This window comes from Squalius cephalus (assembly GCF_949319135.1).
Source record: "Squalius cephalus genome assembly, chromosome: 5".
Taxonomy (NCBI): domain Eukaryota; kingdom Metazoa; phylum Chordata; class Actinopteri; order Cypriniformes; family Leuciscidae; genus Squalius; species Squalius cephalus.
Window position 1 is genome coordinate 21080094 of NC_137126.1, and position 144179 is coordinate 21224272.

Below are 144179 nucleotides of genomic sequence, written 5' to 3' on the forward strand. Positions count from 1 at the left end.
AATCTTGTGCAAGAGCTTACAAATTATGCTTAAAGCATTGTAATAATCACTGTGGATCCACATTCTCAGTCCAATCTTCTAAACTATGGAAAGTGTTTTTCATCTCTCAGCATAGTCGTACAGTCTAAAACAGCATTTTGAAACATTGTAAAATGGGTTAAGGACCCACGGTTTCTGGTAGTGTAAATGAAACCTGAATTCCTCATTTGACAAGCTTTGTGGGTCTTACCATTTCACTGGCCAGGGATATATTTGGAATTACGAGACAGTCAGATTCCCGATTCCCCCTCTGAGGTTCTGTTAAAGGGAATTACTGTAAAAAAAGACAGCTTTGAAAGAAAGCTTCCATTCAAGAGACGATGATAAAAGGAGAAAAAGGGGGGAAAAAACACCTATTCGGTTCTTTCCAACTGGAAGCATTCGATCCATGTGCCTGGATCAGTGTCCGAAATAAGCCAGATCGTGAAGAGTTGAAGAGGGTGGAGGCGTGTGTGCAATCCCCATGAGTGTGAGGGATCTGTTCCAGGGAAAGTGAATGGAACTAAATAGCCAACATCAAATGAGTGAGACGAGGCTTGAGAAAGGTTTGGGGAGAACTGCGATGGGGTACGAGCCAAAGCGCTGAGCCCCAGGTTTTGAGTCTTTTTCCCCCAGCTGATCCCACAAGAGCTGGGCTCTTCGGTGCTGACCGAAAGGCTCCGACTGCCAGTCCTGCTCAGCTGACACAGCTCAGTACGGAGTAACACAGAGTTAAAGTGCTGAGGAGGAGCTGTTGATGCACACTTCACACGTTAATGTTCAAACAAACACAGAGAGACACATGAGTGCAGAGAGCAAAGCAAAACATTCAGTGTAATGCATTTGAGCATTATGAAAGGTTAAAAACAACAGGAGCTAACTGCAGTCTGCATCTCGGTGGATTCATGTGAGTTTATGAAGGAAGTAGTAATGTGATTCATGAGCGAACCATTAATTTGGATCTATTCAAGAAATAATTTATTCCTGTTCACAAAACTGCTCTAAATGACTCGGTCACAAATAAGTTCACCAAAGTAGCAATTTGATTTACTGACCCTAGTCATGTGGGCAACTTCTTTGATATATCATTTAATTGTGTTTTTGCATCGTTTTCGATCACTCAAAAATTAAAATTCTATTATTTTTTCTTCACCCGCATGTCATTTCAAACCTGCATGACTTTCTTTCTTCTGTGGAACATTAAAGAAAACACTTTGTGACACTGCTTTTGTCCATTTTTGTTTGTTTTAAATAGTCATAAAAGCTTAATTTTGGGGTGCACTGTCCCTTTAAGTTTAATTTCGATATGATACAGTATGGTGATTTTTATGATGGTGACTTTCCATGCTTTTTCCATATGTTGGGTATAACCAGTACTAAACAAGTTCATCTCAGCACTCCAAAAGTCAAAGCATTTATCATACAGATGGCCACATCTGTGAAACACACTGGAATAGAAATGACCTAAATGAGTAATTCAATCACACAGAGAATGAGAGGTCCATTCTCAATTCAATTTGAGTGTCTGAGAGATCCAGCCTCCTCATTTCTTAATGTCACTTTAACATCTTACATGTTAATGAGCAGACGGGAGGTTAGGCCTAACACAGAGCCATTATCCACTTATTAGAGCCCTGACCCTGATGATCCCTACTCCATTAAACTGTGGATGTACAGTACAGGCATGTGTGGAGATGAGAGGCGACGTTCAGCTTGACTGAGCTTGAAGTCAAGTGCAAATGCAACACTGCCCTTGTCCGTTCTGTCAGTCCTGGGGTGGGACACCCTGAAGTCAATGTGCCCTTCTGCACACACATATAGCTGCACGGCAGAGAAAGAACCACTGACACGGGTCACTAGACTCTCTCATCCTCCCATTTATCTCCTGACAGAACATATCTTTCACATGAAGAGCACGACCAGGAGACAGCAGAAGACAATTTCACAAGTTTGACAGGTGTTGCTGTGTCAGGCGTTTATGAGTGTTTTGCAAAAAAGATTTCAGATTCTGAACTCAAAGTGCTCATGAAAACCTATAAGGTGAACATTCTGATGTGTCAATGCGTGTCTTCTTTGTTTGAATCAAAACATTTTTTTTGTTTGATTGCTTAAAATTAGTATTTAATTCAGACATAAATGCCCCCAATTTTGGGACTGTCCTGCATTTTGTTCACCTTTCTCTCTTATTTTAGAGATAGAGTTAGGGGTAGCGATAGAATTTGGAATACATTTTTGGACAGGAATGTTGTTCCATATCAAAATTTGTTAATCCAGGAACATGTCTTACTTGGCAAAATCACAGTGACCGCATGTAGATATAGTTCTCAAAATGGGCCTTTCTAAAGTCCAATATTGAGTTCATTCTTTAAATCCTCTATATGTTATATGTCCTTGCTCTCTGGGGCTTTTTGTTATGTTTGAAGTGTTTTTCTTGCAATTTCCACCTCCATTAGCGTCTTTGAGGGGGGAAAAAACTTCTCTGTCTATTGCCGATTCAAGAATTGCCGTTGACAACTCGTAATATTCCAGACCTGCGAAGTCACACAGCAGTGCCACTGTCCCACATTTGAACCCAAACTTTGCACTAAAACATCATTCTCCTTCTCCTCTGACCCCATTAATTCAATCCCCATCGACCGCCCCAAACAAAACCTTTCTGATTGCTATTGCACTCTATGCTCTCGCCCTTTCATAATGTTATCTTAAGAAACGTGGAAACGATTGGACTTCATTTTTAGTTTGAGTGTGAGAACTGAAAATGACTACCACATTGGACCAGTTGTGTGTGGACAGCCTCACAGTGAATGTTGACGGTGTTGCTGGGTGTTCTGAGGAGGTTATGGACTCCAGAGGAAGGATTGATTCAATCATTCAGTGATGTAATACATTTATACTATAACTAAAAAAGAAGCATGGACTTAAAACCGGAATATGCAGGGTTCAAATATAAATTAATCTCAATCAACAGCATTTAATAATGCGACTAATATAAAAATTATTTGAACTCGTCCCTCATTTTTTAGGCCCCAATATTTTAGGTATTTAAAAGCAGAAATGCAAAGGTTATAATTTTATAAAGCACTTATATTAATTGTTCATTCTTCCAGGAAAACGTGTATTATTTGAGCTGTTTACATCAGTTATTCACTTGTTTTAAGGTTTTCTATTTTCTGTTTCCATGTCTGTTTTTGCTTTTTGTGTCTATATTATTAAAACAGTGAGTATGTTAACATTAATTATGGATTGACCCCATTCACAAGGAATTTAAAGTGGAATTAAAAGTTTGTGTTAAATGAACATTCAAATTCCCATAAATGCTGTTGATGTACTGAACCCAGAATATAAATAAATTAAATAGATATTCATTCATTCAACCCTTGGATGGATGGATGGATGATTAAATCCAAAGTCAAATATAATCAAAATAAAATCATGAGTGATACTGATAGAAAATTATATTTTAGTTATTTATAAATGATGTGTAAAAAGGGCAGTCATAAAGTATAATGCGTATGGTTGAAGGTAATCACCTACAGCATTTTCATTTAGATGTAACCTCATACCCTGTATAGTTTAAAATGGCTTTTAAAGGTATGGCTGCTGTGAATATCATGCATAAAAGGGATAAAACGTAAGTATTAAATAAATAAGCATACGCATACAACTATATACACAACTGTCTGTCTATTGAGTCTGGAAAAACAATCATCCTAATACAAAATCTAGCACCATCCTCAAAGCAGAGAGAGAAAGAGCTGAAGTTGAAAGCACCTCTGGCAGATAAGGGTTTAAATGTAAGGTGATGGGGCAGCGATTGGCCGAGATTAGAGCAAAAGCCAATGTAAGAAGGACAGATAGAGACAGTCACGGGGTCTCACACTTTCGTCAGCCCTGAAGAATAACGGGAGCGGCAGGTTCTATTCCATGTCCTTAACAGGGATAACAGTGGCCACTTGTTCAACAGGGCCCACTTCTCATTACACCAGCCTCCACTGCGCCAGTGAAATCTGTCACCAAAGTCCAGCACGAATGGCAATCCAAATTGAAAAACTCTGCCATGAGTAGCGGGGAGTAGGGGGTGACGGAGGGGGAGGGTGAGGAGTGAAGAGGAAGGGGAAAAAATCTGGTCATCAATTGCTGGCAACAGATCGCAGACGAAGATTATTGGAAGGCAACATTGCAGCAGATGTCTGATGACTTTATATTAACCTGCTTCCTACACACACAGAACATCCGAGCCCAGATCTTCCTAATGTCAGACTGTGAGGCCTTGTCCTGCGCATTAGGAGGAACTCATAATCCATGAGGAAAAAAAATATGAAGCTACGGTTTGTGCGGCAGCACTGCTGATTTGTAGGACTAACTGCGCTGGCAGCGATGGAGTCGTTCCAAGCCACAACACACAAAAACCAGTGGGCTGCCAGCAAATGTCCCTCTGTTCAGTGTTGTAATTGGGCTCACACTGGACTAGGAGTGGTACAGTAGTGTCAGCCATCTTGAGAAGCTACAAAAGTCTATAGTTTATACTCTTCATCATCACAAAAAGTAAATTATGTAAATAATTTAAACTTGTTAATTGTGATATGATCCCAGAACAAGAGTTTGGGCTGGGGGCACACACGTTTACAGTAGTAGACAAATTGTTGATGATAGTGCTAGTTCAGGTATTGTCGCACTACATCATTAAACATGTACAAGTCATAGCATACATTTCTTTCGGAGGCATATGTGGTAGGGATCCACTAAAATAGGTGCCGGATCCAATTCCGGAGGTGTAGGATCTGAATCCCCCTTGTTTTCTGGCACAAATTAAGCCTTGAGCAAAACATTTGCCATATGGGAGCATCCATAGTCCAAACGTATCCCAGCGTTCCTTTGTAAAGATCCCTAAGGACAAATTCATCACTGAAATTAATAAAACAGATTGTAGACCCCCAAATCTCCCTTAAACAGTTCTGGCATGACCAATGAGGTTTTGGAGGGTTCTACAAAGATGAAATGCAGGTTAATGAAATATAGGGGTACTCTGCCTTGTTTTCACATTCTAGTCATCTCTTGACAGAATTTCAAACACCAACTATGACATATTTTGGGCAGTGTTTACTATGGATTAACAACACTTTTGCTTAGACTACCAAGGCATTAGGGTACAATTTACTGTATGATTCCTTCATCTTGTCTGCAAACATCCTCCACCATTCACCATCCACACCCACACACTCAGGCCCTGGACTGATGCCACCTGAAACACAAATCATCCCTTCCCAATCATCTGAGCATTACAGTATTTGACCCACTGAAGTTTTTTCGTCTTTGCTAGTGGGCAATAAACATGACCTGGAATGATACAGCTAGCAATGAGAGGGGAGGGGTTGTAGGCAGCAGATGAGATGGGAGGAGAAGAGATGGGAGCCCTTAGCCGCTCCACATCTGGTGCTGTATTAAAGGCATATGGGCCGCCCCAATCAGGCCTGATGGGGGTGATGTCATGGCCCCTGCCACAACCTCTGGTTTTCCAGCACTGTGTCATGACAGAAAAGCCAGAGAGCTGTCAACTGTCTGGTCCAGAGCGAGGGATGAAGATGGCAGACTATGAAACTATCAGGAACAGTCAGACTGTGTGAGTGATATGTTTGTGCACATCCAGGAGGTGCTACAGCCTTTGTCATAGAAAATGGACCCTTTTAATATTTCCAGGGTTCTCAGAAGCAGAAGCCATTACAGTTGGGTAAACTTCTATAGTGGTGAATGGAAACTACAACAAACATATTCAGGATATGACATTAAAAAAAAAAAAAAAAGGATAGCCTTTCCATGACTTTCCATAAGAGATTGATTATGCTGGTCAGAAGGGAGAAAGACATCAAATTTGCAATTACTCCCTCAGCTGCTGTGTTAGAAGCACCCACAAAGCATTGGTATCTAGTTTTCTGAAATTATAACACACAAAGTATAGTGTTGTGATGTTAGTAACTGTGGAAATGCATCATCACAGTCTGTGAAAAGGGTCCAAATCACTTTAAAGCTTTACATAATGTTATTTCACAATAAAGGCTTGTAGGGATGCACCGATGCTGATAAGGCAAACCTAATTTTAATCTTATGGCTGATAACCAATAATTGTTTTACTGTATGTATAATTCCATTCTTAACTGAAAATGAATATTTTATTTAATTTTATTCTAACATCTAACATATATTACAATAAATAGAATAAGTAAATAGAATATGTAAATAAATAAATAAAATAATAAATAAAATAAAATAAAATGCTAAAAACTAAAATTGATTTATAGTTTCATTTAGAAATCACAACATTATAATGTACAGCATGAGTCCGTTGTTGTATACAGTGAGTGTCAGGGTAAATGAGCGTTAATTATTAAATAGCCAATAATAATAAATAATAATAATGTCCGCTCATAATGGTATTACCCATAACTTACTTTAAGGAAATACATCCACGATTATATTAGTAAAAATGTTCAAAAACATTCTCAGATGACCCTCCAAAAACTCTTGGATGACTTGAAAATCTGTAACTTCATGAGTTCTGGCTAAAGCCCTTTTCAGTCGGGATTAACTTTACAAGGGTAGACAGAGTAATGTAATTTTACCACAGGACATCTGTAATATTAATGGCCAATCCGCACAGGATAAGATATATCAGTAAAACTAGCAGAAATGGGAGGGGTAACTCGATGCTAAAAGATGTTTCATGCCTCTAACAAGTGCTTTCGATCTTCTTTCTGATCTGTATGGTATGTGGAAAACAATTGAGTTTTGCCACAGACTTGTCCCAGCGTCTAGAACGCAACTGCGTTTCCATACTTGAAAAACCGCGGTAAACTACTTTTAAACTGGAATGACGAAACATTTACGGACATATTTACAGCGGGTCTATTCGCACGGGATTAGTATTACTTGAGGTAATTTTTCCAGACCTTTTTACTGAAGGTAAAAGTCGGCGTAATCTTAACTGACAATGTCCGTAATGATTACTGAGATGGCACATTCAGACGGGGCAAAAATCACAGAGAAGCTCTGGTAATTATTACTTTACCCCAGCTCTCCATGTTAAACCAGTCCCATCCGAATAGGGCTTAAGACTCGCCAAGCTCAGTTAAACCTTATTACATTCAAATAATGGCCACACAACACAGACCATTATATCAGACAGGTGCCAGCAATCAACCACCAATGGAAGTCAATCACTAAGAAGAACAGCGAGGTTCCATTCATAACCTTAAATGCCAATGCAGTTCATAGGGCCAGATCTGGGAACGGTCTGACCTTTATCATTCATAATCTAAAAGATCAAACAATGCCTATAGGCTGATTCCACAGAAGCAACGGCCTTTACTCTGGAGATGACCAAAATCCCCCTCATGCCCCAGTGGTTTTAATTGTCTGGCTTTAGAAGGAAAAGGAATTTTACTTTGGTGTTCAGGTAAAGACAGCAGGGTTGTGCTGAGCTACTTGGGAGGTCTGAAAAGCTGTGCTCTAGACCTTTTCATGTGAATGGGGCTTAGCCATTGAGGGGTGACCCCGTTGAGCATGTCATGAGGGTGTAATGAGGTCAGTTTACAGGTTGGGCGGCAGGTAATCCTTTGTTCATTACAGGCCCACTCTGTGGCTGTTGGGGAGGAAAAAAATCAAATGGCAGCGAGCTATAGAATAGAAGTAGATTGTATGTGTGTACAGGGCCAGAAACTCAATAACACTTGATTCAGTATGAAAAGAAACCCAGAGCCACCCGTGAAGAAGCAGCCCGGATGTGAGGGAGGGCCGTTAGTGGCAGGAGTTTGGTGTCAGAGAACAAGACAAGCTTTGTACCAGCTTTAAGAAGCAAATTAAGAGAGAGCGATGCAAGCTTACTGACTATGAAAGAATGAGTGAAGAAACACCTGGTGATCAATAGAGCTTAGAGAGCCCCATGAATGCGCCAGAGTAAGACAGCGGACACTCATGTCCTGCTTCTTGTGAGGTTGCATGATGACTACCACACTTGCTCACACAATCAAACAAGTGCATCAGAATCAATTGAGTCAGAATGGTCATAAGATAATGGTCACCGTTAAAATATATAATTAATATATTCATACTATTGGTGAATTCAAGTCATGTTATAAAGATCATATTTTATGAGCTGAACGCACATGGACGTTCTAATTACGAGTGGGAAACTCTGAACTTTCTTTAAGCCCTGAGTTTCCGAGGGAAATGCAATAGATGCAGTGTCTGTATTGAGGGTAAATTTGTTTACTTTTTTTTTATTTACAATAAAACTAGTTAATGTTGTTCACATTTGAATTGTGATTGGGAAAATCCCAAATAAAAAAAAAAAATAAAAAAAATAAAAAGGCTGAAGTCAAATTCAGCATTCGGACAGTTTAAAAGACACACACCTCACACCATGCGCTTGAAGTGCAGTGGCATTTGAAGGAAGAATAAAAAATACATCCTGCCCCATTATCAATGAGAGCAAACATTTGAATTTAGGTTTTAGAATCTCTAGGGGAAGGATGAGCTTCCCTTGATAAGTCTTATGCAATATGCAAGCTTTATAAAGCAAAAGTAAAGTATGTTGGGAACACTACAAACATGAGGAATCACATCAAACACTATCACCCAGAATTCCAGTGCATTCTGGTCAACCAAATGCATGCAACAAAAAAATTCTAAACTTCCATTTAACTCTTAACAGGTTTTGTTTTAGATATCCAGTGTCCTGCATGTCCTGAACGAGTTTTCTTTTAGATGTCCAGTGTCCTACATGTCTTTTATGATGAGTTAAGGGCTGTTCACTCCAAGGATGATAACTATAATGATGACAATATCTATAATATCTATCACAAATATTCTAATATCTATAATATCTATCACAGTAGCACTATTTCAGTGCAATTATGCAAAACATATTACTGTTTTCTAATTATTTTCCTCTGTACCAAAATGCATGCAACAAAAATTCTAAACTTCCATCTAAAGGTCCTTGCACACTGAATCCGAAATTTTCGCATGCGTTTTTTCGTATCCGTCATTCTGTGGCTCTAAACTGTCAAAACACCATTCAAATGCTTGTTAAGGCCCTTGCACACTGAGTCCGAAATTCGCATCCGAAATTTTCGCACGTTACAAAATAAATACGACCTCACGTTTTGTCAATCACGCTTGCACACTACCTCCGAAACTTTCGTCCGTCAAAAAAAAAATTTAATCAGGTTCGATTTTCTGCGTTTTTCGCATCCGTAGCAAGCATTTTGAATGGTGTTTTGACAATTTAGAGCCACCGAATCACGAATATTCACGAATACGAAAAAACGCATGCGAAAATTTCAGACTCAGTGTGCAAGGACCTTTACGGATGCGAAAAACGCAGAAAATCGAACCCGATCCGATTTTTTTTTTGACGGACGAAAGTTTCGGAGGCAGTGTGCAAGTGTGATTGACATAACGTGAGGTTGTATTTATTTTTTAACGTGCAAAAATTTCGGACGCGAATTTCGCATTCAGTGTGCAAGGGCCTTAACTCTGAACACACAGGCAAATAAAAATAAAAATAATAAATAATAAAAGCCTATTTTATTTTGAAAGATCTGAGCCCCTACAGTGGCTTTCAGCACATGATCCACACAGCCATCCTAAATGCTATTTGATTCATTGGAGTTTACCAAACTGAAAAAAAAAATATATATATTTTTTTCATTGGGATCTATTAAACCGTCTATCACGTCAAATGGGAAAGAAACACAAAACAGCAATTGATTCCCATTGATTAAGGCAACAAGGCCGATAGCAGCTATAGTTTTCTTTTAGATGTCCAGTGTCCTGCATGTCTTTTGTGATGAGTTAAGGGCCGTTCACTCCAAGGATGATAACTATAATGATGACAATATCTATACAATTTTAATAATCATTCTGAAAAGGAAAGTCAACACTACACTGTAAAACGAAAATTTACAGTGTAGTGTAACGTTTGTAAAACGACAAAGAGGAATGATATTGATGGAAGCGCTTTCAGAACATTTTTTTTTCCAGATGGTGAACAGTAAATACACTGATAGCCTATCAGAATCTCCCTGATTTTAAAGGGCAATTTAAAGCAGCAGACGGCAAAACTGCAGTGTGCGCATTTAATGTTATAGTGCTTTGGTGTAGACACCAATATAGTTCTCATTATAGTTATGGTTCTTAACGGAAATTTAAAAATCCAGTCCCAAGTGCCTTTGTCTGTGCTAAGTAAATTAAAACAAGTGATCAAATCTCTCTCGAAAAATAAGAACAAAACATTTATATTTAAAATGGTAGGGTGCAATCTATAAAAGAAAGCTGTTTGCATTAAAAAGACAATCAGTTCAATTTAAATTCTCTCACAGTAGCGCTATTTCAGTGCAATTATGCAAAATAGCTTACTGTTTTCTAATTATTTTCCTCTGCAATATAAGGATATATATGTGACCCTGGATCACAAAACCAGTCACATGTCGCACAGGTATATTTGTGGCAATGGCCAAAAATACATTGTATGGGTCAAAATTATCGATTTTTCTTTTATGCCAAAAATCATTAGGATATTAAGTAAAGATCATGTTCCATGGCAATATTTTGTACATTTCCTACCATATATATATATATATATATATATATATATATATAAAACATTTATTTTTTGTGAGTGAATGCAGCACAATCACAAACATAAATGGACAACTTTAAAGGCGATTTTCTCAATGTTTCAATTTTTTGCACCATCAGATTCCAGATTTTCAAATAGTTGTATGTCGGCCAAATATTGTCAAATCCTAACAAACCATACATCAATGGACGATGTATAAATCTCAATTAAAAAAATAAAATAAAAAAATACCCATGTGACTGGTTTTGTGGGCCAGGGTCACATATGTTTTGTATACTGCTTTTCAAGAACCAGAAAAATTCTGTTCCCCAGTTACCTGATAAAGGAATAAACCCAGGCTAATGAGGAGAATCCAGATCTCTCCCTAAGTCCCCAACCTTGCTTCTCCTCGTTATTAGAGGAGTTGAACTGAGAGGGGCGAGCACGATCGACACTCTGACCTTTGCAGCTGTTGAACGTGACCCTGAGGTTACGGTACGGTCGGGTTCAGCTGACCCGGTCAGACGCAATTGGTTGATAAGGTCGGCAGTAATAACAAGCATAGCAAGCTGACCCGGCCTGGGAGAGCAGTGTCTAAGGCAATTATAGTCAGGCTGTGTGAAACATGGAGCTTGTTTGGGATAGTGTATAACTGTCTCTTCCACCTGTCTTTAGTGAATGAATGAGTGAGAGCCAGAACAGGATAATCTAGAAATCCTGTTTTTGTTGAGATGTTCCCGGGGCAAATTCTGAGCTCATTTTCTGTGTGACCTATAAAAAACTTGATTCACCTCTGTGTGAACTGCCACATTTTGTGTTCAGGACAACAGAGAGATGTAAGATCCACGCAGAAGGAGAGCTTACCGAAATCCAGTTAGTGCACTGCATTGTTTTTCTTTAAAATCTTTCAATCTGGCCAGTTCATTTGCTTAGCGATTACTCCACACTAATATGATTGTCACCCTATGAAATGTTTCTAAATGTTTTAATTTGGTGGGTCATAGTGAAGACCTTTGAGCTTCTATATTTGATGATAGTTTTATCAAATTAAATGGTAAAATGTAGTGAACGCTCAGAGCCAAAACAATTTACCAAAACATTTAGCACTTTTCCGTTGATGCATTTTGACCGAGTTATCATCTATTTTGTGCACAAAACATGGATTAGCTACAACAAGTAAACACTTCATTGTGACCAATAACTATACTAGAGGAGCGATATGTAAAATTATTTTGGCTGAAATATGGAGAGGCAGCATGTTCCTAAAGAACTTTACTACGACTGGTTTATCAACATGACAATCGACAGCATACTAAATTCAATTAATACAATTTAATTACTAAAACTTATCGGTTATCGGCTAAATGAAAACATTAATTTCGGTTTTGGTTAAAAAATTATTAATCTGAGTGCATCGCTATTTGATTCCAAATTCAAACTGTATGTAAATTACTTTTCAATCCAAAAAAGAAACAAAATCCAAAAAGCAATCAAATGACATGCCATATATTCTGCCTTTGTCAGTGGTTTTCGTTTAATTCGGTTTGCGTTCTACTCATGCAGCAAGTGTACAATATCTCCCATCTATATGGCGATACTACATAATTCCTGCATTTATTTTTGTGTACATCAGCAGTCTAATCTTCCCTTTAATAGCCAGATTTGTGTCATACGTAACCTTTATGACTCTGCCTGGCGAGGTCGTTCCGTTAGGGAGCTCATAAGCTCTGCTCATATCAGTCATGTAATGTACTGACAGCTCTAACCTTCCCATGCGGCCTCATGTGCCATCCTCCCTCCAGCCTATTGACCAAAGCAATAAGCCATTCTATATGGTGTATTAAAGTCATTTTCTACATGCTTCCTCAGCACCTTCCATTGTTCATGCAAGCTCCTGCTGACCACGGGGGGTGGGGGTGGGGGGGGAGAGCACAAGAGAAAGAAAATAAATAAATAAAAACATGCTCTCAGCTAAATTGCGACACTTTACACCGTTACACCAGTTAAGAAACACAATTGTCACTTTCTCGTTATTTGGTTGCGCTGCTTTCAGCTGCGAAAAGCGTTGCGATTATTGCGGTCGCTCCGTGGCCAATTTTGCCATTGTCAAAGCGAGGCCGAAATGGGCTCCCAACACTTCGGAATATATGCTGACGGCATCGCCAATGCTTTCTTCTCTGTGTCTGATGATATGCTATTGTGTTTGAGGATGGGGATTCGACCGTTACCTGGCCAGCTCAGCCAAAGTAATGCCCATCTGCGAGGTCCGGAGGCTCCTAATGTCAGAGGTGCTAACAGGAGTGGGTGCAACATGCCTCGTCCGCTGTGCTGATATCAGCTCTGCTGCTGCACCATGTGACAAATGATTCCAATCTAGGCTGCGTGCCCTTGACTTGACCCTGACAACAGGGCAAGCACAGCCAATGGAAAAGATGCGCTCTAATAAAGCCTAGACCGGGCGAAGGACGGAGAAAGAGGGGGATGGATGGAAGCGTGAACGAAAGAGGGCTGGGAAGGAGGCGGGGGAGCTTGGACATCTCAGGTGCAGGAGGATAATGAGATCGCTTGTTTGTTCAGTGAAAATTACCCTGCAAGACCTTGCTCGGCAAAGCAGCCATCTTGTCTGGCTTGTGAATTGGGCTAATTCCTGAGGGTGCGTGTCGTGTCAAGGATTGCAATCTCTTTTTACACAGCACCTCTGGCACAACGCAAACATGTAAATGGGGTCTGATGCCACCCTCTTGCCCCACATACTCCCTCCACGAAGCGTACTCACACCACCCCCTCTGCCTGTTTCATAAACCCAGCCCTGTAAAATGAGCACATACTTGCCAAGCTCGGCGGTGGATACACGCAGATCTCCGGAAAGGTCCGGGTGGCATGCTGGGTATGCAAATGAAATTCTCCTTCCCTTATTTTCACCTCACACCACCCTGCTGGCGAAGCAGTCCCTTGTTTCTAATCCAACTCTACTGTCGTTCTTCCTCTCCCTCGGTCTGTCTTGCTCATCATCTTCCTCTTTCAAAATCACACCATGAAGCAGATTCTGACAAAAGACATGCTTAATCAGGACAGCAGCTACAATTTTATCCTATTTAGGCTCTGGAGACAATAACATACGTTATTGAGAGAGGGAAAAAAAAACTGCACTGGCCAAATGAACCAAATTATAGTCAATGATTAAAAAAAAAAGTTCAAGAACATAGTTTAAAACATGGCAAGAATTTTGATTAGAATTGTACTCTTTTTATTCATGTTTTGAAAAGCTTTTATGCCATTTTCAAGAAAAAGATTAAATGTATTTCATTTTCATTACACCATGAATAAGTAAATATACACATTTTAATCATTATTTTCAAATGTTAATTAATTAAACATAAGGTCCTGTTTTGTCTGTTTCTGCATGTTGCACTACATGGCTTTCATTTGGCAGACTTTTTATTTTATTTTTATTATAGAGACTGAAATATATATTACACATTTTATAACAAATATTACGATGCAATCACAGATTAAGTTCATTCAATTCATTATATTGATAAGCTAAATTACAGTATATATTTGAATAAATAGAGCCAAATATGAGCATCACGTCATTGACACAATGGCGTTAGATTGATTATCAGTAGTCAAATTAAAACATTCCATGCAAGTCCATACTGACCTGACTTTCTCAACATTTCAAACCTGCAAGAGGTTTAGAGAGTCGCTGCGAGATTGCTGGTGACGCTCTCAGTTTGGCACGATTCGTCAAAGCCACTGTGAGGGCAATGTATCGAATCCGACCTGACACTGAGAAAAACAGCATTTGGAAGCAATACAAACCTTTCCAGTGTGTTGAATGTGATATGACAGCCCAAGCTAAAATCCCATTGCCAGGATTCTATCTGGTCAACAGCTTTTTAAGCCACTTGAAGCTCAATGCATTAGCATGGTGGAAACGTGTTGACATGCCATGGATCTGCTCCGAAGCTAGAATGAAACAACACAGTTTAACAGTGACGGACGTCCATAGCAGCTGCATGTCTACAATGCATGATTGAAAAACATGTCACACACTACACAGAGGGTAAACCGTGCATTTTGACGGCGTAAGTGGACGGGGACATGCTGTGATCTGAAAGCTGCTCTTGAGAGCGTATACAAAGGCTGGCATACAAATTCACAGCTGACACGCAGAGGTCAGAATCTAAAAGGGGCTTTTTTTTTATCAGTATGGGCAAGTGAAAGGACAGCTATACATATACAAATACAGCTTGCATTTTTTAACATTCAAAAATAATGTGCCATTTATTTTAAAGGGGACGTTTTCAGCTTTCTTTAGTGTGTAATTTTGCTGTTTCAGCATGAAAAATGTCTGCGAAGTCACAAAGCACAAAGTCCACTCCAAAAGGAGTTAATCTCTATATCAGTGTTAGCCTTGTAGTCTTATGTTTTTGAACGTACAAGTTTTTTCTTCATTTAAATAATTCCCGCCCAAAGCATATGGATAAAAGGGACGAGGCCTGGTTGAGTTACGTTAGTAGTGTTTTCAAACTTGCGGAACTATGGTAAGGGGTGTAACATTTCTAAAAAAAAAAAAAAAAAAAAACCAAACACTTGAAGCGGTTTACAAACATCACTTCATAAAAATAAATTTGACAGATTGCTGATAAAAAAGCACGTATCTTAAAGATAAATAAATAGTTCTAAGAAATCAAAAAAATAAAAAAAAATAATAATAATAAGTATGACTTTAGTGTTCATGTTCGTTTTTGGACCACTGTATACTTACCATCAGCAATAGTTCACACCATAGATTTGTAGGGATCTTGTAAACACACAACCAGAACATATGGGAAACTAGGAGTATTTTCTCAGTTTCCCACATGGCCATTATATGAAAAGATTTCTGATCAGTGTCTGACCATGCCTGAATACACTGGGTGACCTGGAGGTGAGAACACCACTATGTCCCATCGCTGGCCCACTGAGCCATTCCTCTTCTCTAAAGGCCATTATCCATACCATTTTACAGCAACTGGACTCTTACTGCCATAAGGGAGAGAGCAGGGGAATTAGGGAAGAGAAGGTGTAGATGGGTTGAGTGTCATCCTATCTGCAGGGAGGATGTTTCATGGGGTCATTATAGAAATTACTGTCTCAGACCAAATTGGAGAAGAGCGATTCTCCAAATGAGTCTAAGACTAAGAGGCGTCATCTCTGCAACATAAAGGTATACATCCACAGGACGACAACACTGAAAAAGGATGTGACACATGCTGTGTGATCTGTGCTCTCTTACAACACTAAAGGTGACATTGATACTCTCAATCAATGGAGGATCCCATAGGTGATGCCAAACCGCTACTCTATCGCTCATCCGGCCAGCAACTGCAGACCTGTGAAAGTGCAAAGTAAAATGCAACCATATGATATAATATATAACCCCATTCTGTATAAACAGCAAACACAATTTACCTGAATATTTGTATTTTTTTAAACCTTCTGGCAAATAGTTAATTAATAAATTATTATATACACTATTATTATTATAGCATAAATATCACTACATTTTGGTAGATTTATGCTTAGAATAAGAAAATGAATTGCAAATAATAAAAAAATATTATAAAACATATTTTAAAACATGTTTTATATTAGAATATACATTTTAAAATATATACTTTAATATTTTTTGGGTGAAAAAACATTATTTTGGTGAAAAAAACAACTTATGTATTTTTTTTAGGGAAATGCATTACATGTAATGCATTACATTATATTATATGACCACTCTCCTATTCACGTGCAGATCTTAAAGTGACAGCAGCCACTAATTCTGTCTATCAGAAAAGTTAATCAAAGAACAAAGGTAACAGAAAATTACTAACTGCTCTTGTACAGAGAACTTTTGTAGCTTTTTGTTGCCTTTGGCTTGCTCAGTTGGGGATATTTGGGGATATTTAATTAAATTAATCAATCAACGATACTATTGATCAGCATTACCAAACGTGGACGTTCCACTAGAAACAAACATTGATGTATTGTTTTAGTTTAATACTGTGAAGCTGCTTTGATACAACCTATGTTGTGAAAAGCGCTATATAAATAAACTTGACTTGACTTGACTGACTTTAATAAGAATTAATCTATATTTAACTTATAATTTATGCAGTGCAGACTGTTTGATAATATTATTCAATCTCTGTATATTTCCAGGTAAATATGACAATTATTATGGTTATATGTGAGGATTGTTTTAAGTTCACTTAAAAAAAAAAAAAAGTTTCTTTTTTGAAGCCTAATAAATGTAAAAAAAAAAAAAAGAAAAAAAAAAGATAGCTTTCAATTACACTGTAATGTTGAATGGCAATAATTAATGTTTAAAAAGGTTCTCATTTTTATCGAGACATCAGTTGCTTTATTAGTATCAGTGATACTGGCCTTCATTCATAAAAAGATGCCATTGAACAAGTATTTAAAATATACTGTCTTATGTTGTCTCTACATTAATTTGGAGATTAACTGTGAAATTATTATATTATAAAATATATTTAAAAAGTGTTTTTAATTGTGATTAATCGCGATTAATCACAGAAAAAATCTGATTAATCTAGTTGTTTTTATCGATTGAGAGCACTAATATTTTTTTTTATTATCAAAAATCTTTTTTTAAAGATGTTTAGATATATTTCCTTTAAAACAAGACAGAATATTGTATTGATTGTTTAACTATTATTTGTATTATTTTATTGTATGATTTTTATGGGATCTCATCTCATTTAGGTCATACCACTGCACTTAATACTTTCTTCAAAGAATCATAACTATACAAGCAGATGATCTCAAAAGTGTGGTACCATTCAATACAACCAAAGAGGATCTGTCAGTCACATATTTAAAGACAATGGATCAGATGGGCAACAGCTGTTAGACCACTTAAATTGGTCTTAGGCTAGAACGTAGGACACAGCATTTACAAATACAAGAAATATAACAAAAGACCCAGACTCACTCTATCACTGTCAGGGCAGAATGCAAGAAAGGCACTTTTAGATGCCCCGCAAGAGTGTGTGTATGTACGAGTCTGAGCGAGTGTGTGCTCGGCCACTGCAGACGGCTGCATCAATGAGCTTTTCTGTGCCCTCTTAAGATAATGAAAATAACACAGGGCACAAAGAAATAAATAAATATATCTGACCATCTTGGAACAGAGTCCCACATTGCAGGTGGAAAGATTAATGCCCGAGTACAGTCCATGCACAAATGTCTGTGTATCAATGGCTTTTCAATTCACTTATGCTTTATAACGGGCAAGGTCAAAAAGCAATTTGTGCAACACAAGAAATAAATGAAATAAAACAGCAGCAAATTAAATAACAAGAACAAAGCTGGCCCTGCAGATAAATTGTGGAGGTTACAGACGTTAAAGAAAATGTGAAAACTAACATAAAACTGATTAAGTTGTTTTCCTTTTTAACTAATTATTATAAATAATTATGACATTATTATCAACACTGTTGTGTCAGAAAGGCTTGTTTGTTGAATGCGTTCCAAATTCAGTTTTAATTGTATTGAATCACATTAGTGTTAATTTACTTTTGCCCTTGAATAAAGTATATTGTCCAACATTTTAATTAAGGTTAATTCATCTTCTGGAACAACATAAAAAAAACAACAAAAAAAACAATGCTGTCTTTTTTTTTTTTTTTTATCTCATTTTTACAGTCTAGACAGGAACAATACAATTTTAATCTTTTCAAACCCTGCACTGACTTCAGTCAGATATAATTCTGTATAACATTTTTACTTCATTATACACTGATGTCCAAAAGTATATTTTTGAAAGATGTTATTTTATGCTCACCAAGGCTGCATTTATTATAATAAATAAATAAATAATTACAATTCAAAATAATGGTTATCTATTTTAATATATTTTAAAACGCAATGTATTCCTCTGATGTTAAAGCTGAATCTTCAGCATCATTACTCCAGTCTTCAGTGTCACATGATCCTTCAGAAATCATTCTAATATGCTGATTAGGTAGTCAAGAAATATGTGTTGCTTGATAAGTTTGTGGAAACCACGATACATTGTTTTTTCAGGATTTTTTTTTTTTTTAATAGAAATCTCAAAAGAACAGCATTTATTTGAAATATAAATTATTGTAACAGTATAACTGTCTTTGATCAACTTAATGTATCCCTGCTGAATAAAAGCATTATCTTCTGAAAAAACATAATAGAAACTCAAACTTTTGAAAGTAGCGTAAATTGTTGCGAAAAGTAACAATTAAGTGAAATTTCAGCATTACAGCATCTTGCATCTGTGTATTGTGAACTGTGTGCATTAGTACACAATATCATAACATCCCATTCTCATATTCCCTACATTCCTACATATCTTCCCTCCTCACTGTATCAACATGCTATGAATATCATGGCAAGTGAATTCAAGGGACATAAAACAGCCTGAAGCAAAACTCAGTGTGATGTGTTACATAAGCCTAGAAGAGGAAGTCAAGGAAGATCCCGTTTCCTCCTCGAGTCCAAGTAGGCTCAGTAGGGGGCAAAGGAGGAAGCAGCCAGAAACGTTTAAGCCAAAATGTTTCCTTCTCTAAAACCGCCTCTCAGTCCTTTTCGGTTTGTGGCCTTTTCAAAATTAAAGAGGAAAATAAACTAGAGGGTGTAGCATTATTGGTCTGATCAAATTTACTTTTCTTACGTACATACAAAATCATCAATCTGCCATCTGCAATCATAACCTTGGGGTAGTTTAGACAATAACAGTAAGTAACTTTGCAACTACATGTTAACTTGTGCTACGCGATATTAAACCATGACTATATTTCTTGTCGAGATGAAAGCTGTCTCGCGGTATCAGTTTGAAGGAGTTGAGTTTGTGGCTAAACCTAATGTACAAAAGTTGATTATTGTTTATAGTATATGATTTTTTATTGTTGTTCAATAAAACCATATGATTACATGCTGTTGACACTTTATTTGAACCAATTATTATTGCCTTGTTATTATATATGTATTTTAAATCATTTTAAAGGCTAGTGTTCACTTATGCCTATATTTTTATTATACTAAATAAAATATTATCAGATTACTCAATCAAAATAATCGACCGATTACTCAATTACCAAAATAATTGTTAGTAACAGCCCTAGATTAGTTAAAACATTTCAAAATGCTCCTGTATTATTTTGCATTTTGTGACATTTTGTAATTGAAGTTTTCTTAAAAATAGTGTTAAAATATCATCTTGTATCGTCATACCCCTAATGTCAACTAACTCTCATTAGAGTATTAGAAGACTGTTAGTCTGTTAGACGACTGTAAGACGTATTAGACTGTTGGTAGACTGTTAGGTTAAGGCTAGGTGTTACGGGTAAGTACGGGTAAGTAAAATAAGTTGACGTGGTTGCAAAGTTATTTATACTTAGTAGAACGTTTAAAGTGGACCATCGACATAAACTGTAACCAAAACCTGCACTAAATAAAAAAAATTAGTTTGAATGGGCATGATGCTTCTGCTACTACTGTACATTTTAGTACTTTTTACATGCTAGTACTTTTTAACTGACCAGGGGCCTCATTTATAAAACTGTGCGTAGGAACCTTACTAAAAGTGTACGTGCGCCCGAAAGCCAAAAATGGCGTACGCAAAAAAATATTCAGACTTATAAAACCGTGCGTACGCCAGAACCTGCGCAGAATTCACTTTATAAATCCCAGTCAGCGGAAGATTGTGCGTACATGCGTCTCCACCCGAAATAACCATATATGGAGCTTACAACGCCTAGTTTTACTATGCAGATCCTCATCTACATATCATTTGCATATGATTATTCATCCACGTGATAACTTAAACGTTATCACGTGGATGAATAATCATATGCAAATGATATAAACGGTACAAGAAACATTACATTAATACAAATCAAGTAGTTGTCTATCCTTGCCTTGTTTTTGAATAGCCTACATAAATAAAATAGTGTAAAATACATTTCAGAGAAAGTTTTTCTCAATCTTTTCCACTTGCCGAATTGTATTTTTAATTGATTTATATTTTTAATGGAAACAGATAGGCCTTGGGCATTATTTGCACGAAACTATTTTCTCAGACAATCTGGTATTATCATAAGCAATTATCTCTGTGGTTAAAACATTAAAGCACGCCACAGGAAAAGTGTTCAAAAACAATCGCATCCACAACAAATATTTCTAATGATTGAATTAAAAAAAATGTTGTAACTTCAGTAATGATTTCATGTTTAAGTGTATTAATTTGAATGGCATATTTAATATAAATGTTTATATCAGAAGTATTTTATTTATTTAAACTGTTATTTGCGTCAGTTTCACTAAACGGCTCAACACGCTCGCTGCCGCGGACATTTAAGAAGGAATGGATATTTGCTTCAAGTGACAGGCTTGGTGATTGAAATTTTATTTGTATAATCTTTCTGTATATGTTTAATTTTCTTTAGATTTTCTGTATAAAAGTGACCAAAAATACATTTAACTCCAGCTCACCATCGGTGTCGCCAAAGTGCTCCATCTCCAAAACGTTCGTACGCATGGGTCAGAGTTTGCGTGCAGGTGCGCAAATTTTCCCGTCAAGTTTTTCTTTATAAATCCCACCTTTTGCGCAGGAACTGGCGTACGCATGTTTTCAGCCCCGTTTTGTGCGTACGCAAGCTTTATAAATGAGGCCCCAGGAATGTAAAGGAATGTAACCTCACCAGCTCTAGACTAGTCCATCTGCTCTCCTGGTAGTCTATCTACAAAAAGATTAATTCCTGGAAAAACACAAACCAAACACACAGTTCATTTGCAAAACTAGCTGCATCAAGGGGGTGGTGGGCTTCCTCCTCTCAAGGTTACAGCCTGCAGGGCATCCCTGCAGTGAATGTGGCCATGGGTCGCTCATTTTTCTGCGTTAGCTGTCAGAACGAAAGACTCCTTAGCTCAGTCTGGCACCTGACACTTTTATTAAGCGACACAACCTCTGTGTCTCCAGCACCTCCAAACAAGTTTTTGTGGGTGGATCTGACATGCCATTTTCTCCCCACTATAGTATTTTCAATCACAAAACAGGGGGAAAACAGTTTATTACTGTTTAGCTGTATCCGTCTGCAGTGCTGAGAGTAATGAAAAGCTGCAGGCTCAATATTTTACACAATGATGCATTTTTTGGAGCATACTTCTACAGGGCATCTATGAAACAATGGGTGTCATAACCAAAAGGTGCGTGTTATTAATCTCCCAGCCCTCCCCAATCAATCTGCTTCTTCCTCCACAAACAGCGTAATGCATTACGCCGCTAAACGAAAGACCACATTTCACCGGCGCACAAAGGCGAAGCTCAGGAGGAGATGTCTTCCTCAGACAAAGCAGTCATGCATTACCACTAAAGAGCTTCTTCTGGTTGTTATGAGCATTACAGAACAATTTGACTCTGAGGGATAAGTAGATGCACTGTAATTCATACCAATTTATTATTTTCTACCTCCTGCCAAATGGAGTAGGAAGAGCCGTGGCGGTAATGGTGCACTCATTTTATTACACTGTCACATCGTAAAGCAGTGGGTCCTTGTTGTGCGGCTCCTCTTCGCAAAGGCGACAAGTGAGACAAATGTGGTGTGAAGGTGTAAAGTAAAGATGTGTAAAGAAGCAGACACAAAACATGACCACATGAAGAAGTACAGAAGTATGCACTTTGTACCAAACATTCCTTGCGGAATAAGAAAAGAATGCATGCTCATTTAGGAGCTAATCAGAAGAAAATACAGCATCATAGACGCAACTGGGAATCATTTGAAAGGTATGTTGTGAGGTCATCCTAGCAAATGTTTCTGGCAAAAGCCGGTATGCTCTACACTGCAAATTCATGTTGAAAGATCATACCGGAGCAATTATTCAAAACCTTTGATTAGCCTCAATGTACGCAATCATAGCTGAAAATCAATTTTTCAGGGACATCCGGAAATCAAAAGCAAGTGCCGTGCCAACAGGCCATACGCATGTTTGAGTTGAAGGTTTCTCTCTTTTTCTGACGTTTTCAAAATTAGGCCGCTTTTTTCCCCATTTGGGGCTAATCAAGTGAAACAGCAGTGAGCTCGCTGTTGAGACACTGCCAAAAACGGAAAACAGTCAGTGAAGTGGAGCCAGGTACTCTCCAATTAGTGTTTGCGTAACCTAATGCAAACTGCTGGTAACCGGCACTCGGCGTCCAGGCAGTTGTCACTGCAGTTACACACATCCTCCATCAAATGTGCTAACGCATCCTGATTTGTTTTCCCTTTCAAAACTAGCGTGAAAGTTGAAATGAGACATTTCCATGCATGCATTGGTGCTAACGGGCAAAACAGTTTGGCTTCGGCGTTGATGAGAATGAGCAAATGTTATGGTGGCTGGCTGACACTTGACGTGTATGTGGCCTAAAACACCAATATAATCTTATTTGTGAGGTATATCGAATTGCCAGAGCCGTGTGTGGTATGGTGTGGGATTTGTATTTTGCTGAAAGGAAAAAAGACAAGTTATGGGAAGCTCAGACAGTAGGTGTTATATTGATGTGATGAGCCAAATGTCAATTTGAACACTGTTTTGGTGTAGAGTTACAGTCTTTTTAAAGTGTATCGAGCAGTTTTGGCAACAAAGTCAGACAGAACTGAGAGGCAGAATTATTTTGCATGCCAAAAGTGTGCGCTCCTGTGTGTTTGTATGTGTGGGGTTTCTATTTTTGTGAAGTTATGTCAGCACTTTTTATAAAAAGGCTGAGAACAAAAATGTTTTTCACAGAGCAAATGTGGAGCAACAGAGCAACAGAAAAGTGGTTGTAATTAGGAGTCTAAACACAGAATTCGAGCCAATCTGGGAATATAACTGTTCATTTCAGGATTATTATGAATTACTATGTTATCTTTTTCTGCCTTGAAACGGAATGTACAAACCAGGACATAGTTGCGTCACTTCACTGCCATTCACAAATTCTCTACAATGGCCTCATGGGATAGTAAAGTGTCCATCGTGCGCATACTTCAGAATCCCGCCGTAAGAAGTTGGTCATCCAGAGACTTTTTGCCTTCTCATACTTCCTTTGTCACATACTGTTTTTCGCCTAATATATAGTAGGGAAGTTTGCGATTTCGGATGCAGCCAGTATGTTGTCACAAACTTCCATCAGCCCAGTCACCTTAGCACACTACATTTCCCAGCATCCCTCCTGTTCCTTACCTGCACTCACTCAGCCAACACCTGCACCTGCACCTCTGGCATAAAAGCACACATTTCAAACAAACTCATCTCAATGGTCTCAATAAGGACCTACAGACTACTTGTCTACTTACCTCCAATGATTTATTACCTGCTCCTTGTGTTTCCCGTCTCCAGTGATCTCTCCAAAGTGATTCTCCAGATATCTCCTACCTGCTGCATGTGTTTCCAGGCTCCAGTGATCCTCTCCTTCACCTGTAAGCCTCATCCATTACCTGTACACTCGTCTGTACTGTCCATCCTAAGAAGTGTGTGCTCTTCAAAATCTTCATCACTTAATCCACAATCTCCACTGTCACCTGCAACACAGTAAAGACATTCATCATCATCATCATTTCATTATCTACGATCTGCTATATTCAAGATTACTCGCCTGTTTGCTCATTTTGCCAACGGTGCTAAATAAACCTGTTTTCACAATATCTCTGCTTCTGAGTCTGGTATTTCCTGAACCTGTAATGACTGCAGCAGTGTGAGCACTCCACTCTGCCCTAGCGACCTGTTGTACTCCCTCTCCCAGAATGGCCATCCTATTGCGGAGTACACAGGACAAATCTGGGAGCTGTCTTCCACCGTGTATAGAGTGGTGCAGGTATAACATCAGAACAAATAAATCTAATTAGCTGCTGGGTTTAATAATGGGGTTTATTTTTGAGAAAATTAAGCCAGTGGTAAACACAACATGACGATACCTTGACGTTTTGTTCTACATGCACACACTCACACCCCAATCTGACTTATCTAGTTACTTATTAAAAACGGACGTATTCAGAAATGAACATTCAAAATTCAAATTTTCGCTATGGGTGTGTGTAATTTACGTTGTAGAGCAAAATGATAAAATATCAAATTATGTTTACCGCAGACTTCATTTTACACATAAATAATAATAAAAAAAACATTATAAAACCCCATACAGTAGGAAAATCTTAAAGGAAACCGCGGCGAATTAGTATTCCGTGTTTTGACGTCATACTTGTGTAACCCCTCGGGTCCTACTTGCCCCGCTCTGTGCGGGCCTCGAACCCGGGTATCCGGCGTGGGAGGCAGGCACTCTAACAAGAAGGCTAAAGGAGGCTGCAGCCTCTAGTGTCAATCACTAGTGCACCTCTTGAGATCAGAGGAGTGAGGTTTTACCTGCACAGCTCTTTTTGGATGACTTGGTTCATTGGATGATATGTTGTTAAAGACAATCTTTCATGGGAGCTTAGATGAGCCTCTGTATTCATTAATGCTTTGGAACACAAATAACTTCACACTGGAACAATAAAAGGCCCTTCAGCACAGCCGACCTGTCACCATGACACCACCTCTCCTTGCAGCCCCGGAACTTACTCCAGCCCATGATTCCACTCCAGCCCCCGAGCACAGTCCGATGTCGGCTCCAGCCCCTGAGCACAATCTATAATCCGTTCCAGAGTCTGTCCCAGAATTCGCTCTGGCTCCGAAGCATTGCCAAGAATCCAGACCGGTATTCCACGAATCCTCCATTCCGAACACCACATTAGGTAGAAAAGGTCCACTCCTGAACCTCCTGAGGGGATATTTAATCCAGAGGTTTCAGCACTCTCAAGCCCAACGCCCTCCCAAGTCCGGTTGTTTCAGAGCAGTAGTCTCAGCACATCAGAATCAGGTGGTAAGTGCAAATGTTGTCTGCTCTGTCTGTGATGGCTGATTGCGTGTTTGGGCCGCACAAAAATCTGCAGTTCCTCACGAGGTTGCGGCGACCGCTATGGCTCATTCCGCAGTGGTGGCACATGCTTTTGAACTTGCTGTTTTACCTGTGATCCCTGGTGTCTCTGTACTAAATGCTTGTAGTTTGGAGTCGAATTGTCAATAAACATGTTGAACTTTGAAGTCAACATGGCCACTCAACAGACAGATAGATTTTAACAGCTACTACAAAAGGTTACTGATTGAATTTCATGATACAAAGGGGGACTTTTTGAGGGCTGAATCTGAAAAAGCATGTAAAAAAAAGAATAAAGAAAACAGAACAAGCAATATGTGGGCAACTGCCCAACTATACAGCAAGTGGAAGCAGTCTGCATATGGAAAATCCAGCCCAAAAGCTATGAAGGTAAAAGAGTATCAAAACTAGAGAGCACGTAAATGTGAATTTGAGAACTTGTAGAATAAATATTTGTACGTTTATGTGAACATTTACACTCAAAGCTCCAATGTGAAAACCTGTAAAATAAAAATCTGAAGTTGAATGTTGAAATTTGTCAATAGTCAATAGACAATAGTCACAAATCCTGCATTCTGAATTTGAAGCTGCAGAAGCTCTTTTACCTTCATAAAAAGCATTCCTTCATCATTCCCACCCGACCCTCACCCTCTGTATTACGAAAGAACTGACAGTAAAATTAAAAGAATGGAGGGAAGGACGAGGGAAAAATGGTATGTGCACGAAATTAGTGGAAATTTTGTTAGATGGGAAAATTGTTACCATTCATTTCATTGAACGCCAAGGCCAATATATCTGATATTTGGCATTTATAACTTTCGGCATTGGCCAACAAGTTCTCTATTTGTCCGATGTGTTTCAGAATTTTTTATTTTGAAAGTGATGAACGCCAGCACCTTAGCATCCGAGCTCTCATTTTCTGTCTCCTTTGGGTTACTGTCTCTGTTTAACAGTTCTGTCTAATAAATTATTAGAATAATGAATTATTAGATTTTTTTTTTTTTTTTTTTTTTTTACATATTATTATTATAATGTTATTATAAAAAATCCTTTATTATTTTAATAATTTATAACCATCGGCCATCAAAAAATAAAAAAACACGCCTTAACATCCTGTATAATTTGTAGTAATAACAACACAATCTATAGATAGATTTTTTTTTTTTTACACAAGAGTCTCATTGAACTCTGAGACCTCAAGTGCCATTCCAGGTCCTGAATGTCATGGATCATGAATGTTTCAACCTGAGCACTTGTTTGGGTACTCTCCTTCCTCCAGTGCTCCTTCACCCAAGGCCCAGACATCACATTAAATGCCAATTAGGGTCGGATTGCTCTAACAGAAGCTGTGGTTGAGCCAAGGCTCAAGGCTGGCCTGTGGGAAGGTGCTTATTGGTCCCAGAACTCGGGGCTAAGGATTCATGAAGTCGGGAAGCACACTGGCTGCCCCTCAATGCACTCTCTCTCTCTCTCTCTCTCTCTCTTACACACACACACACACACACACACACACACTTCTCCAGCTCTTGACAGGGGAAATTATAAGAATCGGAATCTTAAAGACTATTTAAAAAAAGTCTTCAAGAGTACGCTAAGAAAGGAAGTACAGTAAGATAAAATGCTTAGATTGCAGTATATTAAATTGTAGGGGTGTGACGAGATCTCGTACCACTAAAATGTGACGAGATTTCTCGTCGAGTGAATTTTCACTCATAAAGTAGAACTGAAATTACATTAATTTCAATGAGATTAGTTAAAACATTTCAAAATGCACCTGCAGACTATTTTTCCAGTCATGAATTTTGTCATTGAGGATTTCTATAAAATATTGTGCAAATATCTCATCTAGTCTCGTTCTCGTGAACCCAATCTCGTGTCTCGTCTTGTCTTGTGAGATAAGCGTCTCGTCACACCCCTATTAAATTGTGAAATGTGAGCAATATACCAGTAGACACAATAAACCAGTAGAGCATGTATTTATTGGTATCATATCCTTAATTCCAGCAAAAATAACTATATTGTGTTATATATCATTGAGGTGAAATAAAATCACTCATATCAATAGACAGACATCATTTTCATTTTTGGTCTGAATGATTTTATGTTTGTCAGTATGAGATGATCTTAACCCTGATATTAACCCTGTTACAATGATTTTCTATTGTAAACTGATAAGAAACTGGATACTCTGCCTATAAAAAAATATACTTTCATTTAGTTTGAGCTTGCACTTAATTAACACTTTGATTATTTGTCTGAAAGACTGTTTAAAAATGTCTCTTTAATTTTCAATTCTCATTTTGTTTGCAACACAAAATAATTCTAAAAGGGTTAATATTTTAAAATAGTCACATAATGACAAACACAGTATAATTTTGCACCAACTGAAAAAAGCTCCTATTTCATAGAATTACCAAGAAGGATCCCACAGAGACATTTCCCACTAAGGAGGGAGCAATACAGGCAATGAGACTAGAGATTACCTCCAGTATGTCCGCCCTGACCTCAACCTGCCCCATCCTCTATTTACTCACTAACCAAACAACATGATAGATGCTGTGTCTGTACTTTTATTTGTTTTTCTTTTCTTTAACTTCAACCTCCACAGAAAGACCAAAGAGTTTTCATGTGATCTAATCACAATCCGTCCTGCCTCTTCTCAAGAAACTTTATATTAGAGACTCCCACAATTTTAAATGAAAAACAGCATAACAAATTCATCCTACATACTGTATAATGGGTGACCTTCTGTACAGTTGAAAACATTCGCCTCATAAGAGCCATGGATCAAACCGCAAACATCACAGTCTCAGCATTGGTCAGCTGAGAGCATGTTAACAGCCAGGGGCCAGGTCTAAGTCAACACCAGAGTAGTTTGCCTTGCCCTTTCTGTCAAATCAATATCTGCAAATAATAAATGAGATCCCTGAGGGAAGCTCCAAACCCCACTACAAGGCCTGACCAAGTCTACAATTGGCTGGCTACTCAATATTGTAGGTGAGCCAGAACAGTGCCGAACATCTTTAGCACTCTATAATAGAAACTTAATTGTACTCAAATCAAGACTAAGGGCACCCTGAGGGTTATCTAATAGGGCTACTTACAACTGTCATCTGCCAGTGAAACCCTGAAATATGAAATGCAAAGAATAAAAGTGCTAATTCACACAGAGGTGGAATATTGTAAAATATAACGCTCATTTTCTGTCAAGAGTAACTGAAATATTCGGTAAATCCAATGCAAATCTATAGACGAATATACAAAAAGTGACTTCCATAGATTGATTTAATAGAAGAAAGCATAAATCACTAACACTGAACACAAGCTTTCCCCCCCTAAGCTTTAATGCAGTACATAGACTACTGTTCAAAAGTTTGGGGTCGATACGTTTTTAATGTTTAATTTGAATGAATTTGAAAGAAGTATTTTATGCTCACCACTGCTACTTTTATTTTATTGTATTTTTAAATCCTGTAAAAACAGTAATATCGTGAAATATTACCACAATTTAAAAGAACAGTTTTATATTTTAAATGTAATCTATTCCCTTGATGGTAAAGCTGAATTTTCAGCAGTCATTAAGTCCATTAGTCATTAGTCTTCGGTGTCACATGATCCTTCAGAAATCATTCTATGATGAAGATTTAAGAAACATGTCTTATTATTATCAATGCTGAAAACGGTTGTGCTGCTTAATATTTTAGTGAAAACAATTAAACATTTTTTTTTCAGGATTTTTTTGATGATTAGAAAGTTCAAAAGAACAGCATTTATCTAAAATCTTTAGTAACCATGTAAAAGTCCTTACTGTTAGTTCTGATGAATTTAATGCATCCTTGCTAAATATAACTAATAACTTATTTAAAGTTTTTGATGGTGTAAGTAAGTGATTCATTCATAAGAGCTCAGTGATTTAAGTATAATTATTTATTTCATTTTTGTAGGTAAATTAAATTACACTTAACTTTCAGTTCTAGTCTACTCTTTTGTTAGACTGAAGGGTGTGCTGAGTGTTTGAATTGTCCCTCCCTCTCTGTGCCTCTCACCATTCGCTAATCATATATGGCATAAGATGGAAACGAAGAAAACGTTAAGACTCACCCACATGTAAGGTAAAACCAAAGTGTGTTGATCTCAAAAGGCCACCTCTGATACGTAAGACTCTGATAAATGAGTCGCTGGCTAGAAATGGAACGGAGTTAAAATTTAGTCCACCAGCTCCGATTCAAGAATAAATCCTTTCATTGATTTCCTGGTATTCCACTCATTTTTGGACCCCAAAATATCCTCAAAAGCACCCTGTCAGTATGGACTAAGTCAAAACTAGGAAGAAAAAGCAGCTTTCAAAAGAATGACAGCATACATCCATGGATCAGCTTCCCTTTTGTGTGTACCTGTCCCAAAGACCACTGAAAACTGAGAGAAAGCAAGAAGAACCAACTGGTTCCTCATCATGCGCTTGTTAGCTTGTCCAATCTTTGGCAATCAGCATCGTCCCTGGGGCTGAAAGACATAAGACGCCAGGGAAGCAGGGGAAGCCAAAGCTGAGGAAAGATCAATACGGCACTGTGAAACAAGAAGTGGAGGCTATTTACTTTTCATTGATCCGATGATGCTGGAGAAACACCTCAGTCTGCTGTTAAATTGAAGGAATAAGTCTTTGGGGCTGGTGGGGTTTCTTCTCGCAAGCGTCAAGCTCCAAGGTCAAGAGAAAAGCTAAACACAAGTAAAACTAAGCAAAAATGGCTAATGGCAAAAATGGTGTGAAAAATTCATCACAATTAATTGTAACGTCACGGGAATGTGCACATGGCTTGTGGGTAAACTCAAAGACACAAGCAAAAGATCTAAGAGATAGTATGGGCCAAAAGTGATGAAAAGCGTCATGAGTTAATACAAATGTCAAATAAATAATAAAAAAAATTAAAAATCAATCAAAATGAAACAGAAATTTGATAAAGTAATCAAATGTAAAATTACACTACATAGTCTTCACTTTATAAATTAAACAGATATTAATCCTTATTAAAGTTGCAAAAGTTATTCAGTAAAGAGCATTGAGTGATTTTGTCTTTGTTCTTTGCTGTTTGAAAACAGACATCAGCAGGATTATTAGGATGCTGTCACTTTAAGAACAAATGCATGGATCCAATATAATAATGCACATGCATTATCTTTTATCTAACTGTTTATGTTCCCTTAAAGGGGACCTATTATGCAAAAATCACTTTTACATGGTGTTTCAACACTGTGTGTCCACAATGGTTAAAAAAAAAAAAAAAAAAAAAATCCACCCACTTTTTTTTTTTATAATCCCCATAAATCAGAAGCAGTCTAAAAAAAAAAAAAAACACTGTTCCAGATTTCCCCAAACTGTAACGTCACAGTAGGGGCAAGCACGGTGTCTGCGCCACATAAACATTAATATTCTGTTTTCTGGGCACGCGTTTTGGATGTTTGCACGCTTCCAACACAGCGTGCGCGTAACGTGCTTGAATATTTTAATTGGAAAGGCTTAAACTTTTGTGATGATGCAGCACTGGCCCGTTAACTGTCAACAGCGTAATTCACAACATTGCCATGTTAGAATTCATAAAAATGTTACCGGACAACTGGTAATTGACACGTTTCATATACTCCCAAACGCCAATTTTTACTCACATTTGGCTTTTGCTGAGTGTTAATTTTAGGTCCTGATCATGACATATTATAAACTGTAATTAAATTGTTTTCAAAGTTTGTCCAGACTTGGAACAAAATGAGAATTTACATTTTTAGATAAACTATTCCTTTAATATTTTCAATTTGAGAGCTGAAACAGCCTTCTATAAAGGCTATGAAATCATTTCTTAACGATTTTCAACATTATGAGTATCATCATGAGGACAAAAGCGCAGAAAATATGTCTTCTTTTTAAATTTAGTCGACAGAGACATTACGGTTGCAGTGTTGCAACTTACTCCAAAAGGTCAGTCACACTCTCACACACCCTCTTTTCTCCTCCTTCCCAATTAACCCTCTCAAACAGCTTAGATTACATTAGCTTTGAGCTCCCTCGCACCCTCCACTGGACTCACACAGCTCGAACAATGAACCCTGACTTGCTTCACAAATCTCCCCTTCAGCTAGGCACAATTATGAATTCAAATAAGGCTGATTCAGACTCTCTCATGCAGCACACCGCCTCTCCCATGACAAGCCCCAGTAATGAGGACTTTAAGCAGGACCACACAACAAGAGCAACGGCTGAACGGCCCTGGCCCCATTCACCACCACTGGGGTCAATTTAGGTGTTGCACTCTTCAACTGCAATGCCCAAAGATATCTATTAATATTACCAAAGAAAGTTTGAAAAAATAATCATTTTAATTACCCTGCCTAAGAGCAGAGTGGGAACATGACTAGCATAGTTTTCATGTAAGACACAGTTAACTGACATTTTGCATGTATTTGTATTTTTACCTGGCAAACCAACTCGAGCACTCACACTCTTGTTTTTATTATTTGTATTTATATCTCTGTATGAGATTCTTTGATGGGTCATGCAACTCTGGGAATCCCATAAGACCTACAGGTTTTTAACACTCTGATACAAGCTCAGTGAAATGTTCTATGATTGGTTGGTTGGTTAAGGCTGACATGGCTGCCATTGCCATTGCCAGCGAATCAGCACAAGTTTCGTTGCTTTCCACATGTCTCCCATTGAAAATGAACGAAACACTCAAAACTGCCGCACAGGCCCGGTTCCAGAATCAAATCACTCAGGGTGCTTCTGAAATGACTGAGGGTGCTCTAGTAAAGTGCAGATGTAGTAGGCTGTGCAACGACGACTCCTTAGCAGTGTACAGTGAGACATTTACGATTATTTACAACTCATCACTTTTACCAATAACTGGAATATAATTTCAAAAATGTTTTGCTAAAAATATTTTTCTATTAATCTATTAGTCTGCCTTTATATTGTTTTAATATGTTACTCTTTTAACATGTCATACTGCTGTCCTGTGCAGAGTGAATGCAGCATTTATGTAATGTCACTTCTGAAACTTTACAGCATGCAATTGGCCGTTGGTCCTCGTAATTCTGGATTCTGACTTACTTAAACACCTCTGTTTGCCCATTGCATTCAAAAGATCAACAACTATGTATGTGATTGGCTACACCAGTGGTTCTCAACTCCAGTCCTCGGGACCCGCTGCTCTGCACATTTTGTATGTCTCCCTTATTTAACACACCTGAACCAGATCATCAGCTCGTCAGGAGAGACTCCATGAACTGAACTGAACGTGTCAGATAAGAGAGACATACAAAATGTGCAGAGCAGTGGGTCCCGAGGACTGGAGTTGAGAACCACTGGGCTACACTGTTCACCGCTGCAAAAACACGTTGTAAATAGATACATTTGCTGTTCTTCAGAGCGCAAACACAAATATGCACTGGATCATTTGCTAAATCTGTTTCACCAATATGTTATTGCAGTATCAACTGACGGTGCTCTTGCTTGCATTTGAGGGTGCTTTGCTTTGAACCGGGCCTGCTGCCGCATCCCATGTGAAATAACCTTAACCCAAAACCTAACCATAAACAAAGCCTTCACAGAAACTTTCCTGCATTTTTCAAAAAGCATATGATTTATAAGCTCATGGGGACCAAAAAATCTGTCCCCACAAGAATCAAAATTTCTAGTATTACTATCCTTTTGAGGACATTATGACATCACAACAATGATGACAATAAGAACTGTTTATTGAGATAAAGAAATGACTGCTGAAGGATCATGTGACACTGAAGACTGAAGTAATGGCTGCTGAAAATTCAGCCTTATTCAACATTATATATATATTAAAGGTAGAAAACTGATATTTTAAATTTGAACAATATGTCATAGTATCACTTTTTTACTGTATTTTGATCTAATAAATTCAACCTTGGAGAAAATTATATATATTTTGAATTAATATACAAGAAATATATTTATTGTAATAATGTCTATTGCTTATTATCATGTTTTATTTTAAATTGTGTTTTGAGTATTTAATGACCATCTGATGCAATTGTACAAATAGTGTCCTAGTCTTGCTAGGATTCAAAATCAAGTAAGAATCGCTTTGCACATGGTTACCACATTTAAAATAAATAAATATATAAATAGAATATTATTACTTTTTCTAGGTTACTAATCAAAAAATCTGTAACACTAAATTTGTAACACTAATCATGTGACCAATTGTACAGACAATTAGATGTTTCTACGTCTACTGAAGCACAAGATCTTGGATCTTCTTAAATCATGCTGGAAAACATGATCAGCAGGTTTTACACAAACTTAAGAAGTTTATGCAGCTCTAGTGCTGAAGTCATTAAAACAAACAAATATTTTTAAAATGGCAAGAAATTATACAATGTATATACAATTTTCAACTCAGCTTCTGTGAAATAAAAATATTTAATCCGAGACAAAGAGTCACTGAAAAACAACAAAATGTAAGGTTTAACAATGATACATGCAGAATTCAGATATCTTACTGCAGCTGCTGTATTTAACGAACATGAGAGATCACATAATCACAAACTTTTAGGAGGGCTAAGATGGGACTCTGTTGTTTATATAAAATAGACCTAAAGATAGCATTTAAACCATACAACACTATGGAAAGTCCATACAAACCTAAGCACTGTTAGCTCAGCCAAGTAGCCATCCAACTACAAACCCTGTGAGGATTTTACGAGCATGCAGAAGAAAAAAATCAATTGAACAAATGTACTTTTCTAGACTTTTTTCAGCACAGGTGAGGAGAGTGAGGTAATCTATAGATGATAATGAGTGCAGATGGAGATGGAGAGGGAAAATAAAAAGGTTGTAATCTATCCAACATGAGTCTAAATTGGTACATTTTTAGTGAAAGGACATTCTCATGTTTCTTTGTCCAAGCAAGTAATTTCCCCTCTCTCTTTCTCCGGTGTGGCTTGCCGTGGCAGCATTTTCTGCAACACGGAACACTCTCCCTTCTATTTCAATAGGACAGCTCATTTGCCAGACTGTGAACCGAACTGCTGACTGAGTCTTTTAGAGAGAGAGAGAGAGAGAGAGAGGGACAGAGAGAGGGAGCAGAATGGAGAGAAGGAGGGAGCAGGGAAAAGGAAAGAATATGAGGAAGCATTGTATCATTACTACTCAGAGAGATCACTGGACATTAAGGAACACTGCATTGCAAGGTCATGAAGATTTCTTTCTTTCTTGTCGGCAGGATCGCTTCACACACTAACCTCAGCTCTTTTTATTAAATATTGTTACATTTGCTAGCTACTCATATCAAATATGATAGTAACACATTATAATAAGGTCTTATTTTGTTCATATTAGTTAATGCATTAACTAACATTAACAATAAGCGGTATATTCTTAAGGTATTTATTAACCTTTGTTGATGTTAGTTATAAAAATGTTCATGGTAGTTCACAGCGCATTACCTTTAATGCTAAAAATGTTACCAATATGCCTTCTAGATAAAGAAATTAGCACAGGAGGTAATTTTAGGGTGTATGATGGGCGATTTAACTAAATTAACAAGAAAACTCCAGCTCTTGACTAGCTGGTTAAAGAGCAGACCTGTATAACCAGGTGCAACCGTGTGTGAATCATGCAGTGTGGTGATTAAATCCAGCCTTTAAAAGAGGTCCCACAGCTGGCAAAAGGCCAATTGAGAAGTCCTTGGATAGAGAGAAACAATGCACAAACACACACACACAATAAACCCACTTCATGTTGTGCGTAATCCCGCCAACAACCCTTCATGCATCCACTCAAGGACGTTTCCCGGCCCCCGCTAACAAGCAGGCTGTGCAATTAGCCTGCTCATCAAAATAATGATGGATAGCCAGTAAACATGCCCACCACCACTCTACAGAGACAAACACAGACAGAGTCTGCATTCCAGCATTCAACACTTGAACCAAAAACATATCAACCTAATTAAACAATTAATTTAGTCAGAAAATTCTTTTATCCAAAAGTATCATGAAAGTGATCCACAAAAACATACGTGAAACTCAATAGTTTCGCGTGACAAACGGACCAAAATTCAAGCCATAAACATGGTTAACTGCTGTGACCATATCAGTGAGTCACTATAGATATAGTTTTAAAAATCATTCTAAATTTCAAATAATTGCATAATCCATAGAAACAACTATAACGATAACTGCACAGATGAACGATATAATTGGAATTGCATTCAAAATGATTTGTTTTTTCAGCTGGAGAGCAACAAAAAAAAAAAAAAAAAAAAACATTGAAAGCCAGTCAGAACTCATCCGACTTTAAAATGCACTTATAAGCATTATAATAAACATTATTGTAGATGCTAGCTAATATTGTTATTGTTCTTGGTGTGAACGGCCTATTAGAACTCGAGAACTGGATCAGTTTGATTCAAGACCAAATGATTCAGACCAGAAGTGTTCCATTCAACTGTAAGTGTCCTGCAAAGTGGACTTCACAGGGTATTCCGCCAAGGGAGATGTCACAGATTCAACCATGCCATCAGCACCAACTCTACCCACTCCTTCACTCTCACCAGAATACTAACCTGCAACACCTGTCACCACTCATTAAGGACAATATATACTCACCAATGCCATGCTCAGTTTGTCTGGTCTCCTCGTTCACTACTGTATGTGTGCATGGACTTATCTGACTCGCCTCTTCATCTGTGCCTACCTGTCTTCATCACGCTATCCTCTCTTCCAGTCATAGAGCATCTGCAATACCAGTAACTATATTCAGTTAAGTCTGCTATATTACCCACCTGCTACTTACTTAGTCTGTTCAATAAGCACCCCTTACCTGCATTCCTGTTATCTGTCCCTCTGTTACATGACAGGAGATTCCAATACAAAATGAGCATAAATGTTCAGTTCGAAGGGCACTGCAAAAAGCATTGGGAATAAGGGAACATTGATACAACACTTCACTGGAAGTGGAGAGGGAAAAATACTCACCAGTCATTTGAAAGAAGTTTGACTAAAATTAAAAAAGGTTTTAAAAAAATGAGGCCCCAGATGTGGTTTGTACGTGGCTGTTCACAGATATAAAATGCACAAGATGCAACAGTTACAATGTAACTTTCATGATTATGAGTTATATAATACAACCCCAAATCTAGAAAAGTTGGGACATTTTGTCAAATGTAATAAAATCAAGAATCTGTGATTTGTTCATTCTCTTTAACCTTTATTTTACTAACAAAAGTACGAAGACAGAAGTTTTCACTGGCCAAATTCATTGTAAATATAAACAAATTTTCATTTTGATGGCAGCAATGCACTCCAAAAAAGTTGGGGCATAGGTTAAATAAAAGTGAAAAGAATAAAGAATATCCAAGTTAAACTGTTTTTAATCAACAACAGTCCACAATTAGCAGGTGAACTGGCTAATAGGTGAGGGTATCGTGTTTGGGTATAAAAGGAGCATCCACCAAAGACTCGGTCATGGCTCACCACTTTGTGCCAAGAGAGAATTGTCAAACAATTAAAAAAATCACATTTCTCAATGCAAGATTGCAGAGTATTTATGTCTTTCACCAACTAGCATACATACATCCATATTGTGAAAAGATTCAGGGAATCCAGAGAAATCTCACATGGGCTAGTGAGTAATTTGCTATACATCAGTTCTATGCAGAGATGCCGGCAAGTTGTCTGGGCCCAAGCTCATCTCAGATGGTCCAAAAGACAAACGGTATGGGTGACTTGAATATGTGTAAAGGTACCATTGATGCTAAAACAGAGTGGTTTCTAGACACTCTACACCGTAGAAGGGATGTGCTTGAATGCCTGCAGTCAAAATCTGTCTCTTATTGAAAATGTATAGCCCATAATGAAAAGGAGAATCAGACAACGATGACCACAGACTGTTAAGCAGCTGTCTTGTATCCGGCGAGATTGGTCAAAAATTGCACTTGCAAAACTTCAACAATTAGTATCCTCGATTCTAAAACATTTAAAACGTGTAATTAAAAGGAAAGGTGATGTGACACAGTGGTAAACATGCCTCTGTCCCACTTTGTTGGAGTGTGTTGCAGCCATCAAAATCTAAATTTGTTTATATTTACAAAATACACTTAAATTGGTCAGTGAAAACTTTGAAAATATTTTTCAGTAAAAAAAAAAAAAAAAAAAAAGAAAAGGTTAAAGAGAAATAACAAATCATAGATTCATGCTTTTATTGCATTTAACAAAATGGCCCAACTTTTCTGGATTTGGGGTGGTATAAAACAACATCTAATATGACAAAATGATGCTTATTTTCATAATATACACCATAAAATATATCTATTATTCAATTGTGAGCGTTTAAATATGATAGATTATTTAAACTGAAATTTATTATAAACTTCAACTGACATCCTCTGCTCAGGGAATAGGAAGCTGTGAATGTATGGCTACATATGGCTTTAAAAGACTTTGAATAGTACACAGGTCATATGGACTAATTGCACAATACTTTTATGGAGTTTTTTTGTCATTTGGAAGTACTTTGATAACACTGAAAAGAGTTGCCAGAACACTCTTCTAAAATTTGCCTTGTGTTCCACAGAAGAAATACAGGTTTGCAATGACATGAGGGCCATAAAATGAAGACAGAATTATTTTTTTTAATGGACTATCCTTTTAAAGTTTTCAAAAAGGTTGAAAAGGTGATAGTACTGTACATAACATTTGAATCCTGAAGCCCTTTCATCCAGCTCTGCACTGGTAAATAGAGATGTAGCTACAAACAATTGCGCAGTCACCTCTTCAACCCAACTAATTAGCCTAATGCTATTTTACTAGGCACTTGAAATGTCAGCGCATTTGTAGATTTAGTGTAAACTTAAATTCCATTACCTAGCAGGCATTATTGCTCAGCGAGTTGAGCTGATCTCTCCCCCGGGCCCGATATGTTTCCCCTGCTCTGTCATCTTACTAACCGTTCTGTCTAGACCAACTTAGAGCTCCATAATCCACCACAGGGATCAATAAACTGCACATAATTCAAGGCTAATAATGAGCCTTCAGTACCACACAAATGGTCAGCTACTCTAAAGGAATGGAAGGCATAAAATGATAATGTAATTATTAAAAGGACAGATAAAATGAGCAGGCGCTTGCTCTCTCATATTGGAAAGGCTAAAGTCAATTAGCAGCACTTGAAATTATTGTTATCCCTGAGCCAGCTGATTGGGGAGGAAGTTAATGTATCTGGCGCCCAAGGTAAATGTAGGACATGACTTGTAGTGCCAAGAGCAGCTCTGTTATGTTGTGGGCAATTGGAGAGTAATTATATACACACTGTGCTATAAATGTTTTTTTTTTGTTATTTACTATAGATTAATGGATGTAAGGCTAAACTGCACATGTTTTCAGACAAGTTGATATTGAGAAGAAAATGACTTGCTGAAGCACTAAAAGTGTGCTTGTAAAATATCTACTTGTAACTTAAATCTGAAAAATCATTGATTTTCCTCTAGTGAGATGGGTTGGCATACATAAAACTATTTTATTTTTTTAATTATATTTTCAAGTCAAGGCTCAAGTAATTAAAATGTCTTGCTTTTAATAATTGGGTGTTTGATCAAAAGTGAAAGTATAGCTATTTATAATGTTACAAAATATACATATTTTTATTTCTAACTAACTATCTATTCATCAAAGAATCCTGGGAAAAAAAATATTAAGCAAAAACTGTTCTATATACAGTGACTTTGCAGGGGACATGTTCAGTTCACTTAGTTTTCTCATGGACACGACATATTAACTTGTGGAAACAAAATGTTGTGGCCACGAGATCATTTAGTCGAGGTAACGATCCTTATGTGAAGTCGTGTCCTCGAGATCCTGAGGGAACGACATCTATTTATTGTGGCCACAAGTTCAATGCGTAAACAAACCTGCATGATCATAGCAACCTGGGATTATCAGAAATGGATATTATTAATAAATTAACATTTTATTTTGAATTAAGGATGACAAAAAAAGTGCAGAATTAAGAAATGATTATAGGCCTATACAGAACATTACTTAGGTAAAGAGATACATGAAATGAAGGCGAAAATAATGCAAACACATAAAAATAATTAAAAATATAACCAATAATAATAATTATAATAATTATAATGGCCCACAAATATTAAATAAAAAAGAAACGACCAGTGAATGGATTTAAAAGATTATGGGTTTTTGATAAAAAAAAAAAAGTCTTGCAGGCCTATATTATTCTATATTCTATGTTAACATTCATTGATAATAACAAACTTCATTCGAATGCTGTATAGAAAACATTGTGGGCAATATAATAATATAATCATTTCTTAATGCCACACTTTTTTTGTCATTCTTAATTCAAAATAAAATGTTGATTTACTAATAATATCCATTTCTCATAGTCCCAGGTTGCAATGGTTAAGTAGGTTTGTTTACACATTAAACTCGTGGCCACAATAAACGGTTCCTTCAACAACTCCACGACATACGGATGTCATTCCCACAAAAAAAGTATCTTGTGTCCACGACATACTATCACATTCCCATAATGAATATCTCGTGGCCACAACATATTACCACATTCCCATGAGTTAGTATGCTGTGGCCATGACAAAACTAAGTGAACTGAACATGTCCCCTCCCGGTCACCATAGTTTCCAACACTGATGGCAATGTACATGCATTGCAGTCATTTTATGCCAATGTATTTCATATCATTTTGTGGTGGAAAAAGATTCAAGGCACTTTATGTATCCTAAATAACCAAAATTAAATATTTTCAGACTATTTTTGTACAATTTTACAGCTTTTGCACAAAAATTACAGATTGATGTGCACACTAAAATTATTCTGCTGACAGTTGATATTTACGTTTTTCTTTGTTTCCACAAATTGCATGGTTCATGTTTAATTTTAAGCTCTTTACAGACACGTAAGCCCTTAAACAACCACTACACTAACTTTAGGTACAATTTAGCGTCCATATGAGACGCATAACCCTACCACAGACCTAAACCTACCCAACCGAAGCGTCACATATTGACGCTAAAGGGTGCTTTGAGCGTCAGATATTGACGCTTCCGAAAGCGTCAGTTACATGACGCCTAAACCTACCCATAACCGAAGCGTCACATATGGACGCTAAAGGGTGCTTTGAGCGTCAGATATTGAAGCATGGTTGAAAGTGACAAAAAGTGACGCCTTGGGTATGAGAATGTGTTGAATAATACCACAACTGATCATAAGTCATTATTCACATATTGTTGTCCATGCAATAAATATTGAAATGATTCATTATAATTCCACTCTTTGTTTAGACTTCCCCAGTTTTAAAATATAATAATATTTTCATGATGCATTTTCATATTGGACAAGGATAAAAGGAAATCTATACATAAGTAGCAAACCTGGATTCATAACTTCCCACAAAGCACACTGATACAAGCATTTCAAACTTTATAGAGAACCACAGAAGCAGCCGATCTAAAGAACAGGTCCGTCATACATTACAATAGCTGTGAGTGTGTAATCTCTGCCGAATGACTTTTTTTTTTTGATTATGTCCTGCAAAACCAGCACAGGCAGATCTAAATTAGCATGATTCACTGAAAATACAGTAAACATTGTGCGGTTTCACTTGCCAAGTGAGAACGTGAACATAGTTGTCGTTTCCACCAGGCTGCTTCCTCCTAATGCGCTAAATGTTTTGGCTTGCACAAAATGTCACCCTTCCCAGAGAGGACTGGCATTTGAAGTGGGTTTTGTAGACCCTCCGGCCAGATCGCTGAAGGCAGAACAGCCGCTACGTATCCAACGAGCATGAAAGAGGCGAATCTGTCTGAGAGGAGCATTAGATGATAACACCAGAGAACGAATGCCACAGACCCACATCACTCAAAAGCAGCGAGGACAGCTTGTTTCAGGGTCTGTTAAGTATGTCCATGCCAGTGGGGGATTCAAAGTAAAGCACAGTGCTCCCAAGCCTTTCAGTGTCTGATTCTGAGGCTGACAAAGGCCTTGATTGAAGCTAGAAGTCTCTGAGCTAAGCAGCCTGACAGGATAATAGGACATCTGGAACAGATGTTTACTCCCCCATTTGTAAAATGGTGTCGGCTATGGGTGAATTGTTATGCTAATGCACAAGCAGACACACCCTCTCTTTTGCATAGACTCAGCTGCCAATTAAAAGTTAGCTTTTTTTTTTGTAACTTGTTTACTGATTAAAGATACTAAGAAGTGTTTGGGTGGTACGAGTTAAAATACAAATCAAATAAATTGAATCAAGTAAAGGGATTCGCCCTTTGTTGTTCTTCCAAAATGAGCTGCCTTTTAAAAGTTATTTAAATATCGTCTGCTGTCATCACTGCAACATTTCTAGCATTTTAATGACAAATAATCAAATGACTGTCAATGGAAGTCAACACATGATAGAAGTCTTCTGATTTCCCCCAGCTTATCCAGTGTTTATGCGGTAATCAACACTCAGCCATCTGCGAATGTGCAATTAGCATAATTGGTGTATGTTACACGCTTAATGTAAAGCACATTTTTTACTGCCATTCCACTCTCGGTACATCTAATTGCGATTGAGTTTGGGAGGAAAAACATCGGGAGTCTCTGGGAATGTTAAAAAGCATATAAGCTTGAGTCCAGGTGCGAAAGAGTCAAAGGTCAAGTGGCCTTGCTTTTATCTGACAAATACTTTGGTAACACCTGGACGAAAGGCAAGAGTTTAAACGCATGAGTGAATGGTCATGACACTGCAGTCTCTTCCAGCTGCTCAAATCCAGCATAAATTGGACTCCATTAGAATTAACAGCCTTTACTGGATATTAATTTACATATAAAGGCAAGAAGACATCTGTCATAAGGTATCTGGGAGAAGACATTTCTAAACTGTTTCTAACAATGCCTAAACAACTTTGAGCCGTATCTACGGCATTTGCTGTATGAAATGATTACAAAACTTTTTTAAGCTAAGGACCCCCAAATACGATGGCCCCCATGCAAGGGTCCCCGTTCTAAAATACATACATAAAAATATGATAAAGACAACATGTTCTTTGCAAAATGACTGTCACATTACATTATACTGAAGTATTATCTGAAAAATACAGACTTGGTATCTCCTTTAGAAGTGTAAACCTTTTTCTACTAATTGTTAGATGTTAGACAAATAAACCTATAGAAAAATGCTTTCAAATCAGTTTAACTCTAATTTACTTGTAAAAAGTAAAATGTATATCTATATTTCATTTTTTATTTAATGTTTTGTTTTTTTTTCAAAGAAAAGAGTACTTTTATTTTGCAAGGATGCATTAAACTGATCAAAAGTGACAGTAAAGACTATTATAAAGTTAAAAAAAAAACTTTTTTTTTATTATTTGCTGTTCTGTTTAACTTTCCATTCATCAAAGAAATAATCATGGTTCCCTTTCGTAAAGGGAACTCCCGCTGCATCGATACTCGATACTTTGGGGAATGCCTTCGGCATGAAGCGTCTGAAGTCAACTATGCAACTATTCCAATCTTGATTGGTGCAACGTCACCCGTGACGTCGCATGTGACGGTGATCCGGAAGCTACAAAAGGGTCACAGGAACCAGAAAATGTTAGCTTCTGGTCTTCAGCAAGCGCTCTATGTCATCTTGTCTGTTCTATTTGGTGTTGTTTGTCCCGTGAAAAGAGTATTATTTATGGCGAATAAAGAGAAGCTATTCAGGCAGTGTGCGTCCCCTTGCCCACGTTATTTAAGCGAGGGTGACACACACTCGCTTTGTGTAGTTTGTCTGGGAGTGGAGCATGCACAGGCGGTGCTCGAGGGCGCTGTCTGTGCAAACTGTTTTCAATGAAAAAGCTCCGCTCCCGTTAGAGCTTGTTCGATCAATTAGATCAGGCTCGCGTTCCCAGTGCATTAGGTCCCGCGTCTGTTGAGGCAGCGCGCCGCTTGTATGCATGGGATTCGCACATGGGGCTGGCATATGATACTGAGACGGTTGCGACCCTTTCTCAGTGTTTATTAACCAGCCCCACTGGTCTCGCGCACGGTTCGGAAGCCCGCGCTGCGGCTTCTTCCGACCGTGTTAAAGACACAGCGTTTGATTTATCTGGCTCCGAGGAGTTAGATATTATCTATTAACACTGAATCACGTGGATATGGGGATTCGCCACCCCATATTCCCGTTAGTGAGGAGTTGCTGGAGGTTGTAATCAGGGCAGTGGTTAAATTAAATGTTAAATGGCCATATAATAAGCAGAAAGCGACTAAGAAAAATAAAATGAATGAGCGCTTCCTGCAGACCCAGTCACAATCTTAGTGTCAGAGCCTTCCCTTTTTCACTGATCTCCATACTGAGGTATCGAGATCGTGGAAAAATCCATTATTTTCCCCGCATGTATATATTTACTCATCCATTAGGGAATCTAATGAAAATGGTTATGAGGTGATGGCTCGGGTTGAGGAATATTTTGCGAAATATTTTCTCCCCGACATTGCATCACCCCAGATAGCTCAGACACTTCCCTCCAAATCTCGTACATCGAATTTGTTAGGGAAAGCATATATGGCGGTGGGTCGAGCCGGTGCATGCCCACACATGATGGGGTTATTACAGGCATACCTGGCTGACCTCCTCAAGCAGGTGGATGATAACTGGGAGGTCTCACTCAATGGATATTACTGAATTTCGTAGAGTAGCTGACTTATCTCTCCGTATTATTAAAGAGACGGCCCGTGCTATTGGCCGTTCTATGGCAGCACTAGTCGTCTCAGAGAGACATTTATGGCTTAATCGCTTGTGGATCGGGGAGAAAGACAGGGCTTTCCTTCTCGATGCTCCCCTTTCACCTTCTGGCCTCTTTGACGACGCGGCAAGAACCGTTGTCGAGAGGCTTCAGGAGGCAGAGCGACAATCAGCTATCCCCAGTTGTCAGTCCAGGTCTCATGGGGTTGCTGCCAGGGGGCAGCCTCATGGGACAGCCGCCAGCTCCTCATTTTTTGAGAAGGTTTCCTCTCGTGCCCCCCCGTATAAGGCTTGGGGCCAGAAGAAACATTCTCGCACGAAGCTCTCCATACCGAAGACAGGTCTGAGGACTGTCTCCCGGGCTAAGACGGCTTCAACTAAGAGGTCTACAGCTGGCACTTCATAGTTCCTACAGTATGAGGGGGGGAGTTAGGCCTTATTTTGGATCTCAGGGTACTGGATCAACCTCCGAGGGGGTTCAGATTCAAGTTACCGACTGTCAGTCAGACCAGCTCCGAGGACTGGTCTGTCTTGATAGATTCACAAGCTCCTTAACTCCTCTTTCCCTTCTAACCCCATCACAGGAAGTTTCCGAGATCTGCTTTTGGGGGGAAAAGCGCATCAGTTCTGGACTCTTCCAGTCGGCCTAGCCTTATCCCCTCGCACCTTCACTAAATGTATGGACACGGCCCTTGCTCCATTGAGACTTCAGGGGGTCCGTATTTTATAGATGACTGGCTCATTTTGGCTCAGTCAAAAGGAACTAGCAATTCAACATCGAGATGTTGTTTTGCGTCATTGAGGTGCGTGGGGTTGAGACTCAATGTGAAGAAAAGTTCCTTAACTCCTCTTCAGTGGATTACGTTCCTGGGAGTAGAGTGGGACTCAGTCACGATGCGGGCACAATTGTCTCCTGCTCGTATAAATACTATCTTAAACACAATGAAAAGTATTAGGTTAGGCCAGGCTATCACTGTCAAACACTTTCAAAGAGCTTTGGGTCTTATGGCTGCAGCTTCCACGGTAGTACCCTTTGGTCTGCTCCATATGAGGGCCTTGTAGTGGTGGCTCAGGAACAAGGGATTTTCTCCTCTAGGAAAACCCTTTTCGTACGATCAAGCACCATGTGAGAGAAAAACTCTGACCACGGATGCGTCCCTCACGGGCTGGGGTGCGGTTATGGAGGACCGTTACACCCGAGGTACTTGGAAAGACCATCATCTCACATTGCATATTTATCGCTTGGAGATGTTGGCCGTATTTTTTGCCCTGAGGCACTTCCTTGTAGACCTCAGAGGCCATCATGTTCTTGTTAGGACAGACAATAGGTCGGTGGTCTCTTATATCAACCGCCAAGGAGGTTTGAGATCTCGCCCTCTTTGTAGACTGGCGCATCAAATTCTTCTTTGGTCCCAGGACAAATTTCTCTCTGTCAGATCTATTTATATTCCTGGGGTTGAAAATATGGGAGCAGACATCCTGTCGAGGCAGGGGCTGAGAGGCCCGGGGAATGGCGGCTCCACCCTGAAGTGGTTGAGCTTATATGGAGAGAGTTTGGCCAGGCGGAGGTTGACCTGTTCACTTCTCATGAGAACTCTCATTGCCCGCTCTGGTACTCTCTCTCACATCCAGCTCCTTTGGGCTTGGATGTCATGGTACAGATGGGGCTGAGGTCACATCTGTACGCTTCTCCCCCGATCGCTCTGCTCCCTGGGGTTCTAGAAAGGGTCAGGAGGTACGGAGTGAGACTACTCCTAGTAGCTCCGTACTGGCCTGCCCGAATTTGGTTTTCGGACCTGATTAGTCTCTTGGAGAGTCCTCCATGGAAAATTCCTATTAGGAGAGGTCTTCTGTCTCAGGCTCATGGTACATTATTTCATCCCCGACCAGAGTTATGGAGACTATGGGTATGGGCCCTGAGGGGGTCCCACCCATAATTAGGTTGCCCTTTCCACCGAGGTGGTCAGGACATCCATACTAGAACCCCACTCTACTAGGAACTAAACAATTAAGTTAGGGAGGGCATTGAACCCAGTTTATTACTGCCCACTGGCTTCAGTACTGGTGTTCCATCCCGCTCTCTAACGGGATCTCCTGTTCATGCTTAGGGCCTCTGTGGCGGCCTCAGTGCCCTCCGCAAGCCTCTAAGGGTGTGCTCGAAAGGACGTTCCCACTGAAACTCCATGTTCCTGTAGATTGGAGGATGAATCCTTTTCATCCAGCCTATTGGCATCAGGCTGATGGGTTATCCCTGGCACCCATCATGTCCTGTGGATGAGGTATACGAATATATATTTGAGATATATAAGTATATATAGGAGAATCTATTGAGTCTGCTTCCTTCTCGTCTTACTCACTGGAAGAGTGGTGGTGCTGCCCCCTCTTACTTGCTAGCGTGGGAGCCACTCAACGTTATTTTTGCCCGGTACTGAGGTACCTGTAGGCAATGGTAAGATTCTTCGGGTATTCCATCCTCCATCGCATGTGTCGGATGGTCAAGGTCGTAGCCTTTGAGGTTCCTACATTAGGCCTCAGGCTGAGAGAAGTCAGTCCATCTAGTTATGCATCAAGGGTTAGGAGCTATTCCCTTTATTAAGAGTACAGTTGGTTATCTAAAACCACTCATATCTGAAGTACAAGGTGCGCTTTTGCCTTCACCTCTCATCTAATATTTTCTACTGTCTGGGGCTCCCATCTATGAGGTCAGTTGAGCCTCCGGCTCCAGACCTCCCCTTCTTGCACCAAATCTTATGACAAGCTAGTTTGGATCTGCCCTCTACTCATTCTATCGTCCGTGAGTGTACCAGATGCTTTATAGCAGGGCGTTTTTTTCTCTCAGTGTGGCGGCGTGGGTATTCGTTCCCCAAAGTATCGAGTATCGATGCAGCGGGAGTTCCCTTTACGAAAGGGAACGTCTCGGGTTACGTATGTAACCCTCGTTCCCTGAGTAGGGAACGAGACGCTGCATCCCTCGGCCACACTTTTCGCGCCCCTGAGAACGACTTGCTTTGACCAATTAGAAGCTAACATTTTCTGGTTCCTGTGACCCTTTTGTAGCTTCCGGATCACCGTCACATGCGACGTCACGGGTGACGTTGCACCAATCAAGATTGGAATAGTTGCATAGTTGACTTCAGACGCTTCATGCCGAAGGCATTCCCCAAAGTATCGAGTATCGATGCAGCGTCTCGTTCCCTACTCAGGGAACGAGGGTTACATACGTAACCCGAGACGTTTTCACAAAAACATTAAGCAGCACAATTGTTTTCAATGTTTTCAATAATAAGAAATGTTTATTGGCCTCTAAATCAGGATATTAGAATGATTTATGAAGGATCATGTGACACTGAAGACTGGAGTCAGCTTTGCCATCACAGCAATAAATTACATTTTAAAATATATTAAAATAGAAACAGTTATTTTAAATTGTAATAATGTATGACCATATTAACTTTTTTACTGTATTTTTATCAAGTAATAAATGCAGCCTTGTTGAGCATAACAGACTTCTTTCAAAGTCATTAAAAAAAAAAAAATCTTACCAACCCCAAACGTTTGAATGGTAGTGTAGTTCCAAAGCAGTCCTAAATACATTTCATTAAAATACGTTTTTGTCGCTCAGATTTTCTACAGATCCCCTATAAACCTATTGTGGCCCCCCTGGAGGTCCCGGGCCCCAGTTTTAAAAAGCCTGTGCTGTAACAAATTCCATTTACAATTCAGACAAAACACATCAATCTATTAAATTAAAGATCAATTAAATTAGGCTCACATGCAGGGATTTAAAACCATTTAAACTATTCAGAGTTTAAACAGAGGGAAATGGAGCCCTGGACACAGTTTGCGATATAAGCCTCTGTGTCCAAACAAATATTCTCACAAAAATAGCACTACAACATGACAGATGCCTTTTTTTCTTCTCACCGTGGGATAAAATATGCAAAACACAAGCTTTCAAACTCATGTTTAATTGTATCACGTCATGGATGTAGGCTGGGGCATTGTTGCTTGAAGTATAAATTGGGTAATTCAATTAAAGTGCCCTGCGTAGACACATGATAACGGATGGAGGACGACCCTAGCCCGGGCCTGAACCTCACGTCACCTCCATATCTCTCGGCTTTCCTGACAAATGGAGGCCAGTTAATAACTGAAACACATGGCTGCTGCCGTAGGTCAATAACTTCCTTTCCTTCATCGGCATGACCGAATTAACCGCCTCGCCATGTAGTCCAGCCGTTTTTCTTCACATGTAAATAGAGCTAGCATGCAGCCGCTGATTAGCTATGAAAGCCCTTCTTATCTTGAAAAAGAAACAGCTGGAGTTAATGACGACTTTGCTCTGTTTGTGTTGTTGAGGGTTACGCAGTCGAAAGCAAAGATCCTAACATGTTCTGTTTGTAGTGTCCATCAAAGATTGAGATGACTTGACAGTTTGACAACAACAGAGAATCACTTGAAGTAAAGGAGTGCGAACCAACACTTGAAGGTCAGGGGAGTTTCATGAGGAGGAGCCTTAATCCTATGAACTTCACAGATCCAACATTTGAACGTTTAATTTCCCTTAAACGTGCACTGTACAAAAAGGAATTGCTGAGAAAACTTCAAAACAATCTGATGCACTAAAACTATTGTTTTAAAAACAGTAGCACATGCTTTTGCCAGTTTGTTTGTTCACTAAATCCAAAATGCTTCATGCAACCAATAATTTTGCCAAAGCAACTACAGATTAGTTGTTCAAGAAATTTTCAGTAAGTAACTCAATAAATGGTTCTATATTTTACAGGCCACTTAAAATGACATCATTGTTTCTGAAGGCGCAATCACCTTACAAAGCAAATATATCTGGGACATAGTTTCAAAGGTTGAACATAGACCTCAAAAATGGACACAATTGTTGATCAATTTGTAATTATTTGTCCAGAAACTGTGTTTGACTACTGTAGTTGGGACAACATTTGGGGGAATGCTCTTGGACTAACAAGGGTTTTTATGTAGTTTCAGGTGCTGCGCATTTCAACATTTATTTGTGATTTAAAAGGTCCCGTAAACTGGAAAATATGTAGTTGTTTTTTTACAGTGTGTAATTTAGTAGAAAACACAAGATTTACACTACATAAACACTGATTAAATCCGCTAAGCATCTGTGTAATGAGAAATAACCACCCTTGATAATTTGTGCATCCCCCTAAATTTCCTTTCCGTTATTTCTGTAAATACTGAGTTGAAATGGGGCTGAGACCAAACCACATCCCCCGCCCAAAAAGGCTTGTCTAAGTCTTTTAATATTGTGAAAATATTTACAAGGTTAAGTGAAACTAATTGAAAACCACCTACGTAAAAGGCTTTCTCAAGCCCAAACTCGGGATTAGGGTAAAATACTGTTTAAATTCCATATCAAAAGAATTACAACCCTTTAAAATAACCCACAAAAGACTTCCCTCCAAAGGTGTGCAAACATGCCTTTTGCATGCTAATATCACATAGGGAAAAAGACGCTATATATCCACAAATTATTTATCCGTGGATATTTAATAGAATCTTTTGTGGAGATGTGCGCAGCAGGAGGTGTTCATTCTGAGACTGTTTAAAAACGCTGTAATCCGCTGCGAACTAAAGGTGGCAGTGCCATTGTGTGACTGACAAATTTGTTTACAGGCATGCGTTAACCCAACAGATTAAAACACTATTGCCGGGAAGATAAGCACGCAGGCGCCTGACTGTCACAAACCTCCGCAACCCTGTCTTTAATGCAGGAGAAAAGAGTCAGATTAAACAATGGCTTTAAATCCATTCCACCCCTCCACAAGGCCTATTTGACATTGTTCTAGTGCTACCCACACAATTTTCACATTTCAAAGTCAGTTTAATCAAGAGCGCAGGCAAAAGAGGATGGATCAGAGGGAAGAGAAGATTTTTGCCATTCAAACGAACTCATGCAAATGATCACTCCAGTATGGAGTTTGTGTCAGGCTGGCTTTGGGTGAACCTTTATCAAACAAGGGATTTGATTTTGTTCTCTCTCTTGCCTCTTTCTTCTGTTTGGCACAAAGCCCATTCAGTTAGAGGAGAAAAAATGCTTGCACTGGGGGGCATCCACTTTTAGTCTTACGCTACTGTCTTTGGGCAATGCGTTGACATTATAAACTATTAGCAGAAGATCAGAACAGCCAGTTAAGGACAAGACACCTCAGGCCCGAAGGCTGAAATATAGACTGGAGCCATTGGAAATGCCAGGCTACATCATGGAGCAGGGCCATAACCACCCAACACATTAGGCACGTTTATTTGCACTAATTTCTTCACAGAATAAATCAAATGTAAAAAATCTAAGATAGATTTTGAAATTTCTGTTTATATAAACCATTATATTTGCAGTCTGATTCAAATATTCGTTTACATGGGCAGAAACCTTGTGTGTCCAAAACTGCAAATTTCCAAGAAATGTGAAAAAAGCACTGTATTGTGATGTTTACATTAATGTGTTTCAGTCCAATTGAACCATCAATCTGAGTACTAATGGATTATTTGGTTGCATGTAAACGTAGCTATTGAGGAGGACAAGTCTCCCCCAATCAAATCAATGAAGTCCTGCTTTTTTTCTGTTCACAGAAGCCAAGCGTGAATTCCAGCACGTTGCTTCGGTTTTAAAGGTGGAAGGTAAGATGTAAGTAGCTAAATATGTAATATTTGCCAATTGTTTATGATAGAAATGCTTTCCCTGGTGGTCTTTCAGGAAATGATTTAATGTTTATGAAGATTACTTGCAAATATTTCACATGCTTTATTTAATACATTCTATTTTTAAAACCCCTTACGGCCTTGTCAGGCCTTGTCAGGAAGGCAGTACAGAGATTTGTAGGTTCATATCCATGTAAACACTATAAGAACATATGCTACATATACTGTGGCATCTTCTTAAAGGGAAACAGCAAAGAGCAAACCTCACAGCAGCTTATTCGAAACATCTGGTTCTTCCGGCAAAACTATTTACCTCATATCGTCGAGGTAAAAAATGATTATTGCCAATTAAATGCCCATTAATTTTGCAAGCAGAGAATCCTGCCAGATGTTTTGCATCTGAGAGAAAAATAGCCACTCCTATTTGTTCTTTTCATAATAATCACTGGCATGATGGATCTTTTCCATTCACATAAGCACAATTAAACGGTGTGGACTTTTGTAATGTACCTACATTTAAAGGGGTTACGCTGACAGTTGAGTATTGAGCACAGTTTGGGCTGAAGCAACTAAGTTCAAGTGTTTCCTACAGGACAGAGATATGATTTATAAAAGGGCTCCACAGACTTGATTAATTTGATGCCACTATGCTGCCCGTTGTCTGAAAATAAACTGAAGGCCCTTTGAAAACCGTTGCCCTATTTCTTCTTATTGATATATCTGTGGCACAATTGGAAAAATAGAATCTAGGTCTTATAAATTAAGAACTCCTTGCTAGGCCACATGGAAACTGAAAACACTCTAAAGACAACGGCTGACTCCTCAACCTAACATAATAAATGACTATCGGGTGCTATAACAATCTGCTCCCTGCTTGCTCTGACCTCGACACAATGGCCCAGGTTGCCCAGCTGTGGCCCTGCTGGAGTGCAGCAGCTGAAGGTAGTCTTACTGTGCTCTCCACCCTGACCTGACTGGCTCTGTCTCTTCCTCAGGCCAGCACTTTTTAATTCCCATAAGAAGCAGAGAAGCGCTGAGAGGCCGGAGCAAGCAGGAGTAAGCATCTATTGCACGTGTCAGGGCCAGAGCCCATACACTCCCTCACTGACCTCAATTAGAGCAGACTAAAGACCAAAACTAACTGCACCATTGTATGCACAGGATACAAACTAGCAAGTGATGGATTACATGGACGGCATTATTAAAGACCCATTTTAACAATTCCAGAGTTACTAGAATAATTTGAATCTAATAACTGGTGCGAGGGCGGGACAACCTGCCACTCACATGAGATCACAGCAATAGAAAGCCACAGCGATCTAACAATCCAATCAATTCCAACATCAAAATCAAGTCCTACATTGCTTTTCTTTCTTTTTTTTTCTTTTTTGTTCAGGAAGCCATTTCACTTGGATATACGTCACAATAGGGAAGAAAATACAACTTCCATTTCATGCCAACTTTAAATATCAAAGGAGTGTGATGTCATGCATGAAAATATCAATTGTGCAATATCACACAAACACCCATAGGCGCAGAGCCACGTTTTACATAACAAGGAGTTAATATAGACTAACTTACATGTTTTACTGGGACTAACTACTGTAGGCTATTATTTTTATTCAGAGGCTAAATAGATGCTTTGTGGTTGATATTTTTTGAAAAAATATTGATAACAATCAACCGGAAATTTGATACCTCTTGATTTTCTTCCCCAAGCCACTGGGGATGTTCATTTATCCTTGCGCTGTAAAGATCACGGCAGTCCTGCTTGCAAACAGGCAAAACAAGAATAACATGAAACCTCTAAATCACTGTTTCACTGTTATTTTGGGATACCCAGCAGACCAGGACACCAATTGAAGCCTCATCAGCAGCCCTATCAACTCAGCAGCAGTGGTGGGTGGCCGGAGCAGATTTGTGAGGGTCATATGCCTAACTGCGACCTCCATAAGCAACCAACACGCCAGGCTTCTTTTAGCTAAGGCAATTAACCTTGCAGAGAGCAATAAGAAAGGACAGGAAGAGACACAGAAAAAAAGAGCAACAAAAATACAACAGAGAGCGGAAAGTGGAAAAGCCACAGTATGATAAAGAGAGAGGGAAAGAGGAAAAAAGGGAGACTCCCAGAAAGAAAGGTAGAGGTGAGAAGCTTAACTCATAATGATAGGGGGAAGCGTGCCTGGGATGAGGGGGCTCTCTTCTCTCGGCTCTGTCTCTTCTCAGGGGAAGCAAAGGTTGGGAGCACTCGTCTCGTGGAGAAGGTAAGATGAAGGGCCAGTGTCAGGCTGGCTTTTAATGGTCAGAACAGTGGTTAGTTCTTCTGACTATGTCCTGTCCCCCGTGGCTCAGAGTCCACTCCATGTAACTGGCCATAATTCACCTCGTTTGGCAGTTTGGGGTCTCGGAGGTGCAGGATAAAAAGTGCAGGGAGCAGTAATGGCACCAAGAACAGCTGAGGGCACATCTAGTGAGAGAAGAACAGAAAACCGCACTCTGACTGGAACCTTTAAACCAGTATCTGCAAATCAAATACTATAAAAGTGTTTAATTGTATAATGGTGTCAAAACAGCACATGAAATGCTTTCATTATGAATAATCACAAAAAATAAGTAAATTACTTGTACACTTACATTAACAAATATTGCACTGTTACATTGGTAATACAGGTTATATGGAACCTGCTCACACTGCAGTAGGACTTCATTACGGTCAGTTGCTTTACTGCTATTGACAAGCATTTTTCACGGTCACTATACTATTTGTCCTCTTTACTTCTTATTTACACTTCTAAATTAAAAATTGTATTTCTTTCATTTATATTATACATTTAAAATGCTTAAATAGTTTATTAGATTTATTCTCTTTTATACAGTCAGTTGGTAAATGTTCATTCTTTCTATCTGTTGCTATTACCAAACGTAGGACGTCTTAGAACTGCGAAAAAGCATCCAAGAAAGAATTTCATTGAATTTGGTAGATTGTACTCTGACAACAAAGCAATGAAGATGGCAACAATAAAAAAATAAAATAACCTTAATATTAGTCCAGTACTGCATATCTGCGTAAAAAGTTAATCTGGGTAGTTATTGGATTTTAGTTGTTCAATTACTGTAAAAGGTGTTGGAAAAACCACTAGACCCAGACCCAGTTTTGGCTATTTTTGGTGTCAGTAGTGACAATGTGGAGCTGTCTAAAAAACAGTGCATTGTGCTTGGAGTTGACACACTCTTAGCACGTAGATTGATTTTGCTCAGCTGGAAACAAAAAAATCCACCTCACTGCTCTGCCCTGATTAGAGATGTTATTCACCACCTTCAACTCGAAAATATTAGATTTTCCTTAAAGAAGAGTGATAATTTTTATGCAGTATGGAAACCCTTTATTGATTATTAATTATTAACCCCACTACTACTACTACTACTACTTCCTCCCCCCACACTTTTTTTTCCCTATATCATTACTTGTGTTAAAATATAAATTGTTTACATATGTAAGAATATTACTGCACACTGTATCTGTAAAAATGTGAATTTTGTTGGAGTTTTTCTTTGTGCCAATGTAGAAAATTTAATAAAGAGAATGTAAAAAAAAAAAAAAAAAAAAGTTAATCTGGGTTAAACAAAATGTGAGAATAATGAAAAAGCATGACCTGTTTTTTTTGTTTTGTTTTTATCAAGCAAAATAAAAAATGTTTTTTATTCCCCCATGAAATCAGGTAGTTTGAAATTGACATTTGTACATTATGTCCTCTTTAACAGGGATGTATTTACACATAACGACCTTCTAGACCTTTTGGGTGAACCCTTTAATGGTAATAGCTGACTAACTGCTGTGATTTGCTGATGGCATTGAGAGAGAGAAAATAAAAAGGAATTAAACATTTTTTGTTAGCTCTAACTGGGGCACAGAAGTGGTACAGCCATCAGGAGCTGGGAACCAGTTCTAGTCTGGGCATGTCAAATCTGGATCACTCAGGAAAAGATAGACCCTTCCTACCCCCTGTCCTGGGGCAAGTATGGACAGACCAGAATACTGCTGAGCTCTACTGCAGACTAATTAAAGGCAGCAAATTTGTGCTCTCCCCTAGAATCATTCTTTAACCCAGAGGTCCTCAAACCTGTCCTGCAAAGCTGCTTCAGCACAACTGAATTTCACACCAATGTGATTTTCAAGTAATCCTGAAGAGCTTGATTAGCTGGTTCAGGTGTGTTTGATCAGGGTTGGAGCTAAACTCCCCAGGTCAGCGGGTCCCCTGGAACCTCTGCTTTAAACGATTAAATGATTATTCATATCAATATGTAAAGTTATAAAGTGCCCCACCAACTGTTACATGTGGCTGCTAGCCATGCACGATGAAGAACATCTTCATTCTAAGAAACTCAAAACACAGCATATTGCTGGATGCGTAGCTGTGCTATGCGTGTGTGTGTGTGTGTGTGTGTGTGTGTGTGTGTGTGTGTGTGTGTGTGTGTGTATATATATATATATATAAGTTATTTATTTATAATTTATTTTTTAAATGAAGAATGCAACAACTGTCATTTTCTTCCCCCTTAGTAGCATACATTTTTGGTACCAATTTTCATTCTTATTAACAATATATTATGAAGGGCCAACCAGCAAATAATCATATGAAATCTGAATGTTTAATTAAAAAATGCTGATTATAAAATCATAATATCCTGTACATACAGGGCTTGATTTTAACACCCACCAACCGGCCAAATGCGGGTGGATTTCAGCAATGGCATGTAACACAGTCACTCTGGCCACTTTGGCGGGTTGAATTTTATAGCCTATATTATATACATTTTTCATTTGTAGTCTTTTAAAAAGACGTCTGAAATAATAAACTAAGTGCAATGTATTGTTGTCAAAAATATAGATTTTTCGATAGCCTACATATTGATAACCAAATATCTGAAACGATTCCAATACTCATTTTCCGCAGAATATATACACGATACCAGCTGCGCTTTCTTGTTGACTCACAAACCCGCCTCCCCTCACACACCCGTTTCATTTGCTCAGGATTAATATTGTCGGTGTTACAGGGGTTGCATTTGGGTGTGGGATTGCACACATTGCGCATAATTTTACTCATTCCCACAGATTTTGTGCTCACACCCAAAATGCGCTTACATAAAGACACCTCACAGTACTAAATTGAGTTATTTTCCACTGCCTATTACACTTAAATAGTCAAATACATAGATATATATATACTGTAGTTTTAAGTTTAATTACTCATGTATTCAAAATGATTTCATATTCAGGGTTTATAAATATATATTCAGATTTCATATAATTAATTCCTGTATGTCCCCTCATTATACGTAATAATAATATATAGATAAAATTGGTGTAATCAATGACCTGTAAAGCTTTATATAAGCTTATGTTTGTTAATGGTTTTAATGAATGCTATTTTCTCTGATTTGACTCAATAACCATACAGACCTACAAAAAGGTGTTCGGTTCTCATTCCATTAAGCTGCACTTTTAGCTTCACGCAGCTAAAACAGAAGACATGTTAGCATGTGACAGTCTCAAGGGAGCGAGCGGTGAGGACAGTGTGGACTCTCCTAGATACCAATCACTGCACCCAGGGGCTTTGTCTTCACAGTAAAGTCTCATTATCAGCCAGACCGGTACAATTTTCCACGCATATCTGCATATTGATTCCCACTACAGACACCACTGACTAAAAGAATACGACGGCTGGGCTGCCAGGGTTGAATAAAACGAGTCCGGCTGATGATACGCCAGGGATGGGAAATCTGACAATAACAACCCTGAAAGTTTGATTTGACTGAAAGTGATCCACTTTACCCAGAGTACAGTAATTTTGAGATTATGAGTTGCTCTATGATGGTTGTAGGACATATATGATGTGATGGGTAATTATGGCGTGTCGTGGGTCGGGCTCGTCGGCAGCCAACGCAATCAGCTCAGTGCCGAAATAAATGGGTCAGGAGGGAAGTTGCTGATTAAAATCACATAGAATAGTGTGGGGTTTCCTTGCTGATTTCCACTGCTGGCCCTACATCTGTTCACCTACAAGGAGAAACAGAAAAATGGAGATGGCAAGCGAACGTCAGTGGGGAAGGAACGCACACACGCTACATGCACGAGCACGTCGATCCGCATTATCGCACACATCAACGGACCTGCTCCAATCTTGTTAAACAGACGAATATAAAACGTCTATGACACATATCAAAAGACTCTTATTTGAAACTGTACACATTTCTGCTTCAGCATACTTACCGAAGCATAACTAAATGCGCTGAGCCACGCGAGTCAATAAACCTGAGTGTTCGTGTGTTTGAGACCATGTGTGTGATTGTGTTAACCTGTGCTGGATTGAATGGCAGGTAGGCTCAAAGGGCACAGTGTGCCTGCTGAGTGGGCAAGGAGAGTGGAGCAGCTGCAGCCGGGCCCCCGTGGCCCTTAACGGCCCCTGGCTGTCAGAGTAAGAAGCCGTAGTGAGGGTCAGCTCTTCCGGCACATCACCAGCTAGAGAGGAATGGGGGGGGGGAGAGGAATCATGTATAAAACATGACTGACATACTGCATTTGTCTATGCAAACAACACTGTAATGTATTAGTAGTGCTGGTGTGGTCACTAACTGTCTGTTCTGAAGACATACTCAACGGACTATAAGAGGGAACCTTTCTTCCATGGATGGTGAATACAGGTCAAGTAGACTATTGTCTGATAATCTGGCATTAAGGAATGGGGGGAAAAAATCCCATTATTCAATATAATATAATATATTTTCTTATAAAAACAAACTACATTTAAATATAAACATGTAGTCCAATGGGGAAGTGTACTAATTATATTGCAAAAGCTATCCATTTTATGCACATGTATATAATTTCCTATCCCACTATAAACAAACAGAGATAATGGCTGTCAATAAAGAGATTATATTTCCCTCTTGTCCACAATCCAACACGAGACACTTAAGAGTCACAGAAAAACAAGTCTCACTCTAGAGAAATAGTACCGGTGCCATTTAACAGCTATGTGAAATCAATATACAGCTAGAAATGGTGGGAAATAAACATCATAGTAAACCAGTTATTGACGTGCTGCAGTAATTTACACTTGCCATTACAAGATGGATTGAGGCGATATTTATTTAGCCAGAAAGCTGGCAGCGGGGATATGGTACAGCAGATGCCACGGTTGCCAGATGCTTGAAATACACCCTCCGTCCATCAAAACCCCTCCCTTGATGATTTCCTCCTTGTTGCAACCTGACAACCTTAAAACAACTGTATAATTAGAGCGGCATCTGCCGCGCTGCGTCTCTCTCTGGATCAATCAGGAAACTTCGGACCAAGTGAGACAATGCAAAATGACACACAGACACAATAAGAGGAACAACTGATCACAGCTTAGAAAATGGAGCTGCAGGTACAATAGGCTGTGATTATTGCCTTGAAATAACCACAATGATATTTGTTGTCAGAAAATGTACATGTGAAAGATTTTGTTGTCACAGCCATCTGAAATGAATCAACACAGCTCCAATCTGCTAGTTAAAATATTGAAATGATCAACATTAGCATATCGCAAGCCAGCGGCATGAAGTGAACTACCTTAAAAACTAACTCATCTTATCCTAAGAGGAATGAAAGGCCTGATCAATACAATGCATAACAAAAGTTCAAAACCATGCACTCACCTGTCATTAATATTACTTTCTGTATGGTTTTCCTGTAACCTCAGAGTGCATCTCCAGAGACACTAACCCTTAATTAAAGACTGAATGTAAAATGTCATGACAGATGACCCTCTCCAGACTGAAAGTAAGATGAAAGGAAAGGTTGAAGCGGTAGTTTAAGGTCTGTAGCACACTTTATTGCAATATATCTCATAAATGGATTGCTATGAAGAGATTTCAACAAGAATGAATTGCACCTACACAACATTAGCTTCTTCACAACATTAATTGCACCAAGCTAATAGCACAAATAGAGCCTGATTTGCATAGAAAGGGGGTGCATTTGCATTGAAAAGCATAGATTTAATTTACTGTAAACACTCACAATGAAATGCTATTTCAGTGTACTGAGAATCTGGTTTAACTGGATTTTTGTTGCTTAGTGAATAAGAAAACCCCATGCAAAAGTGGAGCAAATGTTAAGTGAATGAAGCTTTCCTATGCAATGAACAATTCTAGTTCATTTCACACTTCAATTTGTGTGTATATGTATGCGTGTGAACTTGAAATGAGAAAGGTTCTCTGTTATTGAGAACGAGTCTGTGCTTGTTCGTTGTGATTAGCACTACACCGCTACATCTCATCTAAGCAGAATTATCACCTCCACAGTCAGTCCATATCAGAGTTATACTCATGCTCCCCACTGCTGGCACTGTGATGAGAATTTTTTTTATTTTTTTTTTAAGTAATTTATGAAAGAATATACAGAATGGTTATGGCAAAAAATCTGCATAACTCTATCAGACTACAAATAAACATCAGTAATTCATTCCAAGTCAACAGAACTCACACAATACATTTGTGGTGTTTGGTGTAAAAATGTTCAATTACACACTCTAGATTTAAAAAGGATTCAATTTGTCGTGATTTATGGTCTTATGTCTGGTAATGAGGTGATTGTGTACTTGTTTCCTGCTGTAAAACATGCAATAAAATGATTTTTTTTTGTGAGCATCTGCATTTGAGGACAATAGAAGTTCTGTAAATTACACACTCCCTCTGCTGGACAGAGATTAATATCTACAAGCATAATCAGAACCACTGAGAGGAAAATGGACAGAATAAATCACAAATTACTTAATTACTTCACATTTAATGGAAAAAGGCAGCAAAAAAAAATATACGGAAATTTCATATATACAAATATATATATATATATATATATATATATATATATATATATATATATATATATATATATATATATATATATAATGTCCTCCTATTGACACACGACTTATCTCACACATCAGGTATATATATATATATATATATATATATATATATATATATATATATATATATATATATATATATATATATATATATACAAACACACACACTGACAAGAATGTAAATACTACAGAAAAGACAAATTGAATAAGTTCAGGCAAGAATTTAAAATTTAAAACAGTCAATTTGATATTGGTACTCAATACAAGCTTGTAGAATTTATAGCTTGAACTTATAAGTATATATTCCTTGGATTTTTTTATTATGTTTACAATGATTATCTAAGTATCAAAGTTATAAAAATCAAGTACTACTCAACTTTCTGATACTGGTGTTCCCATCATGCACTGGGGCATGACTAATTAATAAGGTTGCATTTTTCACTGTTTTCTAGTTGTATTTACACTGTTTTATCATTGTTCATTTTCTACTCAAAATGACCCATTCATACTCAGAAACTATCCACTGATTGTTACCGTTATTGGGTACCATGTAAGTATTGAGGTCTCTGTGTTTGGTTGGGTACTTCATGTGTAACACAAAATATACTGTGTTGTTTAACTTGAATGTTTCTAAGTAAACCATGTCTTTAAAAAGCATGGTTTAATTTAGTGCTACATTGTTTGAGAAATATGTACTTGAAACAGAGTAGGCTATTGCAAAGTAAACTTCTAACGAGTAAGTAAATTACTCAACAAACTGTCCAAGTTAAATTTACTTATTCTCTTTGGTCATTTTACATAACTTAGTTGAGTAGACTTTACTTAATTCCATACATGTGAAATTTACTTACAAAAGAAAAATTTAAGTACATTTTACTTAGTTTTTTTTTTTTTTTTTTTTTTTTTTTCCAGTGTACCTGATACAGTATATGCTTTATTTCTCTATACTCTTCAACAACAGGATTCCTCACACAGCGTCCACATCTACACGATTATTCTCCAGGTTATCACACTGTATACATTAGAATGAGGTCTGCACGGCTACACACTGATCTCTTAGAATCATACCCTGAGGTGCCAGCAGAGGTCTAAAACACCAGCATGTCTCAGCCAAACATCATGATCTATGTTAACCAAAAAAAAAAAAAAAAAAAAAATTAACAAGTAAGCGATAGATCGAAAGCGCACGAGAGAGAGGGAAAAAAAAAACACCCCGCAGTGAAGCACACGACTTAAATTAAAAGAGGGGTGGGGGCAGGCTTCAAGGTTAATTACATGAAGAACTTCCCTGTTTGAATTAAAATCACTCACTCCATGCAGCACTAACATAAGGAGCATTCAAACCCACATGGCGCTCGGGATAATTCTTACGGTGCAGCACATTTTAACTCTTGACCCCCTGATAAGAGCAGCACGGGGATTTACTGAATGCTCCATCTACAGGCAAGAGGAGTTAGATGATAAGTTTAGGGTGAATCGAAGTGCAAGCGCTCATAAAAGATCATTTGCACGCCTGTGAAGCGCGATTACATGATGTCTAGTTATATTTTTAATTGATTTGAGACCTATTACATCCTGTCTTTATATAGTAAGATGGTAGGATTTTTGTGGAGAAAAAAAAAAAACACATACCTGGCTTTATTAATTTTAAGCACCAGTAATAGTTCAGTTTCTAATGCGAGGATGATACAGTGTTCCTTTAGCATTAGTAAAAGAGCTGCACTGGTAATCGGAGGCAAGATTGGCTGGAATTAGATGGAACAGAATGCAGGAATAGATCACTGGGGAGAGTTCAGCGAGGAGGCATCATGGGTTCACAAGCAGTATCACTGAACACCCTTTCCACTCATCCTCCTCATCTTCCTCCTCCCTTTCTTTCTCCCTCCGGCTGGGACTGCCACAGAAAAGCAGAGATGCCCAGAGAGACAGAGAGTGAGGGAGTGAGGGGGCGAAAGGCAAGACGAAACTTTGGTTTGATAAAGAGAGAGGGAGAGAGGTAGAGAAAAACATTACACATCAGCAGAAAGGAGGAGGAGGAGAGGAAGGCACTCTTCAACTTTCCCTGCTGTTCCCAGCTGTGTTACAGCAGAGTGCTAGCCTTTGAAGAGCTGGTGGCAAAATACACACACATGCATATTTTTCCCTCCAGATAACCAACCAACTGTTCCCTCACTGGCCTTTCCCTGACTCTCTCACCCCCCCATCCCCCCATTTCTTTTTTGGCTTGTTTGGTTTTAAATAATAAATGATACCATGCCTTATCCTGCCTATCTACATATTATTAAATATGGAGAAAAAACAGAACGGCACAGCACTTTCAACACAGTATAACGTTGTGCTTTCGGTCGCCCACACATGCTGTCTGGTGCATGACTAGGTCAGAAAACAGCATTTGTAATTGGAAACTAAACTCTTAACAATATCAAGCTGTGATTCAAAGAAAGACCTACAGCGAATGGGGTTTTACGCAGTTTAATGTTTTTGTCGACGATCTTCAGTATGCAGCTGGACGCTATATGGTAAAAAAAAATTATTAAAAGTTCGAGTAGATTTTTTTTTTTTTTTTTTAAACATAGGCTCATTGGAAAACCGTGCCTCTAACTAAATTTTTACAAAACTTCAAAAACATACCATATGAAATAAACAGTAGTGGCAGTCAACTTTTCAGCCAAATTATAATTATACGCTGAGTGCACGGATACAAGTCCCGTGAAACATGAGTTTCACATTAAAGAGCGCAAAAACTTTTACAAGTAAACTTAAATGGCACAGTTGCTTCACCAAATGTGTTTTTATAGCACATTTGCTTTTGTTAGCACTAGGCTATTGGCTAGGTTTAGCGTAGGTGGTACGTTATTTTCAAATGTCACAGTTTTAATCTATTTGATTATTTCAATAAATAAAATAATAAGCTGGTACATTCATATTCATCTGTTTCAGAGAAAACTTAATACTAGCGCCACTCACTGGAAATTTAACTTTGAAAGTGTCGCGAAACGTGCAAGAAGCAATATAATTTTGCAGAAATGTCGCCAGAGGCTCGTTTTTATAGTGAACCTGGGTTGAATTTTTTCCCTTCAAACAGCTGTGGAAAAAAGTTCTCCAGATCTCGAACTCCATCACTTCATGCAAAAAAGTGACTGAACGAAGAATGGAGAGATAGAATAACAGAACGAGAGAGAGAACGAGGTGTCAATTGCTAGCCGTCAACTCATCTGATGTCCTACCCGCACATCCAGAAGCGCTCACGTGTGAAAAGCCGCCGTAACTTTCACCGGGGACATTTTTGACGAGCGGTGAGGAAAGAGTTTGACAGATCCGGGCGACGTCAGGCCGTCTCTGGGCCATTTGGCATGCGGTGGGCGTCTGGCATGCTGAAGACTGCCTGTCAAACGCCTATGACTCCATAGAGTGGTGCGGGGACCCTACGGAGCGGCAGATGGGCCATTAAGGTAGTATTAATGTAGATGCCATGACTTTTCCCGCGCTGACTGGGACATGCTCTTTAGAACTGCGAGCAGCTGCTGCCATTTACTCCGACAGCTCCCCGCTAACTTTGGGCCAACTGGCAGAGCTGGAGTTTTTGTACCCAAGTAAAGCTAGTTAGAAAACGCTTTCAGGGTTACGCTCCTGAACATAAATGTGCTGTCAATAAGATGCAAGCATACAATATTGTCTTCTCGCATACATTATCGCTTTAATTTGAAGGCTAGCTTGTTTCAAATACTGTATGGATTAGCATACACCTGCATTAGCAAGTTAAGAAATAGAAGTGTACACACACTAACAATTATCGTTCTAATCACAGCCAGCAAATATTGAGCTGTAATGTAATGTTTTCATATTCATTTAGCCTCTAAGCACTAATATCATGCTTTAATTGGGAGAAAATTGGCTGTTGCTGAAAAATACAGAATAATCAGGAAAAACAAGCATAGATAAGCACTCCAATAAGACACATTCTACTCCTCTAAATGAACTGAAATGGGATATTTTCAGACCATTAACAAAATCACATAGACAAAATCCTATTAGCACAATTATTTCTTTCCTCGTTGCAATTTGCAGAATCAGAGACGTCTAAGCTGCACACTTTCATGGCTAGTTAGCACAGGAACCCATTCCAGATAAAGGAGAATATCAACCTTCAGACACTCAAAACAAATATATCCTCATCAAATATCACGAACAAATAACAAAGCACCTTTGATATTTACACATAACAACAAAGTAAATGTGGTCCGGGCAGCTGGCTATGTTCAGATTTGTTTGGCGATTCGTATTTGGGTCACAATATAACTGTGCATCAGGAGAGTTAGCGAAACATGCTAATTCTGCTGCTAACACTTTGACAGAGTTTCATGTGTGCATCTCATTCGCTCTCAGCCAAATGACTTGCAACTTTATTGCTGAAAATGCAGTGGAACTAATCCAGCTAATCGGCGCAGCATCTGCTGTGCTTTCTGTCTTTCTCTCGCTTAGCCTCCCAGCTCTCTCTCTCTCTCTCTCTCTCTCTCTCTCTCTCTCTCAGATGAGTTCAAACAGTACTGTTTGACATACAAGTGAAATGGTATTATCGCAGAGATGGACTTTCGCATAGCTATTTGTGGCAACCTCTCACGTTATCGTCATATCAGTTTCCAGCTGACAAACTGATGTTTTTTTGCCCATGAGGGTTGTCATAATATAAAATTCCAGTAGTGAAATGTCATGATTCTCAATACCAGTACTCATAACACAGCAAAAACTAAAAGTTTACAGTTAAATGTTAATAAAAGCATATATATTTATCTTAAATAACATTTTTAATAGCCTACTTGTAATATTTATTCAATCAAAACAAATATAATACAAATAGACAATATCATTAGGTTTTCTCAATTATTTCTCAATTAGGCAAAAAATGCTTTAAATTTCTCATTATTCAATTAAATGTATTCTCAGTATTGTTGTTTTATTAATATTAGATTAACATTAGACATTAAAAACAGCAGAAGTCTCTATTAGGCTGCTTTAACACTGCAATGTCTATATATATATAAGGGCTGGGAATCGATAAAAAAAATTAACTAATTAATCACACAATTTGCTGTGATTAATCGCAATTAATCGCATTTCCCCCAAACTTGTAATCATCAATATTTAAACGTAGAATCACTAATTAAACTAAACAACACACAAAACAAGGGGAAAAAAGAAAAATGTCCACACAAATTGGACAGAAAATAGCCCTATATTAAAATATTAAACATCAATATGTCAATATATTATTCTTCATTCAGTTCTATGCAACATACTCAGATTTAACAGATTTATTTTTTGACTAATTATCAAAATAAAGTATAGTCATAAAAAGCTATTATTACCAGAGCATGTGATCAGATCAGGTAATTTTACCATTGTTGCCCAGCATTGCTATATCAGCTCAGCAAACATAAGTCTACTACTGAGAAATGTCCAGCCCGTTCTCATCCCAAGGCGTCAGACATTTCGTCTACATCCAACGCACATGGCACCCTTTAGCGTCAACATGAGACGCAGATAGATATGGGCCAGAAGGCGCCTCCTAGCGGTCTAACCCTAACCCTACCCCAGACCTAAACCTACCCATAACCGAACAAAGCTATCTGCGTCTCATATTGACGCTAAAGGGTGCCATGTGCGTTGGATGTAGACGAAATGTCAAAAGCGTCAGTATATGACGCCCTAGGATGAGAGAATGCGTTGGAAATGTCACGTTATTTGAGCGGACTTTGCTTTTCCAGTGCGTGATCGGTACATGATTGGAGCTTTTGGGCCGTTAACGACAGAGCATAACGCACAGCACAAACACGGAGCGGAACATTGAGCAGAGAGCGCAGCGCGCCGACACACACACACACGCAAGCTGCGCGAGAATGAAACCTGATCGCCGAACACGGAGGGGCGGGACGGCATATTTTTGGCCTTTTCAATAGCAGCCGCAACAGGAAGTCATTAAAACTAGGCAAAAAAAAAAAAAAAAAAAGGTGCTGCGTCAATTGCGTTATTTTTTTTTTAATGCGTTAAACATCTCAAATTAATCGCAAAGATTTACGCGTTAATTCTCCCAGCCCGAATATATATATATATATTGTAGTACAGACTTGTTACAGAAGTACCAGTAGCCTACCTTTGACACCTTTATTGCCCATCATGTTGTACGTGGAGACCCATGCAAATGAAGCGTTAACTAAACAGGCCTTGTGATTGAAGGGTGGTCACGATGGGACTCTGCGTCTCTGTAAGGACACTATGACAGACTGTCTTTGACTCGTATGCACCGCTACTCAATCAAGACCTCATATCCTGTTTGTGATCGGCAAAACACCAGAATGCTACTCGTTCTGCCCTCCCTAAAGACAAATCTGATTGAGATCCCCTTGACGTGAGCTGTGAGGACACTCAAAGACAACGAGAAATCATCACTGGAGATTATTCTAGAAAGATATGGGGGAAAAAACACTTCTGATGAGGAATATCGATATAAATGTGAGAATGGATTCATACATCAGCATAAATCAATAAATGTAAATTATGATTTAGGCTATAAGAAAGGTTTCTAGCAAATTATATCTACATATTCAACATTTACATAAAAAGATTTACAAAAAAACAACAACTGAAAGGCCCATTGAAAGGTGGAATAAAAACAGTTTGAACTGGGACAAAAAGCCTCTAAAGGGATCTCCAACCTGCAAAAAAGGGGATCCCAGTGTTTTTAATAGCAAGGTGAGCATGACTGCTTTGCCATGCAAATGCATTCAAAGTCGCTCTAATACCGTGCAGTTATTGTAGAGCAAATGAGCAAAGGCTTTACATTTGAGAAAACAGCACCTCCAATCACATGATGCAATATCCGCGTGTGGGTGTGTTACAAATAGGTTATTTTGGCTTTTATATATTTATTTATATACATTTTGCTACACAGCTGGAAGAATAGCGGTATTAGCTCGGCACTAGAAGTAGTCGGTTATTTGCTAACAAGACGATTAACATAAAAAGGGAATGGTAAATGTTATTTTCCAGGGCCGCACGACAACGGAGATGCAGTAATCATATTATTATTTGTATTTATGCCGTGATTAACCAGACATAATGCTCGTACAGGCTGCGTGTCTTACAATGCCACGGTTTTGCCACACTTCAAAAAATGTTTCATGCACAGGAACAGCAGCGTTTAGGGAAATAAAGTATCGCTGTGGGATGCGATCAGGAGAGGATGGCGGCTTAAAGAGTGGAACGGCATTGGAGAACAAGCGAAAGAAAAATACATGAACATGCAAGTCGATGTGTGATGAACACACTTCTCACACAGGAGGAGAAAGTGTTGCTCCCTCTGCATGCAGCCACACATATATTTATACACACACACATTGAGCTGGATAAGTGTGACTCGGAGCGTTTTGCTAATAACATGCAGAAACCAGAAGCTCCTCAGCCGAACAGATGAGAAAAGAAAGAGCCTCCTTCCTCAGAGGCCAGGCCAGACGCGCACACACAAACCATCAGCACACAAGAGACAAAGACTGAAAGAAGAGCTGCAACACAAGAACACATCACACACTACATACTGTAAACTCCAAACAGACGTTTAGGATGACAGTGTCATATGAGCAATAAACCGCACACACCGATGTGTGCCCGCTTTGAAAAAAAAAAAAAAACATTGACGAGAAAAAAAAAAATTTCGTCATCCAAGCATGACATGTCGGAGACAATTCCGACTTAATGAGCGTTTTGGCAGCTTCTGTCGAATGCAGACAGTGATTAACCAAACACTTCTGAGTACAAGGCACAGTGGTGCTCAAAGAAAACAGTGATGATCTCCACTTAATCGCCGCCAAGCCCAGAGCATCTGCCCGGCCAGCGCCGCAAGCCCGCTCCGATAGGCTGTCATATCTCCCCAGAGTCTGACGGCCATATGCTCGGGCTCCGCCGCTCACGCCCGAGGAAGTTCGCTTTCTGACAAAGCGTCGGTGTAAATATGACATTCAAACAAGTGTGCCTATTCAGCCAGAACCAAGTAAGCCAGTGAGAGACAGGAGAGACGCGGGGAGAGTGTGTATACATGCTACGAGTTTGTGTGGGCTTGAAGAATGGATTATTTCCTCAGATTTTGGAACAATTTTCACAATATAATTTTTTTGGCTTTTTTACTATTTTATAATAGGGAGATGGAGAAGCAGGGACGGATATCAGGATTGGGAAATCACACAAAACGGACTCGAAGTCACGTCGTCCGCATGAGCGCCACTGCACAAAGTGTTGGAGTACATGTACTACTCACCAGACCATGTTTCTGACACTTTTTCTTGTTGGAAAATCCAGAAGGTGTATGTGTGTGTTTCCAGCTGTCTCGTCCTTAGTAAACACATTCACACAGTTTTAAGGAAGCTACTTTGAAACTTACACTAAAGGCCTACAACTTTAAACCACTTTGTAGTTTATCAAGCTCCAAGATGCTCATGATGTAAAGTAGTTCAACAAATGCACAATCAAGCCACTCAGTAAATAAATAATAAACAAACAAACAAACAAACAAATAAATAGTTCACCACACTACACGCTTCTAATAGCAAGCAGTTGACGACAATTATGATATTTAAGGGCAAAGGTTAAATTGGGCCGGAGCAATTTGGAACAACATTCAATCAATCAAAAAATAAGTAAATAAAAGTTAATTCAAGTATTTATTTATTTATAATGTATATGCATTTCATTTTTCAATACCTATAGTTTTATCATTTCTGTTATATATTAGGATTTTTTATACAAAGAAAACAAATTATAAAGTTCATTTTAGATATCAAAAGTTTCTAAAGCAATATTTACCTAGCATAGAACATGAGGATCTCAGTTTGGGTGACAGTTTTACATGAAAAAGATCAATTTACAATAAATGCACTAATTAATAAAGGTACAAAAACACTGAAATTTCCATATCTGACTTGGCTACAAACTAGAAGATACAGTATAAACAGAAAATAACCTCACAGGGATTTCTGCACGGTGACTTTGAATTTAATAAATCATTTTTAAAACCGGCTGATTTCCATGAACTTTCTGAACTGTCTGATTGTTCCATCATTCCACCCAGCTGCAAAGCTATATGCTACATCATTGAGACGTTGATCAGAAGCAGCTGATATATAGTGCTGAAGAGTTTTAGTAACATCAATATATTGTGTATTATATACACACTGACATCTGCATACATTACATGTCCTCCAACCAAATACCCACCTTCACATACCCATTCTGCATCTCCACGTTCTCTTTAACAATGCCTCTCTACATAAACCTCCCTATCAAATACCGTCCGGTGTCCAAACGTGAGAAGTGGCCCCTTGTCGCCCCCTTTCCTTATTCAGCCCCACCTCAGACTGCAGAGAATGGATTCAGAGAGCCATTGTTCCGGCCACTAGATTAACTTTCATGACCATTCACAAACCAATGTGACTCTTGAGTATGACATCAAAATAATGTCGATCAATCCATTTAATAGTAAGGCTTATAATGGGCTACTGTTGTAGCTGAAACACTAGCGGCGATGCCAAACAATGGACAAACAGGTGTGAGAGGAAACCGAAGCGCAGGGTTACACCTTATCAGGCTTAAGATAAAGAGGATACAGTTATAGAAGATAGAATTACGACAGTCTCACTGACCGGTTACTGTAATACAGAAAGCCAGTACTCTGGTCTGGACTAACAAGCATTCTCACAACAAGGAACAGTATCATGTATTGAGCCTGAGGGACAGCCTGAGGAAATTGAGTGAAGACCAAAGAAACAAAGAGTGCCGTGGAAAGGAGTTTGATGCTTGTCAGAGTCAGGGCAGGACGAGAGGCCTTGGGTAATGCTAGATTGACAAGAGAGGGGTGAGCTAGGATCAACAAGACACCCAAACCCACCCAAACACACTCACACACAGTCACACACATATCTGGGCAGACGGCCAGATGTGTGAGAGTGTGTGACAGGATGATGGACGTGGGGGTGGGGGTGTGTGTGTGGGGGGGGGGGGACGCACGCAAAAGCACTCTGTGGATCATGCAGGAAAACTTGTCAATGTCAGTGAAGATGAAAGAAGCCCACCAATAGGGTTGTTCCGATTCCGATACTAGTATCGGAAATGCTGCCAATACCAATAGAAATTCTGGCATCGGTATCGGCGAGTACTTGTCCCCATGTACCGATTCGATACCATTTTCTTAAACAATACATAGTTATGCAAGCTAGTTTTGCTTAACGCTGCAAATCGGAGATCAATAGGTTGTTTGCATATGACGTCACGTTACTGCGTTGCCATGGCGCGAAATGCAGATGGAGGGCAGGAAGTGATTTGCTACATTTAGGAAGCACTATAACAAACTCAAAATGCCTATGTTTTGTGTCGTTTATGGTTGCTCAAATCGATCAAACCGAGAAACCATGAGGAGTTTTTATCGTGTACCAGGAAGTTGTGCTATGTTGCCACAAGCAACCACTGTTTGGAGCAGCGAAGAAGAAATGAAAACGCACGTGCTAGCAGTATAGCTAGCAGTTAGGCAGTATTTCAGACTGGACCAACCAGCCAGTAAAACGGCGACATGTCTCATATGCCATACTGCAATTTCGAGGAGTGGCACAAGTATTAGCAACTTCAACATGTGTAACACGAGTAACATTTGAAAAAGCATTTGAAAACGCGTCACCCCGCAGAACAACAAGGTTACACAAAGGCAAGGGCAGAGAAGGATGAGCAGTACCAGAATCAACAATCTCTGGAAGCTTCATTCAAACGAAGAGAAAAGTTTTCAAAAGACAGCCAACGAGCGATAAATATAACCGACAAAATTATAGAGTGTATTGTTCTGGATGACCAGCAGCTGTTAGTCGTCGAAAACGTTGTATTTTGCTGCTTAATTGAACATTTGGAGCCCCGGTACAGTTTGCCAGATCACAAATACATCTCTGAAACAGTGCTCCCTAAGCTATTCGAGACAGTGCGTGAACACATTTCATGTAAACCTAAAGATGTGCAAACAATCAGCTTTACTAGCGACAACTGGAGCTGCGACGCAACCCCACTGTCTTTACCAAGTTTGACAGCACACTGGGTGGACACAGTGATCGTCATCTTTTACTCTTCAAAGTGCTAACGCTAACGCGTTTTGTGGGTCACACAACGGCATGTCCATTGCTGAGTCAATTGAGGGGATGCTGAATAATGAATTGGAATATCTCTAAGTCCCGTGTTCATGTTATTTTGCACGACAACGTAAGCAACATGAAAAAAGCCATGGATGAGATGGGTGTGTCGAGTTTAAGGTGATACGCCCCTCAGTGTAGTGCCTCTGAAGCATGAATGAAACTAAGCCAATCTTGAGTGGTGTAGCATCATGACGTAACGTGTGACGGCATACACGGAAGTTACAAAGGGACACCGGCACACAACAGTGTCAGCTTTCTGTTCTTCAGCAAGCGCTCTCTGTCGTGTGTGTCTTATTTGGTGTTGTTTGTCAGTACACAATCACTCATATATATATATATATATATATATATATATGAAATGGCGAGTGCAAGTTACAGGCGGTGTGTGCATCCCTGCCCTCGTTACATCACGGGTGGGGACACACACCAAATGTGCGTGCATTATTTGGGAGTGCAGCACGTGCAGGCAGCTCTCGAGGGGGCTGCCTAGGTTCTCTGCGGGCTGCCCCACCCGTGGCGGAGCGATCGAGGACGCCTCCTCCGCGGAGCCGAAATCGATGCCGGCTTCTCGCCGTCAAGTGAGCTTCAGGACATAGCGATTTCCAGCGAGCGCACGCTGCACTGTCCGCCCCACAGGCCTGCGGCCAGGCAGCACTCGCATCCGTCCATTGAGATGTCGTCCTTGCCCACATCCAGAGCCTGGGGTTGAGATTCAACACGAAAAAAAAGCGTGTTGGCACCAGCGCAGAGAACCACGTTCCTGGGAGTGGTGTGGGACTCGGTCACGATGCGGGCGGGCACAATTGTCTGCTGCACGGATCGAGTCCATCCTGGCCACCGTGACCAGGATAAAGCTAGGCCAAACCATCACTGTAAAACATTTTCAGAGAGTGTTCCATCATGTTGCCGGAAAGCCGCTTCGACAGACGCCTCCCTCACGGGCTGGGGCACGGTCGTGGCAGGACCATCATTCTTCCTGGCACATAAATTGCCTAGAAATGTTGGCAGTGTCCCGAGCTCTGAGGAGCTTCCTGCCAGACCTCAAAGGTCATCATGTCCTTGTGAGGTCAGACAATATGTCAGTGGTGGCCTATATAAATTATTAGGGGGGTCTGAGGTCTCGCCCTCTATGCAGACTGGCGCATCAGATCACAACATACATCCCAGGGGATCAAAATCAGGGAGCAGACATCCTGTTGAGGCAGGGGCTGAGGCCCGGGGAATGGAGACTCCACCCCGAGGTGGTGGAGTCAATATGTCAGAGGTTCGGCCCAGTGGAAGTGGATCTATTCGCATCTCGAGAGACGACCCACTGTCCACTGTGGTTCTCCCTCACACATCCATCCCCGCTGGGGTTGGATGCCATGGTGCAGACATGGCCGAGGCTGCATCTGTACGCATTTCCCCCAATCGCTCTGCTCCCGGGAGTTCTAGAGAGGATCCGTCACGACGGGATCAGTCTAATGGTTCTCAGAGATACTATCACTCCTGGACGGCCCTCCATGGGAGATTCCCATCAGGAGGGACCTGCTGACAATATTTCACCACACAGGCAGAGGACTCAATATTTCACCCTCGACCTGAACTATGGAAACTGTGGGTCTGGCCCCTGAGGGGGCACAGTACCGAGGGGCTGGCCTGTCAGCAGGAGTAGTAGAGACAATTCTCAGCTCTAGAGCTCCCTCCACGAGAAAATTGTACGGTCTAAAATGGAATGTTTTCCCCGTATGGTGTAGAGAGCGTGAGGTGGACCCAGTTAACTGCCCGGTGGCTTCAGTGCTGGAGTTCCTCCAAGATCGCTCCTCCACACTCCTCTGGGTGATGGGCCTCTGAGGAAACAGCAGTTGGTCATACGTTTTCTCCGTGGGGCTTGGAGGATGAGACCTACGGCTCGTAATAGGCTTCCCACATGGGACCTGGCAGTGGTTCTCGAAGGGCTGGCCGAGGTCCCCTTCGAACATCTGGAGTCGGCTGAGGCCAAGAACCTTTCCCTAAAGGTGGATTTTTTGTTGGCCATTACTTCTCTGAGGAGAGTAGGAGATCTTCAGGTGCTCTCTATATCCCACGGGTGCTTGGAGTTTGCTCCAGGTGACATTAAAGCTGTCCTGCATCCCAGGCTGGGCTATTTGCCTAAGGTGCGATCCAATGTGGCACAGTCTATGGTTCTGCAGGCTTTTCATCCTCCACCTCATGTGACGGCGGATGAGGAGAGACTTCATCTGCTCTGCTATGTCAGAGCTCTCAAATTATATATTCAGAAGCCCTCTTCATGTTGGAAGTCAGACCAGTTGCTAGTGTGTTTCGGGTCGCCCAAGAAGGGGCTTCCCGGTTCCAAGCACACCATTAGCAACTGGATCGTTCAAGCTATATCTATGGCCTATCAGGTGCGCAGTTTGCCTTCACCCTTGGCCGTGAGGTCTCATTCAACCAGAGGCATGGCGTCCTCTAGAGCCCTCCTTTCAGACACCCGGATCCAAGAAGTGTGCGATGCAGCAGGATGGGCCACCCCTCATACTTTCATAAGATTTTATAGCCTGGACATTCCATCTATGCCTGGCACCCTTGTGCTCTCGTCCTAAGTGTGCCTGTGCGCAGCTTCACACTGGGACAGGCAGGGCTCGTAGTGGCATAGTGGGTACTCGTTCCCCCAAAGTGTCATTCGACGCAGTTCGAGTTCCCTCGAAAGGGAATGTCTCAGGTTACGACTAAAACCCTTGTTCCCTGAGAAAGGGAACGAGTACTGTGTCCCTTCGTCATGCCTTCCCCTGCCTGGGAGCGACTGTTTCTGGACTTTAAGTTTTAAAGAGATTATTTTCTTATATTATTCATATATAATTTTTTAGGTTCCAAGATTTATTTGTTGCACTGTTTTTTATACATATATTGTAAAACTAAAGTACCTTTTTCAGTTTACAGTATTAGATTTGTGGCTGCATTTGAAGTTCTTTTTCACTTAAGAAAAATAAATAATATATTACTGTGAAATGTATGTCAGATAATAAAAATACTGTTTTATTAAGGGATAAGTCTGAAGCACACCATAAAATAATTCTATCAATTCATACAGGGCTAGTATGAATTGCAGATGTATAGATACACACCCAGGTATGGGATCAGTACTCGTTATCGGCCAATACCCTGAGTCCAGGTATCGAAATCGGTATCGGGAAGGGAAAAAGGGTATAGGAACATCTCAACCCGCCGTTATAACGTAGGCACACACATACACACAGATACAAGGGTCCATTCCCAGGCTGCAGTCAGGTGGTTTTGGACTGGAGCGTTTTTCCAGGTGGTCCTAAAGAGAGAGATTAAAAGAAAGAGAAACAGAGAGGATAATTCCCTAAACAGTCGCAATGACTTTGTCATTCTATTCAGTCCAAACTTATAGATTGTGACTTATTAACAAAACTACTGAAATTGAACTGAATTTAGTTTGAAAGAGATGCCTGAGTGCATTTTCTATTGATTATGGGAGAAGTTAACCAAATGATGGTGCTTGAAATGAATGTGTGGCAAGCTGAGAGCTGTGAGAACAGAGCGAGGCCGGAGGAGCGAGTGAGCGTCACCTGCACGTCACACCGGTCTCGAGTCTCACGGAGGAGCTCTGGAAGGATAAAAGGAGGAGTGATGACAGTGAAGGACAAAAGAGGACAAGGCCTGGGACATTTATGTTGTGTTTTATTATGTTTATATGCAGCAGTCGTCCGTGAGGGGCTGCCACTTTTCTTTCTTTCTGTGCTTTGTTTATTTTGTCATTAAAGTTATGTTGATCATTTGCCGCTTCCCGCATCCTTCATCATTGAGCCTTGAACACTGTTACTCGATGAATTTGAGTTGAGTTAACAAACAGGATGCCTATTTAAATTTGAATGTAAGAAAGTAAAATTAAAATGCACACACATAAAATAAAATAAAAAAAAATTGTCAGGAAAGTCTGTTAAGACAAACTTTTAATGTTGAAAGTTTGAATAAGAAAAAAACAGACAGACTGAATTATTCTGGCATTGACTAGCGCTGTTAGAACGCTGAGGCAGTCAAGCCTAAAATTGAAACTTTTTAAACTTTTTGTCATCCTAAAAGAGTGGTGCATAATGGAGTGCAGCAGAGCAGCATCAATAATATCAGATATTGGGGGGGGGCAATTTGGCCATTTCTAATTATTGGGGATGGGACTTCCCCCTCAATGCCTATGGTGGTTACAGTCCTGAGACCCCCTGGAAAGAGAAGAAGAGAAGAACTCCATGCTAAATGAGCTCTTAGCATGCTGGTAGCATGCAGCAACCAGGTTTCTGTCCTTTCTGGAATCACAGCTGCATCTGGTATCCTAGCACAGATTTATTCCACCCTTATGTTCACAGACAAAATGTTCTAATCTATACTATCAAACACAGTGAGCTGAGAGAGGAGAATATTTGTGTGAGCTGCACAACTCCTATATTGAGAATCACACTGTGATGTTCTCAAGATCTCTTTATCATGTGTGCAAGAGTCATATGGGAATCATACATGATTCTACAGTTTAAGCGCAACACACACATATTGCAAAGACAGTAAATGAAATGAAAAACATGGAGTGCCTAGTAAATTGTTGCTCAGAGGGTAGCAGGACAGATTTAGAGAAGCAAATCAGTACTACTGTCTGTCTCTCTCTGTGTGTGTGTGCGTGTGTGAGTGTGTGCGTGATATGCAGTTCAGAAGAACAGAGTAGTCAAGAGGCCCTTACAGTAGAGTCATTTTAGCAGCAACGTCTATAGCCTACACGTTAAGTGGCACTTTTAGATGGCCACTTCAGCCAGGTGTGTGTGAGTAGAAAGGGTAGCCAACAAAACGAGTGGGTAATACTGAGCTCAAGCAAGTGGTCCACTTCACATAAGGGTATCCTCAACTTATCCAACACCTCATTTTGGTTTTGGTTTTTGCCATCTGACAGCCAGGGCCATTTGAGGTGACAATATCCACACAAACACACACATCTCGAGAAACGCCAACAACTGATATGATGGTTTGAGGTATATCTATATGGTTGCCTGGGTCAACCATATCAGAGCGAATCTGACTAGCTACACAAAGATCCGTCATGTAGAACAAGAAGAAGTAGTCCTACAAATTATTTAATCTAAGCATATCTGCCAGATAGTATAGTAGCCTACCTACTTTTGTTCAATTACAGATATGACGCAACCACTTAAGGAAGAATGGCATACACCAGAAAACGATGCTCAAAATTGAAAAATATATCTAATACATACACTACCATTCAAAAGTTTGAAGTCAGTAAGATTTTTTTAAAATAAAATAAACATTAAATTGATCAAAAGTGGCAGTAAGTATTTCTATGTCAAACAAATTCTGTAATGTGGAACTTTCTATTTATCAAACAATCCTGAAAAAAAAAGATCACGTTTTACACAAAAATATAAAGCATCTACAGTTTTCAACATTGATAATAATAAGAATGGATAAGAATGATGATAATAAGTAACTTGAAATTAAGTAACTAGATTGGAAAGTAGTGGCTGTAAAAAAAATCAGCTTTACTATCAAAGGATATAGGAAAAGAATGGCATTGTAAATTATATAAGAAAAAAAAAAAGACAATTTTATAATTCATAGTGAAATTTTAATAATGTGTCACAGCATTATCATTTTGTGACTTTTTTCAAGAAGATTAAAAACAAATTACCATCTCCAAACTTTTAAACAGTAGTGTATATAAAAAATATATTTAAACTGAATGTTGTTCATTTTTATCCTAAATCCAAATAAGCTTCTTAACAATCTTGTGATACCAGGCTTATGGAGGCCAAAAAACAATGTCTGCATATCACCAGGCCTAGAGAGGAAAGTAACGCTAAAACTGACTGACTGCATTTTTTTTTTTTCCAGTTATGAACATTATCTTGCTTCTTGGAAAAAAAAAAAAAACATTGAGAGCTTAGTGTAACATTACAATAATGATTTATGAAATACTAATGAACACCATTTGCCCACGCAGCCACCGCCTAAAGCAGACCGGCACTAACTGTACAATATTGTTTATCCCTCATCTGCAGATACATTTCTTTCCTCACTCTGTTTATTTCACATCTCTGAAGTAATCCCAAAATGAGGCACCTGCGTGCACTGCCACCCGTCTGCTTGTTTTTTCCATGTCTGGAAAATAACAAATCAGCGTCTCGCATTATTTCCGGCGTGGTGGGGAACGAAAGGTCCTTGCCCCACGCGCTCTCCCCTGTGCGCATATTGATTGCAACAATGCCTCAGCTCCGACAATACAGCCGAGGGGTCAACACCATTTCCATTAGAAAGTTTGCGAGTTTCAATTCACTGCATTTTTTCCCCTCTCGCTGTCTTTTCCTTACGCTAACGCCCCCCTCCGACCCTTCCCACCCACCCCTATCCGTCCTCGGCTGCTGATAAACAGAGTATTTTCAATGTCTGAGGGTGTGTTGTGCAACTCAAACCGCTCACCCTTGGCTCTGTAAGTGGGTGTTGCAGTGCCTATAGGAGGCAGGGTTCTTGCACACCGCTAGAAAACGTTAACCCGCATAACTGGGTCAAAATGGCACCGCAGGAGTGAAGAGCTACTTTTGTACTGTGCGCGCATGTGTAAGTGTGTGTTTGTGTATGTGTTTGAGTGCCTCGGGTCTTGTGAATCACATTTCCTGACGCTTTAGGATGGCATTATATACTGTATAGCAAGGGAAAAACTTACCAGACGAAAACAATGTCTGAGTGTCATCCACTTATTCACAGGGCATGGCTGTCTCACAGGAGGAAATTAAGCTCGGTGAGAGAGAAAATCCAGTGTCTACTTTCTTTATGTTAAGTTACAGAAAAGTTAGTAAAAAGTTCCTGCATGGTTGACAAAGTAAAATGTTTTATTTAATTATGTGTTGCATTAAAATAATTGTTATACATAATCTTATACATATTCTTATACATAAGTTTGAAGTTTTAAAAACATTTAAGGTTTGAAGGCATAGATAGATAGATAGATAGATAGATAGATAGATAGATAGATAGATAGATAGATAGATAGATAGATAGATAGATAGATAGATAGATAGATAGATAGATAGATAGATAGATAGATAGATAGATAGATAGATAGATAGATAGATAATTATAACAATTAAAAAACATTTTTGTATGAGTTTTATTTGTGTATACATTTTTGTGCCTGCTCTGCTGGCCATATAAGCCCATTTCCATCCTTCAGCCTTTATAAATTTTGATTAATACCAACCGAGTTTGGAGTCCAGGGCCTGAGGTCCCTTCTGTACCCCCCCAGAAATAATGAGCCTTCAAGAATAAAGAATATGCTTGGGAGGGATAAATGTACATATTTTGACGTTGCCATCCACCATATTCAAATGAAATGAGGAGGTGAGGTGACTTTCGCTGATTAAATTTGTTCTAGACTCCGGTACTCTGCTCTCCATTCGTATTTAACTGTCAAGAGCTCTTTCCTGCATTCGGAGGTGCCACCAGCCCCTTTGCATATGTTTTCTATAAATAAAGACACTGAGGTGCAGTTTGGCTGCCATGTCACTAGTCCAAAGCCTTCTGGGATTGTAATAATCTCTGAGGCTCCAGCCAATCACGTTGAACTTGAGAGTGTCCATACAGAGACAGGGTAAGCCCAGTCTCTAGTTCAGAGCAGAGAGTATAATTTACTTAAGCTTGTCAGGGGAGAAAAAAATCTCAAAGCAAATGCGTAGTAATAAATTGTAACACATGCTGCATATGTTTGACCCGCGACCCCTGGCATTTGGAGGCAGATCTGAGCTCATGAATTCCTCTGACAAGAAATGGCAAGCAAAAAAAAAAAAGGAATACTACAAGACAAAAATGGAAATGTGAAAACTAGAAAGACAAAAAAGAAAACAGAACCAGGATACCCATAAAATAAGGTTTTTGCAGTATAACTCAATTACAAACTGAGAAAACACACACACAAAAAAATAGTTTATGCTATACATTATACCATTTGTTGAAAAAGTATTTAAAACATTAAGCAACAAATAAAATAAACATATGAATGTGATAGGACACCTGTGTGAACTTGAGAACGAGAACTGACATCATATATCTTCATGAAAATGTAAAGGTCTGGCAGAATTTGGAAATGCCACATGATGATGAACAGCCATGTTCTCTTGACTTATTTTTATCATTTTATTTGTATTATATTTATGTATTATACTTTGTATATATTCATTATTTATATTATTTCATATATTCATATTTTATTTATTTATTTCATTTTTACTTTTTATTTAGTTGCATCCATTTACCAGGGTGAAACACTATTAAGATGCCCAGGGTATTTATCAAAAAAGTGATTTTCATCTGGTAACACAGACACATCTGACGACTAAAACAGTGCTCGAAACAGCTTGTATGAACTGCTTGAATGCAACCATGCTTACAGAAAACTTTTGACAGTGAGCAAATGTAAAATATTTACACATGAATAAATCAGCGTTGCTCGAGATGAACGGCAATTAAGCAACTCAGCAACCATAACGCAAAATTAAAATGTTCTTGTAAACAGTGTCTTTATCAAAAACATGTTTTTAAACAAAGTCATGAGGCCATGATTTTACATGTATAATGTGCCTTGGTGAAATGAAAACATTTCAGTTTCTCTTTCCAGGATCCAATACAGTAAAGTAGCTCTTGAAAACAGGCAAAACAATCACTGTTGACTCTCACACGCCACCGAACAAGACCAGGCAATAAAGTTTAAATGGCAAGAGTATTCAGTACAGTAAGATAGACCACCTCTAATGTGTGCAAGATGAGATTTTAAGTGCTCCTGGAAAATATGTGGTAATAATTCACATAAAATTATATCCCTAAGCCTAACACAAAACATAACTCATTTGACCACACTCATTACGGACTACAGCTAATTGCTCTTCACTTCTGAAAGGGTTTGTGACGAAGAAAGAATTACAAAAACACTTTGTAATGAGAAGCTGCATGAAGTGTTATAGCAGCAACAGTACAGTCTCACATTTCTATTTACAGTCTTTTAATCTTCTGTTTCACTATACATATGTTTGGAATTCTAGCATTTAACAAATATCACATTCCTTAAAAACTTTTGCTTTTATGCTTTAAGTAATAGGCCTACGCTGTCTGAGAATTTTGACATGCATGTTCTATCAATGAAATATGAATAAATTAATTAGAATTAGAATATTATAATTAGATAATGGCTGCTGAAAATCCATCTTTGCCATTGCATGAACAAATTATTATTAATATGTTAAAACAGAAAATGTATTTATTTTCAAGTTATTTTACTAATATTTCACAACATTACTGCGTTTATTGTTTTTATTGTTTCCATTTGATCAAATGCAGCTTTGGTGATCATAAGAAACTTCTTTAAAAAAAAAAAAATTATTACAAACTTTTGACTGGTGTGCATAAATATTTTAATCGATTTTCTGGGGCATTTTTAACTTTTGTGAGTCAAGATTTTTCAGGAATATAGTTTCTTTCATTCACTCATTTAAAATATGCCATACCATACCATACCATACCATCTTCTTCCGCTTATCCGGCCGGGTCGCGGGGGCAGCAGTCTAAGCAGAGATGCCCAGACTTCCCTCTCCCTAGACACTTCCTCTAGCTCTTCCGGGGGGACACCGAGGCGTTCCCAGGCCAGCCGGGAGACATAGTCCCTCCAGCGTGTCCTAGGTCTTCCCCGGGGTCTCCTCCCAGTGGGACTTGCCCAGAACACCTTCCCAGGAAGGCGTCCAGGAGGCATCCGGAACAGATGCCCGAGCCACCTCAGCTGACCCCTCTCGATGTGGAGGAGCAGCGGCTCTACTCTGAGCTCCTCCCGAGTGACCGAGCTTCTCCCCCTATCGCTAAGGGATCGCCCAGCCACCCTGCGGAGAAAGCTCATTTCGGCTGCCTGTATCCGGGATCTTGTCCTTTCAGTCATGACCCAAAGCTCATGACCATAGGTGAGAGGAGGAACGTAGATTGACCGGTAAATCGAGAGCTTCGCCTTTGGGTCAGCTCTTTCTTCACCACGACAGACCGGTACATCAACCGCATTACTGCAGAAGCTGCACCGATCCGTCTGTCAATCTCCCGTTTCATCCTTCCCTCACTCGTGAACAAAACCCCAAGATACTTAAACTCCTCCACCTGAGGCAGGAACTCTCCACCAACCTGAAGTGGGCAAGCCACCCTTTTCCGACTGAGGACCATGGCCTAGGATTTGGAGGTGCTGATTCTCATCCCAGCCGCTTCACACTCGGCTGCAAACCGTCCCAGTGCATGCTGAAGGTCCTGGTCTGATGGGGCCAGCATGACAACATCATCCGCAAAGAGCAGCCTTTGTCGCCGGTTCTGTTCATAATTTTTATAGACAGAATTTCTAGGCGCAGCCATTGGCCGGAGGGTGTCAAATATGCCAATTGAATCAATTAATTTCATTAAATCAATCTGCTCAATTTCAGTCTGAAGAACATTATGGCTATAACCTATAAATCTAAAGACTTCATATTATTAACATATTCAACACAAATCATTTTGGAGACTGTAAATACAGAACTAATCTGCCAGCTACAGGTCATTACAGTGGCGTATAGTACAACTCTAGGCGTATAGTACAATTTTGTAAAATATTTTAAAAGTTAGATTGAAAACAAATTGAAAAACAACATTAGAATTAATTTTGCAGTGTAATATCAATGTATTTTTATCACATTTTTACCCAGTCACTTTTGTACCTTTTACACCCTGATTTGCAAGGTTTCTTTTATGAATGTATTTGTAAGTTTAAGTGGTAAATTACTAGAGGCAATTCTTTTCTGCTTGGTTGGCCTGCTGAACAACACTGTGTGTGTGTTTAAACAGTGGCAGATGTTCTAGCGAGGGTGGCGGCAGATGTGTGTATGTGAAAGTGTGTCGTTCTGACACTCTGGACTGATGACTGGGGTAGGGTCTGCCAGTCTGGGTGTTTGCCCCGTTGATCCACCCTGCAGTGTGGCTCCATCGGCCTCTCCAACCCCCTACTATCCAGGTCCCCATAAAAATAACCCATTCCATTACTCTTCCACCTCCCCAGAGGCCGCAAGGTCTCCGGCATCATTACCGCGTCTCAGGATCTGACTCCTCTCGTACACGCGCCCGATCGCGCCACCCCATCTCCATTCCGCTAATTATAGGTCAAACATGGCTTTTTGTAAATCACAAATCCTTTGTTTAAATCCTGAATGAAAAGGCATCACGTGACAAGTAGAAAGCGGGAGCCGGAGGATGAAAAAAATGTTAGAAAAATTGGGACTCTGGAAAATTTTCAATTATGAAAGCAAGCTAATTTGGTATGACCAACGAGTGTCATACACGCTGACAGTGCTCCATTATGCAGTCATTTGGGTTCTTTTAAATTAGTTATGTTAATGTCCTGCACGGGAATGTAACACTTGGATGGGACAAGATTCCAGCAATTAATTTCTACAGTCAACCGAGAGACAAGCAAATTTATTTCCCCCCCTCTTGGGGAACGGGGAGGCAGAGGGTGCGAGGGTGGGGAGCGTGCGTTCGGGAGCGCCGAACAAGCACAACACCGTGGCCTAAATAAAGCCCAAACAATGGGCGCCAATGCCTCCTCATTCATTCCATTGACAGTGTTTTGCAGCTTAAACCTGTTTTATTAATTATGTTTGACATTTCCATAATTAGTTTCATTTACACAAAATCAATCCCTGCCGCCACCCGGTCTCATTTATCATTTGAAAAAATTTGCATAGCCAGTGCTGACTTTTTCTACTTAATTATACATTAAAAGTGTCAAGTGCGCTTGCTGCCTGGCATTATCTGCTGCAGAAAGGGTTGTGGCTGGACGGCGTTGACATTAATCATAGCTAGCCTGCGAGTAAAGCCGGACGCTCACAGGGAAGTCGGGGGGTGGGTGGGGGAGTGGAGGGCCTTGTTTCGGGAGCTCCTGACCTGCTGAAAACCAGAAAAGAAACTATGACCTCCAGTCCCAAAACAGCCACTGTTTGTTTACAGTCCAAGATTTGAGTGAGTAAATGAACAAGATTTTCCTTGTGTGTTACTTGGGGCCGGTGACTTCAGTTCAACATTTTGTCAAATTGACAGAATAAATATTAATTGGTTGGGGCGATTCTAGAACATGTTTAGGGAGCTTCGGCGGCCCTGTTTTTCTTCTTGCTAAGAAATTGGTGCTTATATGATCTCTCTCTATATCCAGCTGTAGTTGAACCTCAACAAGACATCATAAACAACTGGAAAATTCAAGGTTGTAGGAAAAAAAAAATCTAAATTCATTGGTCAGAAAGTGTGAGAACCTAGTCTCAAACATGCTCAAGTGCACTCTCCAGTCATGTGAAAAATCCATTGATGATGCACATTTATAATTTGTAATATTATTTTATTTATAATCATTATTAAACTTAAAAGCAAGAAACTGACTAATATTTCTCATAATTCTGAGGAACTTGTTCCCACTGAGGTAAAAATCCTAAGGTAAGGAATCGGCCCTGGTTGGATGTAAAGAGTAGAGCTATGAAGCAGTGATGATTGTGAGTTTGACAAACCACTGTCAGAACAGCATTTTCCTAAACCCTTACAGACGTACACCCTTCAGGGCGTGCGCTGAATTATATCCGAGCAAGTGCCTGCATATGCTTTAGGGTGCTTTATCCATTGTTTCTCTTCAAAAGAATGATAAAACTTCCTGACATAACGTAATTAGAGATGATGTGCTGCTCATTTTGACATTCACTCTCGGTGAGAACTCAAATGTCTCAACAGACCGCCGTCAAGTGTCTGTTTGAAATGAGTGTGTGTCCTACACCACCGTGATAAATGATAGGTTTGAAGCACTTAGAGGCTGGATTTGCAAAAGGCTGAATGTGGGGATTGACGCCCGTTGACATTTTACAGAGGACTGAAATAGGGTATGTTCTCGAGCTATGAAAGGACCTTTCCAGTACAAATCATTTCTACAGCTCCCTAAGACCCTCAAAGTCATGATACGTTCACAGCGATACTCCCTTAATATACCTGATTGAAAACAGAGACGAAAGTTCTGTGATGAAAGACTTCTGCTCCTTCCCTATTGGAGCAGAGAGAGCGATTGGCCTGGGAGGAATACATTAAAAGCTGGCTTTGCAAGACCACTGATCCACAGTCAGCCCTGTGAATAATAACATCAAGACGTTCTGCCACACTCTGCCTGTCTCTTCTTCAAGGGCAACACAAAAAGCGGGCTACCTAACAAAGGGCCTGATGAAGTCAGTAATACTCTGGCGTGTCCCAACCCGAGCGGTGGGTGGTCACGACCGCTGGCACGCCTCAGCGCACTACATTGCTAATGCCCGCGGCTAAGCTAGCAGGGTCATTAGCCTAAGCTACGCTATTTAACACCCAGAGCTAAGAGGACCTTGGTAATTGCACTCAGCTAGATCAATACTAGTTAAAGGAGAGAGAAAGTTAAGAGGGGTATAGAAGCCCCCACCCTCGCTGTCAGACGCATGGAACGTTAGAATTAATTCCCTCTCGAAGCCGGAGAGTGAGCGAGCATCAAACATCATTATTCCGAGAAAGTTCCTAATCAGCGTGTTAACACTCCGCTGAATGTACTTTATATCAGGTTTTAAATTAAGCCCTAGCAACTTTCTGCAGCAAAAAATATTATAATTTATAGAAGCGATCGAATGAGGAGGACCCCCGCCACTACCGTGACTAGCTGGGAAAAGAAAAAAAAATGTTCCTTGAAATGCAAAACGTTTTCTAAATCAAGGATTATTCCTCTTTTCATTGGTAAAAAAAGACCTGGGATAAAATATGAAGATGAATTCACGTGCCGTGTCTAGTGGAAGCGTTAGTCCTACACAGACAGAAAAAAAGATTAGAAAAGGAGGGAAAATCGTTTATTTAGATGGCATACATTACCATTACTCTTGCATTGTGTCCCCACTCTTCATAATGACTAGGATAAATGTCTTGCCTGGAATGCACACTCTTGACAATAGAGGCGGATATTACTTGGTTAAAAGCTCAAGTCCTATGGGTAAAAGAGCTTGAAAGAATAAGAAGTATCCGTCATTGCTAATGAGCTATAAGGATAGCACATTGCCTTTATAAATCACCATATTCACCCTGTTTATTTAAATTCATTGGTGCCTCATTATACCTGAGCTATGCACCTCTAGGTCTGAGCTGATTAGGAGTGCCATAGCTCAAAATGGCTTTTAATTCAGTGAAACGCGCTTTGACCTTGTGCCGTAACCCTGCATGAGACATAGCGTGGTCGGTGCCATTAATAACGTTGCCACCTTTTTCCTAGTGCGACGGAGCACCACCCCCCTCCCCCCCTCTTAAAATATGTATTATTAGTTAGCCATGACGGAACATTTATCAAACCAAATTACCCTTTGGTGTAAAACGGCTTAATTCTGCATCCCTTTAGCCCTCTCTGCCATTACCTGCTCTTTAGGAAGGCTGGGTATTAAAGAGGTTCATAGTATAGAGGTATAATGAGGCGGGATGCAGAGGCTGTCTGTAGTTGATCATCTCTCCAGTGGCATTTAGGTGCACATCCATGTATCTTCTCAGGGGAATTCAGTCCCCCGAAAGAGGATTCATAGGTGTCGTGAGTATTTGTCTTGCTTAGATCAGGAAATGTTATGCAAAACGTGGAGGGACTGAATCAATGCGAGACTGAAATCTACAGACTAAGTAAATCACAAGATTTTGAGTGTTTTCAAGTTAACAGGTTTGTATAATCCAGGAGGTTTTACCCTGCATCACTGCTATTATGTCATCATTTTGGATTCTACTCTAAGAACTACTTAAAAACAATCCCATTTGAATGAAAGTTCACAAATGAGATCTCTTTCATAGACAACAGTGAGATTAGACTCCTTGTTCTTTGTAAGAAAAATATTCCAATAATCTAGTGCATATCTCTTCTAGAGTTTCAGAAGTTTTTTAAATGTCTCAAGTTTTGCCAAGATACCAAAGTCTGCATTCAAATGTCACAGATTTCAAAAATTAAATTTAAAATATTAACTTATTATACATGAAAATATTCATAATTAACTCATTAACTCAATATTAATTTCTCATTAAATTGACAAGAATAAATCCTTTTAGATATTTTATCCACATACACTGTACATTTTACCGCTCTATACTCTTACTATATGTCAATAACTGCCTAATTTGTAAAGAATTTAGGGGGGAAATCTGTTGAAATTTGAGCAACCTCTGAGCAATAATATTTTTCTCTGGGATTTAATGACTATACAAAGTAAAAATAGATTTGAATGCAAATTCTTTCTGAAAACCAAGATCAACTATTCCTCTTTGAAAATGCTGTGGTTACCATTTCTCAGCATAGTCATTACTGGTCCAGAACAAGCTTCACAAATGCATTTATCTAGTTCATTACTACTCTAAACCAAGTCAACATTGACTTGACTGACAACTCTGACATCAAGTTTCTGCTATTTTAGACACTGAAAAGTCTCAAGGTTAAGAGGCCGAGAGTAGAGGTAGCCCTGCCAAGCCCCTGGGCCACTTTTGTCACAGTACCTCAGAAGGCTGGACTCACAGGAACAGAAGACAATGTCATCGTCTAGAGGGTTGGCCATGAAAAAGATGCATGGCTCTGACCAATAGAGTGAGTGATTAGATCAATTAAGTCATTTAGAGAGTGCCTCGATGAAGTATGGAGGTGTGTTTCTGAGTGAGTGAGAGAGAGCGAAAAAGAGAGATTCTGGATCCTATGGGACAAGGCCAATCAAAACCACCTCATTAGGCTACTGGACCCGGACCAAGTGCACATCCCAAAGACAAGAGGTATGTTCGACTTCATGCGGCGCAGCACAGACTGATCGGCATATGACTTGAAGCAGTGAATGCCTGTTAGAATTTTCGCCTGCCTTGAGACGGCGCTGATACCACGTCACTGTGACATATACCATCAAAATACCACGAGCGATTCGAGAGTAGTCGGCCTAGCTTATTCTTCACGGTTTGTCCAGAGCGGCTGCACAAGCTCTGATGACGGCACAGATGTTTCACGATTGGCCGGATTCACCAATGACAACGATGATGTGGGTTACATGTATATTCTGACTCATTTAGCTCAGCTAATGCTCAAAAATCTGTGGTTTAAACTCTTTCTCTTAGTGTTATTTTTTGTCATGCTTATCAAAATAACACTGCTAAAAATAGACCGTACTTTATTTGTATTTCAAAAGTAAAGGCTTACTGTATGTTGAACTTTATTATTGTACTATACACACATAACATTTGAATGAAAAGTATTTATGTTGCTATACGGTTGAAGCGTCTGTGTATTTGACAAGTATTGTATCCAATCTGCTTCTGTGATTAAGTATGCAAACATTCAGAATCACTACGGGAAGCAGGAAGTGTCCGACTTATACCTTGATATTAAAGTAAATCTGATAATAAGATATTTGGGTGCCAACTGGATCATGCTTACACCTGTCTGTAATTTTCAAGCACACCCAAAGACCTTCAGTACCTCAGGTGTTTGGTTAGAATTGGAAACATGTATCCCCACACGAATCTGAGGTCCTGTTGACTATATTATATTTTATAAGCAGTCTCTGCACAAAAAAAAGCCTCTATAATCTTTTAATCTGCAGCACACAGCAAGGCTACGTTTGTCATGTGACTTCTGGAGGGGGTGAGGTATTGTAAATATTGAGGGGTAAATGCGAGGACAATGAAAACAGTTCCCCAAGGCTAAAAATAATGTAGCCTAATCCGATAAATGTTTGTGAACTACAATTACACTTGATTACTGGTTGGCACAGTAAGAGAATGTAGATATTGTGTTGACTGTCAGGGATGCACACTGCAGAACACACAGAGCTTGTCAGAAAACACATTCCTAGAGGGAATCTGGGTTTTGCAGAACTTAAGACATTACACTATTTCACAAGCAACATTTTAATAGCACTTGTATTTATTTATTTATTTGTTCGTTTATTTCTTATCTATTTATTTATTTTTACAATTACAGCTATCAAAGGGAAAAAAGACAGTTAAAAATTCCATAACAAAATAATATATCATTTTGAGTTGTTATTTATTTTTATTATTTTTGCAATATACAGTTCCACAACTGACAATAACTATTTTGACAATCCACCAATCGTGGGAGGTTTGGGGGACGATAAAGACTAAATATTCATCACTGGTCCATAACTGTTAGTCACAAATAAACCAGCGAAAAAATAGCCTTAAATAACAAAATTATATTATACATTGATATACATACATACACACACATATATATATATATATATATATATATATATATATATATATATATATATATATATATAATTAAAAAAATCTTACGAAAAGTATACAAATAACAATTATATAAATTCAATTATGCAAAAATGTTGTTATTAAATTAGACAAAGTTAATTTTAGACTGTGATTTAGTGTGCTCCCTCTGAAATTCAATCAATAATTAGCTGTCAACTACAATTAACATTTGAAGCTTTTTCCCAGTCCAACAAATTTGAAATGTTTTGAAAGGCCCTGTTTCCAACCAAACCGAATTCCACCTCTTAATACTTTTATTAACACCCTCTCATCATTTGGACAGGTACACAACACTCCTGGAAGGCAGCATTGTCCCATAATAGCTAGTGTGGTTTCCTCTAAGTATTATTTGCCTGCCAACACTTGTCTTAGCGCGTGGTGACTGGAAAAGCTTCTACGATGCTGCAGAGGAAATGAGGCCTCTGGCTTATACTGATCCCACCGCTGCCACCAGCGCTCCCGTTTCCAGCAGCTCTGCCACATGCCAGACTACACTGTTGATTCCCAGTTCTGACGCGAGTACATTAGATTGTGTGTTTGTGCCCGCAGGACTGACTGTGCGCCTGTGTTTAGGCTTCTCTGTCAGATGAGTCAGGCTCTGTGATTTATGGTCTCTGAAAAGGTTGCGTTACCAGCGTGCACGGATGGCCCCGCATGGTAAATGGGGAAATTCGGAATTTATTAACATACAATGAATGATGATTAATGGATCAGCGTGGATCTCGCAGTCTCTTTCGAATGTCTCAACACACTTGATGTATGCTGCAATAAAAAGATATGTGCAAACCTCTGTAAAGGCATTTTCCTTATAGTCTAGCCGCTAGCTAAAATATAGAGAGGTGTATGATGACGGTTGGGGGAGAAAGGCGGGGAGAGCTGTCCCGAGTTAGTCTATGAGGACGCATGGAATGAACAGGTGAAGTCTTACATGCATTATTTACCATACATTACCAAGAATGTCCTTTGCTTTACCAAGAACTTGATGAGGAAATGAATAGATTAAGATGGCGAAACGAGCCAAGCAATTTAGGGCAAAATCAGGATGCATTTGCCTGTCCATTCATCAAATTTTACCACAACATTTCTTTTCTGTAACATGTCTTTGACTGTTCTGTGGTGTGCTCACTATCGCTTGGAAAAATCTTCAGTGCGCTATTTGAAGGATAACGTTCACCTCAAGCCCATTACTGGTCTGAACTCTGTGGGTAGTGTCGGTTTGCTTTCGCAACCACTTTCAGGATTGTTTCCCATCTAGGCGCCCCACAAAGCCTTCAGAGTTCATGTTGGTTTGATGCTTGACAAAACATGAAAACAAATCCAGATGCAGGATCACGTCAAACATGTGGCTGTCACTTTTACTCCGATGGAGTTCATTTGTCAGAAGATACAGCACCTCAATGTACTGTGTTTGAGCACTACATGCCAATGTATGTAAACTATGAGAAAATGAGGGTACGTTTATGTGACTAAGGCCCGGTTTCATAGACAGAGCTTAGATTAAGCCAGGACTAGGCCTTAGTTAGGACATTTAAGTAGCTTTAAACATGCCTTAGAAGAAAAAAAAAACATTGCTGGTGTGCATCTTGAGACAAAACAATGGCACTCACATATTTTAAGATATGTCAGTTCAAGTTGCTTTCAAACATGCATTTTAGTCTAAATAATGCCTTAATGAAAAAGTTAAAATTAGGGATGTCCAGATCCGATCACGTGATCGGAAATCGGGCCCGATCACGTGGTTTCAGACTCGATCGGAATCGGACGTTACCTCCCGATCAGGACTCGGATATATATGTATATATACTCTCATTATTTTTTTTATTAACACATATAGTTATGCGGTGGCACAGAGTTAGACCCTTTTGACTCCACACAGAAACAGCAAAGCGTGCGGCATGACATCACTTTGTTGCAGAGACGTATGATGTGTAAAACCAAGTGAAAAACAAGTGAAAGCGCGGGCGCGCCGCTGTCTCCTTCTTTCCACAAGCGCTTGCTCTCTTTGGTGTCTGTCGTTGCTATGCAACCATGAACTGCGCTCTCCATGTATCAGCAAAAGATTAATAGATTTCTAGCCCTCGCATTAGCTTTACTACTAGATATATTTATGGAGATGAAAAATAATAAGGCGCCCTGTACAGCTATGATCAGCTGTTCGGCCGAGCATTCAATGTTGTTACGCTGTAAGCTGATCAGTTGGTTCGTTGCTGCCGCGCTCTATCACTCGCACACCATAAAGAGCAAAATGGTTTTTAATGTTTCAGTTTCTTAATGTTTCAGATTAAAATGACATAATTTGGAAGCAGATAATTTCTTCATAAACAGCTCATTATGACTCAAAATGATAGAATGCTGCACCTACACTCGATAGTGTGAATAAGATCAGCGCAATGCAGACCACTGCATTGATAGCGTGAAACAAATGATCTGTCTACAGCCAGGGCTCAGCGGAAGACAGAGAATTAAATTCGAAAATAAAAGACAGTTTGACACATTTTTTCTCGCATCTGTGAATTTTTTTTAATCATTTGCTCTGAGATGAAGCAAATATATTTGTGCGGGAATTTCTCGCACTATAAAAGCTAACCTTGCGGGAATGGTTTAAATTATGTGCAATCCATTTCCACACCGAAATTCAAGCCCTGCAAAAGTGAAGAATTTATGTTATTTATTACATAAATGCTTGTTCAAGCTACCTCACAGAAGTGCTCTGTTTGTAAGAGTTGTTGAATGTTAAAATAAGGTGAATTAATTAAAAAATAAGGAACATCCTGGATCTGTTTTTTCGCTCTTCTTTATTCTTTTTTTATGTATTATAGAAGTATCGGATCGGGACTCGGTATCGGTAGATACTCAAAATCAAATGAATCGGACTCGAGGGCAAAAAAACCTGATCGGGACATCCCCAGTTAAAATGTTAAAATGTTTATCTGATGGTTAGGTTATTTGAGGTCAAGGGACAGAAAATAGCATTATCTCATGCTTAAAATAACAGAAGTCAAAACAAACATGCATGTGATGTGTGTATTTAAATGTCCATGCTAGTTTGTGAATAAACAGTGTGTAGTTGTGTGTTCACACAAGCCGACAAATGTCATACTGGGACAAGATGATGAGGAATGGAGGACATCGCTGGCAATGAGCAAGAGCTACAGGGTCACTACACACACATTCACACACAGCCTTTCACTTCATTACCCTCATCCTCCTAATGCGAATCACACTTAGTGAAACAAGCTCGCGCCCAGAGAAAAACTCTGAACAAAACAACAAATGTCCGTTAGAAGAATGACCCACAAAGTAAGCTGCATCCGTGGTTAAAGTATACGACTGGTTTGTTTTCTATATCTGGGTGCAATTAGCTATCCTGCCATTTTACATACACTAATGGACCAAAATATCAAAAAGGTTGTTTCTTAAACTGACCGAACAACCATTGTCAGGGAGTAGCCTAAACAACTAAAATGTAGCGACGACTAATTTTTTTTTTTGTGGTGCGACATTCTTGTTTTCATAATAATGTAGCTCTTCCATTAACAAACCGCTACAAGCCTATATTTACTGCCGAATGTTACTAACTGAACATACAATTTCACATCGACCCAAACTGAGGCAATAAAACAAACAGACAACAAAACTTACCTACAGTACAATGTATTTTCACTCATCACAGCGCGCAGCATCGGTAACTTCAGATCATAAATGAACTGCGTCAGAGACGATTCACTGATTCATTTGAGTCCCTTTTTTTTAGATAAAAGCTGCTGTTTTTTTTTTTTTTGGTCTTAACTCAGTTATTTAAATGATTGTATTTCTTTTTATATCATTTCCGATTTTAGGCCTATTATTTTAATAGTGTACTTTGTGCCAGATTACACTGTTCAAATTTAATGCATGTCATCCTCATGGATATTTTTGTCAAATTACATAATTTTATATTTCACTATATATATATATATATATATATATATATATATATATATAACATAAATGTACCTAGTTAAGATATATTTGCTAATCATTTATCACAATGAACATGTATTGTACTTAATAGCAAAACATTTTGTATAATAAGTGCTTAAGTAAATAAACATGTTGAACTCATCCTCATGGTGTAGCAGCAGTGGATTGTGTCACAGAAATGACTGTACATTTGAGACCACCTCTTTCAAAAACCTGCGATCTAAGGTTTAAAACTCCAGAGGATTGTTGATTTATATTTGCTCACTTGCTCGCTTTTATTCTAGCACTGAAACCTCTCATCCTTCTGCTCCTCTCTGTCTCCATTCCTCTCTCTCTCTCTGCATCAAGTGTTTCTTGAATGGGGGAACACCAAAACAGGCCAGACAAGAACAGGACAAGAAGGGAAAGCCAAAGAGACATGATGCAGAAGAGTGAAAGTGAGAGTGTTAAGCCAAGCATAAAATAACTTCAATCTAACATATTCTCCCAGGACGGCAGGAGGCAAATAGCAATAAGGCATTGGGCCGGAGCCGGAGTGGAGGAATCCGCTGGATCTCAGTGACCCATGGAGGAGAGGGGCGGATGGGAGAGATGATGCTACGCAGCAGAGACAAACTGTCTTCAATTAAAGCCCAGGCAAGCAATGCAGGACCACAGATGAGGTGTCAAGAGGTTCAGCTGTGGATACTCAGGAGCGTGTGCGCCAAAAGTGAATTCGGGAATTCAAGTGAATGTGTTTGTGCGCATGTGTAGATAAAAGCAGAACTGAATAAATCTGCAGACTTTTTCCACAACTGGTCATGGACAACTTCAGCCTGTTAACAGAGAAAAGATAGACTAATAATATACAATTAAATGGTAACAAACTGACAACAAGTTCCCATAAGTTAAATTAATGCAGTAAATAACATTAACAAGCAATTAGCAATACATATGTTACAATATCTGCTAAATGGATAAAAGTAAATGTATTTCTTTGTATCTGTTATGGTTAGTTAATAAAACACAACTGTTCATTGTTATCTCAGGTCCAATAAATTATTTTAACAGATACAACTTTGGATAATGTATTAGAAAATATTAACCATAATAAATGTTTTAGATGTATTTTACATTGTTAGTTCGAGTTAACTAATTAAAAGATTTACATCTAAAATCTGTAAAACAAATTTCAAAGCTGTACACACACAGTAAAACAGCAGGAACAGAATCCTTTATATTAATATCATATCTAAAGCTGTGAGATGATTCAGCATCTCATTGCTTTTGGACTTTTCTTATAGGTATTTTCAGGATTATACAACATTTACCGTGTGCCATAAGATATAATTTGGCCCTAATACGACAATTCAGAAGGCGCTTTTCTCTTCTTTACCGGCACACAAAGGCAGAAGCTGTTTTCTTTCTCTCTTTCTCTCTCTCAAACGCACAGACACAAATGCACTGTCACACACGTCCTCCTGTTTGCCTTGTAAAAAACAAGCTGGATTTGGCCTGTTTTCTGGTTCATATAGAGCATGTGCCAGGCACTCAATCCTTCCAGCTCAACTGATTCACTCCATGACCAGGAGGAGAATCAGAATAAATTAAATCTCAAATCATTTACAATTACAAAAACTGAATTCACCATGTGGTCATCACAGCTATGCTATAAGTGTGCATGTGTATTCAATTCCCTGCCACTTTACAAAGGAGTTTAAACATTATTCGTTGACTGAAGTACAAATCATTTTGTGATTTATGGTTTTATATTTACATTGAATAATTCTAAGTTATCTCCACTGAAGTTAAAAAATAAATTGACTGCGAAAATGATGTTTATGTATTAATGTTTTAAGAGTTGCAAATATCATTCTCTGCAACAAATCAGCGTTTTGCTGTTTAGTGTGTGAAATACTTTAGCAATTAATCAACACTGGGAATTTATGCTCACTTTAAGCTGTTGTTGAACTATCAGTGATGTGTTATTTGTTTGTTTGAGGTGACTGAAGTAGTTTACAGTAAAAAAAAAAAAAAAAAAGTCTCTTTTTTTTTTTCTTGCTGGAAAATTAACTTTAATTGCTTAAACATAGCCATAATGTTAAGTGTCTAGTATGCCCAACTAGCAGTTAGTTAGGAGTAATCAGTCTTACTTATCGATATCAAATTAGACCAATCTACGTTTTTTATGTAACTGACTTAAAAAAAAAAAGGTTATGTCTTAAAAAAATTTAAATAAAATGATGACAAGCTTGTAAGATTAGTCTTAGCAGTTTATGCAACCGGCCCCTGGTCAGAATTCTCAATAAGCAGACACCAGATTGGCTCGAATATTTACATTGTAAAACTGAACCTGGAAGCAAACAAATAGAACATTCCTCATCAGTGAGTTACTCAGTTCCTTCTTTATTATTACCACTGTTGATTGTTGTTTATAATGAAAGTGATTTTTTAAATCAATTAATTAATTTAACCAAAATAGTTTTTATTATTATTATTATTATTTAGCTATTTAATAAAAAAAGAAACAAATCATTTATGTATTAAATCAAACAAACGTGATAGTAAATGCTTTTACATTGTTACAAATGATTTATATTTCAAATAAATGCTTTTCTTTTGAACTTCCTATTTATCAAAAAAAAAAAACTGCACAACCAACCAACCAGCAAACAAACAAACAAATAAATTACATGCATTTAAATTACATAAATTAAATACATTTTAAAACACATTAACATAAAAATAGTTTATTTTAAATTGTAATAATATTTCTCGATAGTATTGTTTTTTTACTGTATTTTTGGATCAAAAATGCAGCCTGGTTGATTGAGCATACTTTTAAACACATTTTTTTTTTTAAATTGACCGGACCTCAGCCAGCATCATAGTAACATCATCATTAGTATCATCATCATCATCATTTAGTATTAATAATAATAATAATAATAATAATAATATTAAAAAAAAAACGGTATTGTGGTTGAAAAACATACTCATAAACTAGCATATATTCTGCTACGAGTGTCATTCACACAAACTTTTAAAACTTGCACACATATTCCTCATAAAAACCACATATTTATATATTCTATTAACAGTCAGTTTGATCTTTTCTGAACCTTATACCCATAGGATTCACTAACCCCTTTTGAGAATAGCTGAGCTAAAAACGTATGTGAGTGTACAAGGTGTGTATGTGTTTATGGGTTAGATTTTTTTTTATATATATATATACGATGTATGGACCGCTGTCATCTCCAATTGTGTAATGCTATTAATCTACAAACTCCTTTCTCTCCCTCTCCTTGCCTGACTGGATGCCAGGATGCACTTGTGAACGACAGGAAGTCGGTAACCTGCACTAGAACTTCAGCAGAGGCTTATCTGGTCCACACACAGCCACACATCATCTGAAACTTCCCACTCACCCCGTTCCAGAAATGTTTCATTTCACCTCTCCCTCTCCTTCTCCTTCTCTCCAGAGCTTTGCATCTGAAATTGAACAGACACCGGACCAATTTATCATGGGCTGTCACACGTCATGTCCAAGGCCTTTAGCACAAGCACCTACAGTACGCTTTGTATTTATCCCTTTGTTGTAGCTAAGGAGCTAGACAATACAACCTGCTATTAAAAACAGACGAGCGAAGGAATGAGGAAAGGCGAACGAGAATGACAAAGCGTTCTTGCCGAACGTTGTGAATTCGTCGCTCTCCATTACAGAGGTTGTGGACCCCGCCATGGCTACAGCAGCATATTTCTGGCAGGCAATCAGATGAGGGAACCTGCCAAGTGCTGGGGCTAAGAAAATGAAAAGAGGTCACGGAGAGCAGCGCTAGATCTTTCACGACATTAACATGCTAACACACTAGCTCATGCACTGCGTCAAAGTGCTGCGTGGCTGTTTTAAGCTGTAAATTTTCTTGTTCCTGTAAAAGCTATTACACTATTTTAAAGCTCCAGAGCTACTGTCACTGAAAACTGTAGTTAGTCTCTACTTTTAGTCACTTCCCAACACCTCTCATCAAGACTAAAACAAACTGACGCAAAATATACATCATGACAGAGATCTGAACTTTTTTCGTTAAACGCGCATTCCTTCATGATCAGCACTACTGTAAGAAACCATATGCATTGTCATCTTCGCTTTTACAGAATTGGCTTACAATTGACATGGGACACTTCTTCCATCGACATCTGGAAAGATCCTAACCACTTTGTTCTTTTCCAGCACAGGGAAAAAAGTAGTAGCCTATAGTGTGCTATTTTCGGATTTACCGGAGGCATGTTCCATCTAATTTTACAGTCGAATTAAACGCAAACATAGGCGGCTACTAGGAGCAAAATAAGGTCCAGCCAACTGGCAGCAGGCAGAGTTCGTTCTCATGGCATCTCTTTCCTTGAAATAGCACCACACACTCCGCTGGGCTTTCAAACATCCTGCCAAACAGTGTTTCACAGCTTTGTGAATTCACAACAATCAAGTTTTGTTCACACATGTTCAACATTTCAAAATGGCAAAAATCACAAAGTTTAAAGTGTGTCAAATAAAATAAAATATTTGTACTATTTGTACATTAGTCAGAGAATCTTACTGAAAAATAAAGAAATGTATTAATGTATATCAAGCACAAGTGAGCACGTGTTTCAGTCATGTTTACGATGCTATCTTTACATTTTAAAGTACATTTAATATGTTCAACATTTCAAAAGAGCACAAATCATGACCCATAAGATGTGGTCACATTAGTGGGATTTCACAGCTAAAACTGTCTATTATTAGTGATGTATGAAGCACAGATCACACAAAAATCACTTTCAGACCAAGCAGCTTTCTGTTGGTCAACGCGGTGGATCTGCATGACAAACTTGAGCCCGATGCAAAAATCTTTCGCCCGCATGTGAAATTCCCAATCTCATGAATTCCAATTGAAATAACTAGATTTTGTCTGCCCCAACAATGGTAAACGTGATTGCACGTGTAGCCCTCATAACTCTTCAGCCATCTAATTTTCATTTAGAGCATGTTATATTTTACACGAGTGCATATTTAATGCGTAGCTTATAAAAAAACGGTTCAGAGATGGGTTTCAGGTGACATGACTTACTTAAAGGTAATTAGCATAGCTGCCTATATAAAAAGTCACTAACAGAGTGCTGACAGCGGCCGAGCGCTGACACCACATCTCTTTAATCAGTGAAACGTATAGGCCCATTTTTCCCCTCCTGCCTGGTCCGGGGATTGTTCGCTGGTCAAAGCTGCCGGAGGACACAAATGAATGTCGACTGAGGCACGGACAATAGCAGGCGTAAGGTTACAGCATGTAAATGATTGCGCGGAGGCCTTTTCTAAGGAAGCTGCCATGTCCCGCAGTGCGCGTGTCATATTCGGGGGAAGGGGGGGCGGAAGGCCCTGCTCCTCACAGAACAATGACACTGAGATATGGTGAGAGGAGAGTGGTTAATAGATCCAGACAAACCGTAAGCATCTCCTGACGGACGAATCATCGTCTAGCACCGTTTCAATTCGGCGGGGCTTAATAAGAAGTGACTGACTTTACAATAACGCCATCATTTGCTTTGCCGAGAACCGAATGAGTGACAGACGACCCAAACTCCACCAGCTGCACGACTGTCACCTGGAATACGTTCTGTCATCTCTAGAATATTCTTGATTCAAGAATATACAACAAAACACTCTCGTGAGAATTCACACCTAGGGTGACATCGATGATATGAGTGAAAACGACAGGGAGAGAGACTGAGCCGAACGATTGCATCTTTACGTGAGAGTTAATATGGATGTGAAAATGAATATTTCACCCAGATTATTAGATGCGGCTTGGCTCCGGCTGAACCGCTAACAGACACAGGATATTGGCTTTTGCGGACCAGTATTTTGTTGTTTGACATCCCTGGCGAGGCCTGCGGGCTTCGGCAAACCAGAGAAAGCTGGGAGGTGTAAGGGTCATCGCAATGAAACAGTGCTGTCAAGCTTTTGATTCACACAACAGCTGACGCACACTCACACAGAGTCAAGCTACGCCAGATGCATTGAAAACAGGGTGGAGAGAAAGTTAGAATCATCTGCACTGTATTACAGGACTTTTATTGGAAAAATAAGAGTATTTATAGAATGAAAAAAAAATGAAACCTTATCAATAAAAGCATATTAAATTCAATTCACTATGTAATATATATATATCCCTTTCCTGTTGAAACATATAGACCTATTTATATATATATATATATATATATATATATATATATATATTTCACTAATTCTGTACATATTAATATTTCATTTTGAAAATAAACCTCAATTCCCACCAAATTATTTTAATATTATCCTCTAAACTAATCAAACCCAGTATGCATTGAAGCTTTAGAATGCATAAGATTTATGCTTCTGTTTCACGACACAGTAGATGAGCTTTTTTTTTTTTAGCACAATTATAGTGACATTCTAGTGTTTCTGTTTTATGTCCATTTGAATCCAGTGAAAAAAACATTATAGAAAAATAAATGATGATAAAAAAATAAAACAAAATCTTTTTCTGGAGTGTTTCTACACTACTTGTACATCAGAGAATTGTATTTAAAAATAATAATGCACTATATCAAGCACAATAAATGTATCATGTTATCAAGTAAAAAATTTAGTTTGACTCTATAATGCTATCATTAGAGAAAAGTCTGAACATTCTTCAATGAGCTCATTGTTTCTGCCTTAAATAATTCTGAAATACATAACTTGGACACAGTCACCTTTGATAAAAGATCACTCTAAATTGTAAACATGCATTTTCTGTAAAGCTGATTTGAAACTATATGTATTTTGAAAAGCGCTATACAAATCAATCTGAATTCATTTGAACACGAGGGTTAAAGTGCATTACCGTTTTATATAAATGCTGTGCAGATAAATCCCCCCAAAAATGCATCCTTCTGTTTCTCTTTGCACACCATCAAACTGGCCTGAAACAACCAAAAGCTCATTGCAAAATGCAACCCCCAACAAAACTCCTCTGACCATGTACTGTCTGTGACCTTCCAATCCTCGGAATGTGCCTCGCCACGAAAAATCCAAAATAACGCCTTCCTTTTTTGTTTTAACCCAGACCAGATTGTCATTGTGCAGTTAAGCGTTCATCGGCTTCACACTACAAGACCCTTGAGAGACAGAACAACCTCATCTTATAAGGCCACCCCTCGCCTTGAGGCTCGTAGACCCAAAACTTGCTTATTCAGTTGACTAATATTGTCTCCCCAACTTCCTATGACCTCCGAGAGGCTCCATTTGAGAGATCAAGAAGAATTATAGTGAAAGATCTGTTTTGTTGTTATTTCTAAAGGAAGATGGACCGAAAAGGGCTGCGGATAGCAGGATCTGGCAATGCTAAGATGTGAATGTTCTTAACGGGACAATATGCTGAGCAGCACCACAGTCCAGCAGTTTTAAGCCAGAGTTATATGTGTGAGACGGGGGGAAAAGCCAGGGAGAAAAGAAAGGGGAACAGGTTAAGGGGCTAGGGGTAGTGAGGGGACGTGTGTATATGTGTTGGGAAGTACACAGACTGTGGAAAGAAAGAACTTGGGCCGCTAAGTGATACATAATCCTTAAGTCCTTACATACACACAGAGGGATTTTGACACAAAAGCCTTTAGTCTTCTCCTGTCTGCTTTATGTCATGTCTCATGCCCCGTCTGAAACATCACAAAAGACATGATGGACACAAAGCACCTTCAGAATTCAGAGATATCATAATGAAAACAAATACTGTACGTACAGACAGATTTAATTACAATTTAGGTAAATCAAATGTTGGTAAAAAAGTAAAAAAGAAAAAACACACTTAAAGTTTTCTGCATTATAAATAAATGTCTGTATTATTGACAAATATATACCCTTATAACACTGCATTGTTAACAAGAATTAGTATTTTGGCAAGCATTTTATGACTTTGTCAATAAAAAAGTGTTTTGCTAGTACAACATATTTGGATTATTTTATGATTGTCAGGGTTGACATTAAATTGTGGTATTGACGTGAACATGGAAATAAGGAAATTTTAAAATGGTAATGTACAGTTTCTGTTTATTTTAATTTTTTTACCTAATTATTTTACTTTTTTTTTTTTTAAAGTCAATTAAGAATGTCTGGCTAAAAATATTACGGATATTAAGGATTCCTATAATGTTTTTTATCAACTTTCTTCGAAGAAAGACAGTATGATCCTGCTTCTTAATTTCGCCCATCCTACAAACAAATGCAGTGAGATTGAGTTTGGAAGAACAACGCTGCCCCCTTCTGTTCAAATATAAAAAAGTTCTTAGCCTTTGTTTAAGTGGTAAAATGATGTTAAAATCTAGAAGTAAAGGTGTTTCTGACAAAATTTTACCAGATATTCCACAGGATTAAAAAAAAAAAAAGGAATGTTATGCTACATAAATGAATGAATAAATGTGGTGAAGTCTGGCATTTATACTTCAATATTACCGAAACACTTGCACTGATGGTTAAATGATAAAGAGAAAGAATACATTTCAGTGTACAATAAACTTCATAAGCCATAATAAATAAGGACCCCTTTTTAATTTCAAATCACATGGCAGAACACATTCCACATGGTTTGAGAGTCTCAGAAGAACTCAACCTCTATGTGAACATCGGTCACTGACTGTCACACTGACATTTAGACGAGTTTTAATCAACCAATCAAATCAATACATCAAGTCTAAGAGCAATAAAGCAGATGAACACCAAACACAAATGCAAACACACTCACACACAGATGTTTGTCACTGTCGAGACAACCCAATCACAGAGAATGCTGTGAAGCCACAGCTCTGCGTGGTCCCCCTAAAACACACCACACCGTAAAACACAGCAATGTTTCACATGCAAATACAGAGGAACACTTTCAAGAGCCACTTTAAAGTATCCAAACCCCCACCCCACCCTCTTTCAAAGCTCTGCAGCAGAATAACTCTAACTTGCTAATTTCTATGGGTCAGCTGGAGAGGGAAAGACTTGTCAATCACTCTCACATGTAGAGTTTGTCTTTCTAAAAACAGGGATGGCTGTGTTTCCATGGCCACTAATCTCCCCCCAGCACAGTTACATGCACACTCACACCCAGCCCGCCACATTCCCGCAGTTGACTAGGTCAACTCAAAGTGCCCAATCACAAGCACATGAAATGTTCTTTGAGTTTTTTTATTTTTTTTTATTAATTAATTAGTATTTTATTTTTTTTATTTAAATTATTTTTATTTTCCTCTTCGGGATGTGCCTTAGTGGAATTAAATGCATGGCTGAAATTGTTTGACTTTTTGTTGTTTCGTCATCTTGCTTTCTCTCTAAACTTTTGCCGACTTGTCTGAGACATTTAGATTGTTTTGAGCTCAAATATTATTTCTAACAGCTTTATTATTTTCTTAGAATAACTGAGAATCAGTTTTTATGACACTTTTTTGACATTAGGATATAATACATTTTAGTAATATGTAATTATTTAAAAGAAGACATATACATATATATATGTGTGTGTGTGTGTGTGTGTCCTATGACCTCTTGTGTTGTTCTCTTTCAATTCAAAAATATTCTTGAAGCTACAATCCATCATCAAACATCATATTTGATTTAAAAGCAAAATGTAAAATACTACTACTAATTATAATAATAATAATCGTCAAGCATTATAGACCTGCTAACATTGCCAGAAAGAGTTAACACGCCACAGAAACACATAAAAAAGTTAAATAAATTATAAACGTATAAACGTATAAATCAATAAACAAATCTCCTAGACTTCTTGGTTCTGTCAGACATGACTGTTTTAGATGCATCACATGAGCATGTTCTATACCTTCTGCTTGGAAATGAAATATTCATGGCTTACCTAGCTGTCTATTGTCTTCAGGCTAGAGGGAGAGCTGTACACGTCTAGAAATGGCGCCTCATAAATCATATATACACTATAGACATATGCATTAATGTACAGTGTGTCTGCATCTGTGTAAATATGCACAATAAAACAACTGCTGGGGTGTTTGACTCTATTTACTGCCTAACGTCTAATGTTGCAGATATTGCTAAGTTGTCATGCACTTTTGTTAATCACAGGCTACTAAGAGAGAGAGAGAGAGAGAGAGAGAGAGAGAGAGAGAGAGAGAGAGAGAGAGAGAGAGAGAGAGAGAGAGAGAGAGAGAGAGAGAGAGAGAGAGAGAGAGAGAGAGAGAGATTAAATAGGGAGGGAGAGGGTGAAATAAAAGAAAAAAAATGGGAAGGTGTCTATTTTGCCCTGTTCTGTCATGTGAATCCTTTAACTGTGCCAGACGTGCACTGCGGCCCCCTTCAATTAAACAGGAAAATTGATGTGTTTCATTAATTATGTCAGTAATATCATAAATCATGAGTGGACTGAGTAATTAATTATTTTCTCCTGATGTAAGGAACATGACAGGGCAGAGAGATAAGTATGAGGGGGGTGGAACAACAGAACGGGGACTCTCTCACACACTATTTCTCCGGCCTCTGGGACGGGACACAAAGAGCTTTTACAATTTAATGTGTAGCTAGGAAACGTTAAAGACTTTCCCTACTCTCTCACAGATAAACATTCACACTTTTGACAAAATTATACCTCATATTACATTGTTAGTTAAATTAGAGATAATTAAAGACAAGTGGTGATTTTAGTAAGTTGCATAGTAGTTGTATTGTTGGCTATATTCATTTACTTTTAGAATAACTTAATTATATTACTGCTAATGCTAATGGCAATGGTAATAATAATAATAATAATAATAATAATAATAATAATAGTAACAATTATTATTGTTATTACTATTATTATTAAAACAAGTTAATATAAAATTGTATGTGTATATATATATATATATATATATTGCAAATCACATTCTAAGTTTATCTTGTTAGCTTTACTATTTTACTGTAGTAAAAAAAAAAAAAAAATATATAAAAAATGTCATTTCTTAATCTGTAGTCTAGATCCATAATGTAAATTATATATATATATATATATATATATATATATATATATATATATATATATATATATATATATATATATATATATATATATATATACACTCTCAGAAAAAAAGGTACGAAAGCTGTCACTGGGGCTGTACCTTTTTAAAAGGTACATTTTTGTACCTAAAGAGTGCACATTGGTACCTTAATGGTACATATTAGTACCTAAAAGGAACAAATTAGTACCTAAAAGGAACAAAAGTGTACCTTTTGAAAAGGTACACTCTCAGAAAAAAAGGTACGAAAGCTGTCACTGGGGCTGTACCTTTTCACTCCAACAAACAAACCGGTAAACAAACCGGTCCTCACAAAGATTTCCTTGTTTTATATATATATATATATATATATATATAAAACAAGGAAATCTTTGTGAGGACCGGTTTGAGGGCCCTCGGAGTGAGGACAAAGAGAGTAAAGTGAGGACATTTTGGTCGGTCCTCACTTTCTGAGACCCCTTTATAGGCCTGTTTGAAGGTCAAGACTTGGTTTTAGGGATAAGGTTATAATTAGGTGAAGGGATATAGGTTTAGGGTTAGGGTTCGGGTTAGACACTTAGTTGTGATGGGTTATTGAAATGAGCTAAGATATTGCATTGTGTCAACGAATGTCCTCACAAAGATAGATGTACAAGAATGCATGTGTATGCATGTGCGTGTGTGTGTGCACATTCTAATTTGTTTTATAAAAAATTCCCATAAAAATGTATTTTAAATTCTTTGTAATTGAAGCACACAATGATTTCAATTAAAGTTAATTTAATAATTAATAAGTGAAATAGATAAATAAATAAAAAAATGGAAAGGGGGGAAAAGGAGTTAATACCCAGTAAATGAAGAATGTTTTTTGTGATGTATGCAGCATAAACCGAAGCAGACACACAAGTGTTCCTCCAGAGTTCAGGCCTCTCAGAGCGCATCTTAGCTCTGCCTATCGATCCAAACCACAGAGACAGAGATCTATGTGTGTGTGTTAGGGGGAGTGAAGGTAAACATTGCTTGGGACGACAAAACACCGTTCCCACTGGGACACTGGTCTGTCTACCTCCTCCCTAGCACACACACACACACACACACACACACACACACACACACACACACACACACACACACACACACACAGTCTTAGTGGGGACATAGGCAACTAAGCCAGGCTTTAATATCAAGTGAGGACTCTAGTGTTTAATCAGGAGTGTTCCTCTTTTGTTCTCAGGCTCAGGGAGAGACCTGTGGACCAGTGGAGGAAAGGTTAATGCTAAAGGGTCAAGTGATTTCACACCCGAGACGCCAACCGCCTCGACACTGAGCTCTGCCACATCCCACAATGATGACATAGTCACTCTGATTTATGGCCTGGAGGAGGTGGAGGTGCTGGGAGGGAATCACACTGTTATCTTATGATAATGATGTCACAAAAACACAACAAAAGAATAACAAATACCAAAAGACAAAAACTTGCATGTGGAAATTCATTAAATTAACAGTTAATCCAAGACAATTCTGGCATCATTTACTCACCCTCATGTCAGACTTACGTGTTACACAAAAGTAGATGTTTGTCTTATCCAAGTTGCTCTTTTCCATTTTAAAGAAATGAATGCTTTCATTCAACAAGGATGCATTAAATGGGAGTAAAGACATTTATAATGTTACAAAAGTTTTCTATTTCAAATAAATGTTCTTTTGAACTTTCTATTAATTAAAGAAAACATGTTAAGCATTACGCCTTTTTCAACATTGATAATAATCAGAAATGTTTCCTCAGCACTAAATCAGCATGATCAGATGATAAATTTCTGAAAGGATCATGTGACACTGAAGACTAGAGTAATGATGCTGAAAATGAAACTTTGCCCTTCACAGGAATAAAATACATTTTAAAAATATTATATTAGAAAACAGTTATTTAAAAAAGCATTGGTAAGCAAAATAGACTTCTTTTAAAAAACATTTAAAAAAATCTCACCGTTACCAAACTTTTAAATGGAAGTGTATTTTTGGGGGAAATGTCATGAAAATGTATATCGCAATTTTTTTTCTAGCCCAGCCCTGAATATTTAATCAGATAAAATTTGTTCTTCATGAGCACAATCTCTATAAATGTGTTTTAAAATCCTGAGCCAATAATCACAAATGACTGGAAATTCATTGCTTAAAATGTGTGGGAACCCTGGACCACAGTCATCGCAGGAAGAGGGACAGATTTTAATGTGGGAGAAAATGGGAAAACATTTGATTTTATTTGTCTCTGGATGCTGAATCATGAGATTTTGGGCCATACTTAAAGATGCGCATGGGACAGTAATGGCACTTAAAAAATGAATCTGAACCAGACAGAGTAGATAAAGAGTCACAGTCTCCACCTGCAACTTAACTGGTAGAATATGGAGAGCATCAAAAACTGTGGGATTGATTCCCTCCACACATACTGATAAAACACCATGAATACACTGCAAAAAGCATCTGCCAAGAGAATAAATGTAAATGCAATCTCGGAAAACAGTTGTTTGTCATAGGCCTTTAAAACTAAGAAGCTGCAGAGAAGACTACTGATCAGATGCAAAGTTAGGAGAGAGAGAGAGAGAGAGAGAGAGAGAGAGAGAGAGAGAGAGAGAGAGAGAGAGAGAGAGAGAGAGAGAGAGAGAGAGAGAGAGAGAGAGAGAGAGAGAGAGAGAGAGAGAGAGAGAGAGAGAGAGAGAGAGAGAGAGAGAGAGAGAGAGAGAGAGAGAGAGAGAGAGAGAGAGAGAGAGAGCGAGGAGCCTAATGAAAAACAAGATGGATGCGGTCTGAAAGGCTGATTGTGGGATTATTAATTGTTTTCAGTTCCCACCCTGTGATAATGATAGGGAGATTTCCAGTGTAAGTTGAGAGAGTGTATTCTATTGGACTGATTATTTATTGTTTGAGGTATTGATGTGCATGTGTGTTCAGAATAGTGAGGCTGAATGTAATAGCTCATCTGTGATAAGAGCACACATTAATTCCATTGTCTCTGTTTCACCCACACTCACTTTTTTTATTCGTTATCTTTCACAGGAAGTGTTTATGTGGTTTGTGCCACATTAATACCAAATTAAGCATCAATTATATTGTTTTCATATTTTATGGCCATTTTATGAATACCAACTTTATTATTACTGTCCATGGCTGTCAGCTTCCATGACTGTCAGATCCCCTGAGGTCTTTTTCTCAGAACAAAAAAAAATGTATTATTGTTTATGTTGTTTATTTACTGTTTCATAGATGTATTTTTAACATACTGCATGAGAAGAAAAGTATAATAGTAACATTTAATGGTGCGAGTGTAGTGCAGAATTCATATTGAGTGTAACATGCACACGAAGAAATATGTCTTTTATTTACTCACGCTAAAGCGTACTTGCTTTATCATTCATATCTAGCCACCCAACGACACAAAAATGTATCAGTCTTATATCAGAATGAATGCTGATGGCTGTTAAGACTCTTTTTATATGCTTTTCTTTCTTGCACATACACACATAACTCACTATTGTGTTTTAAAGGTATGCTCTAATTTTTTCTTTAAAGCGTTACCATATTAAAATGATGTAGCCTACTTACATGATATTAGGACTCAGAATATTTTATTTTACATGGTGTAGGTCGCCTAATGGGGTCAGACACTGCCGAAAACTATCAGACACTTTCAGTCACAGAGAAATTCACAGATGACTATGAATACAACATTTGCACAATGGCATTGGTAAACAAAAACTACAGCCTAAACCCATGATGCCATGATCCATGCCACAAGGCGTCAGTATAAATCCAGCTAATACATTCTTCAAAATATCTTCTTTTGTGTTTCACTGAAGAAAGAAAGTTAAAAAATGATACAAGGGTGAGTAAATTATGGCATCATTTCAATTTTTTGGATGAACTATCCCTTTAAGACTCAATTTTGATATCTCTCTAGACACGAGGCCCATCCTGCCGATTGATTAAAAGAGATTTCCAAGACTGGACCATCCAATAAACACAACCTTTATGAGGAACAAGCACAACACTGTCCGATGTTCAAATCCACAAAACCGGGTTTAACGAGAACACATACATTAAACAGCATTAATGGCCTAGCCAAGTGCTTAATGGATCTATTCTTTCTGTTTGCGTAGAGCCGAGTGGAAGGAGGAGCAGGAGAGGTGGAACGGTAACGAAAGCGAGAGAGGACATTCTCCAATTATGAGCTGTAAAGCGAATGTACGTGACCGTACGTGTGTCCATCATGTGCAAAAATACACATTCTCGTGTGTTCGCCAACGTACACGGTAACACTGACTGCACTTCCTGAAATCCACCCCCACCCCCTTCTGATCTCTGCCTTTAGAAGCGTCTCATTCAGACCTGGCAAAGGCTTCTCATTCGCCCCGGCTCCCGCACTATTAAATTAAAGCACCGGAGCCCATTTAATAAGCGATGTAGCGGATCATTTGAATAAGGACAGTATTAGTATTCCAGCGGAGCCGCAGCTAAAAGCTGCTGACCTTTTCCTCCGCACAGGAGATCCTTGAACACATCCCGTCAAATCACAGCGCCTGGTAATAAGCCATCAACGCCAAAGAGTGTTAGCGCATAGGGGATTTTCTTTTTTTTCATGCCACCAAACAGAACAGCAAGGCCGGCGTATTGCGATCTATCAGCGAGCCGGGATCTAAGAGGTGGAGGAGGGGGCAGAAAATGGCGAGTACGGGATTTATCACGTCGCCCTGCTCTCGTCTTGTACAGTGGGAGGGCTTTTTTTGATACAGCATTGATTTATGTGCATGTCAAGGGGTGTGGGATTGATCAGAGCGCATCAGAAATCCCCACGAGTGCTCTCATAACAAATCATAGCCTGACCTTTGCTAAGACAAATTTAGCCCTTGTTGCACACTCGAGAAAATGCTGTTAGGTGCCACCGGAGCAAGTGCATGTATTTGTTTATTTTGTTGTCATGCTTGACTAACATAGAAATATTCAAATTACAGAGGACATCATGTGGATGTTAGACTGCACGGCATGAGAAAACCATTTTACAAAACAAATACGCTTCCAATTTAAGCTTGTGTGATGCATTAGCATGCAGTGATTATTCAATTTTTAGTTCTCACAATACAGTTGATTAATCTAGAAATTTGGATGAGGATGAGGAAATGTCTTTATCTGTAATGTTTTTTGTTATCATAGTTTCATAAGACATTTTCTATTGGCCGGTTGATTTGCAAAATGTAGGCCCGGTTACATGCAAATGTTAACATAATAAGTGATGGGATCCTTGAAGTCCACATTTTCTAAAAAAAAAAAAAAAAACAGAGTTAAAGCCCAGATACTAAATGACATTAAACAATGATGGAAAAGTTGTGAGAAGGTCCAAAGATATTACTGTTAGGTAAACCTTATGATGGAGGAAGTGGTAGGCTTGAAGTTTATTGCAGAAAATAACTATTTACATTTACAAGGCACATTTTTTGCACAAACACTTTTTCCTGACAATAATATAAGTACATTTCAACAATGTATTTCTATGAACTTATAATACATTGTTGTTGTTGTTGACTTTTATTATCCCCATGGGGAAATTTTGTCAATGAGTTTCAACATGCGTACATACAAAAACAAACAATGTACATAAATATGAAAATCATACATTATTAAAAAATTCAGTAAACTCAACGAAAACACGTTCATATTGTACGGCAATGACTTGTCATTTGTTTTATTCAAAAGCGGGATCAATCTTTTAATTATTTGGATGCCAAACATTATTTAGTTATTAATTTTTAAAAAATTGGGAGAATGACAATTCAGCATTGAACTTGATATGTTTGGCTCCAATATTGTAAAAAAAAATACTTTCATGTATTTTTGTCGCATCAGACTTGGTTGGGTACTATAGACATAACTTTCCAATCAATCAACAAATAAACAAATAAATAAATCAAGTTAAAATTACAATGGCACAATCAATGCATCAAAATTGTAAACCCTAACAATCTCTAACATCATTAAAGTAAGAAAATCCAATTTTAATATGATTAAATTAAACAAAATAAGCTCTAAAGTCTTCTGTTGTGTTTGGCCCCCAAAACGGTCCAGTCGATGATGCTTCACAAAATTAAACGATTACTTTAATTTATTTCCTGGGGATTCCTTTTATAATTTAGACTACAAACTACAAATTGATCCTTAAACAGCATAAATTGCTCCACGAAACTAAACTATAGCATTCAAGCCCACAATGCCAGTTTACCATAATCCTGTATCCATTAAAACTGTGCATTTGTGAAACTATGCAATGAAACAAATAGTTAAAAAGAGCCAAACAGATGTTCTGCCTCACAATAACAGGGTTCAAGTGGAGCAGGGTGCCCCTAACCGGCTAATAAACGGCCCCAAATGAGCCTGCAATTAAATTTATACACTTGATTGCACTGCTGTCATGTCCACTACAGGCTTATCGAACACCTGGGATCCATTTCCTAATAAAACCTCAGGAAAAAAAGAAGGAGAGGGAGAGGGGGTGCCTTCTAGTGTCTGTACTCTTGATTGGTTCATCTTATGAAACAGATGAGGAATGAATAAATGTTTAACAAAAACAGATGGAATAGTATGAGATATGTAATAAGAGATTATGAAAAGGAAAAATGGAAGACATGGAAGAAAACAAAAGTCACGGTATGCAGTAAATTCATTAAAACAGATTTCCTTTTGACAAATATGCTGTTCAGTACTGGTTAAAAGAATTTTAGCCTACTTTATCCATAATGCAAGCATCTAAAAAAAGGATTAAAATGATTGTGGTATTGGGAAAAAAATTACAAATGGCTGCAAAGACAACAGCTAAAGCAGAGACAGTACAAACAATAACTGAAGAGTTTTTAACAGTATGAAGATGCATAATGCAAACACAGAAGGAAAAATGTGCACTGACACTACAAAGATGTTATTTGATCATATTTTTATCTCCCTCTTTCTCTCTGTTCTCAGCTTCCTCTCGATTTCCTTTCCTAATGAGGACTTCAGCTAAGAGGACTCTATGGCTCAAAAATAGCCACTTATAGATAGCGCCCTTTGAAAAGCTGTCAAACTGATCCACTGTAAATATAGCTTTCTCTTATCAAGTCCTCTTAAGTTATAAAAACACTCTTAACCTCCCAAAAGCTCCGGACTCCATTACAGCTAAGCTGATTTGTGTTGTGATGGGCCATGCTAACAGAGTGTTTACTTGTGAAAGCAGTTAGCAGAATTAGCCACTCAAAGGCAACAAGATGAAGTTTATTTCACTATGTCTGTAAAGTAAACACTGAATAAGTGCAAATCCTCTCCTATGATCCAAAAAGAAAGTTTGTTAATTAAGGAGCTGGATGATATATTTTATAAAATAAAATCTAGCCACGTATAAAATTAGCGACGTTTTATAGCATGAACACGAGGCTAACACAGCCAAATCAACAGACTACGAAGGGGAATCCTATTGTGTGCGGTCATACAGAATCTCTCGTTCTATATTAAACCCGATGAGGAACCTGGTCATGGGCCAGCACTAATTCAGTATCAAATAAAGTTAGAAGAGTTGATATATTGTCCAGAAAAGGAGGCACTAAAGCAGTGAACTGACTGGGACAGATTTCACACAAAATTTAGATTGTCAGTCTAAAATAAAAAAGAATCTTCTTGTCTTTGTTCACATTATTGTACATATAAGAAAATATCTTCCCATATCTTTTAAAAATTCAAATGAACATTCTTCATAGTTCTTAAAAGAAAAATGGCTGAAAACAGTACGTAAACACCTGCGTCTGAGGTAAAGGCATAAATTACAAATGTCACTTCACTTATTTGATTATGTTTGCGAATTTTGTGACCGTGTCCAACAATTACCAGGCAATATTACCTTTTTCTTGAGTTACCTGGTTCACTGAGTAAGTAATGGCAATTTAACTTGGTTAAATTAAGTATTTTTCTCAAGTAGCTGACAACCAATTGATTCAATATGTGGCAGTGTAGAAACAGCGAAGCAGAAAACAAAATAGAAGTAGAAAAATGGTATGAAGGACTAATAACCCCACCTAATACAGTTAGTAGATCACAGAAAAATATTTAATACTGGAACAAGCCTTTTATTTGGTCTATTCATTCGCTTCAATGACTTTTCTTCTTCAAAACTATATCGTTTTTTTTTTTTTTTTTCTCCTCAAATGACTAACAGTCACCATTACTGCCAAATAGGTTACCTGTGAGTGTGGCCATAAATCTTATTAACATAAACTAAAAATGTCTCATTGCTTTTTTCCTCTCTGAAGCAACCTGTCTCGAGTGCGGGCCATCTGTACATAGTTATCGCTGTGCTCACACAGATGGCCGCCAAACGCTTTCAAAGTTGCTCCGTCCGCACATCTAACCTTACAAAGCAAACTAATTAGCAGTAAACGCATTGCGAGGAAGAAGTCGTTTGAACATGTTTTTTTTTTTTTGGACTGGGGTCTAATGAGGAAAGAGAGCACGCAAGCTCTAGGTGCCGGAGGTTGTTTCTGGAGCTAAAGGTTTACGGTCTTCTTTAAGACTCAAATAAAAAGTAGAGGCTACCTTGAGCCACAGCTTCTGTCCCTGCACATATAAGCTTTTTATGAGAAGCATTGGAGGGCACAAGGTGGAGCAGGTAAGATCCTAAAGTGGGAGTGTTAAGAGTGTGCAAGTAGGCAGGGGGAGGTTAAAGGCCTGAAAACTGTTTTAGTAACTGCAAGGTCAACGAAAAGCCCCCAAAAATAGGCAAGCTGATCAGGATTGGCTTCTACAATCTTCTTATAACATACAGCCACATCCCATTTAATAGGGAAATATCTCAGAACTTTGGCTAATGTTCTGGAAAGGTTCTCTCAAAATGATCCAGTAACGTTAGTAGAATGTAAATTCAAAGTTATTTTGTCTATAATAATGTTCTCAAAACGTTCATACAAAAAGGTTATTTATACATTTTTTGTTCATGAAACTTTTTTTTTGGGGGGGGGGGGGTAAATTCGTAAATTTTTACATTTTAAAATTGTCATTTTTTTAGAATTTGAGTCCCTTAAATTTTGCATAACCAAGAAAAAAAAAAAAAAAAAAGACATTGGAAAATCTGGATATTTTGAACGTTCAAAAAACATTTAGAAATGATGTTTTCATTCAGTAACTTAATGGGAACATTAGTTCTGTGATGAGTTATTATTAAGCAATGAGTACAAAATATTCAGTAGCCTTTTCTGAGACCTTTACACGCATGTGACTGTTTTGTTTGCATTTGTGATGTTTTTGTCTTTCATCAGAATACAGCTTTTTGAGAGCCTTTTTTACTCAGGAACTCAATTTACAGAAAGGAGGACAACTCCTTAGAAAGCTAATTAGCTAGCGCAGTACGTGGGCTAAGAGGAAATGTGAAACAAGCCTGCTGCCAAATGTAATATTATTTTCATTATTTCCTTCATTATTTATTTATGGATGTGTTCAGACTTAAATTAATGCTAGAAATCCTGGTGCGAGACGCTGGCAGCTCTGGCGGGTCCGGTGGCGCAGTTAGTTAGCATGCACGCACACATAGTTCCCCGACACCAAATAAAATTACAGTGCGTGTTTCCTGTCCAATTCAATTCAGCTCCATCTTTATAGTTTCAGGGGTAAACAAACCTGTCTACAGCTATTGTGGTTTGAAGAAGCACAGTCACCAACGTTTGCATTAGCATGTGACGTATACAAAACAAAAATCTTGACGTTAATGCTAATCCTGGTGGTTTCTAAATGATAGCATCACGTTACACTTCACTGCAGACAAGATTCTCTTGTCCAACCCGACATGTGGCCATTTTAGCAGCTAGAAAAAGATCACCCCAGGCTTTCAGCGGAGGCACATTACAAAAACATATTTCTGTTCCCGTTTTCAGCCAGACATTTCTGACAAAAGTATCTCAGAGGCTACAGGGAGTGCTGGTTATTCTCTTGACATATTATTTTTCAGTTATTATATGAATTTCCCCCCTTTCACCACATTGAGAAAATTGAGAACGTATGGAGTGCAACTTTGTTCCTTGTTCTTTGAGGATCCATTTTGGGAGAGGGGGTGAAGGGTTGGGTGCTGTAGCAGGATAGATAAACACAGAAAAATGGTCTCAGCATGTCAATTTGGTGTTTTTACATTGACCATAAGTGAGGCGTTCCTTCCTGCTCACATCTCAAAGAGCAAGCCCCGCAGCCATGTGTAGGCAATCATGACAGATATGTTCTCTCGCCACATTTCCCTTGTCGCGCTGCGCGGGGCTTCGGCGAGGGGCACGGTAAATGCTAACACGTTGTGGAGTTGGAAATCCTCATGAGCTTGTCTCATTAGCGGCTAATTGGAACGACTTTCCTCTGTCTTTTGTTCAACGTCACATTTGTCTTTCTTCTTTTTTTCCTCCACTGAACAGGGGGCAGATGGGGGTGGAGGATGCATATTTCTGAGCCTACAAGATTTAGCAAGGGAGTTGGGCCTGTATTACTGCAACATAAACACTGCTGTCCCGCGATTAACCTTAGAAAGCGACTGAGTGCAAAATTAAGCACTCAAAACTGCACAACCAAATTAGCTCTAGAGATGGAAGAGAGGACCTCTCCACTCTGCCATTGACTTTTCCCAACTGGGTAATACTAAAGAAAACAATAACATAGCCAAATGGCGAACCACTATTAGAGTTTCCATTTGAGCTTGACTGCAGGCTGCAATGGCCCATTGAATCTGTTGCATAAATTGGCTGGGTTACCACTCAAAGCAGTCTTAAGAGACATTTCAAATTGTGTAAACCTTGAAGAAAGTCTCGGCATGGGATCAGGATCAAAAATAAGAAAGTTCACATTTTATGGTTAGTCTAGTATGTTCTACTTATCATATTAAATGTACATGTTGGATTTAAAACCAATTCAATTATCTTTGATTATCTTTTATGGTTACATTTAATTAGAAAATCTTTGATTTTTCTACTTTCACTGGCACAAGTTACACTGATCTTGATTTATGATGAGATTTTGATGATATTTCATCATTTAATATGGCACATGGGTAATTTGTTATTCCAAAAGACCTCTTAAAAATAAAGGTTCTTTATTGGTATGGATCGTTCCATGAAGAACCTTTAAAATCCATGGATCCTTTCCATTACAAAAAAGTTTTGTTATAGTGGGAAAAGGGTTCTTTGCACTATGAAAATTTGGTTTTTGAAGAACTGTTCACTGAAAGGTTCTTTGGGGAACCTAAAATAATTCTACTATGGCATCTCTGCAAAAAAAAAAAAACTCTTTTGGAAACTTTATTTTTAAGAGTGAGGAATAAATGTGGAAAAGTTTGTCACACCTTGTGTTGTTTCTGCCTGTGTGTAGGACATTTACATAGAAGTCATAAAACACAGCAACAGCAAAAAGTGTTTATGTAATTAAATGGCACTTGTCAAAAAACATTAAGTTGACTGTTTTTGGTGTTACAAAATTAGACCTAAATCATTTAATTCATTTTACTCACCAGTTTAGGATTACAAAGTTTACTCAAATCATGTTTAGCAAGGGTGCTACACAAATCAGTTAAGCAGATTTTAATGATGCCAGCAGGGCAATTATTTTTGAGCTTAAACCTGAAAACGAGGAACCATGGTTATAATTACCTGCATGCCGTGAAACCTGAGGTCGGGAACTTTGACCTTGTGGTCTTTACTGCTTTCCAACAACAGGAAAACGAGAAAACTTCAGCTCAAGAGCCTCAGGCTAAAGAAAAAGAAATAAAAACCAAAGAAAAAAATGAAATCAAAGGACAAGAAATAAACCCTATTGCCCTCTTCTATTAAAAAGCACAAAATGTGACCAGGGCCATATTTATGATACACCCAACTGAGACTGGTAGGACTCTTGGGGGTGATGAGAATGTGGAGGTTGCACATGTCTCAAACTCTGGCCTGCTGCATCACAGGTTTTTGTTAAAGTGGCACTGACATTAACCTCTCTAAGACTCAGTTATCGCAAGAGCCCTAACAATATATTAACCTGGTTATGCTTCCCTCAAAGAAGGCGCAGCTGCAAAAGCCATGTCCCAACAATAGGGCCACAAACCACGAACATATTTACACATGTAGTGTTTACTAGAGAATCAAGCTCAGTGTTACTGATTGTAAAATGCCTTTCCACTTAAGTGGGCCATATGGAAGCATACATGTTCATAATGTGAAGTTTATTAATAAAGCTTGCCTCAGGCCCATTCGTGTTGTGCATCTTTACTACATTAATGCGACGCTAAATAACAAATCATAAAGTAGAGACACCACAAGCTTTCTTCACACAGTTCATCTGTGACTACATCAATGAAGAATAGGATATTTCATCACAGGTTGCACTGATTGTACCGTTTTGCAGAAATGCGATCTATCCATCTAGATAAAACAATGAATATGTCAATATTATCATTACATCGTGATTTCATATATCCTCTACTCTGTAATAATCCATCTACACTGAGAAAAAACATTGTGTAGATCCGTGTTTCTCAATTTTTTATATATACCCCATTCATATGGCTCACGCACCCCTTCACTGACACAGAACCTAGATAGATAGATAGATAGATAGATAGACAGACAGACAGACAGACAGACAGACAGACAGACAGACAGACAGACAGACAGATAGACAGATAGATAGATAGATAGATAGATAGATAGTTTTTTTGTCAATATGAAATAATGCACAATATTTGTATGGTAGAACTTATTTATCAATGCTCAACAAATATAACATCACCTAACAAACCAAAAACTACACCCTTAAAAAATGAGCTGAATGTGCAAAGGCATTAATAAAGAAAAGAAAAGAAAAGAAAAGAAAAGAAAAGAAAAGAAAAGAAAAGAAAAGAAAAGAAAAGAAAAGAAAAAAGAAAAGAAACAATTTAGAATGAAATAAAAAATAAGTTAATTAAAATAAATAACACTTTATTTAAATTAGGATATTAATTCTATAAATATTTTGACCTAATAATAGCACTATAATATTGATAAAAGTCATCATTCAAAGCAAAATTTAAATCTTTCCAAGTACCCCGGAACAAATTTGAATCCCCCTTTTTGGGAATCACTGGCTTAGACAATTGTGTGGAAGTCAACTTTGTTGATGAAATCAGAATATTATTTTTCACCAGCAGTGTAGACACAGCAAGAGTTTAGGAGTAGTGTATGGTGTGTGTGTGTGTGTGTGTGTGTGTGTGTGTGTGTGTGTGTGTGTGTGTGTGTGTGTGTGTGTGTGTGTGTGTGTGTGTGTGTGTGTGTGTGTGTGTGTGTGTGTGAGCGAGTGGGTGGGAGTGTTTGTGCTGATTGTGTTGAGCGTGCACGGTGCCCATGAGGAAGCTCATCTGTTACTGTGCGTCTGCATGGCTTGTGCCACTGAGGGCGGATGACAGGGTGTCACAGTAGCAGACAATGATGGATGCACCACATTCAGTAGGCAACTTGGGCAATTGGACACATTAACAAGAGGCACCTGCTTTTCCCTCCGTACAAATCTATTAAAAGATAACAGCAATGGCAGATCCCACTCAACTAGTAAATGATAACTCTGTCTGCACTGTGAGGAGAGGAGATCCTCGAAAAACACAGGCCAAAACTTTGCATTGCTGGTCAAACAGTGCCATCTAGTGTTTAGGGTGGACTAAACACTAGATGACCAAAAAGACTAATATTTAATACTGGGCTACTTATTTGATCACTATGCTTAGTGTGGCTAGTTATCATACCTTTTAGTCTACTGAATATTTGATTTGATTTGATTTGATTTATTTATAAATCCATTTGTACAGTACACTTGTGTATAGCTATATATATATATATATATATATATAAATTGTAGTCTATTGCTAAATACAAATTACATAATGCAAATTGTAGTTTGTATATGTGATCTATTACATTACACATTTTAGGTAATATATCTGACAATTGATTGCTTTAGATTACGTTTGACCTAACTTGTTTATAAGATTGATTTGAGTAGTATAATCTTATTATATTGATAAAGTACCATATTTATAAAAAATACAAAGAAATTTTTTTTTTTTTTTTTTTTATCAACAACGTGAAGTGCATTAAACAATAGGCTACATTATGCTAACTAACACCAATCAATGAATTCTGAATAATTTACTGTCATTTTGTAAATATTAAGTAATCATGTAATCAATATAAAAGTAACTGTAATCTGATGATGAGTGTTTTAAAACGTAATATAATCTAATTACAAGGATTTAATTTTTTGGAATCTGATTATGTAATCCAGATTAGTTATATATTACAAATATATATATAGCATATCTTATCTGCTTGATTGCTTGTATTTTTGCCAAATGTAAACTTTATTTTGCCCAGCTTTAATTTACTAAATGTGACTAAAAGGCATGACATTATTAAGATATTATATTCTCTATACTAGACTACTGAACATTTCCACTGTTATTAGAACAAGAGGTTAGCTAAAAAAAAATGAATACCCTTTTTGACAAACAAAATTGTACTTTTGAGGGCATGGTTTACAATAGTTTAAAATAATTAACAAAACCACTGTTAGTCAAAACTTTGTGACAACTAGTCCCAGTCTCCTCTATATGCCGAAACCAATGTGTTGTATTTCAATGCGAGCTGTAAGTGTGATTGTGATCCATTTTGCAAGTTTTAATAATGTCAGACATGCATCAATCAAAATAGCTGATTATAGAGATTCAGGACTACAAACACACACACTTTTGTGTGGTTTAGTGGGTAAACAATAACGTGTCAAGCAAGACTCAACCTGCCTCAAGAGACAAGTGTGAGACTGATGCGACAAAAAGCCTCAAGGCAAATTTTAATGATGGATTGAGAATCATTATCCTTCTGATGGTGATGTGAGTGGCAAAAGACATTTCTTGTGGACATGTGTGGTCTGTGCTTGATGATTGGCTTGATTTTTTTTTTTCCACTATAAGTCTGAGAAACTAGGCTAATGGGTTTCTGTAAGTGTACTCAATCCTCTGCACTCCTGTGAATATGGGGATTCGTTTGATAGACAATCAGACGCAGTTGTTGCTCGCACTCAGTGGAATGAATGAATTAGAATCGAAGAATAATGACAAAAGCTGTGCTACAATAGAGCCATGTGGTGGTTTCATCTGTTAAATCTTTAGCAATTTCATACATAACAAATGAAATAAATAAAGATGATCATGCTTGGTAAAAGTATACACACTACAGTGTTACAATAATGAACAGCTGAACAGATTACATTTTAATTATTTAATTATCCACTAACAAATCCATTAATCCATTATCCATGTACTACATTTACTTGCTAGCAAAGGCAGCTTTATCGCATTAATGTAGAAAAGATGCACAACACGAATGGGCCTGAGGCAAGCTTTATTAATAAACTTCACATTATGAACATGTATGCTTCGACAATAACGACCATATTTTTGTTTTACAAGTAGTTTTATATTAAATTGTGTGTTGTGCATGGTGCATAAATAAAAGTTAACAACAACAATAATAATAATAATAATAATAATAATAATAAGATCTGAAGATATTTAGTAAGTCAATAATAATAATAACTATTATTATTATTACTACTACATCTGTGACTTATATTTAAAAAATTATAGAAATACATTAGACTATCCTATATGTGCAAGATTCCATTTTCCTTTTCATAACATGACCTGAAGTATTTCATTATTTTATTATTTCTTGATCAATAGGGAGGTTTTGATTTGTCTGATGCTGCTTGTTGTGGACCATTCTTTATTTTGGTGGTGATAAACAGAGGATAAAGTCAATGTATTCTGTATTAACATACGGCAAAGCTAGTGCATCTTTTAACTGTGCAGAGCATAAACATTTAAGAGACTGTGTCAGGCATGAGGGCCAGAGCTAACTAGCATGGTACATACCTTTACGACTGGCAGTTTGTCAAGCCACTTAAGTGTCCCCTTAACAGAATTTACGATCATTTGAAAAGTGACAATGCTCAAAAACGGCTACTTTTCTCTCGCTACTCCTGTGCAGCCCACTTAAACCCTGCCATAAATCTAGCCTCATATCCAGGCAGATGGCTTGTGTTGTCAGATATCACATGCCAACAACGCTTTTTACCATCATTGTCTTGACAGAAATATGATGCGGAAACTGCAGTGTCACATCACTTAGCGTGGTTTAGCCGAAGTCGCCTGGTGCCATTTTAATCAATCAAATTTGTCTTTTTTTTTTTACTGTAATGATCTTATGGTAGGGAGTCTAGGGACCCAACATTAAAGGGATGTGAAGAGACTTATCTACTGCTTGATTTACGACAATACTCACAGATTTTGAACTGGGGACTCAGTCTTCCGAGGAACAGCATTTTTATCAAATGGACAAGTAAGTTATGAAGTAATTCCTCTAGGCCAAATGGAAATGCCACTCCTTACCTCCAACACAGACTCAGTTCTGTAATGAAAAACTCAATGCTGTTACAAGCGCACACACAAACACTTCAAACCAGCCACACCCTTACGAAAAAGAAGTATACTTCAAGTTCATTTTATGAAGTATACTGAAGTAATGTTCAAGTATATTTTTAAGTATACTTTATGTAGTAGGTATACTAATATCAATGTGTACTTGTAGTAAACTTGTAAGTGTACTATTTCAATACTTTTTGGGACTAAATTGGCCCACTTTTAGTATATAAAATTATACGTTTAAGTGTACTATAAGTGTAAGAGTAGTAAACTAAGTACACAACTAGGTTTCTCATTTGTAATGCATCTGTACTACAAGTGAACTTATAAGTACACTAGTAGTTTACTATTTTAATACAAGTAGTACATTTTTTCAGTTTAAGAAAGTACACATACTGAAGTGTCCTCTCAGTAAACTAGTAGCTAGCCTACTTTATACTGCAAGTAGCCTACTTGTAACATTATACTTATAGTTTACTATTTATATATTAGTTTTGCACTTGCAGTAATTAAACTATGTTCAAATGTAGATTTTATTTTTTTACTTGGAAAATAACGTTACCTTATAGTTTCATTTAAAAAAGGCAACATTTTAAACAAAAAAGTTGAGACAATCACATTTTTGTCAAAGACTTACACCTTGATCAGATTTTGAGAACGATGATCAAAACACAGATGGAGTAGCTGCTAGATTGAGTCAAACACCCCCAAAGCTTCACTGTCGTTTTCTCTTCATGGGTTACGCTATATTTCATTTGGTAATATTAAGCAGTTTTGATTGATTTACACGCTGTTTAATGTTTGATGATGACGTTATTTTACATTTGAGTGAGCAATCTTCTATCACTTGTTTCAGCTTCTTCTTCCCCAGTGTTTTGATCCGGAGATTCTATACTAGAAGATGTGTCATATAGCGCCCCCTACCGTATAACAGTGAAAGCATGGATAGCTGGAAAATTCATGGTGGGGAAAAGTAGAATTAGAGTAAATTCCTATTACATTTATATACACTACCAGTGGACTAGCCTAGACAAAAATTCAGATACGTATCTGTTTTGTATCAATATTCTAATCAATATTTTCAAACAATGCAAGTTTCATAAGACTGTATGTAAAAAAGATGGAGAATTTTTTATTTATTTATTTAATAGGCTACTCGACCAAAAGAGTTAACACAACTACAAGCCAAAGATACTTTGAATACTTAATTATACTTTTAAGTATATCTCGATCAAAAGATTGAGTAAAAGTACAGGCCAAATATACTTGGACTTTTCTCTCAGTAAAAGTCAAGTACACTTAAGTGTAATTTTAAGAATATTTCTGAGAGGTACATAAAGTATATTTTTGAGAAGTATATAAATGTACACTGAAAGTATACTTTCTCATTTTTAGTTTAAAAGAAGTATACTAATAGAACACTTGAATAAACTTATTTTTCGTAAGAGTATTGTACATTACTTTGACACACATCTCTGGCATTTGATAACATAATACTTACTGATTGTAGCATGTAGCATATATATATATATATATATATATATATATATATATATATATATATATATATATATATATATAAAATCAATAGCTTATGATAACATATGTTTTTACATTGTTTTAACTCCAAATAAGTTAAGCAATTTTCAACTTTTTTATAAGTTATACAAGATTCAACTAATTGTTTTAATCAGTTTAATGTAATTCAAGTTGAAATGATTTAATGTTGATTGTACTTAAACATGTAGGCAGCAACTTGTTTTTACATGTGTCAATATATACTGTATTGTGAAAATTGTTGAATTGAACTGAATTTCCTAAAGCTGTATTGCTTTTTTCTCATTCGGAAAATCCTTCTGAAAAAAACAAATGAGCAAGTAGACACATGAGGCAATGACAAATCAAAGTGTCCACAAAAAAAGAAAAAGGAAACATCTTTCAACAAACATTAACATCTAAAACATGTGTAGCAAGTTGTTATAATCTCTTTATTGTTCTTATAGGAATCTATATGTTGATTTTGAAAAATGTACAATTAGCGAACAAAAGGTTTCAAATATTTATTTAAAAAAAAAAACATGTGATTTTAAAAACATGCATAATATTCATGTCATTATATGTCTGAATATGTACATTTTGCCTTCTAAATCTCAGACACAGAGTAAAAATGTTGATGTGAGGTTACCCACCATGTCAGCTGGGTTTTAAAAGAGATAATATAATGTAGATCACATTCATGGAAAAGCCAATACAGAAGCACCATTCCCACACAGCTCTTAATGAACTTTGCTTCTGATGCCAAGTTCATCATTATTTTTTATCACCATGTTTATTTCCAATTTGACCTTTATACTAATTAGAGTTTGACCCTGAAAAGCCGACTCATTTCTGCCTTCACACTCTCAGTCAAGGCTAAACTAAGTTATTATGCCTTTATTCCCAGGGAGAGGAATATTGGAATTTTCTAAAAGAGCAACCCATAGAGTAACCTATTACAAAACTATACACAATCAATAGCTAATTTCTCGGCATTGATTACTGCTTGGACATTTAACGCGCACCCTCTGGCAAGTCATAATGTGTGTGTGTGTGTGTGTGTGTGTGTGTGTGTGTGTGTGTGTGTGTGTGTGTGTGTGTGTGTGTGTGTGTGTGTGTGTATGTGCGTGTGTGTGTGTGTGTGTGTGTGTGTGTCCACTCCCCATTGCATGGCTCGGTGAGTATTACATTCATCGATTCCATGAAGAGGACTAAAAATGCCAAACTGTTCATTTATCTTAATAAAGACTGCTCAAGATCAGATCTGTCTCTCTTTGCTCTGGGCAAGGATGCAATTCATGTAGAAGAGCAAATATTATATACACAATAGTTTCCTGGGATCTAGAAGTAAAACTATACAGATTATGACCTGTGGCTTGGTCAAAACCTAAACTTTTTTTTTCTTTTTTTTTCTTTTTTTGAGGTTAATACGGTTTTTTTGAAAGAATTTTTTTTAAAAGAAGTCCCTTGTGCTCACCATGCCTATGTTTTTATTTGATCGAAAATGCAGTAAAAACAGTAATACTGTGACATTTAAAATATAACCCTGTTCCCTGAAAAAGCGGTAATGAGAGGCAGCGCTTAGCGCTATGGGTACATGTCTTCGTGTGACCATCTGTGAATTAGCCTACGTGTGTAAACACACCAAAGAATTTGGCTTTGAGCTTGACGGCCTCTGATGGTGACGTCATTGGAGAGTGTGCCCACATCTTAAGGCTACTCAGAGTCTTAAGATGTGCTGCAGGTGCTCCTTCAGGTATCACTTTGTTTGAAGAGCTGTCCAGACTCCAGGCACATCCACAGTGTGGTCTCGAGGTTCAAGGGGGTTACCGACCAGCCCCTCATGGACTATAGGCGCTTTCGCATGGGAGGAACCTTTTCATAGTTCCTAGAACTATTCTGCCATGCAAAGGCAAAAGACCATAACTTCGTTTTTGGTCAAAAATTAGTTATTGATATTTTTGGCACATTCAAGACCTCCTTTATCATGTGGATAAGTATCTTGAGTCAATTCCGTTGTTTTTTCGAGAAAATAATGGGTTGTCTAAACAGCAACTTCCAAAAGCCCATGAGACACCAGAACACCGTAACACCAGTTACCGCTCTTTGGCTTTGTTTTGGAACGCTCAAATTGAGTTACAGTAGCCTACTCTGCCTTTGTTTAGCCGCGTATCAATATGAAGTTACTGTGCCGGTGTTCTATCAAATAATGATACCTATCAGATTGTATGGTTATCTGCCTTTGTTTTACTGTCCATTAAAACTGAAATCACGGTGTAGCCTGTGTACTTTTAGAATGGTCTCAACCTGCTCCATCGACAAATGTGTGATATCGATTGCGAAAGATATGCAGAGTTGACAGAAAAGTGTTACACATGCCATAGCAGATGAATACAACAAAGAACTAAAGCCCCGCCTCATCGAATTCGGGTACCGGACCTGGTTGAAACACTCATGCATCTAGCTGGCACTGGCAGAGTGCCAAAACTTCGCCTTCAGCACCGCCCTAAACACGGTCGAGCCGACGCAGGAATAATATATCACGGGGAATGTTACTAATGAAGCATCAAGTGTAGGCTACTGGTGTATACAACATCAGACCAGCTGTTACAAGCGGGTTATACCTACAAAATACCTACAATGCGTCTTTCAGATCCACCGCTATAAACCAGTCCCCTTGTCGAATGTGTGCAAGGATCTGCTTTATCGTGATCATTTTGAACGCGCGCTTAGCAAGTCTTATGCCACTTATGTACCAATCGAAGATACTCTTTACCGCTATGGAGGTATTTTGTCATGTCCAATATATTAATAATGCCATCAGAATGCAACCAAAGCACAGGATAGCAATAATCAGATGGCTATAAGTAATTGTTCAAATCATACAAACTACATGCCATGATCACTAGATTTTATACAGGTGTTACTATAATGATTTTGTTAATGGTAATCAGCAACCAAATATTGATAATGTGGAAGTTACTACCTTTTGTATTGGCATGACTTCTCACTTTTTGCTGACAATACAAAGGCAGAGTACAGTAATTTTAAAATAGTGGTCAAAAGTCAAGTCTGAGCTTTTTTTTATGTAGATAATTTGCATTACTAAAACATCTAATTGCCAGATTTCCAGTGTCCTATCTATAATTAATCTGGCGGGGCAACTAAAAATAAAGTAATTTTTCTCAGTTCAACACTCTAGGCAGTATTGGCGGAAGTTCCCTGTTTTTGGCGTGTCCGCACCGCAGGAACTAGGAACGATTTTAGTTCTAGGAACTCTATTTGGAGAAACTAATTTATCTCCTACTACAGAGTAGGGTCTAACCAACACTATAGGAACTATACGTGATGTAAGTGTACACTTACTAAACTCCAAGTCCGTCGTCTGTGGCCGTGCTCATAGGAAACAACATCATCAGTAAGTGCTGACAGATTTTTCACGCTGAGTTTGACACCACGCTGGTAGGCTGGATTCTGACTGGAGGGCAGTTTTCCAGCAGGCACAATCAGTTGAGCTAGTTGAGTAAGTTTCATTTGCACGGGTCATGGGTAAGACTCCTGCTCATGTGCCTGCTTGGTCGGCAGCTACTGTCCTGATTAAGGGGATGGAATCCAGTAAAAAGGATAGTTCAGTGTGGTTGGTAGAACCAGCAAATACACCCTTACAGGAGGTTTGGTTGTAGTACCTACCTTGATCATGTCATAGTTACCTGTATATCCAGTGAGAGTAACCTGTTTCAGGAAGATCTTTTGGCTTCAGCCTAGGGCCCGTCTGGGTATGTTGTCTCCAGTAGATGGTTATAGTGTGCGTTCATCCTGCAGATGAGGTTTCAGCGAATCTCAGCAGACACAGAATGGGTCACTATGGGTGTAGGTCATGGTTCTGAGCCTCAGGCCCAATCAGTCTTGGATCACATTGACATGGGAGGCACACCTGAACAGCAGGTTCAGTTAAAAGCCATGCTGGGCAAGTATTCAAGTATGTTTGCCCTGGAGGACGATGATTTGGGTTATACAGATAAGGTTCAGCACGAGATTCATCTGACTGATGACGTACCAGTGAATCAGCCATACCGGCGAATTCCACCAAATCAGTACCAGGAGGTCAGAGAGCACATCACTAAGTTGCTGAAAAGGGTGTTATTCAGGAGAGTGTGAGTGCTTGTGCCTCGCCTGTGGTACATGGTGCTCAAAACCGACGGGTTGGATTATCGGAAGCTCAACGCCAAGACAAGGCGTGACGCATTTCCACTACCCAGAATTGACGAGAGCTTCGATGCCCTCAGGGGAGCGAAGTTTTTCGCAACTGTGTACTTGGCCTCTGGGTACCATCAGATCATGGTGAGTGACCGGGAAAGGGCCAAGACAGCGTTCGCCACAGCTTTTGGTTTATTTGAGTACCGGAGGATGCCGTTTGGGTCTGCAACGGGCCATTGACCTTTCAGCAGCTTATGCAGTCTGTTATGAGTGATTGATTTTTCAGGTGTTGATAGCGTACCTAGACGACATTTTGCTGTTTTCAAAGACATTTGAGGAACACCTGGAAAGATTAGAGATGGTGCTGAAACAGTTAACAGACACCATTTTAAAGGTCAAGCTGGGGAAGTGCTGTTTTCTCAGCCACCAGGTGTCGACACAAGGGATTTCTCCTGACCTGGACAAGGTTGTTGTGGTCAGTAATTGGAAGACCCCAAAAACCGTCAAGGACCTGAGGTCATTTCTAGGGTTTTGCAGCTATTATAGGAAGTTTATCGAAGGCTTCTCGAAGATAAATGGACCCTTACATGACCTGGTAAATGCTTGCTTGCGTGAAGGCAGGTGTGCAAAGAGTGGTCGTCACTTTAGGTCTGGTTGGTCCAATGAGTGTGATCATGCATTCAGTCAGTTGAAGTGGAAGTTAACGACGGCACCTGTGCTTGGCTTTGTACTTCACTTGCCCCTTCATCCTCGAAACTGATGCAAGCCAGAATGGCTTAGGGGCCATTATGTACCAGATACAGGATGACAAGAAGAGGGTCATTGCGTACGCAAGCAGAAGGTTGTGTAACGCAGAGAGGAACGATCGCAATTACTAAAAATAATTAAGTGGGCTGTAGTCGAGAATTTTCGTGGGTGATTACGGATAATAATCCGCTTTGTCACTTGCAAACTGCCAAGTTAGGAGCGATCGAGCAGAGATGGGTAGCTCAGCTGTCTGTCTTCAACTTTGAGGTGAAGTACAGGCCAGGTAAGAGTTATGAACTCAGAGGCACTGGCTACTTCAGGGTTGGGAGGTGACAGCTCTAAAGGTGGCCAGGTACAAGTTTCAGCGGATACTGATAGAGACTCTGCAGAGTCTGACGGTATGGTCCTGAATGCAGAGGCTCCAGATGAGAGTGTCCAGTCAGAGGAGCTAGAAACTGGTGAAGTGCATAACCCAGTCCAGAGAGAATTACCAGTTCCAGCTGTGTGCAGAAGCAAGCGAGCAACTGCGGGTGTTCACACCAATTAATTTCATGCACCCAGGTCCGCTTGTAATGCAGTGAGCGTCAGCACGGATATGGTGTCTCAAGTATTGGCCAGTATTGGCACTGCATTATTTGAGAAGGCATATAGGGTGCCATGAATGCCGAAATCGGCGATTAAGTTAGTCATCGAAGACGCTGACTTATAGCAGGGGAGGATGTAACCGGGTGGTAAATATCCTTAAAGTTTATGCGGGGGCATATAATGTGCATTGCATTGCATAATGTGTGCTGGTCAAATAGTCTAAAATTAAGAAAACAGTAAAAAAACAACAACATTGGAACATTGTGTGTACATTTAAGATAGGCTACTTAATTTATTATTCCAATATCCAAATATGATACTAAATCCAACAGAAAAAAGGGCTTCTATTTGTGACGTGCTGTCTTTGCATTTGAACAATGCACATTTTAAACAGGACACGCATTAGCTGAATAAATGTTAGCCAATACAAACATATTTATAGAAAACAGTTGACAATGAATAGACAGGAGTCCGATAATAGCAAAACAAATCACTTATTCTAAAAAGAATATTAAGTATAAGTTAGACGAATCCGACATGAAGGCTGTGTTAACAGTAAAATGTCCGTCATTTAACGAATTTTAAAAACACGGATGGATAGCCTAATACAAAATGCTTTCTGACATTTTGACAGAAAAAAACACAAGCAAGCACAAAATTTAAACTTAGCCCGTCAATTTTCATTTTACAATCTTCTCTCTTTGTGCGCACGTCTGTGTTTGTGAGAGAGAGCTCGTGCAGAACTGATACAACGGTACTTTTTAATCTATAAGTAATTAATGCACTAGTTTTCATACAAAATAAATATGTAACATACATAATTAGGTACTTTAGTTATTATTAACACAATAATGTAACACATGCAAGCTACATTTCTCAACACTGATAATGAATAAATAAACGCCTGTTTCTCCAGACGCGCGCTTATCAGTAATCCACAAATCACAGCACTTTCACAATCACTAAGCCATAGCGATTTCAAATTTATTTAGATTTATTGTTCAGCATTACTTGAGCATTTTATAATTTGCATGGCTGAATGATGTCTTCCTCTTATCTGAGGGGCCATGAATAACGGAGTATTTTAAGATAATCAATGCGATCACCCCCATGTGATCATCAAATCCAGAGAACTCAATACAATATTTCAACTTTCCACATCCACCCCAAGCCACTTACCTTCAGGAGTTAGAAGTAGGCTTACCGTGACTACTGCACTGTCCTCGCTTATGAAATCAGTCAGACGGCGGCCGCGGGAGTGGAAGGGGGATCGAGCGGGATTTTTTATTGGTGTCGATTTTCAGTCTCTTTTTAATGATAGGCCTTACTCATCTGTCAATCATCCCTATTATTTGGGGAATGAACCCAGCAACTCTTCTTCTTTTGCTGTTGTTTGATTTTAGGGCTGCGCTTGCAGAGGCATCACCAGGTTTTTGCGTAGCTTAGAGTGACAAATCGTACCAGCGTACTTTGAGGTCAAAATGCAAATCCACTACCCAAATGCATACAGGTTGGCAGGTCGGCATTAGTTCTCAGGGAACCACCCTGGTGGTTAGTTCCTAGAACTAATTTCCTAGAACTATCCGGTATGAAAGCCCCTTAAAGGTCCCATAAGGGAACTTTGATTCTAATGGGTGGCCTCAGTCGGCTGGTGCCATGAATGACGCAAGCAATCAAAGGGTGCTTCCCGTCTGATACCTCATCAACCTTCGAGGATGGATATTATATCTGAGAACCAAGTTTGGTTCGGCTAATGCAATGCTATCATGGTAGCCTCTTAGCTGCTGGAGGAAGTACAGGGCCAGAAGCAATTTATGTGCCAATCGAGAAGATGACCAGATGTCTCACACCCAGAGGGACCAGATGAGTAAGGACCACATCTCACTGTCGAAGCGCAAGCTCTTGAGATTGGGCCAGTATCACCAAATCGTCTATGTAGATTAAAATGTGGATGCCCTGGAGTCGCAACAGAGCCTGTATCCATGCATTTCGTGTATGTGCGGGGTGACTAGGCCGAAAGGAAGAACCAGATCTTGGTGCTCCACCCCTGAAAGCAAACCTGTGTTGTGGGTGGCAGAGTTTCTTCAGGGGCTTTCGCACCAGAGGAACCTTTTCATAGTTCCTAGAACTATTGATGGAAGTACCCGGATTTTGTCGCGTTTGCACCACAGGAACTAGGAACTAGGAACTATTTTAGTTTTTGGAACTCTTTTGGAGGAACTAATTTTAGCTCCTACTTCAGAGTAAGGTCTAAACCAGCACTATAGGAACTGAACCAGCACTAGGAACTACCAGTGACGTTAATGTACAGTACACTGATTTACTGAACGCACGCAAAACACCAGCACCCGGCATTTTTAAAAAGGCTGTGTAAACACACAAATTATAGCCTATTTACTCCAGAAACCAACTCTGCGAACATGGAAAACAGTGATAGATGGACCTCTTAACCTTTACGCTGAGGAGAAAATCCAACGCAGCTTTGAGGGGAAGCGAAACATGATTATATATTTCTGCTCAGCTAGCAACACTGAACATCAACCACATGCACTACTAACTTTTCATTACTGTCTACTTTCTATGTATTTAATAGTTATATCGAATAGCATATTAGACAGGACTGTTAGACAGATCGTAAACTAATGAACACAGTGAATGCGAGCATTGTTTGTTTGCTCAGACTTTGACGTTCTCAGCGCCATCAAAATAAAGGCCCGCCACGCCGTCAAAATAAAAGTAACAACAACAAGCGCGGCTTACTTTACCTCAGAGTTCCTAGTGGCGGTGCGAATACAACCAGAAAATGTTCCTAGGGGGACCATTAGTTCTCGGGGAACCATCCTGGTGGTTAGTTCCTAGAACTAAGTTCCTAGAACTATTCGGTGCGAAAGCCCCTTTTGTGAAAGTATGCGTCCTTGAGATCGATTGTGACGAACCAATCACGATGTTGAATTTGTGACACAGGGATGGACCCATGACCTTCCCCCAGGCAAACAAAGCAGAATTGATGCGTGTTTAGTTCAGGCATGTTTAGACACATAATTCATAGATGGTCACACGCAGCATTAAGAGTAGCTTTTGAAATGTAACGATACATAAGTACTATAAGATATACTATAAGAATACTGTAACATTTTATAATTTAAAACAATTGTTTTCTATTCTAATATATTTTAAAATGTCATGTATTCCAGCGATGGCACAGCTGAATTTTCAGCAGTCATTACTCCAGTCTTCAGTGTCACATGATCCTTCAAAAATCACTCTAATATGCTGATTTGGTGCTCAAGAAACATTTCTTACTATTATCATGTAGGAAACAGTTGTGCTGTTTAATGTTTTTGTGGAAACCAGGATACATTTTCTCAGCATACATTAAAGTTAAAAAGAGCATTTATTTCAATTTGAATTCGATTTTTTTTAATTGCTCTGCACTCAACTGTATCTGTTTATATACGAAAATAAAAGTGAAATGGATATAGTATTAGGGGAACCTCGAGAGGTTTAAAATGAAGCTGTACTATAACCATTACAGTTACCGTAGAGTTATCTTTATGGATACTTCAAGATTAAGCAAAAGTACAAAACTCTTGAGGTCAAATGATAACCAGATGGTGACAGTAACAAGAGTAAATAATGCTTATTTTAGTTATTCCTATACAGCTATTTTGGTAATATTTTCTGTCTTACATTTAGCTGTAAATTTATGATGGCATTAGTTATAGGCTATGTCTCACCCAGACGTCCACTTTCAATAGAAAATATGTCAACACGGTAAATAAACCAGAGCTTGTCAACAGTTTCGTCAATCGTAAGCTTGTATATTTGTGGATAGAGACATCTAGTGATAGAAACCAAACATTAGACTCAAATACCTAACAAGGCTTGAACTCTGATGGCATCTGATCTCTATTAGACTTAGACTCAGTTTCAATTTCAATTCAATAGCTGATACATTTTTTATGACAATTCTTTTCCAATTTTTTCATGACAAAATTCTTATGGTAAGTAACTTCAAGGTTTAAACAGACCAAAAAACAAGAACACAAATGCAAAATTATGCCTGACTAACTAAAATCAACAAAATTGTCCAAAAAGGAAGACAAATGGCACCACCTAGTGGCTGAGAGTTCAAACTCATCCAATCTTAAAACCAGATTATACAGTATATTGGCAAGTTTATTTGTAGGCTATAGGACATTTCATTTTTATTTTTTTATTTTTCATTTTGAGCAATTCGAATTCCTAAATGCATAAGGATGAAAAATAAATAAGAAATGTAAAAATAAAAATAAAAATGACTAAAATTGTATTTAAAATGTACTCAAAACAAATATACGGAAAATACTGACTTTATTTAGAAATGAGCTAGGGGGTGAAATCATAGGAGTCATGATCTGTCCTCCTGAGTGTAAAGTAAAGTGTAAAGTTTCTATAAACTATTTTAAGAACATTATTTTAAAAACATTTTATTTAATTCAATGTAAACAATTAGGCTATCCTATCGTTGCTGATGGTAGATTTAAAGAAATGCCTTTGTTATTATTATTGTTATTATTGATATTATTATGGTTAATAATAATAATAATAATCATATAAACAATGTGTATACACCATTAAAATATTGTAGAGTAGATTTGTTAACGGTACAGTAGTTGGCAGTTTTTAGTTAAAAAAAAATAATAAATAAAAAACCGGAAGTGATGTTGTCGCTAGTGATGGTGAAATGAAGCTTTGTGAAGCACTGGGGCTTTCCCAGATGGGCTTTCCCCCCTTGACTGTATCATAAAATGGTTCATTACTCGAAGCTTTTCAACACGTTGCACACTAACGACATCTTGTGGTCAAAAGGTGGAAAAGCTGCCTTTCTGTCCCAAAAGACCGTTTTTTTTTTTTTTTTTTTTTTAATAAATCACTTTGCGCTCTGTAAACCACAAAGCAATACAATTAATCCTCATAATTCATGTGTTAGTGTTTATGTAGTTATTATACAATGTATGAACTATGAACAAACAACTGCATGAATTAATTTATGAAAAAAATAATAATAAATAGGACTAATTCATTTGTACAGAAACAATTCTTATGAATCTGCTTTGATGCAGCCTTCACATAAACTTTAGCCTCAGTCCTAATCCTACGAGTTCATAGGCAAGGCTCATGTAGGCATATATAATCAAAATAAAAGAAAATTGTGTGGAATGGTGAAGTGCTTGTAAACTGGGTAGTGAAAGTGCTTGTGAACTGGGGAGCTGCCTTTTATTTTGTGGGTAATTTAATAAATTAAAGTTTTTTATTAAGGAACAGGACTTGTTCAACAGTGTGAGGGGGAAGACGCGAGGAGCAGCTTTAGCTGTTAGCGAAAGGTGTAGCGAGGTCCACTTGTGGCTTTAGAATTTTATTCTCGAAGAGAAATGAATGAGTGGGGAGAAGGAGAGGCTGGTGTTGCTGTTGTGCAGTCATGGAGGAAGATTCGGAGGAATCGATAATGGAGGACAGGGAAGGATTTACGGAGATATATTCGGGGAAAAGTAATAAAAAAAAGAATGCAAAACGTAAGAAATCTAAGGAACAGGGGGATAGCGAAGATATGATGGAATCAATGCAGGATAAAACAAAACAAAAAAAGACAAAAGAAACCCAAGAAATAATAAGAGAACAAAATTTACAAAATGTTAAGGAAAATTGACACAAAATTATGCTGACATTTGAAAAGAGTATATGAACACATTTGCATCCAAGACTATCCAAGGCGATTGATAAAATAATCGGGGCAGTTGTTTTGGCTAAGTGTTTGGGGCAAGGGAGAGTTCTGATCATTTTCTGTTTTTCAGAAACAGTTCTGATCATTTTCATTTTCAGAAAATCAGTTCTGTTTTTCTGCCCAATAGTGAAAGATATTGGGCAGAAAAACAAACTACTCAAGATAAAAGAAATGAACGGAGAAAAGGTCACAACCAAAGAGATTGGAGTAGAAAAGGGGGAGAAAGGTGTAATATATGAAATTCTAACATATATATCCACTGACGAAATGCATGAAAATATAAGAGGAGGTGAGATTAGTAATGTGAGAAGACGATAGAAGGACAACGACAGGAAAGCTTGAGTGTCTTGTTGACATTTGAAGGGAAAATGCCTGAAAAGATACAAATGGGATACATAAGTAAGAGTGTATGTACCAATGCCATTGAGATGTTTTAAATGTCAACGAATAGGACATGCGGCTGCAGTGTGTCGGTGGGAGGGTAAGATGTGCAAAATGCGGAGGTGAGCATGATTATGATAAATGCACAGAGGGGAATTTATTAAAATGCTGCAAGTGGAGGTGCTCACAGTGCAGCATATGGAGGATGTGAGGTACAAATTAAAGCAAGAGAAGTCCAAAAATACAAGACTGAGCATAAAGTCACTTGAAGGTCTGTAAAGGTAAGGAGGACAGGAGGGATGAGATGAGGGATAATCTCAACCAAGACGCAAGGGACATGAGAAAGGTTCAAACTAAAGAATCAGAACAACAGTGCATGTGATATAAAAGAAAATACTTTAATAATGACTAAAGAGAACTTTCTAGCCTTTATTGTTAAGGTTATTAATGTCACTGCTATGTTGGCAAGCAGATCGGCAAAGATTAAAACAATTCTTGAAGCTGCATCAGAATTCCTAGGGATATCTGGGATTTCAGTAAGTGCAATACATGCAATTCTAACTAGAGCAACAACAGTAGAAGGTTCACAGGGATCGGAGTAGATCAATGGTGATAAATGTAATGCAATGGAACGCAAGGAGCCTTGTGGCAAATGGTCAAGAACTGAAAAAATATGTACTCGATTTGGAACATAAACCAAGTGTAATTTGTGTTCAAGTGTCTTGGCTCAAGCCAAATCTGCAATTTGCATTACCAGGATATAAGTTTGTTTGAAAGGATAGGGTTGGGAAACAAGGGGGAGGGGTGGTAACTTTTATAAAAGAAGGAACTATATATACAGTAGGTGTTGTAGTTGAAATATATTTTAGAGAAGAATCAATTGTAATATTTTTATAATCCATGTAAGAAGATTTCAATAAAGTTGTTTGAAAAGATTAGGAAAGAGACAAAGGAATTATGGTGTGGTGATTTTAATGCTCATAATTGGCTATGGGGAAGTAAAAATATAGATTATAATGGGGAAGTAATTGAACAGGTCATGGATGATCGACCATTAGTATGTTTAAACACAGGAGAAGGAACTAGGTATAATTTAACAGAGAATACGGTATCAAGTATAGATTTAACATTAATATCAAATGGTATGGCTGAATTATGTGAATGGAAAGTAAATAGCGAGAACACAGTTGGGAGTGATCATTTTCCAATTATTTGTAAAATAAATGTAAATAATAATCCAGAATGTTTACTGCAAAATAAATGGTTGTATGAGAAGGCAGATTGGAATTCATTTAGTAAGCATTGTGAAGATAATAAAGACTCAGTGGCTGAAGATTCAGTAGAAATCTAATAATGGAAGCTGCAACATTATTTATACCACAAAGAATAGCAGGTCAAAAAAACAGAAATATTCCATGGTGGAAGGAAGAATGCAGTAATGCAATTAAAGAAAGAAAGAAAGCATTTAAACAACTCAGGGAAAATATGAGTATGAGAAATTTGGTAGAGTATAAGAAAGCAAGAGCTAAAACAAGAAGAGTAATTAAGAATGCGAAGAGAGAAGGATGGAGAGAATTTTGTTCTACCATAGGAAAAGATACTCCTATGGATAAAATATGGAATATGTTAAGGAATTTGAGCGGGAAAGGAAAGAAGTCGGCTCTAATACCAGTTTTAATTGAAGAAGATAAAGTTGCAGTAATAGATATAGATAAAGCAAACATGTTAGGTAAGGTTTTAGAAAGAGCACATAGAATAGAATTGGGAGAAGAATATGAGCTAAGGAAAAAGGAAATTTTAGACAAAAATCCAGATATAATGAAGAAAAGAAATAGCAATATTAGCTGTATGGATATAGAGTTTACACTTACAGAACTTAAAGTTGCATTACAAAAATGTGCCAATACCGCTCATGGGGTGGATATAGGGTAAGTTATAAAATGATAAAGCATTTGTCAGATAGTATATTGTTAAAGATACTTGAGTTATATAATAAAATATGGATGGAAGCAATTATGCCAAAAATATGGAAGAAAGCTGTAGTAATCCCTATTGTAAAGCCAGGAAAAAAATTCAACAAACCCAGGAAGTTATCGACCAATTGCTCTGACTTCAGACTTATGTAAATTAATGGAAAAGATTATAGTTCAGAGGTTAACATATGAACTAGAGAAAAAGGGTCAATTTAGTAAGTATCAATGTGGATTTAGAGGTAAAAGATCAACTATGGATGCATTAATCAAGGTTAGTAATGAAGTAGAGAAGACAATAGCTATGAAAGAAATCATGGCAGTAGTGTATTTTGATATAGAAAAAGCGTATGACACGGTATGGAGAGAAGGACTATTAATTAAGCATCAAGGATAGGAATAGATGGAAATATGTATAATTGGTTATCTCAATTTTTGTTTGAAAGAACATTTGTAGTTCAAGTGGGAATGTGTCAGTCATTAATTTATAAGGCAGAAAATGGTATTCCTCAAGGGAGTGTTATAAGTCCAATTATTTTTACTATTATGATTAATGGTATCTTTGACAATGTAAGATTTGGTGTGGGATGTGCATTATATGCTGATGACGGGGCTATTTGGAAGAGAGGGCGAAATACAAAGCAAGTGATTTCAGGTATGCAAACAGTGGAAGAATGGAGTATAGAATGGAGTTTTAAAATGTCAACTAGTAAATCAAGTTATATGATATTCAGTAGGAAAAAGGAAGATTTTAAGGATATTGAATTATTATTATATGGAAAACCTTTAGAACAAGTTAAAAGTTTTAAATATTTAGGAATGTGGTGTTTTATGGTGTGTAATTTTAAACACCTTTTACCTAATTTTAATTATTCTCAGGTTAGGTAAAGTAAGTCAAATCTGTCCTAAACAAAAAGCATTTGAATTCCTTTTCCATACTTACAATATTTAGATCACAGAAGACTTCTCCGTGGTCAGTTCAGCTCAATCTTTTGTAAAACAGAGACTTATGGCAGGCAAGCTTCTTAATTTCAATTATATATATTTTTTTATTAAATACAGGTTAACTAGTTTACATAAAAGGTACTAATATATAAAATAAAAATAAAAGTAAATCAAAAGGCATAATTAGAATAGAATAATTGCATATTTCACAACAGTGGTCAGATGGGAGATATACCTGGAAAAAAATATATTGAGGAAATAGATAAAAAATGCAGGAGGGTCTTACATGTGATGAGGGCAATAGCTGGGAAAGAATGGGGAGCAGAAAGAGACTCAATGATAACAATTTATCAAGCCTTGTTGATTATGGATGCATGATTTATGGGTCAGCGTCAGAATCAATGTTAAAAAAGCTAGACAGAATTCAATATAGAGCTCTTAGAATATGCTTAGGAGCAGTTAAAACAACACCAGTCTATGCCTTATTAGTAGAAGCAAATGAAATGCCATTTAAATTACGGAGAGTTAAATTCTCTTTGGTATTTTGGACATCTTTAAAGAGTTACACTGGAGAAAGTATAACTAAAGATGTTTTAAATAATTGTTGGGAATACTTAAGTAACGAGAGAGGATATGGATGGAAGATAAATCAGTTAGCAGAGAAATATCAGATTGCTAATATGGAATGTAGTGTGTCACCTGTATGGGGAGAGGTTCCGAAATGGATTATTTCTGAGGTTAAAATTGATTTAGGAATATTAGATAAGAAACGGGAATGGGAGGAAATGGGTATGATTAAGTATCAAGTTAATAAGTACATACAGGAAAGATTCTAAGTATCTATACTGATGGATCTAAAGAACCAAGATCAGGGATTACAGGAATAGGAGTGTATATTCCAAAATTTAAAATATCAATAACTAAACGATTAACATCTAAACTGTCAATTTATAAATGGTCGTTATTAATAATAGGATTAACATGGGTAGAGGAGGTAAAACCGGACGGAGTAGTCATATGCTCTGACTCTGCTTCTGTCTTAACATCACTCACTGTTTACTCACTGTACTTCTAGAGAAGATTTGATGTGCGAAATATTTTCATTATTATGGCGAATACAAAGGATAGGAGTAGAAGTTGGATTCTGCTGGGTGCCAGCGCATGCAGGAGTAGCTGGTAATGAATCTGCTGATGAATTAGCAAAAAATGCTTTAAAAAGGGAAGAAATAGATTTTAATGTTCCATTAAGTAAATTCGAAATCAAATCTATTATTAAGGAAAATACTATTAAAGAGTGGCAGGAAAACTGGAATACAGATAATAAGGGGCGGCATTTATATAATATAAAAAAAATGGTAGGTAAGAAATGTATAAATGGTAGAAATAGGAAAGAAGAGGTTATAATGACTAGGATGAGACTCAAGACTGAACGCATCGCTCTTTATAATTGGAGTTCATGAGACTGGTTTATGTGAGAATTGTGGGGAGAAAGAAACAGTAGATGAGGAAAGGAAGGAGTTGATATCATATTTAAACGAAAGAGGGAAGGTTAATAAGGATTTGGCATATTTGTTAGGTTATGATTTTAATAGAGATATATACGACAGGATTAAGTGAAAGGATTTAATATAGAATAAGGATGCTTTGGTCTATTCCAGATTTCATAGGCCGGTCTGGAGGAGCTGAACACAGCGCCAGATCAGATATGGGAGATGGAATGAGATGGAGCATCAAATAATTATATATAAGGATTGATATGTGAGGAAGAGGCAAGTGAGAGTGAAAAAAGAAAAGAAAAAAGAAAAGGAAAAAAGGAAAAACTGATCATAAGAAATCATTACTGCATAACAGCAAACGTAGGTGGTGGTGGTATGCACAGAGAATGCAATGCGCCAAAAAACGAAAGAAGAAGAAAAACAGTGTGAGGGCTAAGTCTATATTTCTTTTTTTATTTACTACTACCGAAGGGCACGACACTCGAAACCTGCTCAAGGGGTTCGCACTATTTTTGAATCTGAATACGAAGCAGTCACGTGACTTTGTGTGGAAACGAAGCTTCGGACGTCACAGAATATGGAGTCAAAATAATGCCACATAGTTTTGCAAAAGAATAAAGTATCGCAAAAGAAAATAAAGTTTTGCAAAACAAAAATAAAGTTTTGAGCAAAGAAAAAATGTTTTGCTCACAAAAATAAAGAATGGCAAAGGGGAAAAAAAGTATTAAAAAAAAAAGATTTGCAAAATAAAATAAAGTACTGCAAAAAGAAAGATATAATTAATTGCAAAAATCAATGACAACTGCAATCCTATTTTATCTCTGCAACATATTTTCCATACTCACACCTACTAAGTTATTTGCAACGCTGCTTTTCAGTCAAATTCTGCGTTTCAGTCAAGCATGTGCTCGCAATACCGTTTTCCCTTTGCGCTTCACTTTTCTCTGCGTTTCTCTTCATGGCGCTGTTTTAACGTGGGGGTGGAGTCAAGAACACTTTCTTTTTGCAGTACTTTATTTTCTTTTGCAAATCTTTTTTTTTTTATATACTTTTTTCCCCCTTTGCCATTCTTTATTTTTGTGAGCAAAACATTTTTTCTTTGCTCAAAACTTTATTTTTGTTTTGCAAAACTTTATTTTCTTTTGCGATACTTTATTCTTTTGCAAAACTATGTGGCATTATTTTGACTCCATAACAGAACATGTGGTTATGTGTGGTTATGGCAAAATGAATCAAGCTCCGATACACTGCTTCAGTGTGATGTTTTTTTTTGTTTTGTTTTTTGATACAAGTTTCGAAGCCTCGGTGGCAAACGTCACATCACTAGTTGTCGCTGCTAGGTTGACAAAAATGGGTTGAACATAACGAAAGGCTGAACATAACAAAACTAGTGTAGTCGGATATAGTAGGTGGTATCCCAGACAGCATGGTAACATTGATTCAATGTTGAGTTTTGATCCAAACCATCATTTTGGTTGACATCAAAATTTCAATGTTTAAAGTGTGTTGGATCAGCATTGAAATTTTGATGAAAGGGAACAGCACACATGGGTGAAGACAGTGACATTGAACTAACAGTGAGTCTTAGTTTATGAGCACAAGATCTTGCAGGCATGTATCTGTGCAAAACACTACTGGGTGTTTCCCAATCAGTGGGGCGTTTCAGTTCATGATGGGCACTTTCAATGGTGTTACCTCATTTGCTCTAATACACTGGGGGTTTGGTTTAGGGGTGGGCCCTCATGAATTTAGCAAGTCTTTTGAAAAAAGGTTGAAAAACACCAATTGTAGTTTGAAAATTGGCACTAATTGGTATACGCCCATTTTGGTTTTGCATGTGGGCTTCTCAGTAGTTAATTAATGCTTCCTTATTAGAGAGAAAACACAAGGTGCGTCCTATACGGAAGTCTTGTGTGTTTGACATGCATGAACTCTCTGAGTTTCAAACAATGGTGTATATAATGTATTTCTGTTTTTAGCATGCTTTTTACTTGCATTTTATTTATTGTTACTAAATCTACTAACATTTATTAATTTTCAAAGTAAGTAAAGTGCTGAAATAAATCGCACAAATAGCATGGGGACATTGATACAATGTTGAGTTTTGATCCAAGCCATAATTTTGGTTGACATTGACATTTCAGTATTTAAATTGTGTTGGATCAGCATTGAAATTTTGATGAAAGCCAACAGAACACATGGGTGGAGACAGTGACATTGAACTAACAGTGATTTGTAGTTTATCAGCACAAGATCATTCAGGCATGTATCTCTGCAGAACACTAGTGGGTGTTTCTCTATCAGTGGGGCGTTTTCAAACCACAATGGGCATTTTCAACCGCTTTACCTGATTTGCTCTAATCCACTGGGGGCTTGGTTTAGGGGTGGGGTGTTTTGGCAAGTCTGGGGCACGTTCAAGTTCAAAACGGTGCGCAACATTTTGCTACGGTTTCCGGGTTGAATAACACAGTCTCACCCCAAAACGTCACATACTGACGCGTCTTGACCATACGGCAACATACGACGAAAAGGGTACCCCTAAAACGTCCATATGTGACGTTTTGGGTTATGGGTAGGTTTAGGTATGCGTTAGGGTACCGCTAAGAGGCGCTGCTGGTGCGCTTTATGTCTTCGTCTCATATGGACGTTTTAGGGGTACCCTTTTCGTCGTATGTTGCCGTATGGTCAAGACGCGTCAGTATGACGTTTTGGGGTGAGACCGGGCTGGGTTGAACGTCATGTTTCCTGGAAACGGCGTGCACCGGTGTGCAACGGGGTTTGAGATATGTTTTCTCTTGTTTGGTGGGTGTGTCAGAACTGCAGTCCAATCAGCAGCAACATGTATAAAGCACGCGGTATTAAAGTGAACTCGCACAATGGGTTCAAGGAAAGTAATTTACAAATGTGTTCGATGCAGCTCGGTATACGCAACAACTGAGGATATTAGAAGACATGTTTGTCGTAAGTTTTACTGTAAAAATATAGGATATCAACATAATGATGTTGTTGTTTATATTTTTAGCTTCATTGCAAGTGTATGACATTTGGTATAGAAATAAACAATGGTAATTAAGTGCTTTTCCTAAAAATGAGAAAGAAAATACAGGGTATTAAAACAGTATGAACTACAAATAAAGTCAGTATGTGAGGCTAAATAGATGTGTTTTAGTCTGAATTGGGTAAGATGTGTGTTTCCATTTCAGTTTCAGCAATCCCTTCACTCTAATTGGGATGTTCTCTTTTGTTCTGGGCGGCAAGTGCAGTAACTGTAACATCAGGCATATTTTGTAGTATTAAACACATATTTATACCGACTTCATCAGGCTCAGAAAATTCTTCACAAAGAACACAAAGAATGGCCTTCTCAGCTGCCATAGTTGCAACTCTTGCGTCATCAGAACAGTGTGTTCAACGCATCACCGTTTCTGTTTAAAAAACGTTGTGCAACGTTTTGTCGGGGCTGAACGCAGCCCAGTTGAAAAATGGTTGAAAAACATTTATTGTAGTTTGAAATTGGCCACTGATTGGGAAACGCCCATTTTGGTTTTGCATGCGCACTTCTCAGTAGTCTAATGCTTCCTCATTAGAGAGAAAACATAGGTGCAGCCTATACAGAAGTCTTGTTTGTTGAAGCACCTGACATACTTACATGACTTCTCTAGCACAGTTTCAAACAATGGTGCATCTACATTCTTAAAAAATGCACATTGCTTTAGTAAAGTTTATTACGAATTTCCTGAATAAAGTTCTAACGTCATTTAACACATTTCTTGAAGTGCAGGAGACATGAACATGAGCAAGAAAGTTACACTGCAAACATAGCCCATGTCTTACATCCGTCAGTGCTTGCTTGCAGAGCATTGCTCCTTTAGTAAGAATGAAGGCCGATGAAGATGGGCAATTAAAAAAAAAGAAGAAGCACCCTCCTGATAATGCTGACATTGATTATACACTGGGTTGTTGTCGACAGCATAATCACCTGACCTGGGACTTGATGATATCCTGTGCGTTATCACTGCTTAATCAGGTAATCATTCATATTCCTGAATCTGTATTAAATTTGAGAAATGTAACTGATTTCCATTCAGTTAGCTTGTTTCCACTGAAACACAATAACAAAAAACATCTTGTGTTTATTAAGAAAGTGACTGACATGGCTATTTTGTGATATTTAAAGAGACTAAGGTCTATGTAAGGTGAATCTGCAGCTTCAAAGGGATAGTTCAGCCCGAAATGAAAATTATGTCATCCTTTATTCACCCTCAAGTTGTTCCAAACCTGTATGAATTTCTTTCTTCTGCTGCACACAAAAGAAGATAGAGTGAAGAATGTTGGCAATCCAGACAGTTGATGGTAGCCATTGACTTCCATGGTATTTATTTTCTACTATGGAAATCAATGGCCACCGTCAACTTTCTAGTTACCAACATTCTTTAAAATATCTTATTTGGTGTTCAACAGAAGAAAGAAACTCATACAGGTTTGGAACAACTTGAGGGTGAGTAAATGATGACAGAATTTTCATTTCGGGCTGAACCATCCCTTTAAAGAAATTTTCACTGAAAAAACCTAAACTCTTTTATTTTACAAGATAAACTTGTTATTTGAATGCTATGTAGTTTCACAGAAAATGAACCGAGATATAGTATGGCTATAGCTCATAGGTGTTTGTTCCTCTTCATGAAGAGTTTAGCTCCAACACCTGCCTGGAAGTGTTCATTGATCCTAATGACCTTGAATAGCTGCCTCAGGTGTGTTTAATTAGGGCTGGAGATAAAATCGGACATACCTGCCATAATGCTTTCTTTTGATATGGAAGCATTAATAGATTTTAGAAAAATAGATTAAATAAACAGAATTTAACAATACTTTAATCGTAGTTAGAATATTTTGTGTTCAGCAACTTTTTTTAAAAGTGAATCATATTGTGTTTAATACATTAATGTTCTTGAATGTGGCATCTGAATTGACTTGTTCTTGAGTAACATCATGCTTTCTTTTTCAGATTTCAGAGAACCCAAAGGAAAAGAGGCAGTAGTCTGATGTAAGACAGATTTTTAAAAACCTGAACCGTTGGACCAGCTGTAGTTATGACATCAGACTTCTGAAGCCAATTTTATTTTTAAAGGTTGAAATGCTTTTGTCCTATTTCTCCCCCTTTCGTTTTTAATGATCTTTTAATATATTTTTTGTCATTGATTGATTGAATAAAATAAATTGACTCAACTGCTGGAAAGGTTTTAAATGTTGTTTCAACATTAACTTGGTACATCAGATGGCAACATTGGTTGACATTCCTTTTCAGTTGTATTTTCAGTGTTTCAACAAAATGTATTTAGAATCAACATCACATTGTAACATTGATCAAACCATATTACCAAAGATTATTTTAGTTAATTTCAGTGTTAATTCAACAGCAGTGATGTAGATTCAACCTCATAGTGTAACGTTGATTCAGCAATATTACCATTGATTATTTTTGTTAATTTCAGTGTTAATTCAACAGCAGTGATGTAGATTCAACATCAGATTCAGCAATATTACCATTGATTATTTTTGTTAATTTCAGAGTTGATTCGACAGCAGTGATGTAGTTTCAACATCTTAGTGTAACGTTGATTCAATATTACCATTGATTATTTTTGTTAATTTCAGTATTGATTCAGCATCGGTGATGTAGAATCAGTCATAGTGTAATGTTGATTATAGCATTGATTTTTTTGTTCAACAGTTTCAACATTAACTGAGGGTGCAAAAGTGATGTTGATAAAATATCACTTTGTAATGTTGAATCAATACTATTACCGTTGATTTTTGGTTGAAATCTCAACATTGCTTCACCATTAACTGAGGGTGCAAGAGTGATGCAAAAACACCACCACTTTAATGTTGAAGCAATATTAACACCATTGATTTGTGATTGAAATCTGAACATTATTTCAATATTAACTGAGGGTGCAAAAGTGACGTTGAAACAACATCACTTTGTAATGTTGAAGCGATATTAACACCATTGATTTGTGGTTGAAATCTGAACATTATTTCAAAATTAACCGAGGGTGCGAAAGTGATGTTGAAACGTCAACGCTGATTACATTGAAATGATGTTAGAAAGTGTTGTTTTAGCATCACTCTTGCACCCTCGGTTAATATGCGGTTGCACCCTCGGTTGCACTATGAGGTTGAATCTACATCACTGCTGTTGAATCAACTCTGAAATTAACTAAAATAATATTTGGTAATATTGTTTGATCAATGTTACAATGTGATGTTGATTCTAAATACATTTTGTTGAAACACTGAAAATACAACTGAAAAGGAATGTCAACCAATGTTGCCATCTGATGTACCAAGTTAATGTTGAAACAACATTAATATTTCAACTACACTTCAATGATGCGTCAACAAATTCCTGACCATTTAAAAATTTGGCAAAAACCTTTTAAAATATAAATGATACCTTTTCAGCAGTTGAGTCAAT